The sequence below is a fragment of the Macrobrachium nipponense genome, chromosome 12 (assembly GCF_015104395.2).
Source record: "Macrobrachium nipponense isolate FS-2020 chromosome 12, ASM1510439v2, whole genome shotgun sequence".
Classification (NCBI taxonomy): domain Eukaryota; kingdom Metazoa; phylum Arthropoda; class Malacostraca; order Decapoda; family Palaemonidae; genus Macrobrachium; species Macrobrachium nipponense.
Genome location: NC_087205.1, coordinates 21,939,141 through 22,083,319, shown reverse-complemented (window position 1 = coordinate 22,083,319; position 144,179 = coordinate 21,939,141). Strand labels below are relative to the sequence as shown.

At 41.4% G+C, this 144,179-nt stretch overlaps 2 protein-coding genes across 2 annotated transcripts; both read left to right on the top strand.

Moving 5' to 3' along the window:
* The first annotated feature begins 25,395 nt into the window (after positions 1–25,395).
* Positions 25,396–94,476, top strand: LOC135224410 (DET1 homolog). The gene is made up of 10 exons (XM_064263380.1): positions 25,396–25,599; positions 52,424–52,640; positions 52,986–53,079; positions 53,592–53,743; positions 68,843–69,113; positions 71,087–71,238; positions 80,489–80,642; positions 80,949–81,172; positions 82,457–82,663; positions 92,907–94,476. The coding sequence occupies exons 1-10, from the start codon at positions 25,572–25,574 to the stop codon at positions 93,106–93,108; spliced, it is 1,701 nt and encodes a 566-aa protein (XP_064119450.1). The 5' UTR covers positions 25,396–25,571; the 3' UTR covers positions 93,109–94,476.
* A 10,098-nt stretch (positions 94,477–104,574) lies between these two features.
* Positions 104,575–142,804, top strand: LOC135224409 (transmembrane protein 33-like). The gene is made up of 5 exons (XM_064263379.1): positions 104,575–104,696; positions 112,279–112,488; positions 127,660–127,909; positions 129,591–129,724; positions 141,917–142,804. Exons 2-5 carry the CDS (start codon positions 112,304–112,306, stop codon positions 142,134–142,136), a joined length of 789 nt encoding a protein of 262 aa, XP_064119449.1. The 5' UTR covers positions 104,575–104,696; positions 112,279–112,303; the 3' UTR covers positions 142,137–142,804.
* The last annotated feature ends 1,375 nt before the right edge of the window (positions 142,805–144,179 follow it).

The following is a 144,179-nucleotide window of genomic DNA, read 5'->3' as shown; positions in this document are numbered from 1 at the left end:
TGGAGGATCTTTTGATCGGAAGGGAAGAGTCTTTCCTTCTAGGAGGTTCCTTTGACAGAACTCCTACAAACGACGAGATCTGCTCTTGCATCGCCATCATGAATCTCTTCGTCACCTCCTCTTTATCCTCTTCGGGAGGAGGGGAAGGAGGAGGGGAGGAGTCCATAGCCTCCACCTCCTGACTCCTTCTCACTCTGGTTGAAAGAATGGCTCTTCTTGCCTTCTTAACTCCCAAAGGAGACTCCTCAGGGAAGTTTTCTGGGCTTGAATCAATCGTCGGAGCCTTCCAACTCCTCTTGAGAGGTCGAGATCGATCTGAATCTCTCCAATCACGTCTCGGAGATGAAGATCCCGACGACGAAAAACACTCACGCAGGACGCTTTTACAATAGCGATCCTTGGCAGTCTGGGGTGTCACAGAAACCGCCGAAGGGACACCTGATCGGTGGGGATTCTCCACAACCTCCTTTCGGTTTTCGACATTCCTTCTCCTCTGGGCATGTGAGCTTGGAAGAGGTCTAGACCTAGGAGCGTTGCTGAGCCGACCAGTATGCCCCCTCCACTACTGGGGACACTCATATCACTGTCCACTGAATAATCACTAGCCTTACCTTGTATTGGCAGCCATTTTGTTTTCCATCAACTTGAAAGGAAGGCTGCTTTTTTAGAATCCGCAAGTTTCTTTCCGCTGAATCTACAGGTTCTGCAATAGGAGAAGGGGCTGCAATGGAAGGAGAAGTAGCAATACTTACCCTTGGGGAAGATCCCAAGCTAGGAATTAGTTCAGATCTCGAACTACTTAAACTTCTGTAAGAAGCCTTCCTCACTCTTTCTCTCTCTAAATCTCTAACTTTTTTAAAATAATTAGTTAGATTCTTCCATTCGTTCTCACTCAAATTCTCACATTCCTTGCAAGTATTAGTAAAAGAACATTCATACTCCCTGCAACCCTTGCATACAGTGTGAGGGTCTACCGAAGCTTTCGGCAACCTCACCTTACAGTCTACATTCACACAACGTCTCACAACCATTCCAGAGTCAGACATTTTTAAAGAAAAATCCAAAATCAAGTCCACAAAACAGTCCACAAAAGCGTATGCCAATCCAACAATCCAGATACGTCACCAAAAGTCGGTCAAGAAGATCAATTGCCGGTGAAAAAAGAAAAACCAATCGAGAGGAACCAACAACAATGTTGATGGCTCGGACGACAGAAGAATTCTGATTAGAAAACGGGAATGGTTCCTAGTCCTGCCACCCAGGGCAGGGCGGTAGATCACCTGACCTACCGGTAGCGTGTGCCGCGAAATTTGAAATTCTGTCGGAGACGACGGAGTCTATAGCTAAGTATATATCTGGCAGGGAAGTTGAATGTATAAAACCTAGCATGTTATTAGGTTATGGGGTGGAAACTCCTTTGCCCAGTACTGTACCTGAGGATACGTACGGGCCTAACGTTTGACCATTATCAAAAGTTGTCTTCACGTCTCTAAGGTAATGAGAGGCAAACACAGAGTTTGTCCTCCAAAACGTCGAATCTATAATGTCCTTGAGGGCTAAATTTTTCCTGAATGCTAAGGACGTAGCTACTGCTCTCACCTCATGAGCTTTAACCTTAATCAAGCCGAAGCATTCTTCCTGACAAAGTAAATGAGCTTCTTTAATGACTTCTCTTACAAAGAAAGCCATCGCGTTTTTAGACATAGGTCTAGTAGGATCTTTAACAGAGCACCACAGAGAACATGAAGTCCCCCTAATGCTTCTTGTTCTTTCTACGTAAAACTGTAAGGCTCTTACTGGGCAAAGAACCCTTTCTTGTTCTTGACCTACTAGATCAGCCAGTCCTTCAATCTCAAATGATCTTGGCCACGGATGCGAAGGATTCTCATTCTTTGCTAAGAACTCCTGTTGAAAAGAACAAACTGCTTTGTTGTGCTTCCAACCTACTTGCTTGTCAATAGCTTGCAGCTCGCTAATCCTTTTAGCTGTAGCTAAGGCTACTAAGAAAATAGTCTTCTTCGTTAGCTCTCGCAAAGACGAACTGCCCATAGGTTTCAAACCTATCCGTTTCCAAGAACTTGAGAACGACATCCAAATTCCAAGAAGGAGTTCTGCAAAGTCGATCCTTCTTTTGTATAAAAAGATCTGAGAAGATCTCTAAGATCTGCGTCGTTGGACAGATCTAAACCTCTGTGTCTAAACACTGCAGACAACATACACTTATAGCCTTTAATTGTCTGATTAGCCAAACCCAGTTCCTTCTTCAGATACAGAAGGAAATCTGCAATTTGTGTCACAGAGGTACTGGATGAAGAAATCTTCCGATTCTTACACCATTTACGGAAGTTCTCCCACCACTTCGACTGGTACACTTTGATAGTTGATGGCCTTTCGTGCTCTTGCAACTGCCTTCGCTGCTTCTCTAGAAAACCCCTTCGCTCTGACAAGTCTTTCGATAGTCTGAACGCAGTCAGACCCAGAGCGAGGGTGTTCTTGTGGAACCTGTCGAAGTGGGGTTGTTTGAGAAGATCTACTCTCGTGGGTAGACTTCTCGGAAAATCCACTTTCCATTCCAGTACCTCTGTGAACCACGTTTGGGCCGGCCAGTATGGGGCTATCAGAGTCAGCCTTGTTCCTCGACTTTCTCTGAATTTTTTCATTACCCTTCCTAAAATCTTGAACGGGGGAAATGCGTACGCATCTAGACCCGTCCAATCTAGTAGGAAGGCATTGACTGCGACTGCAAGAGGGTCCGGGATTGGAGAACAATAGTTCGGTAACCTCTTCGTCGCTGCGGTAGCGAAAAGATCCACTACTGGTGTGCCCCAGAGCTTCCACAGTCTCTGGCATACTTGAAGATGCAACATCCACTCCGTGGAAAGCACTTGTCCGTCCCTGCTCAACAGGTCCGCTCTGACATTCTTCTCTCCTTGAATGAACCTGGTGAGCAGGGTGACGTTTTCTCTCTGCGACCACAGAAGAATCTCCTTCGCCCAAGTTGCAAAGGGACAACGAGTGGGTTTAAAAAAAAAAAAACCTCCTTGTTTTCGTATATATGCCAGAGCTGTGGTATTGTCCGCGTTGATCTGCACTACTTTGCCGCTGATCCACGGTTCTGAACGCTTTCAGAGCCAAGAAGATCGCCATCAGTTCCTTCCTGTTTATGTGCCATGCCTTCTCTTCTTCGTTCCAAAGGCCTGACTCCTCCCGAGGGTCCAGCGTCGCTCCCCAGCCTGCGTCTGACGCGTCGGAAAATAATATCCGGTCTGGTTCCTCTGCTGGAGTGACGTACCCTCTGACAACCTCCCCGGAACTAGCCACCACTTTAATTCCTCCTTTATCTTTGAAGGAATTGGAAACCGGAAGGAATCTGGTTGCGATCTTCTTGGCCAGACTTCGTTCAGAAAGAACTGTAAGGGCCTCATGTGAAGTCTCCCTAGGGAAATGAACCGCTCTAACGAAGAGAGTGTCCCCAGCAGGCTCATCCACTCTCTCGCCGAGCATTGGTCTTTATAGAATTCTTGCACTTTCCGCAGGCACATGGTCTGCCTTTCGGGTGACGGAAAAAGCCCGAAAAGTCACTGAGGATATCAGAATCCCCAAATAAACTAGCTCCTGAGAGGGGATCAACCGTGACTTTTTCAGGTTTACCATCAGACCCAGCTGCTGAGTTAAATCCAATGTGATGTTCGTGTCCTCCAGACATTGCTGTTTTGATTGTGCTCTTATGAGCCAATTGTCGAGGTAGAGAGAGACTCTGACTCCTAACAAATGAAGCCACTTCGCCACATTCAACATCATTCTTGTAAAAATTTGAGGAGCCGTGCACAGACCGAAGCAAAGGGCTTTGAATTGATAAATCCTGTCCTGGATCACGAATCTCAAAAATTTCCTGGACCTTGGATGAATCGGAATATGGAAGTACGTATCCTGAAGGTCCAGCGTTACCATCCAGTCCCCTGGTCGTACCGCTGCCAGTACTGAATCGTTCGTCTCCATCGTAAACTTGGTCTTTTCTACGAACAAGTTTAGCTGACTTGCGTCCAGTACTGGCCTCCAACCTCCTGATGACTTCGGTACTAGAAACAGACGGTTGTAAAAACCTGGGGATTCGCGATCCAGAACCGGTTCTATGGCCCCCTTTTCTAACATGCTGACAACTTGATGCCAAAGAGCCTCTCTCTTCTCTAAATCGATGTAATGAGCCCCTAGGGCTCTCGGAGCTGTAGCGAGAGGTGGTTTCTTGAGAAAGGGGATCTTGTATCCTTCCTTCGCTACCTTTACAGACCAAGGATCCGCTCCTTTGCTTTGCCAGACTTCCCAGAAGTCTAAAAGTCTGGCCCCCACACAAGTCTGGAGGACTTCTGACTCATTGCATGGTTGAGGTTTTCGAACCTCTTTTGGCTGGAACTCTTTTCCCTCTAAATGCTGGTCGGGAAAAAGTCCTACCCCGAAAGGGCTGCTGTGATGTTCTTGTATCCTTCGGAGTCTTCTTCATGACATTAGAAGGTAAATACTTCCTTACAGAAGACGTTAGTAGATCCTGAGTAGCCTTCTGAGTGAGGGAGAGCGAGATGTCCTTAATGATATCCTGAGGGAAGAGCTGTCCTGAAAGAGGAGAGAACATCAACTCCGACTTTTTGCGTGTTCGAGACTCCTTTAGCAGCGAACGAGCACAAAAGATGTCTTTTCTTCAAAACGCCTGCTGTAAAAAGTGAAGCCAATTCATTAGCTCCATCTCTCAAGGCTTTATCCATACAGGACATGATACTTCTCGGTAACTCGGATTCTGACGAATCTTCCATCTCCGAAGTCCGCGCCAGGGCCCCCAACGACCAGTCAAGAAAATTAAAAACCTCAAAAGTCCGATAGATACCTTTGAGTAAATGGTCGAACTCTGATGAAGTCCACCACACTTTGGCTGAATGTAAAGCATGTCTACGGGAGCTGTCCACTATGTTGGAAAAGTCTCCCTGGGAGGAGGCAGGAACTCCAGGCCAAGACTTTCTTTCCCCGTAGCATACCAAACACCAGACTTAGAAGCCAACTTGGCCGGAGGAAAAGCAAAAGAAGTCTTCCCCGACTCTCTCTTCTTCAACCACTCATTTACGCGTTGAAGGGCTTTCTTGGCCGAAATAGACAAAGTCATTTTCAAAAAAGACGATTTCTTGGTTGTCTTCGTCTTCGAAAATTGAGACAAAGGCGATGGCGGGCCTGAAGGTTGAAAATCTCCTTCAAACAAACAAAGAAGGAACTCTGTTAGTCTCTTGTAGTCCGAGGAAGGAGCTTCCACATTCTTGTCCTCTTCCGCACTCTCCACAAATTCTTCCTCCTGCGAAGAAATATCTTGAAAACCAAGATCCTGATGACTCTCCAAAGCGGGATCCTTATGCAGAGCCTGCTTAGAGAGCGAATGCGGAGCTGTCTCCTTGTAAAACATCTCTCTTCCTTGTCGAGAAAAAGTTTCCACTTGCTGCCCGTCCTGCGTCCTGCGTCCCTCCTGAACGTATGCGTCCACCATGCGTCCATCACTCTTCCTCTTGCGTCCTGCGTCCTGCACTGCTTCGTCCTTCTTAAGGGAAGCACTGCGTCCTGGCTTGCGCTGCACGTCCTGCGTCCTCTTGGAGGACTTAACCGGGAGAGACGAGTCCTTACGTCTAACCGAAGGTTGTTCGGGCTTCTCCCATGATTGGACAATCACTGCTAATCTCTCCTGCATGTCCCGCAGAACTTCCTTCGTCTCCGCTTCCTTAGGAGACTCCTGATGATGAGGAGATCGAGGACGCACCGGGCTAACACGGAGAGGCGAGCGAACCTGCGGTCTACGCAGTGGAGTTCCTCTAAGCGGAGAAACACCTCTCACCGCCCCGCTAGTTACTTCCAACTGACGAGAAATCCTCTTCCTTTTGATAGGGATAACTTCTTCATCCTCCGATGAAAAAATCTCAGGGCTACTCCACCCTTCTTGATCAACAGCCCTTTCATCCTGAGATGAGGACGGAAAGTATGACCTCTTGAGAGGACGCGATACTTCCGCGAAAACGCCTACTCCTTCCAGACGCCGAACTATCCGATGAATAACGGCACTTCCCAGTATCGCCTTTTCCATGGCGTACTGCTGCAGCCTGGGAAGCAACAGGACTGCCTGAAGGGACGACTGATCGCGAGTAAACCCCTCTCGCCTCCCTTCGACTGTCCGACATGCCTTCTCCACTTGGTCTGGGAGCTTGACAGAGGTCTCGGTCTAGGAGCACGAGAGGGACGATCAGGCGCCCCCTCCACAACACTGTCACTAAACACTTCCACTTTGTCTGTTAACCGTTTAATTTGATCTCCCATGGACGCAAGGGCAGCGAACACTTTCACAATTTGTGGATCAGTAGTATCCTCAGATACAGCAACGGGCGCAGGAGAAACCTGAGGGGAAGGTGCTACGTCTACATGTGAATGAGCTGGAGAAGACACATGCAAAGATTCATTCAAAGGCTTACTCGAAGACCCTGATCTCTCACTCCTAGAGACAGATCTTCTAACCCGATCTTTTTCTAATCTCTCAACATACTTCATAAGAGCCTTCCACTCTTTCTCATTCAGACACTGACATTCATTGCACCTATTGTCCCATGTACATACAAACTCCCGACACTTCTTACAAATAGTATGTGGATCTACCGATGATTTCGGCAGTCTCACCTTACACCCTTCTTTCACACAAACTCTAAACATACTTCCTGAATCAGACATACTAAATCAAAATCCAAACCAAATGCGATTGCCACGCTAACTTCGTGAATACAATACCAATATCCAAAAAGTCAGTCAACGAGCAGGAAATTCTATCAGAGAACCAACAACGATGTTGCTGGTTCGGCTGGCAGAGAAAATCTGAGGAAAACGGGAATAGTTCCAAGTACCAGCGCCACGGGAACGGGGTGGCCATCACCTGAACTACCAGTGTACTAGCGGTTGCCGCGAGTTTTGAAATTCTGCCAGTGCGTCAAGAGGATAAGCTATACTATATATACCTGCCAGGTAAGTGTCATGCATAAAATTACTATTTACAACCCCTTGTGGGGACTCTCTTACAAGACAATCATAAATTTCACTAATACAGTACATGTTCTTTCTAATAATTAATTCTATTTTATTTTGTAAAATTCTAATTATGACTCACACAATATTATAACAGATAAGAACTAAAATTAGTAAAAAATTCTGAGTACTATATTTGTTGTAAAATTTTTATGTAAATTTACTGAGATCAAAGATGTTTTTTCTAATATTTCTTTGCACTTTTCTTTGTAAAATTACAACTATTACAAAATACTATCATAATATTTCTTTGCCCTTTTCTTTGTAAAATTACAACTATTACAAAATACTATCATAAAAGATAAGAACTAAAGCCAACAGCAACCCTTGGGTACATTCATGAGCAAATATATAAAGACATCATATGAGAGAGAGAGGCAGTAGTACACAACTAACTCATGAGATGCCTAGAATCAGCGAGTTGGGACAGTCTAAAAGTTGCCATTGGTAAATTTATGGGTTGCTGAAGTAATTGAACCTCTTTCCCACCTGACTTCTCCAAATCAATGGTGCGTAATATTGATAATCACCAGGAGGTAATCTGTCCACCACTCATAACCTGTTATTGTTACTCATATGAGGGATCCGTTCATTAAGGGTTAATGAGCTTGTCAACTTTTTTTAAGGTTTTCAGAAAACACAAGATTGGCTAATTTTTGTTCAAGGATAAAATTACTGTGGAAAATATTAAGAGGATTGGATATTTTCATGAAAAAATACAGGATAGATGCAGCTTACTACAAAATCTTCAAATGCAAAGGTGTAGTAAGATTACAATCACTTTGACCAACAAGTAAAATTTTTAGATGTTTTAATGATTTATTCTTCAAGGTTAGGGAAAACCTCAAGCATAAAAAAATCAAATTGCATAGCCACGAGAGAAAAGAGCTCATGAAACAAATGACAGGTTAACAATAAATGGAACATCACCAAGAACCTTCACTGCAACTTTCACTGTCACTACTTGGCATTCTGAAATTTTAAAAAAATTTTGTTTGCACACAGTTTGTAACCTATTCAGCTTGATTTATGCTACAGGTGATGAAGCATGCCACATTCAAAATCACAAGAGAGGCACCAGTCTGGAGTTCACAGTTATAACTATCTTATCATCTTTGACGTATAGATGAATAGTGATACTTGCTTCAATAATGCATGAAATTCACTTTTTCACCACTCACTTCAATGTACAATGCAGCAAAAGATGAAAGCAGCATCTCACTTCAATTGAATTTCCATTCAGAGCGAATGGAAATTCAATTGAATGAAATGAATAAGAAATGCAAGACTACCATATTACTGCAAGAACTGAAGACATTGTACCTTCTACAGTGTTGGAAATGGTAATGAAAGTTTGCATTGCTTCCTGCTAGGTACTTTCTCCCATTATAAAAACAAGTCACTCATGGTGATACTGGAAAATGGTTAAAAGGTCCACTTTCTGGAGACCAAGATGAAATTTGTAAATACAGGATGCTCTTCACTGTGGGTTGCAACAGTTGAGGCTCAAATGTCTATCTGGTTTATGAAAGCAACAAAAGAAAAAGCAAATTGTAGAGCAATCTTTTGTGTTTTTCTATGAAATCAGCTGCAGATGACTGTATTAATGATTGCATTTTTCTATAAAATCAGCTGCAGAAGACTGTATTAATGCAATACATCAACATACCACGAAAAAGCATGCAGGATTCCAGGAATTTACATCTACTTAAAAAGTGACATTTACTTTAGAACATGAGTGAAATGACAGAGAACTATCTAGAATAAATGTTCTTAAATCATGATAACTAATCATAGAATAAATTACTGCAAATATATAGTATCACTGTACTAAGCATCTAATGCTTATAAAGATCCTAGTTTTCAAATATAAGATGCAATAAAATGAAGCATAGGTCCCAAAATAAAACTATAAAATATAATTTACTCTTACCTTACTCAAAAAGCTGCCGACATTATTGGACAATGCACTTCTGAATGATAGATTCTGTGCTTCCAACCTCCACCTCTACATCACATATACCAAACTTAAGTTACATGATTGCAGCTTCTGAAGTGGTTGTAAATCCTCATTGTTGACCACTGCCCTGGTCATGACACCATTCTCAACCTGGTGGATCAACAGTCACTGCAGTGCCCCAAGCAACCACAGGAGAGTAGAATCCACAAAATTGTAAATTTGTCATAGATCCAGACCTAATAACTATGTTGTCCATGATGGCTGAAAAGAGAAGAAACTATAAATTACTCATTTAGTCACAAGGTATTGAAATTACTCAATGTTCTTGAAGTTACTATTTAGCCTAGCATAGGTTAGCATCCATGAGTTTTCATTGAGACAAGAGTAATTTTTCATCCAAATGGCATTAATTTGTGATGGGCAATAAATGATAACATAAATAATTTCTTCATTTTGAAATATATCAGGCAATATGACATGACACCAACTCACAGTGTAGTTCTTAGCAGTTTTGAATAAAAATTGTGCAAGTGCAAAGGCATTTAAAATTTTGTGTACTATCCATGTAAACACATAACCATCGATGTAATCACATAAATTGATTTCTGCTACGTAATTAGGACAGAGCAAAAGAGAATTTCATACTTTCTTATTAAAGGATTTCACGCTTTTCATGCTCATTTTCTTAAAGCCAGTACATACTGTGATACCTTGGCTTCCTGTTTTTACCTAGATTCTCATTCACACAACATACTTTAGTTTTGACTCATATACATATTCTTTTGATTTTATTTCTGTAATGCTTTTAGGTTTTTTTTTTTTCTTTTTTTTTTTGGGGGGGGGTTATGTTAAGGGTAGGTTTACAGACATCTTATCTGGACTGTCCAAGGATGCATTGAGCAAATCCTCAACTGAATGATGATGCAGTGTTTTGCAAAGACTTCGTGTCATTTTTATAACTGTTCTAGTTCAGCACTAGTTTGAATTAGTACTAGGTGGGAAATTTTGGCACATCATTCTTTGTGAAACATATGTAGGGTTGTAGGTGAGGTGGGTGAATACCAACCAAGGGGGAACAGCTACTGAATGCTCTGGTACGTAAACTATTTCAAATTTCGCACTGAAACTCACCATCAACACAGCAACCATCTCAGTGAACAACACAAAAGCAACAGGTTTATGCCATCAAGACATGTGTTTATCATGTAAGAAAATTGGTAGGCAGTCCCCGGGTTACAACGGGTTGGGGTTATGACGTTCCGAGGTTAAGGCGCTTCTCAATTATATTCATCAGACATTATTTCCAGGGTTACGATGCTTACAACGCTCATCTGGCAAATGAAATATGACACCAAAAATGCAAAATAATCAATATTTGAAGGTTTTTTGATGAAAAATGTAATAAGAATGCAGTTTACATGGTTTTCAATGCACCCAAAGTATTAAAATGTTATTGTTAGTATACAATAAGGTTTTGTACATACTTACCTGGCAGATATATACTTAGCTTTACGTCTCTGACGTCACGACAGATTCAAAACTCGCGGCACACGCGACAGGTAGGTCAGGTGATCTACCTTACCCGCCGCTGGGTGGCGGCTGTAAGAACCAATCTCCCTTTCCAGCCAGAATTTTTCCTTCCACCTGTCTCCTGAGGGGAGGCTGGGCGGGCCATCAATCGTATATATCTGCCAGGTAAGTATGTACAAAACCTTATTGTATACTAACAATAACATTTTTGTACATGAACTTTCCTGTCAGATATATACTTAGCTGATTGACACCCTTGGTGGAGAGAAAGAGACAGCAATATAAATATGGAAAAAAGGGGAAAACAACACTAGTTGTAGGATGTAAATACAACCTTGGTTCTTACCTGTTTAGGCAGAAGACTTCGTAGTTACTGTCTATGAGTCTGCGTTGCCTTAAGAGCTTCAGCGAGGGCGTGACCTACAGCTGTCAGACTCTTTGGGTCTATCAAAGGGATTTGGTTATCCGCTTACTTGATAGAATCCGAGCAGGATCTGTCAATGGGGATTCGCCCACTTATATGACAGAACCTAACCACTATCATTGCAAGGAGCTCAAACATAAACCGATCACCTAACCAATCTAATCATTGTTAGAACTACGAAATGAAAAACATGCCTACCCGCATGTTCTTTCAAACAACCAAAAACTTACAACCTAACAAGGGGGAAAATATATACTACAAAGGATATGTCTCAGCTCCCTGCCCCAGCACCGAATCCGCCGATACGTACGGGCCTAACCCGAAGCACTTTTCATACGTAATTTTGACGTCTCTCAGATAGTGGTTTGCAAAGACCGAGTTGCAACGCCAGAATGTTGCCTTCATAATTTTACTCAGGGATATGTTTTTGTTGAAAGTCAATGACGTGGCAATAGCTCTTACCTCATGAGCTTTGACCTTAAGAACTTTGAATTGACTTTCATCACATATCGCATGCGCTTCTTTCACCAGGCTTCTGATAAAGAAAGAAAGCGCATTCTTCGAAAGAGTCCTCCTTGGATCTCTTACAGAGCACCAAAGGTTGACATCATTGCCCTTAAGTTTTTTCTTTCTCTGTAGACATAAAACTTTAAACTTCGTACTGGGCAAAGCGACCTCTCTGCTTCCTCGCCTACTAATGCAGACAAGCCTTGGACTGCAAAGCTCCTAGGCCAAGGATTTGAGGGGTTCTCGTTCTTAGCCAAGAACGAAGGTAGGAATGAACAGATAGCTGCATCTCCTCTGAATCCCACATTTCCTTCTAGTGCATGGAGTTCACTAACCCTCTTTGCGGAAGCCAATGCCATGAGAAAAATTGTCTTCCTCGTGAGGTCTCTAAACGAGGCAGACTGAGGCGGCTCGAACTTAGTGGACCTCAGGTAACGTAGCACTACATCCAGATTCCAACTCGGAATCCCTGGAGAAACCTTCTTGGATGTTTCAAACGATCTTATTAGATCATGAAGGTCCTTTTCTTCTGAAATGTTTAAGTTTCTGTGCCTAAACACTGCAGACAGCATGCTACGATAGCCTTTAATGGTTAATACCGCCAATCCACTTTCTTCCCTAAGGAAAAGTAAGAAGTCTGCTATTTGGGTCACAGAGGTACTGGAAGAGGAAAAGTGATGGTTCCTACACCATCGCCGAAAGACGTCCCACTTCGATTGGTAGACTCTAAGGGTAGAAGGCCTTCTTGCTACTGCGATAGCCGTTGCAACTCTTGCAGAAAAGCCTCTCGTTCTGACCAAACTTTTGACAGTCTGAAGCCAGTCAGATCTAGAGCGGGGAGGTTTTTGTGATACCTCTCGAAGTGGGGTTGTCTGAGCAGATCAATCCTCTGTGGTAATGTTCTCGGAAGATCTACTAACCATTCCAGTACCTCTGTGAACCATACTTGTGCGGGCCAGAACAGGGCTACCAGCGTCATCCTTGCTGCCTCCGATTCTGCAAATTTCTTTAGAGTCTCTCCCAGTATCTTGAATGGAGGAAAAGCATACATGTCTAGACCCTTCCAATCTAGTAGAAAAGCGTCTATCGACAACTGCCCTCAGGTTCCGATATCGGAGAGCAGTAGTTGGCTATCCTCGCATTCTTGGCTGTGGCGAAGAGGTCTATATGAGGCTTGCCCCAAAGCTTCCACAGGTCCTGGCAAACATCCTCGTGAAGAGTCCACTCTGCAGGCAGGACTTGATCTTTCCTGCTTAGGAGGTCTGCTCTGACGTTCTTTTCTCCCTGTACGAACCTGGTAAGGAGACAAATCTTCCTTTCCACTGCCCACAGCAGAAGTTCTTTTGCTGTCTCGTACAGGGAGAAAGAGTGAGTCTCCCCCTGCTTCCTGATGTAAGCCAGGGCCGTGGTGTTGCCTGAGTTGATCTGTACTGCTGAAGCTAGGACGTGGGGCTCGAAAGCTTTCAAAGCTAGCCAAACAGCCATCAGCTCCTTGTTGATGTGCCAGGTCACCTGTTCCTTCTTCCAGGTGCCTGACACTTCTCTTAAGCCGAGCGTTGCTCCCCAACCTGTTTCCGAGGCGTCGGAATACAACACTTGGTTGGGGTTCGGAATGTGAAGGGACATCCCTTCTGCAAACCTGAGAGGGTTGGCCCACCAAGAGGGGTCCTTCTTGATTTCCCTTGAGATCTCGAAGGAGAACTCTAGGTTTTGCGAACGACACCTCCAGTTTTTCGATGTAGAAAGAACTGGAGAGGTCTGAGGTGCAACCTTCCTAGAGAAAGGAATTGCTCCAACGAGGAGAGTGTCCCCAACAAACTCATCCACTCCCTCGCTGTGCATACGTCTTTCTCTAGGAAGGCTTTGACTTTCTCTGACCCTCGGGCTATCCTTTCTGGAGACGGAAAAGCCCGAAAATCCAGAGAAGCCATCCGAATCCCCAGATAGATACGATCTTGACTGGGGATCAACTGAGACTTTTGAAAGTTCACCAAAAGTCCCAGAGAACTTGCCATGAAAAGGGTCTTTTGTAGGTCCTCCAAACATCTTTTCTGCGACTTGGCTCTGATTAGCCAGTTCGTCCAAGTAAAGGGACACTCTGACTCCCTCCAAGTGTAGCCATCTTGCTACATTTTTCATTAGGCCTGTGAAGACCTGAGGGGCTGTTGAAAGGCCGAAGCACAAAGCCCTGAACTGGAATATCCTTCCTCCCATCATGAACCTGAGGTATTTCCTTGAAGAAGGATGGATAGGCACATGGAAGTAAGCGTCCTGAAGATCTAGGGACACCATCCAATCCCCTGGACGAAGGGCCGCCAACACTGAGGATGTCGTCTCCATGGCGAACTTCTCTTTTCTACAAAGAAATTCAGGGCGCTTACATCCAGAACCGGTCTCCATCCTCCTGAGGCTTTTGGAACTAGAAAAAGGCGGTTGTAAAAGCCCGCTGAGCAAGGGTCGCTCACTAGCTCTATAGCCTCTTTCTCGAACATTTGTTCCACTGCTTGTGTTAAAGCAAGGCTCATGATGGGATCCCTGTACCTGGCCACCAACTCCCTCGGAGTCGTCGTCAACGGTGGTCTTTCCGTAAAGGGAATCAGGTATCCTTTCCGGATAATCGAGAGGGACCGGTTGTCCGCTCCTCTCTTTGCCCAGGCTTCCGAGAATCTTAGAAGCCTGGCACCTACTGGTGTTTGGAGGATTACTTCCCTACTTCTTAGCTCTGGAAGAGCGTGAGAAGGATCTACCTCTCTTGAAAGGTCTATTACCTCTCGAGGTAGAGGCTCTAGAAGGAGGGCCCCCTCGAAAGGGCTCCTGTCTAGCTGGAGTCTCCTTCTTCGTCTTCGTCTGGAAGGAGGTCCTAGGCTTCCGTGCCGACTGCGCGAGCATGTCCTGAGTCGCCTTCGCAGAGATAGATCCTGAGATGTCCTGGATTATCTTCTTCGGAAATAGCAGAGGCGAGAGCTGCGAATACAGAAGCGAGGCTCTTTGGGCATGCGATACAGACTTTGTCAGAAAAGAGCAGAAGACTGATCTCTTCTTAAGGATCCCTGCTCCAAACAGGGAGGCTATTTCGCTCGATCCATCTCTAACTGCTTTATCAATGCACGTTAGAACACTGTTGAGATCTTCTGGCGAAATAGCATCCAGGTTCTGAGTCTTCTTAGCCAAGACCCCCAAAGACCAGTCAAGGAAGTTGAAGACTTCCAAGACTCTGAACATTCCCTTCAACAGGTGGTCAAGCTCGTTCATAGCCCAGGTAGTCTTAGCAGATAAAAGAGCCGAGCGTCGTGCAGCATCCACCAGTGAAGAGAAGTCCGCATCCGCCGATGAAGGAAGACCCAGGCCTAGGGGTTCTCCAGACTCGTACCAAAAAACCCTAGTCTGCCCGTAAGCTTGGAAGGAGGGAAAGAAAACACAGTCTTCCCTTTCTCCTCCTTAGAAAGCAGCCAATCACCAAAACCTCTCAAAGCCTTCTTCATTGAGATGGTTGGCTTCATCCTCACACAAGAGGAAACTTTCGTCTTCTTCGAAGTCGAGAATAAAGAGAGAGGAGACGGAGGAGCGACGGGAGTAAGGGAGTCTCCAAACTCTTGAAGAAGGAGATCTGTAAGGATCTTATAGGACGAAACTGAAGAGTCCTTCACCAAATCCTCTTCTGAAGGTTCAACTTCATCCACTGAAGAACCCTCCGCTTCTTTACGAGGGCAGTTAGACTTCTCTAAAGAAGTGCGTATGTCTAGAGAGTGTCTAGTAGCAGTCTGGCGCCTATCAGGGGAAGCCAAAGCTTCTGGAGAGCTCCTCTCGAATGAGTCCTTCCTACTCTGATGAGTGCGTACTCTTTGATCCTTAAGACTACTCCTAGAATCCCGGGCTTCCAAAGGGGAGCGCCTGCTAGGAGAGGAGAGCCTACTATGCTCAAGGCGCTTAACAGGATCCATGCGCCTGTCCAAAGGAGAGCGGCTGCCAGGCGAGCTGCGCCTACCATGAGGCGAACGCCTACTAGGCTCTTGGCGCCTACTTACAGGAGAGCGAAGCCCTGGAGAAGGCCGCCTACTAGGTGACCGGCGTCTACCATGCTCCACAAACTTCGATCTAGACTTGTGTGTCTCTTCAAAAGGTAGTCTCCCAGAAGAGACATATCTTTCAGGCTCTACACGCCTGTCCCGAACAGAGCGGCTAATAGGAGAGCCGCGCCTATCAGGAGAAAAGCGCCTATCTTCCGCACCGCGCTTGGGAGCGGGAGAGCGTCTACTTGGGGAGTAGCGCCTACTAGGCTCAAGGCGCCTAACAAAAGGCGAGATCCTGTCTCTTGACGAATCCATTAAAGAGTAGGCTCTCTTATCCGGAGAATGAAGGATCTTCGGAAAGGAGCGAGAAGACGAGGCTGTACGCCTGTCTTAAGACGAGCGCCTACTAGGCGCTAGATCCCTTTCTACTGGAGAAATGTAGTCACCAGGAGAAAGCTTCTTGGGCGATTGACGCCTGGAAGACGACAAGCGTCTGCCGAGGGAAGAGCGCCTCCTTCCATCCGCTGATACAGGAGAGAGAACCGACTCCGACTGAGAAGGTAACACAGGCGAAGGAATCCTAGACTTCTTGACAGGGAGAGAGCGTTCTTTTCCGACGCGTTTCTCCTGCCAAGGAGCCCGCAGCGCCGAAATCTGTGCTTGCAGCCCCGCAAGAATCCGAGCTGGAGATCTTGCAAAATCCTCCACCGGAGAAGAGGCTCGAAGCCTACTATGAGGCGAGAACTCCTGCTCCCTCCTGGGTTTCTTGATCTCTACTTCCGGCTCTTCTGGAAAAACTTTCGGGCTGGAAGGAAAGGCGCCAGGAGCCTTCCAGGCTCTCTTCAGCGGTCGCGAAGAATCCGAGGCGCTCCATCCTCTTCTAGGCGAAGGTGAGGAAGAAGAAGAGAAGCATTGGCGCAATACCTCCTTCTTCGCGCGAACAAGGCAGCCTGGGTACGAAACATCAGGATCTACCGAGGGGACGCCTGATCGGTGGGAGTTCTCCCTAACCTTCCTGCGGCTGTTGACTTTCCTCCTCCACTGGGACTGGGAGTCTGGAAGAGGTCTAGGCCTGGAAGCATTAAGGAGCCGATCAGACGCACCCTCCACTGCACTGGGGTCACTGCACAAGTCACCTTCACTACTCTTACCTTGCAACGAACGAATCTTCTTTTCCATGCTAAGGATCGTGGCTCTCATGGTTGCCACTTCCGTAGTCGTATCCTTAGGTTCGATGCAGGGCGTCAGGAGCTGAAACTGGAGAAGGTTCTAATGCTACAACAGGATTTTCTTCTACCTCGCTAATACGAGACTTACTAGAACTTCTAGACGAAGCCTTTCTCACCCTGTCTTTCTCTAATTCCTCAAGTAGGAAGTAAAGAGCCTTCCATTCACCTTCATCCAACTTCTCACACTCATTACAACGGGTTAACAAAAGAACATTCTTTCCCTCTACATTTAAAGCAAACTGTGTGAGGATCTACCGTAGCTTTCGGTAGTCTCACCTTGCATTCATCCATAGAGCACACCCTAAACATAGAAGATTTCTTAACCTCTAAATCAGACATCTTGAAATCAAAGAAAAATCCAAATCAATATCCAAAAACAATCCACAAATGCGTATGCCAAGCCAACAAGATCAGGTACTTCACCGAAAGTCAGTCCAAATAAATCCACGGCAACGAGAATCGAATAAAGCTGTCAGGAGGTAATAACCACAGGTGTAGTCGTCACCGGCGACAGAAAAATTCTGGCTGGAAAGGGAGATTGGTTCTTACAGCCGCCACCCAGCGGCGGGTAAGGTAGATCACCTGACCTACCTGTCGCGTGTGCCGCGAGTTTTGAATTCTGTCGTGACGTCAGAGGCGTAAAGCTAAGTATATATCTGACAGGAAAGTTCATATACAAAAAGTACGGTTTTCGTATGATTGTTTATGATATTCTGGCTTACTACGATTTTCGGCTTATGACGCGTCTCAAGAACAGAACCACCGTCGTAACCTGGAGACTGCCTGTTGTAATTTTTCACGCTTCTCATATAGTGTTTCATGTCCGGGAATAAGGCGTGATTATTTCTAGTTATGTTTCAATATGATATTTAGCCATCTTGACATGTTATCGAGTGAAATTAAGTGTCTTTCAAAGTAGCTGCCACGGCATTGTTTAAAAAAAAAAACATGGTGTGGGGAACTACCAACCGTAAACATGAAGGGAAACATCGACCGCCAACACAGATCTGTGAAATATTGAATATTTTGAAATACTTTTGAAATTTTGAATATTTTTGAAATACATAACAAAAAGTGGAACAGTCTTTTTTGTGTAAAGTTGAAGGTGATATTTGGTGAATTATGATGCAATTATGCTAAAAACAGATCATTTTTATTGGATGCGTTCAACTTTACCTATTCATATGTCTAATGTCATTAAGTCTTTCTGATCTAGCCTCCTGCTCTCTTGGAAGCCTAATCATCAGTGTCATTATGCTAATAACAGGAAATCTGGGTTTCGGGGGTTCTCCTAACCTTCAGTCGGTGCTTCCCCATGTTAGGAGAACACTGACAGAGGTTGCAAAAATGTTTTAAGTGCAAAATATGACACTTATTCTCAGAGCTGAGGATTTATGAGCATACCATAGGTAGGTCATGCTGTGTAGTTTGTTTTACGCACAGTGTGCACTCTTTCAGGTACAAATTGGAATTTTTATGCAATTTTTTCTAGGTACTAATAGGTCGGTATTCCCCCACCTCCCCCTACTGTACGGAGGTAGTTGAGCACATGAGAAAGAAGACTACTGATTTAGTAGTAAACAAGTCTTAATGTAAGGGTGATAAGAATGTGGGGAAAAAATCAAGAGTGTGGAACAGTCAAAGAAACTGTTAAAGTTGTCAGGTCTAATCTTTGATCAAATTAACCTAAAATTTTAAAAAACCATCAAAGTGCTGTACAGTATACAAGTCTTTTAGTACTCTGATTGGCAGTCTGAAAAAGTAATTTCTGTACTCTAGTAGCCTACCACAAAAACTGGCTAAACATTTCAATTAAGAACAAGGGATAAATATCATATTAGAAGTAGCCTATTGGATATATAAATGACCGAGTGGCAACATAGCAGCCACCGATTCCAGAATCCAGCCACCTTCCCAAAAAAGTACTTGAATTCGCTGCCATGAGCATCAGTCAAGAGTTGTGGCCCATCCAGGCAGCACAACGTGACCGCTACCTATACTACTCCTCTCAAAGTAGGCTTGAAATAATGTTACCTATAATTCAAGTGCTTTTTCGGGAACGTGGCCACTACGTCACTGCTCGGTCATTTACCTTAGGAGTTACCTGCATCTTTAGTTACTGTATTTTTTCATTGTCATGTAAACTCCATTTTTTTACACCAATTCTGTCACAAATGTGTAAATTACCAAAGAGTAGCAGTATGACATAGGCCTCTGCATAACTGTTAACATATACTAGCTAGTAGGTAGGCTACCAAGTGGGGAGATGGTTTTGATTTTTCTTAGTCACAAGTGCAAAGATTCTAGTTACCTAGTAACTACCTAGGTAATACTTACCAAAATAAAGCCTAAAAGAAATGGAAGCCCAAATACAAGATTTGGATAGACAACTGAATTAAACATTCTACTGTTGAACTCTTTACTTAGGTATAGGCTAGGTAGCCTACTTGATATAGCTACTTAGGTAAGTAAAAATTTTGAAAGCATTTTGGTGAGATTTGCACTGCTTTGGACACCCTTTTCACTACCCTCTGTTTAATGCTTTAAATTTGGCCTTATTTTCTAACTTTGGAGAAAATACTTACTTCGAAAGGAGAGTAGCCTAGAGGTCTTTAGCTCCATTTCTCACCAACAACAAGTCGCGACTAATGTCCATTTCCGGTGTCAGGACGCGTTATAAGTACTTTTTCGGAGGGTGGCATGCTATGATTGTCGTTGAGTTGATCCAGGCCATGCGGTGTTTTACCTTACTCATACAATTAGCTAGCTAGGCCTTCCTACCTACCTACTACTAGGTAGCTTATGCTTGTCTAAAAATTTATCAAAATTCCAGATACTAACTACCTACTACCTAGTACTAGTATATAGTAGTTGCACAACCTAATAATACGTTCAAACTTAACATAGGGCTAAGGTTACCTAATGTACTACCTAGGTCCTAGGCATCTAATCTAAGGACTCAATTACCACTGGCTAATGGTGGGCCTTAGTAATTCTACCCCAACTGAACCTTTAAATGCCCTCTCCTTATATTATACTACATTTACCTAAAGCATTAATAAGGTCTATAGAAAACAAATAATGAATTGAAATTTAATTTTAATTTGTTACCGGTTAAGAAAGGTGCCTTCGGTTTAACACATAACACACACAAAATAGTGATGCAATGAATGCCGTTTAACGTCATGTGTCAATCTGTCAAAAGTCAAAATGAATGAGTAGTAGTAGTAGTAGTAGGTGGGGTGTGCCTTTGAAACCGCTCCCTTGCTTCTTTTATTTATCATTTGTTTGTGTTTGTTTGAGCTTCTTCTCTCTGAAAAACCACATTTCTTTTATAAAATCTTTCCTATTCTCCACTTCCTCCCTCATTAGAACTACCAATAAGTGTATATTTGCTACTAATTCCTCTTTATTTTCTTGATATGTTTGCTGCATAAAGCTATATTTATTTCTAATTTCATTGTATGCTGGACAGTAAAGTAAGAAATGTTCTAAATTTTCATTTTGTTCCTCACAGCATAAACATTTTGTATCTTCTTTTATCCTATTTCTGTCATTTAATCCTAGTATACCTAGTCTGGCCCTACTGATCAGCATTGTTTTTTCAGTGATGTCATACCAGATTTCTTCTCTTATGTTTTCTTTATATTTTCTGTAGATTCTTAACGTTGACTTTTCATTCATTTCTATCTGCCATGTTTTTCTGTCCCAATTGTTTATTATTTCTCGTAACTGTTTGTCTTTAACTGCTTCAATTTTACTTAAGTTTATGTTTAGTTCTCTCATATACTCTTTTACTTGCATTATCCAGGGTTTTTTTTTTTCATACTGATCCATGGTTATCTCATATAGGAGCCTATTTCCACCATTCTTCAGTGTATGTTTCAGGTAGAATAGTTTACTCTTGATATCTCTAGATTGGCAGGAAGAGGCCCCTATTTCAGATCTTAACACACAACTTGCTGTGTAACTTGGCGCTTTCAAAATTGCTCTATATACTTTATTGTGTATCTTCTGAAATTCATTTATTGTTTTCCTGTCAAGATTCATGACTTCCATTGCATACATGAATGAAGGCATCGCTAGTCCTTTCCAGTACAATTTTCCTATTTTTACTCTGCTACAGCTTTTATTGATGACTGCATTGGCCATATTTGCCATCTGCTTTACTTTAATTTGGGCCCTTTTTATCTGTTCTCTGAAGCAGTCTTTCATGTTGTTGATTGTTACTCCTAGGTATTTGATATTCTTTACTATTTTTATTCCTTCTATGTGCTCCATATTCTCCACATCATCGATACTGTACCAGTCGCTGTATATTAGTATGTTACTCTTGTCCTTGTTTATGTTTAGGCCACATTCACTTGCGATTTCCATAAGGGTTTTTATTGATTTTGTTATTTCTTCTAGTGTGTGCCCTAGTATTAATCCGTCGTCTGCATATAATAGTGCCACTATCCTTATTACTTCATTTCTAAAACCTTCTGTTGTATTTTCTATTATCAGGTACGATATTAATAGAAAGAATATGGTTGAGCCATTGCATCCCTGTCTTATTCCATTAGTTACATTTAGTTCTTTTTGTTCTGTATTGTTAAGGCATAGGCTTGTTACATCATTTGTATATATCTTTGTAATTGCATTTATTACTTCTGCATGTAGCCTATATTTCATCATGACCTCAATTAGCTTTTTCCTATTAACTAAGTCAAATGCTTTTTGGAAGTCTATTGATACTACAAATAATGGGTCCTTTCTTCTGTACGTTTCTTGTATGCAGTATTGTAAGATACTATATAAATTATTGATTCCTCTCCTTTGTGCGGTAAAGCCTGATTGCAGTTCATTCATTTTTCCTATATTTCTAATATGTTTTTCTATTTTTGTTCTCAGGATCCCCATGAAGATTTTATATGATGTATTTGTTAGAGCAATTGGCCTTAGATCTTTGACTGTGGGGTTTTGATTTTTGGGCGTAAGTGTTGTTTTTTACTTAAACCAGCTTTTCTGCGTTTTCCGGCCCTTCAGTATGTTTTTTAAACATTCTGCCAATTCTTTTTTAAGGTTTTTACTTTGTAAGAGAAATTTGAACAGTACTGGCTTCATTCCATCTGGTCCTGGTGCTTTATTTGTCTTCATTTTCTCAACTTGATTTTTTTACATCTTCTGTTATGTTGATTTCTTCCATGGGTCTAATCTCTGTCTCTGTTGGGTCATACACTCCATGCATATGTTCCCTTAAAGATATATGGCATTTCATCTGTTGTCCTCATCTTTTCACTATTTCTTCCATGTCATGTTTGTGCAGTTCTTTCTTGCTTTCATTCCATATCTCTCCTATTTTGTTTTCTTCTTTTTGGTATATTGTCTCCCAGAATTTTACCAGCTCTTTCCCTAGGGTTTCGTCCTTCATCTCTTGCTTATTTTCATCGAATAATCTTATCCATTCTTTTTCTGATGTGGTCTTTCCTCTCAGCATGTCTATACATTCCCAGATTTTCCTGTGTCTGTTTTTATCATTCATTATCTCATTTCTAATCTTTTCTTCATATTCTTCATATGCTTTCTTTATTATTATCTGTACTTTTTGTTTTTGTTTAAGATATGCTTCTTCATAGTATCTTTTTTCTTCTATTCTTGTGGCTTTCCTTTTTAATTTGTTATATATCCTTCTTTGGCTTATTTTTCTTTCTTTATTTCTTTTGGTGCCCCATACTGGTGGTTCTATTTCTTCCTTGCTTTCCTGTCTTTAACCTTCTTTTGAATATCTTCTCTAGGTTATTTGTTTTTTTTTTGCTTCACTCATTGTTTCTTCCAACTGGGTTAGATCTCCTTTTCTGTCTTGTTGGCTTACTTTATACTCTATATATTCAAGGTATTTCCTGGTAGACTCTTCTGTAACTTTCAAATATTTGATTTCTTTTGTTTCATTTCTGAATGTTTTCCTTATTTTAGTGTTCATTTTGAATTGGACCTTTATGAGGTAATGGTCTGATAGATCATATTCATATTTTCCCTCATCTATCTCCATACATTCATAGTTTTTGTACATATTTTGGTTGACTAGGGCAAAGTCTATAGCACTGTTCTGATCTCCTCTACTCCAGGTTATCTCTCCTTTGCAGCTGAGATCTCCCATTTATAGCGTTAGGTTCGTATTTTTTCCATTAGGTCCATAACATATTTTCCATTTTGGTCAAGTTCTTGTGTCCCTATGAAACCTATATGCCCATTGAAATCCCCAAGGACTATCACAGTCAGGTCTGTGGATTTTTCTATGACTACATGTAAGGCGCTTATTATCCGTTTATTTCTTTCTTTATCACTAGTAGACATGTAGACCAGAATTATGTTGACTATTGCTGTTCTACAATTAACCTTTACTATTAGAATGTCTTTGTGTTCCGACTTTTCTTTTTCCATCTGGATCTCTCCGTGTTTTCTATACTTTTAGTAGGCCTCCTCCTTTGGTATCGTCTTCATCTCTCATTGAGTCTACCACTCTGATGCTTGTTGGGAATAGTAATTTTTGCTGTTTAAGGTGTGTTTCTGTGATGCACATAATTGTGTTATCTTTTGTTATCTCCACTAGCTCGATTATTTTTGCTTTTGTCAGTCCTTGGGTGTTTATAAGCTTTATTTCAAGATTTCTTGATATATCTTCTGTCTTGTTCACTATTTTTTCACTTTCTCTATTTACAAAATTGCTTCTACCATTTAATAGCCTAAGAATGTTACTAAAGTTACTTCCTTCACCTAACTGCCCTAAACTAATTTCCCTTTTACTTCCTTCCTCAGAGCTCTTAACATTACTACTAGATATTCTATTTTCTCCTAACTCTAAATTATCTACACTCCTAAAAATATTATTACTCCCTATCTCTAAATTATTTACAATTCTATCTACTTTACATTTTCCTACCTCTAACTCATTAACAAACTTTAGTTAGTTAGTTAGTAGTAGTAGTAGTAGTAGTAGTAGTAGTAGTAGTAGTAGTAGTAGTAGTAGTAGTAGTAGTAGTAGTAGTAGTAGTCAGAATTATCCATGATACGACTCAGATAACACCTGTGAACGTAGATTGATTCAAAATTACCCAGTTACCTGATATAACAGCTCGGAGAGTCGCAGGATTAATGGTGAATGTAAATAAAACAGAGGTTTTGCTGAGCAGTAGGGAAAGGTAGAGACAGAACAGTGATACAAGATAGAAGAGGCTCTATTGTAAAACAGGCAGAAAAGTTTAAATACTTAGGATCTACTTTAAGCCAGGGGGGAGGATGTGAGGCTGAAGTTGACAGTAGAATAAAAGCTGCATGTGGGAAATGGAGAGATCGAGGTAGCTGGAGTGGTATGTGATAAGGAAATGCCAATCAAGCTAAAAGTCAAGATATATAAGACAGTGATAAAACCAGTGTTAATGCATGGATACTATGGAGCAGAAACATGGGCTCTAAGAAGAAAAGAGGAAGTAAAGCTTGAGAGAACAGAAATGGGAATGCTGAGGCAGATTATGGGAATATCGCTGCTTGAGAGATTGGAAAATGATGAAATAAGAAGAGGGAGAGGCTTAGTAAAGATTAGAGAGGTGACAGGAGAGTCACTCATGATTGAGAAGGTATGGGCATGTGTTGAGGATGGATGACGAGGAGGGAGTGATGAAAGCTTGGGAGGAACCTGTTAGAGGAAGAAGATCAAGAGGGAGACAGAGAATTTGATGGCGAGATAAAGTGAAGGGAGCTTTGGAGAAAAGAAGTTTGGTGGAGGATGATGCCTTTGATAGAAGGCAGTGGAGAAGGCGCACCAGGAAACCGACCCTTGTAAGGATAACGGTGGGAAAGAAGAAGATATAGCAGCTCGGATAACATCTGGGGATGTAAATTAGCTCAAAAGGGTTTAGGGTTTACAACTGCTCCGATAATACCTGTGGACGTAGATTAGTTCTAAATGGCTTAACCTTTACAACGGCTCAGAAGACACCTATGAGCGTACAAAATACCTTAGCCTGCTTCGTTAACAAGAATCGCTAATTACACATTTGTTAGTGAATTTCCACCAAAGTCCTAAGACAGTTACTCAGTGAAAATAAATTCAGCCAAAATTACTTTGAAGATTTATTAAAACTCTTGATATCATTTACGCACATAAAAAAATGGTTTAGAGGTGCAGCGAAGAAGAGAAATCAAGGATTTGGTTATAACTGACAGTCATTTTAGACCAACGAAATCAACGGAAATTGGCATTTCTTGCAATTGAATTAAATAGAATTAACGTTCACGATAAAGACTATGCCTGCATCAGCTGGGACTAGTGAATTATTGTATATTTTACTTTTGGACACTTGGCTCAAGAAATTTTGTAGCCGGTATCCAACTGTGATTCGTCTTCATTTATGCAGTGACGGATTTGATTTATGTGATATCAAGTGTAACTTTTTTTTATTTCAAATTTCGTATTTCCTTGTAGTGGTATTTAAAAAATAGGATATTGCATAGAAAATAACAGGACGTCAAATTCGTCAGAAAGCAGAGAAAAAGAAATGTGTTTACCTTTTTATTTGTATTATGACATTTTACTTCAAATGTCAAATAGTGAATTAAAAAATAGGGAATCTATAAGGAAAAGAGAGTAAGCTAAACGTTGAACCTATGCAACGGCCTAAATGTCAAAGAGTGACACATTCGCCGAACTAAAGAAGAAGAAATTTGTTTACCTTTTTTATTTATTTGTTTATTAACTTTATTTTCCACCAATCAGGCAAAACTTTAAAGAGTTACTAGATGTGTGTTTTGTATTATTTAACCGGACTTTAAAAGGAAAGATGGTTTTATCGAGTGAATTTGATGAAGGTTAGTTCAAACATAAATTATAGCTATTTAGAATACCTACCTAGTCTAAGCAAGGCATGGGGTGGTACTAGCTAGGACTAGTGGTAACCTATGCATGTTTAGCTAAGGCTAACAAACAAGGTGGTTAATGCCTATTCTGAAACTTTAATATCCCATTCCACCTGCATTTATCTCTAGTTATTCAACTTGTAGTAGTAGGTATTTACCTATCCATACCTAGGCTATTTAAAACACTGTTTAGGGCTAGCCTACTACCTTTAATAGGTATAGGCTATGTCTTTAATCCTTTATTTATAGTAGTAGCCTATCACTCCTATTATAGCCTGTATTGATCTTTATTTAGCCCGTATTTATCTTTAATTAGCCCATAGGTATTTATCTCTAACCTGTAGTATTTACTAGTTATCCACATAGGAATAGTGGCCTAATGCCACACAAAAATTCATAGTAGTAGGTAACTGTTAGCTTACTATACTCTGTTTTTTTTCATCTGTCCATCTGCCTGTGGTGTTTTTGTATGGTAACACTGCGTCCCGGGCTTTAGATACCTAGTTACGCTATTTGTAAGTTTTAGGTAAATAAAGGATATCTGGGTGTACATTTGCAACTGAAAAGTGTTTTAATAATTTACTGTATGCTAATTACACCGTTAATATACGAAATATGATATTATTATAATTGTTGAATGTCACTATCCAAAGCCCGGGACGCAGTGTTACCATACAAAAACACCACAGGCGGATGGACAGATGAAAAAAAACAGAGTATAGGTACTAGTACTTAGCCTATAGCTAGTCGATTCACTTAAAGGTAAATTCTTGTGCCTATGAGACATTTGGCGGCCTCTGATTGGCTGGTACCGGGAGGTAGGCTGCTTGCTCAGTGTCTCATTATTTTCATCTTTGGCTTAGAAAATTCTAAGCCCTCATTTCACGGTAAAGTAGACTATGGCAGTTGACGTTTTCCTACGTTATTTTACTTACTGAACAAGAATTTAAAGTAATATTTATTCGGACGACCGTAATTAACCCCCAAGGGCCAGTACTAAACACAGCAAAATACAGTGGACGCCCCAATTCCTAGGTGATGTAGTATCCGTGGTTATGTTCCTTGCAGTCCGTACGGAACTATTCTTTAGAATTACCCTGTAAGAAATGTAACCGCGATTACGACATTCTCTAGGGATTGGGGAATCCAATGTATGCCGTGTTTAGTACTGGACCCTGGGGGTTAATTACGGTCATCCGAATAAATATTACTTTAAATTCTTGTTCAGTAAGTAAAATAATGTTGGAAAATATCAACTGCCATAGTCTACTTTACCGCGGAATGAGGGCTTAGAATGACCATATATTTCTTCAATTATCTCACACTTTGCACAAGATAGAAAAGTTTTGGTCATACCATAGGATTTGGTATTAGCTGTACAACTAGGCTAAATCATCTTTTCCTGAAATCAATAAGATGAAACACAAAGGAATTACAACGAGTTAAAGTGAAGAGAGAAGCATTTACAGGCGGTCCCCGGGTTACGACGGGTCCGGCTTACAACGTTCCGAGGTTACAACGCTTTTTCTTAAATATTCATTGAAAAATCCGCCCTGGGTTACGATGCTTGTTCCGAGGTTACGACGCTGACGCTTCCGACGCTCCGAGTTAACGACGTTTTTAAAAAACGCATACTATGATAAGAATCCTTTATAGTTTAGCACAGTATATTAATAAAAATAAGTTTTTGGTTAGATTACAACAAAAATTTTGAGGTTATGATGATTTTCGACAGTTTTTATGTCATATTTTTTAAATTTTTTTAGTGACGCCTCATATGCGGAACTAGTTCCGAGCGAATGAATACACTAGCTTGGGATGCGCAGTTATAACAGTCCAAAAGCGCAAATAATGAAAAACAAAAAATCATTGCTTGTTTCCAGTATACATAATTAACAAAACTAAGTTTCTGGTTAGATTACAACGCAAATTCCAAGGTTACGACGGTTTTTTATGCCTTTTAACGATACCTCATACGCAGAACTATTTCTGAGCAGAGGGCGCATAAATTAATTTACGCTATTAAAGTGTATGGTACCATAGTCAAGGATAAGGAACGCATTCTCAAAACAGTATACATATCCTTTAATACAAAACAGCAAAATATCATTGAAACATTATTTCACTTAAAGAATCCATTTATACTCTACTTAGACTTGGATATAAAAACCATAGTTTCTCTCCTCTCTCTCTCTCTCTCTCTCTCTCTCTCTCTCTCTCTCTCTCTCTCTCTCTCTTTGTATTTTCCGACAAAAATAATCACTAATTAGTGTATATTGATGTTTATTTTCATGACTAAATAACATTTTATAATACAAAAATGATTTACTATATTTTCAAATATTAATTTTGATTAATACTGTATTAGTAGTTTAATAAGTTGAAATGATATCACATAATAAAAATAATAATTCTCTCTCTCTCTCTCTCCCTCTCTCTCTCTCATCTCTCTCTCTCTCTCTCTCTCTCATCTCTCTCTCTCTCTCTACTACAAAGATGTATGTTTTTTTTTGTATGATAATAAAGGGATTTTTTGACGTAGGAAAATCTATTTCTGGGCGAGGAAGCCGTGTTCGCCCAGTGAAATATGTCTGCTTTAGCACTATTTCTAGTAAAATATTGCTATAATACCAGAGAACTGCTAAATTGGACATGTCAGAAGCCTCTGACTCGCTCACCTATATAAAAGGTGTCGGTATAAAACTGGGGCGAGTGTTAAACACTACCACAGCAACCCCTCCTAATAGCCTTTTCCTCATCAAAAGACCCTAAATAGGGGAGCCGACCCATAGGTCACACCTAGCTACCCCGTTTGAAGGCGGCTGTGACGTCATACTTTTCGATAGCCATTCCGTGTTCCGCCACGTTCGAATAGTACTATTTGTTCTTTTTTTTTTTTATTCTGGTTACGGATCGTCATCTACCTCTTCACCCAAGTTAAGTACTGGTTCCGCCTTTTTCAATATTTATGGGAGTGATTTGCCTATCGTTTTGCCTTTATTTAGGATTTTATTAGGCGTCACTTTTAAATAGGGGGCGGGCGGCAAGTCGCCTTTACGGCTTACCCTTGAATTGTACCGATTTACGCTTGAATTGTACCGACTTCGAGTAGTCTTCCTCTCTGCTTGTAACATGTGATATTTCAGTACATGTATGTATGTATATAATGTATGTATATATATGTATATATATATATATATATATATATATATACAGTAATACCTTGGGTTACGAATTTAATCCGTTCCAGAACCTGCTTCGTAACCTAAAAAATTCGTAACCCAAATGGATTTTCCCATAAGAATGTTATAAAAAGCAAATAATGCGTTCCACCCGACCATGAATAACCATTTCAATTCATATTTTTCCATTTATTTTTGTTCACTAAGGTTGAAAATTCGTGTAGGAATTACATAAAATTATAAAATTGAAGAATGAAATTAAATATAAACACTAGATTTAATATGCATGCACAGTAAAACCTGAACTTTACCTTTGGCGAGTGTGGCTGCTGGCTTGACGGAGACGGGAGGAGGGAAGGTGAGGAGGAGAGGGTTAGTGGGCTTGGGGGGGAATCTCCCTCCGTGAACACTTCTGGGAAGACTTTCTGGTTCTTTCTCTAGAGCAGCACCGTTCAACTACGATCACTAATTTTTACGCTTACGCAACACTATGGTTGTCTTTCACAATTTTGAAAAAATATTTTTCTATGAGCAAATTTTCTACTTGTTCCGACACGGCATACAAACCTTCGGTCCTTTTACAATAGGAAGATACTAGCGGCAGCTGGATAGGTCGTAAGCTTTCGAACAAGGGGTTCGGTAGTTAACTGCTTGTCCGACAGGCGCGCGCGCGCGACTGGGAGGTAAACAAATCACTTTTGCTTTCGGCCTCACAGTGATGGACGTGTGTGTTCGCTCTCTGCCCGCTGCTCGTCGTTTGCTTTCTTGTTTGTTTGTAATTGTGTATGAAAGATTGTAAGTACAGTATTCTCTCTTTTTCATCATTAATTACGCTGAATTCATTAATGATGGAATCTCCGCGCCTCGCTACCCAAGGAGACTTTGCCCGGGTACCGAAGGGCGCAAATGTGGGAAATTCAGATCTTTCCCCCGAGATAGACCCTCATGTTTTGTGTGCTCGGTGCCGGGGGCGCGAATGCACCCGGGCCGAGCCCTGTGATGTTTGTATGAACTGGTCGGAGGCGCAGTGGACATTGTATGAGGGCAGGAAGAAGCGAAGGCCTGCAAAGGAGTCGTCGGAAAGCTCTCCCGCGACTCCTTTGGTGACGGACACTTCGTCTTCTTTCCTTTCCGCCGCCCCGCTCAACTTCCACGTCTCGCGCCTTCCCCTTCGGGGGCGGGTGTCTAGGTCCTTCTCCTCTCCCGATTGTGTCCCGAGGTGGTGAGGGCGCTAGATACCCCGACGTAGAGTTGTACTCTGGGTCCTCTATCCGCTCGTCTTCGCGCGAGCGTAGAGGATCCTCCTAATCACCCGACTTTTGCCTCCTCAGTGCGGTTGCCGTGAAGGATGACCTCGACAGGTGTGGGCGTCGTTGGGACTGCAGGGCGTGCCGAGTGTCCAGGGCTGCTCTATCATCTCGCTGGCTCCGTGGCGGTTACGCACGCTACGGTCACACCACCACCACGACCCTGACAACACCTGGCTACGCGTGTCCCTCCTCACCTGGTGTACACCCAGCACGCGGTCTCTGTGACACCCACAACATCGGTGCAGGGGCCAGTCGCCGTAACTCGGGGGAGTGTGATCCGCCACCTGGGTTTTGCCGTGTTGCCACGACCGGACTTCATGTGCCCGAAGAGCTCGCCCCTGGACCTCCCACCGGTGCCGATGATGTCTGTTGCCGCTGTTAGACCATCTGTACCGTCCACACAGCCTGCCGTACCTGCCGTGACCACCGCTGCTGTTCCTGTTCCTGCTCCTGCCGTCTCGACTGCCGTTCCTGTGATGCTCGCACCTGCTGATGTTGTCCCTGTTCCTGGCGCCGCTGCTCCCGATGCTGGTCTGTTCGGACAGGTACGTCCGGGCCCTGTTGCTTCGGCAACAGCAGCCCCAGGCTCCGTCCTGGATGACAGATCTGACGTCGGTCCTGAGGAGGTTTGACGAAGAAGAAGAAGAAGAGGAGGAAGGTGTCGTCGTCGTCTTCATCGTCTTCTTCGTCGTCGTCGTCGTCTGCCGCCGTCTTCCCCTTCTTCTTCTAAGGCTCCCCCGCCTAAGAAGAAGAAGGTCGCCTCCCCCCCCCCCCTAAGAAGTCTCCTTCGGGAGCTTCTAAGGGTGGGGCCCGTCTCGCTCGGGTGAGGACGGGGGGTTCTTCCGCTGGTCGCCCTGCTCCTTCGGGAGCAGGACCCGTCTCTTCTCCCGCAAGGAAGAAGACTACGGGGGCCAGAGGGGTGCCGGCTAACACCGGCACTTCCTCACCTGCTGTTAGTGGTTCGGCCACGGTAGCAGGATCCGTCTCGGCCGCTCGTTCGCGAGAGGTACCGAGTGTACGGTCGCCTACCAGCGACCGTGCAGCCAGGAAACCAGACCTCTGAGTCCGCTCAGCGTCAGGTTCACGGCACGGAGCGGAAGACTGGTGACAGCCGCTCACGCGACTCTCACCAGACCAGCTCTCGCTCTCACGGCGAGCGGCTGGCTACCCAGGGCGGACGTGACGGTCCACGACCGGCCACGGGCTGAGGCTGGGAAGAGGTCCCCCCGTTCGCCGGCACCAGCCACGGCTGGTACCAGCGAACTGACGCACCGTGAGGATATGCACCGGTCCACCGTGACAGTGGAGCTCGCCGGTCGCCATGACCGTCGCTCTCACAGAGACGCGATTTTTTTTTGGGTGGGGTACCGGCGACCAGGCACCAGCTCCTCTGACACACGAGACCGGGGCCGCTGTTCTCGGTCCAGCCGTTCTCCACAGCGACGACGGCTCGACTAGGTCTGCAGCTCGATCGCCACCGCGGGTTGGCGATCGCCTGCAGTCCTCCAAGCCAGCTGGTTCTGCCAGTGAGCGAGGAGAGAGCGTCAGGTCTGCCTCTCCCATACCTTCAACCTCCTCGGGTTTACACCGGGAGGGGCGAGGTATTGAGGAGTGATTCGTGAGGGGTGCGCCCCTCAGGATCCCCGCCACGTCGTCGTACGTACCAGGCTCGGTTTCTCGGACCAGCCAGGTCGTACGCACAGGTGGTTGGAGGAGACCAGAGGGGGCTGTCGCTGCTCCTCTCCTGGAGGGAGGAGGGTCTCGGGAGGTACTCCTGTTCGAGGGACTGGACGGTCCGACTCCACAGGATGCTATCACACCCGAGATCCAGAGGTAACTTTGCCGAGGGTTATTGCGCTGATTCGTCAGCACAAGACCTCGTGGGGAAGGATCGCCGCTCCCACCATCCGAGCCCACGTCCCGGCTCGAGTCGTTCTGGGGCCCGAAGAGGGAAACCCAGACCGACGGTGGGTTTGCCGCGTTCCGAGCTTGCGGACTCAGTGCTAGACCAGGTTGAATCGCTTGTCTCCGGACAAGACGGTTCGCTCAAGTCTGGCAGGTCGAGCAAGCTGCTTCCACCTCCTCTGCTACGACAGCTGGCGGTTTTACGTGCCATCTGAAGACCCGATGCCGCCCAAACAGGTGAACCCGGAGTTAGCTAGGCTGACTCCGGGTGTGTCTCTGCAACAGCTCCTGTCCGAGAACCTGTGGTTCTCGCAGCAAGAGGCACTCGGCCTGGAATCTACCGCCATTGGCAGCTTTCCAGGCCGTCTCCTGGCTAGATCTGTGGTCCCTCACAGTATCTAAGGTCGCAGCCAACTCCCGGGGGAATTCTCCCGAAGAGGACTCGGCCTTCAGGAGACTTTGCCAGTTCTGGGGGAAGAGCCATCTCCTTCCTTGCCCACCAGACGGTGAACCTGTGGGCCAACCTGGTTCTCCGACGAAGGGACGCTGTCCTTACTCGGGTTTCCAGGGCGGCCGGGCGTGAGGCGGCGTTGGGGCTTCGAAACGGACCTCTACGGAGTTCCAACGTCTCTCTTCCCAGGAGAGATGGTGGACGCTGCGGTGGACCAGACGGCGCACTGAAGACAGTGACCGTCTGGTTCACCAGGCAGTCTCGAAGGCTTCTGGGCAGCCTCGGGACTGCGGCCAAGTCTAAGAGCTCGGCTAGCGCTTCCTCGGCTGCTAAGACGGTTGCTGCGTCGAAGCCCCGAGGAATGACTCTGTCTTCTTCAACTTCTGGCAAGGGGGGCCGTAACCAAGCCCTCCTCCCAGCCCTCCTCATCCCGTGGAGGCTCTGGGAAGAAGTCGAAGAAAGGGGGGGAAACGCTAGGGACGCGTTCCCCCTCACCTGCTGCCGGAAGTGGGGGGGTGCCTGGCCAGCCATGGGCAACTTGGCAGCGCTACGGCGCCGAGACCTGGATTGTAGATGGTCCTTCGGGAGGGATATCTATTACCCTTCGAATCTCGGCCACCCCTCACCTCAACCCGGTCCAACAGCAGTCGTACGTCCCCGGGTCACCGAAGGACGTAGCACTCAGACAGGAGATCAAGACCATGCTGAGCAAGAGAGCTGTAGAGATCGTCACGGATCAGTCACCGGGCTTTTACAGTCGACTCTTCCTGGTGGAAAAGTCTACGGGAGGCTGGCGCCCGGTGATAGATCTCTCTCCCCTGAACCGGTTTGTTCGCCAGACCCGGTTCACGATGGAGACGGCACGCTCAGTGCTCGACTCCATCAGGAGAACGATTTCATGCTTTCAGTGGACTTGAAGGATGCGTATTTCCAAATACCCATTCATCAGTCCTCCAGAAAGTACATCCGCTTCATCCTCGACGGGACGGTGTACCAGTTCAGGGCACTGTGCTTCGGTCTCTCAACCGCCCCACAGGTGTTCACGCGAGTGTTTCACTCTGGTCTGCTTGGGCCCATTCGCACGGATACGTCTGATGAGGTTATCTCGACGATTGGTTAGTCCTGGCGAGCTCCCGCTCGCAGTTGCTACAGGACAGGGATCGGCTGCTCGAGTTCTGTCGCGATCTGGGGATCTTGTTGTGAACTTCGAGAATTCCCGAATCCGATCCGAGCCCAAGCAGAGGATGAAGTACCTGGGTATGCTGATCGACACGTAGCAGGGCGAGTCTTCCCCGCGGACTCGCGGATCAGCAGATTCAGAGAGGCAGCCAACCAGTTCCTGTCTCGGCAGGAACAGGTAGCTCAGGCGATGGCAAGTCGTGATCGGACACCTGTCGTCACTCGAGAAGTTAGTTCCTCACGGGCGTCTTCACCTGCGGTCTCTTCATGGAGACTAAAGGAGAGTTGGTCACAGGCGACGGATCCCCCAAGCTTTCCAGTGTCACTGACACAGGAGGTGAGGCAGGACCTAGCCTGGTGGCTCGACGACAGGAACCTCTTAAGAGGAGTGCCTCTGCGCACTCCCCCCCCGGACATGCAGCTGTTCTCAGACGCATCGACAGAGGGATGGGGCGCACACCTGGAGGAGTTGCTGACTTCAGGAGTGTGGGACGAGAACGACAAGCACCTTCACATCAATGTACTGGAACTCAAGGCAGCGTTCCTCGCTCTCCAAGAGTTTCAGGACCGCTTGATGGGCACTCAGTGGTGTTGATGTGCGACAACACACCAGGTGGTGGCTTACGTCAACAACAAACAGGGGGGCCTAGTGTCTCTCCCGTTGTACCAGTTTGACACGGCAGGTGCACGAGTGGGCTCAGGCACACTCAATAGAGCTGTCGGCACGCTACATTCCAGGGAAGAGGAATGTAGTAGCAGACACGCTCAGCCGTCGGGATCAGGTGATAGGGACCGAATGGTCTCTACACCAGGACGTGGCGGAAAGGGCTCTTCGACCTGTGGGGGCGACCAGTCGTGGATCTGTTCGCCACCCGGCACAACAGGAAGCTCCAGGTGTTCTTCTCGGCCGTGCCGGACCCATGGGCAGCTGCAGAGGACGCTCTTCAACACCCGTGGGACAACCTCTTCGTCTATGCCTTTCCCCCGTTCGCAGCCTGATTCGCAAGGTGATCAGTCGAGCGCTGGTCACGCCCGAATCTCAGGATGATCCTGGTTGGCTCCCAAATGGCCACAGGCCATTTGGTATCCGCACCTGCTGGCTCTTCTCGCATGGAGAACCGAGAGAGATTCCCCCTTGGCACAACCTTCTCGCCCAGCCACACGCGTCGAGCGGTACCACCGAGCAGGTCCAGTCCCTACGTCTTCACGGCTGGCTGTTATCCACCATCTCTTGCGAACGAGAGGCTTTTCTCGTAGCGCAGCAACAGAGATGGCTGGAAACGTCCGTCAGTCCTCTGCAGCTGTGTACCAGGGGAAGTGGGCCGTCTTCTGTGGTTGGTGTCGTAGACGGGGTCTATCTCCTCTCAGAGCCATCTTCAGCAGGTAGCGGATTTCCTCGTTTTTCTTCGCCGAGAGAAGCTCCTATCAGTCCCCACAGTGAAAGGATACAGAGCCGCCTTGGCGCTCGTCCTGAAACTGAGGGGGTTGGACATCTCGAACTCGTTCGAGATCTCCTTGCTGATGAGGAGCTTCGAGAGGTCTTGCCCACCCAGGGAACTCAGGCCCCCTGCGTGGGACGTGACTCTCGTCCTTAGGAGTCTGACTCGAACCACCGTTCGAGCCACTCCGAGAGTCGTCAGACAGGGATCTGACCCTCAAGACCCTCTTCTTGCTGGCCCTGGCATCGCGAAGAGAGTAGGGGAACTTCATGGTCTTTCCTATGATGTACGACACTCCAGGGGATGGGGATCCGTGACGCTCGATTCGTCCCGAACTTCGTTGCGAAGACTCAGAAACCGTCAGTCCCTGATGACAGGTTCGAGTCATTCACGATTCCCTCCCTATTGGACTTCACCCGATAATGATGCGGATGAGATGCTGCTTTGTCCTGTGAGGGCGCTACGGCGCTATCTGAAGAGAACTCGTCACCTCAGGACCTGAGTGTCGACGCCTCTTCGTTAGCACCGGGGTCACCAGAAAGAAGTATCCAAGAACACTCTTTCATTCTGGCTGCGTGAGGTCATCAGGAGGGCGTATGAGGCTGATGGTAGTGACGACATCCGTACGTCCCGTCCGAGAGCTCACGAAGTCAGAAGTATTGGCCCCTCGTTGGCGTTTCGCAAGAACTTCTCCGTGGCGCAGGTCCTGAAGGCAGGGGTCCTGGTCTAACCAGACTACCTTTACGTCCTTCTACCTTCGGGATATTGCCCACAGGTCCTTGGATACCTTTTCCTTGGGACCCGTGGTGGCTGCTCAACAAGTTGTGTAGCTAACCCAGACCCTCGCAGGCTGAACAGCATCGAGTCCCTGGTGTGACTGTGTGGATGGATGTGTGAGTGAGTGAGGTGACTGGCTCTCTCTCCCATCTTTTCCTTCCCTCTACCTGTGGCAGAGGGCCATGGTCGTCACTACGCTGGATGAGGACGAGATGCAGGTGAGCTATATGACAGAGCCCCATCCTATCCCTTTCACTAGGGATAGGAGCAGAATATCCACCACTTCCTTCTACAAGGGGGGGAAGTGGATGCCTACAAGAGTCAAACCCATGACTTTATATTTGCTCCTGTACAGGAACAAGTTCTTGCATTGCTGGTACTAAGAGATGCGCATGCCCCTCTCTTAGTACTCGGTCCAGAGGTCTGACCATTGATCCTGCGGTGCACACCCGATCAATCGGACAGAGGCTTGGATCCCTCCCTCGCTCTTACGACCAGGGAAGCTTCCAAGGTAGGGCGAACACCAGTCTGTTCACAAAAGACTCAGATTCCACCCACCAAGAAGTGAGTCTTCCTATTGTAAAAGGACCGAAGGTTTGTATGCCGTGTCGGAACAAATGACAATTTGTCTAAAATTGCATTTTTCCTAACTATACAAACCTGAGGTCCTTTTACACATAGCCCCACCCCACCTCATGCCACCCCTCACTCTGCAGTTGTTGCTTGGGCCAAAGCAAAGTGATTTTGTTTACCTCCCAGTCGCGCGCGCGCGCCTGTCGGACAAGCAGTTAACTACCGAACCCCTTGTTCGAAAGCTTACGACCTATCCAGCTGCCGCTAGTATCTTCCTATTGTAAAAGGACCTCAGGTTTGTATAGTTAGGAAAAATGCAATTTTAGACAAATTGTCATATCGTCGAGAATATAAGGCCGTTGTTTCGTCAATACTGTGACACCTTTTGATGCTTTACTGGCTTTAATTTCTTCCTTTTTGTTCAAAATAGTGCAGATCGTTGATTGCGACCGCTTGAAGAATGCTGCAATGTCTTTCACGCACTCGCCTTTATCATGCATTTGGATAATTTCCTTCTCCATTTCGACTGTAATCATCTCCTTCTTTCTTATGCTTTCCTTCTTGCTGCTTGCCTTCGTCATCGTGGGAGCCATTGTCTTTAGTATTTGGGTAATAGTAATGTATAAGCACTATTACGGAAACACAACACGTGCGCAAATCACTAAGCAAATTTGAGAGCGTATCACGGACAGATGCGTTCAATCTTACCGCCAGCGAGATATTGAAAGAGTTATGGTTTAAAAGGGTCAAGGGATGCGTAGAGGCAAGTCACGTGACCCTCGTTAAGTTAAGTTTTGGCCGAAAAAAATGCGTTCGCAGATCCCACGCTCTCCGATGTAAACAAACAGGCGTTAAGTTTTTGCCGGAAAAAAATGCCGTTCGCCGTCCAACGCTCCCTATGCAAACATCAGGCGGCCTCCCATTGATGAAATTCGCATTCGTATTCCAAGCGAAATTCGTATCCAGAATGAGGTCGTCACTTCGTAAGTTAAAAAATTCGTATACTAATCGGTTCGTAACCCAAAGTATTACTGTATATATATATATATGTATGTATATATTTATTTATTTATTCTTGGGTGGCAGTTTTTAGTCGATCCGATTTCCATTTATGTTTTGTTATTTCATTATTTTCACGTTTTTTCACGGGGGTCTTCTTTCGAGCACGTTTCTTTGTTTCGTGCTTCGCCGTTTATCCACCGTCCTATTTCATTCAAGAATTTTCCCTTTTTTTCTTTTCGTCAGCTTGCCGCCCTTTCTTATTGTTTTTTGTCAGTAAGCAAAGTAGTTTTTTTTACCCCTTTTGTTTTCGCCCACTGTTTATCGAGTGGCCTTCATTGCGGTTTTATATTTTACAACAGTTTATTTTCATTTCCCCCGTGTTAAAGCATGATTTTCTTTTAGCTTTAAGTAATTGATTTTATTTTGTCTATGTATATTTTGGATGTTAGGTCGGTTTAGCCTACATAGGCTATGCCTGCGTTTTCCTCGTAATCTTTTATTTGCGAGGATACGCTGATCACGTGATCGTCACCCCATCAGCCCTCCTTCCCTCCCCCTCACGTGGGGCCCCCCAGTAGTTGGGTGCTCCTCTCGCCTCGGTTGTCGCTGACAGCCGTTCCATCGCAGAGGGGGGTCGTGTAGAGGGGTCCTCCAGGACCTTAGGTTTGGTGGGTGGTCGCTTCTCAGCCGACCGCCTCCGGAGTTGTTGATTTGCTTTGCGTATTCAGCCTCGGCTTCTGTGGAGTTGTTGCGCTCTGCTTCTTTCAGCTTCCGGAGCTTACATCCATCCGCCTAAAACATTCCCTCTCCGCATAAGGCGGGTTTTAGATTCAGGCCTCTCCGGTAGTCGTTGAGGGCTATGTTTACGGAAGTTTCTCTTCCGTAGGCGGAGATATTATATTTGTTATTTTATTTCTCCCTTTTATTTTTATTTTCTTTTCTTTTTTGCCACGGAACTTGCGAGTTCATGTGGCCGTCCCGGGTTACTTCGTGTACCCCCCATCCCACTCCGGGTCATACAGCTCCGGGTGGTTTTAATTATTATAGTCCCCGGACGGAAATATATGAATATATATATACATATATATATTTTTTATATATATATTATTTTCCTTTCTTTTGCCACGGAACTTGCGAGTTCATGTGGCCGTCCCGGGTTACTTCCCGTACCCCCCACTCCGGGTCATACAGCTCCGGGTGGTTTTAATTATTATAGTCCCCGGGACGTAAATATATGAATATATATATACATATATATTTTTTATATATATATTATTTCAGTTCGGCCATGCTCCGGCAATATGACATATTATCATAATAATCCTGTAAGTTTGTGCAATTGTTCTCATATATTATTGCACTTACAGGCCACTCAGTGTCTGGTTGCCGATCTACAGGATCTGTTCAACCATGATGTTTGCCGGAACCATGCCCGTGCGCAGTATTGCTTACCGGTTCCGTAGTCTGGCATCACGTAAACGGCTTTGCCTGCTACGACTTGTACAACAGGTTACCTGTTCGATAAGTTACCGCACTGCTTGTTCTATACATATTGTGATGGAATTATATTACACTACTTGGATTAGTGTTAAAAAAAAAAAAAAAAAAAAATGAAATAAAAAAAAATAAATAAATAAATAAATAAAACAATAATAATAATAATAATAATAAATAAATAAATAGATAACTAAATAAACAATTAAAATAAAATAAATAACTAAATAATAATCAAATAAATTACTATATAAATAAATAAATAATTAAAATTTCTGTAAATTAAATTACATTAATTAATCAACATATGTAAGCATAATGTTCAAAGATTTTACTCGAAATTGACACATTCCTTGCATTACAGACAGAGTCAGTCTGTTAAGCATGCTGCACTCTCCACCCTCAAGGTCTGGGTTGAAGGTTTTGGACAGAACGTAGGGGTAGCTAAGCCTTTTATGCTACCTCAAGATATGCAGCCTCCCCAGCCGGGAAAGCTGCCGGATACGTTTGACCCAAAAGTCGCAGCACCAACTTATCAAATAAATTCAAGATTCAGTTATGGAACAGCAAGAGGCAGAATTGCCAGACCTTGGTTTGGAAGAAGTCTCACTTGAACTAGTGAGGATTTGCCCATTACACTAGATATGGTTACAGGTAACAGTGTTAATGAGGCTAGCCTAGTTGGTCACCGGGGTCTTTCCTCGAGTGACTCTGATTCTTCCTCTCCCTTTACTCCAAATTCCTTCATGGGTTTCACAGGAGGTTTGCCCCCTCCCAGGTCGCATTCCTTCTCTGTGATTCCTAGAATTAAAGAGAAAACCTTCGGGTAAAACCTTGCTTAAAAGCCAATCAGAACACAAAGCCAAGGCCTGGGGCAGGTTCCAGAGGTTCATACACATATTAAACCTAGGATGAGATCCAAGGCCTCAAGGAGAGAACTCTTCCCATTGCCCCTCAAGTCCCATCCCTGCAACGTCTAGAGGTCGGATACCTCATAAAGTACCGTAGGGAGCGCTGGAAGGTTCCCCTTTAGTCGGCAAAGACCTGTTCAACACGAATATTTTAAATCAGGCCAGTAGTCTTGCTACTTAGTCAGTTCAGTCGCAGCAAGGTTTGAAAGGGTGTTTTAAACGTTTACGTGCACAGGACTCCCTGATTGCAGGTCTCAGACAGGAGTCGGCAGTTCCGGCACCCTCCTAGTAATTTGGTGCAAGGTCAGAGCATGCCTGACGGGTCCACGTTCCCTCCGTTCCACCCTGGTGATTTTTGGAGGGTAGTGAACTTCGCTCCGTTTTTTTTGTCAGCGGGATGTTGACTGTAGAAGGTTGTGGTACACATAGACTCGAGATTTTGAGTTATTTCCCGAAAGGTTATGGCCACCATTTATAGCTTATGTTAGGCTTATGGAGGCAGCTTCGATTAGAAAGGACAAGGTCTCCAAGGGGACTGTTATCCTTTCTAGCAATCAGGCTCATCAAGTATAGATATGGAGCCTAGAAGTGGATCTGCTCAAATACTAAGGTAACAACATGACGGGAACTCCTTACCTTTTACATCAAAGGTAGCAGGATTTACCCTTCAGGCAGTGACTCGGGAAGAGCCCCAGCTTAGCGAGACAGATTCCAAATCATTGCTACCCCCAAGGTAGAGAGAGTTTGTTTGTGGGAAGTTTGCTGGCTACATTCTCGGCAGGCAAGCTTAAGCCAAACTGTGCAATCAACTTGTTTAGATGAGCGCCTCTGTCAGACGCACTGATCCAAGCCGGATTTGATGCTAGGACACGTCTTGCAAGGTCTCTTAACTCTCTAGTGATGACGGAGACGGCGGTTCTGGAGTATGCTCATGAACCGCTGTATAAGGTCATTGCGGAGTAGTTACTTTTAAGCATGCAATGTGCCTCGTACGGCTTTGCGGTTACTAAGAGAAATGGCAAGCATGTTTCTATCCGAGGCTACGATCAGCACGAACCCAACAGCTTCTGGCTTCCTCAATCTGGGGTGCAGATCTCTTCCAGCTTCGGCAGTAAACGAGGTTCAGAATGAGGCATCACATTTTAATCAAGCATCAGATTGCGTTGGGGCATCCCTTTCAAAAGGATATTAACCCTCTTACGCCGATTGGACGTTTTAAACGTCGAGTCAAAATGTCTCCCGTATGCCGATTGGACGTATCATATGTCGGTCTGGCTCAAAAAAGTTTTTTTAAAAATTCGCGGAAAAAATACTTATAGGCCTACCAGCCGAAAACTTTTGTATCACGCGCCTTGGGGGATGCTGGGAGTTCACGGATCAAGGCGTTGTTTTGTTTACAATCGCTACGCAGGCGCGCAAGCGCGAATTTCTTTCTTATCGCACTAAAAAGTATCAGTGACACATCTCGGAAATTATTTCGTCACTTTGACATAATTTTTGCACCATTTTAAATTATCCTTTACATGAAGTATTATATATGAAAATGTGCGCAATTTCATGTAAAATACAACAAAAAATACTCATGATTGTAGCTTTTATCAGTTTTGAAATATTTCATATAAATAACGATTAAGTGCAAAAATTTCAACCTTCGGTCAATTTTGACTCTACAGAAATGGTCGAGAAACGCAATTGTAAGCTAAAATTCTTATATTATAGTAATATGCATCATTTTGCCTTAATTTTGCAACAAATTGGACGTCTCCAGCACAATATTTCGATTTATGGTGAATTTATGAAAAAACTTTTTCCTCACGTTCGTGCGATAACTCTTCCGATAAATTTTTTTCGTGTGATTGTCCTAATGTTTGCACCTTTTTTAAATTTGCCGTTACATAAAGTTTTTATATATGAAAATTTGCGCAATTTCATGCACAATACAACAAAAAACAACCCATGGTTGTAGCTTTTATCAGTTTTGAAATATTTTCATATAAATAACGTTAAGTGCAAAAATTTCAACTTTCGGTCAACTTTGACTCTACCGAAATGGTCGAAAAACGCAATTGTAAGCTAAAACTCTTATATTCTAGTAATATTCAATCATTTACCTTCATTTTGCAACGACTTGGAAGTCTCTAGCACAATATTTCGATTTTTGGTGAATTTAATGAAAACAAAAACATTTTCCTTACGTTCGCGAAGCGGTAACTCTTCCGAAAAAATCAGAATTTTTTTGTGCGATTGTCGAAATGTTTGCACCATTTAAATTAGCTGTTACATAAAGTTTTATATATGAAAATGTGCGCAATTTCATGTAGAATACAACTAAAAATGATTGAAGGTTGTAGCTTTTCTCTTTTTTTGAAATATTTGCATATAAATCACGATAAATAGAAAAAAACCACGTTCGATCAAATTTGACTCTACCGAAATAGTTGAAAAACGCAATTGTAAGCTAAAACTCTTACGGCCTAGTAATATTCCGTCATTTTTCTTCATTTTGAAACAAATTTGAAGTCTCTAAAACAATATTGTGATTTATGGTGAATTTTTGAAAAATATATTTTTTACCTTCACTCCGCGCGCCGATCGCGGCCGCAAGTCTCCGAAATACGTACATCGTATTATCCTAATATTTGCTCCTTTTCATATTAGCTTTTTTATAGAGTTTCATATATCAAAATGTGCGCAAATTTATGAAGAATACGATAAAAAATAATTGAAGGTTGTAGCTTTTTTCATCTTCGAAATATGTGCATATAAAAAAATATATATATAAAAATTTCGACATTCGGTCAAATTTAACTCGTCCGAAATGGTCAAAATCTGCAATTCTAATCTAAAACTCTTACAGTATCGTAATATTCAATCATTTGTCTTAATTTTGAAACAAATTGGAAGTCTCTAGAACAATTTTAGAATTACGGTGAATTTTTTAAATAAAATTTTTTTTTACGTCCGCGCGTTTACGTTACGAATTCGTACATCATTTTGTGATAATATTTTTCCGTTGTTGCTTTTATTGTTTTACTATGTATTATATATCAAAAGGATTGCAATTTAGTGTACAATACAACGAAAAAAAAATTAACTCGTTAGCTTTGACCGTTTTTTGCACAGTGCGATTTGAATACAATTATCTATGAATTTTTTTTTCGCTACCATATATCGCATTATTTACATATGATAATGATATTATTTTTCATTTCTGATGATTGCATACTAAACTTCAGGCAATGAGAAAAAAGGAGCCAAAAATGAACTCTTAATCTTCAAAACTAAGCACGCTGTGATTTTTTGAAAAAAAAAAATTATTTTTTCCGCTTCCGCGGTCACTCCAAACCGGCGCCCGGCATACAGGAGAGGTTTTGATTTTTAGGGCTTCGGCGTAAGAGGGTTAAGAGTCTTCTTCCTCCAGTTTTAGGACTAGGAAAAGTCAAAGAAGGTACCAACCTTTCCAAGTTCCGCAACAGCACCCTGTGCTATAAGCTGTACTAATTCAGCAAGTTCCCCAACCTTCATCTTCTAAGACTCAGCCTCGGCAACAGCCTCAATTTGTCTCCCTTTCCGCCGTCCGGCTAGCCAACAGGTTCCCCCTTTTCGTCAGAGTGGAGGAAACCGGAGCCCAAGGGCGAGCTAGAGGTGTATGGTCAGGAAAGGAACCACCCGACCCTCATCATATAAATAGGAGGCAGGCTGTATCTCTTTTAACATCGTTGGGAGTTCAGCAGCTGGGCGGAAAACATAGTATCTATCTATCAGCATCCAACCCAAGGGTTGATGGATTACCCCAGGGACCTTCTCCAGAAGGGAGCAGTCTCCAGGACAAAGAACTTAAAATTTCAAAGTCGTCTATTCAGTGTCCCAAGAAAGGGACCGACCAAAGGAGGGTGATCTTAGACTTGTCCCGTTTAAACTTGTACATTCCTTGCGACAAGTTCTAAAGGCTGACCATCTCTGGGGGCGTCACCACCTCTATAGGTCTTACAGACGCCTATTATCATGTCCCGACGGCTCAGCACTCCCATCCATTCCTGGGCTTCAAACTAGTAAAAGAAGCTTATTCCTTCAAGGTGATGCCCTTTGGGCTGAATATAGCCCCAAGGGTTTTCACGGAACTGGCGGAGGTAGTGGTGCAGGAGCTAAGGTCTCAGGTTTTATTGGTTTCCATTGGGGCTTGGATTCACACAACCTTTCCATTCCATCAGGGAAGGGGATGCCAAGGTAACAAGCCAATTCTTAAAAGGCAAAAAGGCTTCGAGAAGGAATCAGGAGACGATCCTAGGCTCGCTCCAATTTGCGTCAGTCACAGACGTTCTGTTGAAAGCCAAGCTCAAGGACATCAATCGAGTTTGACGTTCAAGGCCAATGCCAAGTGTCGTGACAAGTTCGGCCGGGTACCTCTGATTCCCAAGGAACGTCTACGTCCATGGGCAATAGCCAAAGAGTTACAGTTGCAGTTCCCTCCCCCGTCCCTACTGATGCATACAGTCGCATCACTATCAGGTTGGGGAGGTTATTCACAGCACGACAAGGTTCAGGGAACTTGGTCACCTCAGTTCCAAAAGCTTCACATCAACATCCTGGAAGCTATGGCAGTGTTTCTGACCTTAAAGAAGCTCCGTCCTCCGGAGGAGACTCATATCAGATTGGCTCTCGACAGTGCAGTAGTGATACATGGTATAAACAGAGGTGGTCCAAGTCAAGTCATGTGAACCACAGGGTGATAGCAATTTTTTTCTCTAACTGACAAGAACACCTGGCATCTATCGGCTACCCATCTGGCAGGAGTCCACAATGTAGTAGCAGACGCATTGTCCCGGTCAGTCCCCCTGGAGCCAGAATGGTCACTGGACCAGGAACCCTTCGAGAGGGTTTGTAGGAGAGTAACGGGTCTGAAAGTAGATATGTTCGCTACAGGGGCAAACCACAAGCTGCCTTGTTACGTAGCCCAAAGTATGGACCCTCTAGCATACGCTACGGACGCCCTGAGTATAGATTGGAACCAGTGGAGGGAGGTTTATTTATTCCCTCCAGTGAACCCTCTCCTGAAGGTGTTGCACAAGTTGAAATCCTTCAAAGGTCAGGTCTGGGCTCATAGCTCCTTACTGGCCCAAGAACAATTGGTTTCTCCTTCTCCTAGAACTAGGTCTTCATCCTCACCCTCTCCCGGGCTTGAGGCTGACGCAACAAGTTCAAACGGTGACTGTGTTCGATTCCTCAGGTCTTCACAAAACCCTATCTTTATGGATTTCATGAAGTTTGCAGGTAGGAGGGTAGGGGACATTGATCCACAGAACATTCTGTTCTTGGAGTCAGACAAAAGAGAATCTACACTTCGCCAGTATGATTCAGCAGTTAAACAATTGCCTACATTTCTCAGGAAATCAATGTCAAAGTAATGACAATGAACGTGACTATAACATTCTTCAGGCCTTTATTCGAACAAGGCTTGGCAGTTGCCACAATAACAACCACTAAGTCAGCTCCGAAAAAGATTTTCTTCTCGGGTTTGGTATAAATCTAACTGAGTCTTATTTCACCTCAATCCCAAGGGCTTGTGCACGCCTGCGGCCCATTCAAAGGCCGTCGTCAGTGTCATGGTTTCTTAACGATGGTCTCAGGTTAGACTCTAAACAGACAACTTCAAATGTGATTGCCAAACCCTTTTGCGTAAGGCACTGTTTTTATTAAGTCCTGGCTTCAGGTGCCAGAACATCGGAGATGTCATCTTTATCTAGTGGCCAAGGGCATATAGAATTCCTTCCCTCGGGTTACGTGTTGCTTTCACCAAATAATTATTTTATGGCTAAGAATGAGAACCCTTTGGTAATGGCGATCCCCTTGGAAGGTTGTTCCGCTTCCCCGCAACATCCATCTTTATGTACTGTTAAAACCCCTAAGGACTATTTATCTAGCACATCTACCTTTTCCGAAGGCCCCCCCCCCCTCCTTTTCATGTGGGGCGGTGGTGGTACCATATCCCTAAAGGGCATTACGCAGCAGTTTTTTGTATTTTACCAAGGAAGTCAGCCCAGGGTCCTTTCCCAAAGCGCGTGCTATTCGGGCTATAACAAAACTTCTGTAAATTTCTTCAAATATATGAACTTTGATGATCTGAAGAAATATACTGGTCGGCAGTCGCACTGGGTTTTCCAAAGCTTTACCTTAAGTCCTTGGAGGATCTTAAATATCAGGCAATAGCTGTAGGGAGGTCAGTGTCTCCTTGCAACATCAATATAGTACTGTCCTTGTGTCATATGACTAGTTTTTTCCATTATGCCAGTTTATTAACATCCTACCTATCGCAGCAAATCTCTTTGCTATTTCACTTGGTCTATGGTGTTAGTTTATACAATTTTAATATTCTGTTCATTTCAGAGTGATGTAGCTTGGTGTTTCTCTGGTACAATTTTCACGGGAGCGACACGCTGAGCCCAGAAAGGGATTTTGACGTAGGAAAAATCTATTCTGGGCGAGGAAGCCGTGTCGCCCAGTGAAATCCCCCCCTGGTTTTTTCCCCTATACAGCAATAATATCAATTCATTAAAGAAAATACCATAGTGAATTAGTAAGATTTTAGCTTATATTTAAAAAATTATGGAAGAATGAAGGAAATCCCAGTCTTCTCTCAGTAACCTTTTCTCGAGATCCAGGTACTAAAACTGTCAGATATATCAAGTTCTGTGACAGCCAGGAGGGGGAAGAACTGCAGGGTTGCAATCACGTGTTCATGGGAGTTTTTTTCCACCCCCCCCCTTCTCTCTCACTCTCTCTCTCTCTCTCTCTCTCTCTCTCTCTCTCTCATTTACTGAGACTCGAGATTTTTTATGTACTTGTACTATTTGTTTGTAATACTTTCAAATAATAATAATAATAATAATAATAATAATAATAATAATAATATAACAACTGTAATTACAAAATTCATATGTGATAGTATTTTAAAGAAATACAATACGTACTAATCTATCCATGTCACTCTTAATTAAGGTTAACTCTCTCTCTCTCTCTCTCTCTCTCTCTCTCTCTCTCTCTCTCTCTCTCTTTGCCACACAAGATAATAATGTGTCATAGTGGTAACTCCCTCCCTCTCTTTCGCTGGAAGCGTTATAAGTATTTTTTGAGAGAACAGAGAGAGATAAACACTCTCTCTCTCTCTCTCTCTCTCTCTCTCTCTCTCTCTCTCTCTCTCTCTCTCTCTCTCTTTTACCGAGATGAAAGAATTTTTATGGTAGTAGTACATAAAATGTTTATTGATAATTTCAGTTATTTAATAATAATAATAATAATAATAATAATAATAATAATAATAATAATAAAACTTTAATTACAAAATTCATAATGGTCATATTTTAAAGAGATGAAAATGACCTTTCCATTTCACTTGTAAGGATAATTCCTCTTTCTTACTGAGATGAGAGAATTTTTATGGTAGATGCTCGTATTTATTATATTTTCAAATAATAATAATGATAATAATAATAGAAGTAGTAATAATATGATAACTAATTTCAAAAGAAAATTCTTCCCTTCTTCTTTTTCTGTATCAATTTCCCTACCTCATAACTCCAGTGACACTTGGAGCTTAACAATGCCATACAATGGTCAACAAATTTAATGGTTTTATGTAATCTCTCTCTCTCTCTCTCTCTCTCTCTCTCTCTCTCTCTCTCTTGTATTTTAATGAAAATATACAGTAATTTATGAATACACAGTGTTGCACATGAAAAAAGTAAATTAGTGATAATTTTAGAGATATGGCCCTAAGAAAAATTGCAAATTAGTGAAATTTTCCCTGTGGACATGTTTTCAAGAACGTTGTTCCGGCGTACGACGATTTTCGGGTTACGACGCGTCTTAATAATGGAACCCCCGTCGTAACCCGGGGACTGCCTGTAATTGTTTATATACCTGTTTTTACTTATCGTCGAATTTTGCATCATTAATGCAATCAAGATAAAATAAAACTTGTGCTTTCTTACAACAAATTCACCCTGAATACGCTGGTGCTTTCAGATTTGAGATGCATGTGATATGTAAAGAGACACTGAAGAATATGTCTCATTAGTATGTTGCATCTGTAAAGGATTCAAGTTTGACTGTTTTGTCGAGAGAATGTGATCTGCAATACATCATTGAGTTTGTCATCCCAGTGAGAGATTTTGCCAATTAGCATTATAAGAAGGTTGCAATTTTGAGAATAATTAACTTGTTACATCATTACATTTTCTGTAAATAAATACACAGAATTCCCATTATGACTGTCGAACATTTTCAATCTGATATCATACAGTATGTATGGACATATCTGATAAAGGAAAAAATAATAATAATCAGATGGATGTATCTGGTATCGTTAGCTCAGATCCAGGTGGGCTGCGGGAAATTCAGTCCAGCAAAGAAGTTGAACTCTGTGGACAGACCTCCCACTCTTCAACTTAGCCTAAGCTTTAACCGGGTTGTTTCAGAATATTGTTTCTAATTTTATTATATGAAGATATTTTCAAACAAAAAGAGACATCAGATACTAGTTTTAGAAATATGAAATAATAATCTCAGTGAAGTAATAAACAACAAAGAATTAAGAAAGATTGACTTCCTTTCAAGCCAAGTCAAGTATGGATGTAACACAATAAGACATTCTTCATTTTCTCTTTACATATCACACGCATCTAAAATCTGAAAGCACCAGCGTATTCATGGTGATTGTAGTATTGTATGAAAACCCAAGTTTTATTCCAACTTGATTCCATTAATGATGCAAAATTTGATGATAAATAAAAGTAGGTGTAAAGAATGAAATGTTTCTCTCTTCACTTTTACTCGTTGTAATTCCTTTGTGTTTTATCTTATTGATTTCAGGAAAAGATTATTTAGTTGTACAATGAATACCGAATCCTTTGGTATGACCAAAACTTTTCTATCTTTTGCAAAACATGAGATAAATGAAGAAATATGTACGTATAAACATATTGCTAGTTTTCTATTATAAATGGAAATATGACACAGTGAGCAGCCTACCTCCCAGTACCAGGCAATCAGAGGCTGCCCAACAAACATCTTGTAGGCATAGAATCTACCTTAAGTGAATTGACTGTAGTATAGGTATTATGCCGGTGTTAAAGATCCAGATGTTGTTTTAAATCTGGGCTAGTAGGCTTATGTTAAAAATGTTAGTTTAGGTCATTTAATTTAAAATATCCCAGTCAAACACTATGTATCTCCTTTCAGGCCTAAAGGGCTTATTCCTCACACAAAAATTCATTACTGTTACCTAGTAGCCCTGCCCTATGTTAAATATTCAGATGTGTATTTAGGCTAGTAGGCCTAGGATAAGTAGGTTTAGGATAAGTTATACGTCTCTAAGTACGTATTGTTGATAGAACTGTGGAGTTGCTCTGCACTGGATATTACCTTGGAAATTGACTTTCCTATACCCAGTATTTTTGTTGTTTAATATCAGTTTCCAGTTCTCTCTTTCTCTCTATAAGTCGAATTAATTTAACCCGTAATTAAACCCTCAAAACAGATATGTTATTCTGTGTGGGTAATCCTGGAATGCTATCGCGCATGAACAGTGTATGAGGAGCTTTTGGTAGAAAGTGGAGTTCCCTTCACCGGGGCCCAAGTAGGGATCGAGCTTCCCCAGCTAAGTAACACGACCTACTAGGTTAGGTTAGGTTAGGGTAGGTTAGGTTAGGCTAGTTTTTTTTATAATAGGTTTTCTTAGCCAATCCCTTCTTGAATATATGGCAGCCTTATGGCTTCCAGGGTGACCATCATAACTATGACATGTCCGATCTCTCTCCCAGATAAAGATGTGGGGTTAATAATAAATGACCAACAAAAAACACCACCACCACTTTCATCAGCAACATTAAAAGTATAGGAAAAATCAATATCTAGGGTAATAATCAATGCGGAGTTACCCCGTAGTTTTACCGTATTGTTATCTCAACTGCAATTAGTTTCATATCAGAACCAAATTAGGCTAAATAGCACCATAGGCTAGCCTTTGGAAATATAAGGACAACTTAGGTCAATTGATAAGCAAGATATGATAATACTACCATGAATTTTAGCTCCTCGCCATCACTGAATTTAATATCACAATGCTCAGAAAATGGCCACTTTTGCAGTTTTTCCTTAGTCTAGGGATTTTGTAGGCATGTGAGTAATATGTATATATTTACTGATAATGATAAAAAGCTTGCACCATTTTCTAGTAAGTCCATTGTTATTGTTTTGAAGCTGAAGCTGCTCCATTCCATAAGGTCATAGACATTGCAGATTTGAGGTTTCTGTAGAGCAAGCGCTAGACTAGGCTATACTGTACGTTTGCAGAATTTTATGCAACTGTTTTTAGTAATTATTAGTTAATAGTTACCGAACGTGCCTTATTTAATACAATTTTATTTATGTGTAAGAATTGCCAACTTTATTCTTTATACAGGCAGTCCCAATTTTATGATGGGGGTTCCATTCTTATGCTGCGTTGTAAGCCGAAAATGGTTGTAAACTGAAATATTGTTGAAAATCCTAAGAAAACTATGTAAACTGCATTCTTATTGCATTTTCCATAAAAAAACCTTCAAATATTGATTATTTTGGGTTTTTGGAGTTATATATCTTCTGTTGGATAGGCGTAACATATAAGTGTTGTGACCCAAGAACATGCATCATAAACCAGGAAATCATTTCTGAGGAATAGGTATATTTGAAAAATATCGTAGCCTTGGAACATTGTAAGCTGGAGCCGTCGTAAACTGGGGACGACTAGTTATGGTAAATCAATACTAAAACAACTCTTGACCTATCTGGAATTATTGTAATCCCTTCTATTGATGAATGCTTCTCCTAGCTGAATTAAATTACCAGTGCTGCAGCAAGCGATCCTACCAGCTGAAGATAAGAAATATATATGCTAGGTACTATATTGCTTAGGGGGGTGACAGGGATGCCCTCTTAGACAGTTGCGACCCAGTGTGCAAGGTTAGGTTGAGGTGAATTTCTGTTCAGATATTTCACTAGTTTGATTAATGGCACTCAAGGTCGTGTTAAGATGTGTTGGGTCCCGTAGCCAAACCCCCTCATCACCCTGCCAAGTAAGAACCCATTCCATCTCTTAAGTTAAGCTATGGAATGTAAGTGCAGAATGCATTTGTGTATTCTACTCTGTGACTTAGCCTCTAGGTTATGTTAGGTTGGAGGGATGGGATGGGGTGTCATCCAGAGGGGCAATGCCCCCCTTGGCCAGGTAAAGACAAATAACTAATTAACTGTACTGTATAATAGTAAGACTCATGTGAGCCTGCTCAACAAACAAGCATTAGCACTAAGTTTTAACTTTTAAATCTCCACTGCTTCAACTACATGATTTGGAAGGGTATTCCACAGTGTGGTTATACAGGAATCAGACATTTCAAAATTTGTGTTATTGAGCTTCACAGAGGAAAGGGCAGTTATTTAGAATTAACTGCATATTTTTATTATGTGGGTGGTATATTCTGAGGAGAACTGAATGCACAGTGAGCTAACTGAACTGTGATGCCAGAATGTAATATTGAAATGCAAGTAAAGTGGTGAAGACCAAACAGGGGAACAGTATTCAAAACAAGTCATAAATAAAGAATTACCCTGTAAAACATTAAAACTTGAGGACTGATAGGCAGATTCAGGTTTATATAGGAATATGATATCTGATATAAGGTCCATGTGGCTAAAGTTTGTTTAGTGAAGTGTGATGTGAAATGCTAAGTGAGGTTAGTTTAGTATGCATCCCTTTCAGATGACAGGGTATGACATTGAAAATTAGGTTGTATAGGTTTGGAGGGTTCAAGAAAACAAATTGTACCCCCTTTCGTATTTCTGTTTTTAACAACGTAGGCTTAGGACAACCACATAGATAACCAATTATTAGGTGAGAAAAATAAATACAAATGAATAGCACCATCAGCCATAGTGAAATGTATTTGAAGATAAGAGTTAAACAGTGGAAGGAATGTGCCTTCTATGTCTGTCATTATTTGAGAGAAAAATACACTGAAGGATATAATGGCACTTAAAATGCCACATCATAATCCAGTCTAACTTCCCCTGGGATACAGTGACCTACTTGACAGGGGAATGATTGCTGTACTCTTCATTATGATTACTATTGATTATATGTCTGCAAAATAAACTATACATTTTGTCATGTGCCACTTGGCTATAACTGGTACCCCAGTATAAATTTATTTTTGTTTTGAATGGTATACTTTCTTAATCCTTTGTACTGAAATAGACACAAGTATGGGGTTTATACCTAAAAACTCTGATATTACTTTGTAAGCTTTTATTGTTGAAGTTATGTAATCTTGGCATGGGTAAAATGTACTTGAAAGAGTTCCAACAATGCATTGTTAAGGTTTGATAAAGATTTAGTATTATTTCAGAAATCAGACACAAATAATATACAGTACACATATTGTACTTTCTTCAGTGATATTTGTTTTGCATAAAAATATTATTGTTAATGTATTGTATACTTCACTCTTTTCTCTTACAGAAGGCACTAGTGCTGATACAACTCAGCGTGGTATTAAAGTTCACAGTATTCCTCCTCAAAACCTTGTTGTTCGTCTTAGTCATCGTGAGATACACAGATATCCACGTCGGCACCAGCATAGTAATCGATATTTTTATCAAAACATCACTCCAAATTTCACTGTAACAAATATCCAGAAGCCGCCATGTTTTTTAAGAAAATTTAGCCCAGATGGGAGGTAAGCATTTCTTTTTTTCTTGAACTAATTTATAATAATATTATCTTCAGCTACAGTTTCCTGCACTGCAACAATGTCATTCTGCTGTCATAGACTGGATAAAAGTGAAAGTAAAATGTATTCATGTATGAAATATGCAAATGATTACATATTTACAAATTTTGTTTGGTGTACGTATTTGATTGATTAACCCATTCAATCACTAGGCTTTTGTATTTCTGATCTCTCCTAAGGTCAAAGCTATGACAGGTGATGTCTTACTAAACCACTGTTGTACCTTTTGTAGTCAAAGAGTTTATTTGGTCATCAAATTACAGTCTGGAAATAATTATGCTTTTGTTTCAGGTTCCTTATTGCCTTTTCTGCAGATCAAATGAGCATTGAAATATTCAGATACATGGGACCCTCAGCAGCAGCTGATCTTTTGCACTGGTGTGAGGTATGGCAAGTTTTCTTTTTATTTAAAAAAAAAAATCTTTGTTTCAGTGCAAGATGACTGATGTGATAAACTTTCTGTATTCTCTATTTTAATTGGGTGTATAAAGGAATGTAAAATTTGCCCTTTCTAGTAATAAAGCTCTTAGGAAATACTAACGTTGATTTATAGGTTTTAAGTGAACGCAAAACTTTGAATTGATTGTGTCGTAGATGAAAACCATTGTGTAATTTGCTAACTTTCCTAATCCCTTCTCATGTGATTGGTAGTAGTATTGGTTTTTACGTAGCTTTTATAAGACAACAAAAGAGTAAGCTCTCATGGAGAGTAATGAAAATGTTATACAGTTACTATTCATGCTAAATTTCTATTCTTACTTGGGCCCATGTCTCAGTTGGTAGGATGGGCAGTTTTGAAAAGTAATTTCTTCATGAGAAAAACCAGAAGCTAGAGCTGTGAAATTTAGTGATTTAATGAATAGAAGTTGGTATGAATATACTAGTTTGAATTTACAGGGAACAAATGTTTTGAAAGACAATGATGCCAAGAGTCATGAGATTCGTAAGAATATCTTTGACCGATTCTTCAAACTCAAGCACACTGTGAACGTAGCAACTAACGGAGAGCAGTTGAATCGTGAGTGTAGCCTGTTCACAGATGATGGAAGGTTGGTACTTATGTTTTGCATGTAGGTTAGCTGAAAATGACTCACTGATATTATGAGATGAAGTGAATGCCAAGTTTATGTGAGGGTTAATTTGTGGGAGTATAGGGACAGATGCATCAAACTGATACATTGGACTTTTTCTTATCTGATGTGAATGTTTCCTCTTTTGAGATTCTGAGTAAAAAATTGTTTTATACATTCAACTTACCTGTCAGATATATACTTAGCTATTTGACTCCGTCATCCGACAGAAATTCGAATTTCGCGCACACGCTACCGGTAGGTCAGGTGATCTACCTACCTGCCGCTGGGTGGCAGGAATAGGAACCATTCCCGTTTTCTATCATATTTTCTCTGTCGGCCATACTGGCAACATCGTTGTGGGTATCTCCGGCTGGATTCATATTTTGCATCGCAATTGATCTTCGTTTGGACTTCTCGGTGACGTATTTGGATTGATTGTACTGGCATACGCGATTGTGGACTGTTTATTGGATTTGATTTGGATTGTTCAATATGATGTCTGACTCTGGAAGTGTGGTGTAAGAAATGCAGGATGTATGAATGCTCTTTTGATAACACTTGTAATGAATGCAAGGGTTTGAGTGCGGAAGAATGGAAATCTCTAACTTCATATTTGAAGAAGTTGGAAAGAGACAGGGTGAGGAGGTCTTCTTCCAAGGCCTTGTCTAGTTCTGTATCTAGCGGGGTTATTAGTAATGTTATACCCTCTTCTCCATTTACTACCCCATCTAATCATGTAGTTTCTGCTCCTTTGATAGAACCAACAGATTCGGCATCAGAGATTGCTAATCTCAAAGCCGCCCTTCGGAAAATGGAAACCAAAATGGCGGCCATTGAAGGTAAGCAAAGTGAGTTAAGTGCTGTGGATAGTGATATAAGTGTCCCCAGTGCTGTGGAGGGGGCGTCTGATTGTCTCCACAACGCTCCCAGGCCTAGACCTCTTTCAAGCTCCCAAGCCCAGAGGAGAAGGAATGTCAAAAGCCGTAAGGAGGTTGTGGAGGATCCCCAACAGTCAGACGTCCATTCAGCATTTTCTGTATCGCCACAGAATGCCAGAGAACGCTACAGAAAAAGCGTTCTACGGGAGTGTTTCTCCTCTTCGGAGAATTCTTCTCCTAAAAGAGGCTGGAGATCGGCGGATCTTTCTCGCCCCTTAAAAAGAGGTTGGGATGAGCCCAGGATCACATCGAGTCCTGAACGTTTTCAGGAGGATTTTCCTACGGAAATTAAGAAGGCAAAGAATGTGCTTCCTTCCCCCGCAGACTTGTGGGAACCGGTAAAAGACCGATCTTCTTCTCCTCCATTGGACAAGAACTTGGAAACGAATAGAATCCTTCGTAACATGCAGGATTCCATCACTTCGCTTGTGGGAGATCTTTCAAGAGACCCTCCTAGAAGGAAAGACGCTTTCCTGCCTATAAAGAAATCTAGGCTTTCGAGGGGTCAGACTCGCCATCAAGATTTGTCCTCGTCTGACTTGGAATCGGATTCTTCAGCCTTGCATAGGCCTAGCAAGATCCGTTCTCCTGTCAGGCGCCAGGCGCCAGCCAGGCGCGAGTCTCCAGACAGGCGCGAGTCTCCAGACAGGCGCGAAGCACCAGCCAGGCGTGAAGCGTCAGCCAGGCGCGAGACGCCAGACAAAAGCGTCGAGCTTTCTAAGCGCGAGGCGCCAGCCAAGCGTGAAGCGCCAGCCAGGCGCGAAGAGCATAACAGGCGCGAGTCACCAGACAGGCGCGTCGAGCCTGCCAAGCGCGAGACGTCGGCCAGGCGCGAAGACCCTACTAGACGCGAGGCGCTAGCCAGGCGTGAGGAACTTGCAAAGCGCGAGACGTCAGCCAGGCGCGTGACGCCAGTTTGGCGCGAGGATCCTGCCAGGCGTGAGACGCCAGCCAGACGCGTGACGCCTCCAAGGAGCGAGGCGCAAGCCAGGCGCGAGGCTCCAACCAGGCGTGAGGATACTGCTGGGCGCGAGACGCCAGCCAGGCGCCTGACGCCTCCAAGGAATGAGGCGCCAGCCAGGCGCGAGGAGCCAGCCAGGCGCGAGGTGCCAGCTAGGCGTGAGCCAGTCAGGCGCGAGGCGTCTACTAGTTTTAAGGACGTTGATTTACTTAGTCCTTCCCCTACTAGAAGTATTTCTCCTAGAGATCCTACATCTCATGATAGAGAATCTATCAGGAGAGAGCAATCCCTCCGTCTAAACCTAGGCCTTGAAGAGGTTTCTGAAGAAAGAAAGAAGTCGCTACCAACGAGGGACTTTCTAATTATAAAGTCTTAGCCTCGTTGCTTCTAAAGGAATTTGGGGACTCACTTAGTCCTGCTGCTCCTCCTTCACCGAGATCGCTGTTTTCGAGTACGAAAACTCCGAAATCCTCTGCTTTCCTGAAGATGAAGCCTGCGATTTCGATGAAAAAGGCTCTCCAATCTTTGGAGGAGAGGAATATGGTATAAGACAGAAGAAGCTATGGGCTTGATGCTCCCCTCTTCTGCGGATTCAGATTTCTCTAGCCTAGTAGAGTCGGTTAGAAGACACTCTCTAAATTCAGCAAAGGCATCGTGGAGTATGTCTGAATTAGATCAGCACCTTAAGGGAATATTCCACGTATTGAAGTTTTTAACTTCTTGGATTGGTCCCTTGGGGTGCTGGCTAAAAAGACTATGGAGCCAGATTTTCTTGATCCGGAAGCCTTACACAGTGTCCTATCTTGTATGGATAAGGCTGTGCAAGATGGATCTGGCGAGTTAGCAGCCCTATTCGGATCTGGAGTGGTAAAGAAAAGATCCCTTTACAGTTCGTTTCTGACAAAAGGAGTTTCTCCTTCACAGAGGTCCGCCCTACTTTTCGCACCTCTGTCAGATCATCTGTTTCCTTCACCTTTAGTAAAGGATATATCTAGATCACTTTCTGAAAAGGCAACGCAGGATCTTCTGGTACAATCCACGAAGAAGAATAGACCTGCAATACCTATTCAGAAGAAGTCTTCACATACTCCAGTTGTGCCCTTTCATGGAGCATCCTCGACTCGACCTACTACGAAGAGAAAGCCCTTCGACAAGCGAGGAAGGTCTTCCTTCCACTCTTTTAAAAAGAGCAAGTAGCAACCATGTCCTCCAAGCACATGTAGGGGCCAGACTTCAACACTTTGTGGAGGCTTGGTCCTTAAGAGAAGCAGATCCCTGGACTCTGTCTGTTCTACAGAAGGGTTACATCATTCCCTTCGTAGACAGACCTCCTTTAGCAACATCTCCGAAGGATTTGTCGACGAGATACAAGGACCATGGACTGAGAGAGACTCTCCTGCAGACGGTGGTGTCGATGAGGGACAAGAAAGCAATAGAGATAGTGCGGGATCCATTCTCCCCGGGGTTTTACAACCGCCTTTTCTTAGTACCAAAGGCTTCGGGGGGATGGAGACCCGTACTGGATGTAAGCATCCTGAACCGTTATGTGGAGAAAAAGAAGTTCTCCATGGAGACTTCAGCTTCGGTTCTGTCAGCCTTGCGTCAGGGAGATTGGATGGTCTCCCTGGACCTTCAGGATGCTTACTTTCATGTTCCGATTCACCCATCGTCAAGAAAATACCTCAGATTTGTAGTACAAGGACAAATCTTCCAGTTCAGGGCCTTGTGCTTCGGCCTATCCACCGCTCCCCAGGTATTTACGTATCTGATGAGGAACGTGGCCAAATGGCTTCATTTAGAAGGGATCAACATCTCTATGTATCTCGACGATTGGCTAATCCGGGCCAAGTCGGAGAAACAATGTTTGGAGGACCTACAGACTACTTTGAACCTGACAAGGACATTAGGATTACTCGTGAACCTCGAGAAATCTCAGATGGTCCCCAGCCAGAACTTAGTTTATCTGGGGATTCGGATGGATTCTCGGGGTTTTCGGGCTTTTCCATCTCAGGAAAGAATTGTTCGGGGCTTACAGAAAGTCTCGAGCTTCCTAGAGAAAGAACGGAGTTCAGTAAGGGAATGGTTAAGCCTTCTGGGAACCCTTTCCTCACTAGAACAGTTCATTTCTCTAGGAAGACTCCACCTACGCCCGCTTCAGTTCTTCTTAAGAAGAATTTGGAGTTGGAAGGACGGGCAACTTTCAGACTCTTTCGTAATTCCTTTGGAAGTGAAGAATCATCTAAAGTGGTGGCTGATACCCCTGGAAAAGAACGAGGGCTTGTCTCTAGAGGTTCGGAACCCAAACCTAATCTTGTTCTCAGACGCTTCAGGGATGGGGAGCGACTCTAGGGACAAAAGAAGTATCAGGCCAATGGAGGAAGGATCAACAAGACTGGCATATAAACACCAAAGAACTTTTTGCTGTTCTCCTAGCCCTAAAAGCCTTCGAAACAGAGGTAATAGGTCAAGTGGTACAGATCAACGCGGACAATACCACAGCGTTGGCCTATATCAGGAAACAAGGGGGAACTCACTCTTTTTCTCTGTTCCAGATAAAAAAAGAACTGTTATATTGGACGAAAGACAAGAATGTGACTCTCCTCACAAGATTCGTGAAAGGAGAGAAAAATGTCAGAGCAGACAGGCTAAGCAGGTTAAACCAAGTGCTCCCCACAGAGTGGACCCTTCACAATCAGGTTTGTCAAACTCTGTGGTCCCTGTGGGGCAGACCTCAAATAGACCTATTTGCCACCTTCCTATCCAGAAGGATAGAGAACTTCTGCTCCTTGGTGGAAGACCCGAGAGCTATAGCGGTGGATGCCATGCTGCTGGACTGGGCAGGTCTAGATGCCTACGCCTTTCCCCCCTTCAAAATGTTAGGAGTGGTCTTAAAGAAGTTTGTGGCTTCAAAAGGGACGAGACTAACACTCGTCGCCCCCTTTTGGCTGTCTCAAGATTGGTTCACAGAGGTACAGGAATGGACAGTGGACTTCCCAAGATCTCTTCCACACAGGAGAGATCTTCTCAAACAACCCCATTTCGAGAGGTATCATCAAAACCTTCCCGCTCTCGCTCTGACTGCCTTTCGACTATCGAAAGACTTGTCAGAGAGAGAGGCTTTTCAAGCAAAGCTTCGAAAGCAATTGCTAGAGCCCGAAGATCCTCAACTATTCGGGTCTACCAATCCAAGTGGGATGTTTTCAGAAGATGGTGTAAGAAGAAGAAACTGTCCTCCTCCGATACCTCTGTGACCAACATTGCTGATTTTCTGATTTTCATTAGGGAGGAATCTCAATTATCAGTTTCGACCATTAAGGGTTATCGTAGTATGCTCTCTGCTGTTTTTCGAAACAGAGGTTTAAAGATAGCAGAAGATAAGGATCTCCACGACCTTATAAGGTCATTCGAAACCTCAAAAACCATTTCTCCTCGTACTCCGAACTGGAACTTGGATGTGGTTCTAAAATTCCTGTCGTCAAATAGATTTGAGCCTCCTCACAATGCGTCGTTTAGGGATCTAACGAGAAAATGTATATTCTTGTTGTTCTTAGCGACTGCGAAAAGAATTAGCGAAATCCACGCTCTAGATTCTCGAGTGGGATTTAAAAGTGATGCTGCAATTTGTTCTTTCCAGACTCTGTTTCTGGCCAAGAACGAGAACCCTTCATAACCCTGGCCAAAGAGTTTTGAAGTTAAAGGGCTTTCAAATCTCGCAGGAGAGGAATTGGAAAGATCCTTATGTCCAGTTAGAGCCCAGAAGTTTTATCTAAAGAAGAAGAACGAACTCAGGGGATGTAAACAAAGCCTGTGGTGTGCAGTACGGGATCCTAGTAGACCTTTCTGGGCTCAGCTCGTGTCGGCCTATGAAAGTAATCCTTAACATCATTCTTTCTAGGTAAAATTATCCTAAAATTACCAGAGAAAAACAAAATTAAGAAAATGTCAGTAAAACTGACTCGCTCACTCTTAAAAAGAAGTGTCGGTATGATATAGGGGCGAGTGTGGAACACTACCACGAGACAAACACCAATTAGAACTTCCCTATCAGAATCCCCCCAAGAGAGAGCCGATACCAACGGGCGATGCAGCCTCTACTACTACTACTAGAGGACGCCACGGACAGCAGCGCCCCTAGCGGACATCCTTAAATTTTAGCACCAGCGACAAGTCGCCATTTTCTTGTGCTCTTGTTTTTTCTTGAGATTATCCACTTTGGAACCATGGAACGCTCTGCTATCGCCACGGCTAAGTTAAGTAACTCATAAGTAACATTTTACGGTAATTTTATCTTCCGGGTACCAGTATTTTCCCTTTTATAGGTCAAATACGGTTCCTCGGTTGTCTCGTGGCGGCCATGCCGCCTCGTAAGAATTCCCGGTCCTCCATACTGGGACTTCTTATGCTTATGGGCTACTTTTTTCACATTCATTGTTTACATCGAGTTTAGCTAGTTCAGCCCTCCTACCATTCTCTTAGCTTGGTATTTAGGGCTATTATTATTTTTATTTTCGGCCCAGCATCCCGGCTCTTGCTCTACATCGGCTATCGCTGGCTCCGAGTAGGCTTCTGTTTTTCGGAACAGTCTGCCTCCTCCTGGGCTTCTTTCTCTTTTACTAACAGTGTCTCTTCCCCCTTTTTTCAATATATGGTTTTATTTAGGGTGTTAGGCTAGCCTAGGTGCTTGTTCCACATGTTGGTACAGCTTGGTTCACGTGGCCCTACCACGGTTGTGTTGCTCGCGGCCTAGGCCACTCGCGGTCCACGTGTTCTATAGCACCTTACCCTGCCCTCCCTCTCTGATTGTATGGGAGGAGCTGGGGGACCCCTTGGTTGTCATAACAACCTCATCGCCTTCTCTCACATTCTCGGAGGTGCCGGGGGGTCCCGCCAGCAGGGGGTATAGGGCGACCACTATGAGGTACCGGGTCTCCATACGGGTAGTTTGGTGGGTGGGGGGGGAGTAGGCCACCCTCCCCCCTTTCCTCGCTCCCGCCGTGTTTCGCCGGGACCTCCATCCCCCCCTACCCCTTACTCAGCCACCTCCCTTACGATACGAAAGGAGCCTTCCGTCGCAGCCGGGGGCCGGGCCCCCTTATGGTTATAGTATATTGGCTCCGCTAGCGGGCAGGGTGCATGGATGGTCGATTGCTTGCCTACTATATCCTTATATCTCTCCCCCGCTACCGGAAGGGAGCTTACCCTTACCTACGCACTCTTCTAGTAGACGGGTGGAGAGGAGTTGTTTTTATGTTGTTATTTTGCTACTTTAAGGATATATACCCTATTATAAGATATTTTACAATGAATTGTGTATTATTATTTTCATTTTATCAACCATCCCCGCCATTTTACGTCGTGGTTTCCATTACCACCACTCCTAGTTGGTTGATTCTTGTGCCTCCGCCACTGGCGGAGCCATAGCCTATCTTCCAACCTGGTTACCACACGTATTTTAGCGGGGCTCTGGTTTTATCTAACTTTATCGCTCCGGCACCAGCGGAGCATATGTTAGGCTGTAAGTGTTTACTCTGTACTTATGTACGTTTTCACTTACAGGCTACCAACTGCCAGGTCCTCGCCTGTAATGCGACGCTGTATGACCCCTGTGGACATGACGAGTGCAGGTCTCACGCCCCGTGTGCCACTTCGTACAACGAGTCCATCGTCTGGCACCCCGAGGCCTGCACTATATGCTACGACCTGGTCGCGCAGCTGGTGGATGGGGTAAGTCCATTATGAGGTTACTTATGAATTTACTAACAACTTCTAGTTCGTAAGTTTGTTAACCCTGTCCGCAATTGGTAGCTAATCCAGCCTTTCTTTCAGGCTAGCGGTGTGAGGGAAGTCGCCCTCGCCACCCTGAAGCGTGTGGGCGGCTTTGGGAAAAACGCCGCCAAGGGCCAGCCCTACATTCTGGATAGAAAGCTGGCCATCCAGATCTTCCCTGCGGTGGGCAACGTCGACGGGCTACGTCGACCCCTTGTCCGCCGCCCCCGTGATAGCCGCCATCCAGCAAGAACTCCAGACTTCGTTGGGGGTCGTAGCCTCCCAGGAGTCAGTCCCGGACGTCGCCGCCCTGGACCTGAATCTCGAGCCGATGGCGGTAGTAAGTGAGGATTTGTTGGTTGAGGTAGGTTTGTCGGGCGCCCAAGGTCTTTCCTTGGGCGCTCCTGGGTCTTCTCCTGTCCCTTCTTCTTCCGCCTCCTTCCAAGGCTTTCCGGGATCCGAGATCCCTAGCCACACTCCCGCTCTCTCTGTACCTCCTAAGGAGAAGGGAAAGAGAGAACCGAAGACTTTGTCTAAGACGAGCTTCTAGGAGTCGTCTTCGTCTTCTTCGCCAGGAAGTCATCGACTTCATACGCCGACGCGGTGAAGGCTAAGCCGAGCTCTTCCCAGTCGAAGAGTTCCAGAAGCAAGGCTTCGAAGGAGAAGGCTCGCGCTACCTCCGAGTCGCTGCCTTCTCCCGCTTCCGCTGCCCCCTCTCCGGCTATGCCGGCAGGGGTGGCAAGCACCAGCTCCTGCGTTCCCTCTCCTGTCTCATCAGGAATGATGGAGCAGGTAGGAGCGATGGTGGGTTCCCAAATTTCAGCTTGGGGAACACGTTTTGAGCAGATGTTCGCGCAATTGTCGAGCAGTCTGTCTCAAACTGGACAGACGGTCCAGGAACTCTCTAATAGGATGAGAGAGAATGAGGATCGGGTAGCTGGGCTATCTCAGGCTCCTCCCCCAGTCTCCCCTGCTTCTAGCACGGGGATTCTCCAACTTCCGCCTTACGACTCCTTGCCAGCTTTCTCTATGGACAATCCATGGAGAGTAGCGGCCTATGCTCCCTTTAAGGACGGGATGATTTCGATCCCGGGGAGTTTGGCACTCGAAGGATTGAGGACTTCTGAGTTCTATCCTCCGGGTCTGTCACAGCCTTTCATCGGGTATGCTAGGCTGACGCCAACGGCTCTTACGAGAGAGGACAAGATCTCGAAGGAGTCAGTCCTCTACAGTAGAGATCACGCCCAACGGGAATGGGTTCACTGCCTTGAGGACTGGGAGTGTACTAATACTAGACTCCAGGCCTATAAGAGCCCCTTCACTATTTTCGCAACGGAAGAGGAGGTCTCTCTTCCGTTCGCCACGAAATTGGTGGAGAAGGCTCTTCAGGCAGTCCTCAAGGATGAGCCCGTTCCACAGTGAGAGAGTCGGAGTCTACTTCTCCACTCTTCCCCGCCTTCGGAGAGTTATGGGAAAACCTGCCAGCTACTTTCACGCTGGGTAAACTCAAGCCGGACTGCGCTATGGACCAGTTCGGTGAGAAGTTACCTAGGCTGCCGGATTCCCTAATCCAGGCAGAGTTCGATGCGCGAACTAGGTTTGGCAGGTCCCTTAACTCTCTTATCGTTACGGAAATGGCTGCTCTTTCTTACGCTAACGAACCGCTGTTCAAGATCCTGGCGAAATCGCAGTTTCAGACGGTTCTGTTAGACGCCTTTGACTTCTTCCAAGCCAGGAGGAACTGTCGGAAGCATGTTCTTCAAGAGTGCACTATCAGGCACGAGCCTAATAGACTCTTGGCTGCGAGCATGTGGGGAGCGGATCTCTTCCCAGAGTCCGCAGTGAACGAAGTCCACCACGAAGCTGCTAGACTCAACCAGAGCCTTAGAGCTAGGTGGGGTATTTCCTCTAAGAGGAAACAGGAATCCGTTCCCACAGCTGGCAAGAAACCAAAGAAGGCTGGTAAGAGGTTCCAGCCATATAAAAAACTCCAGCATCAGCAGCAGTTTGTGCAGGCAGTCCCAGTTACCCAACAGGGACAACCTGCTACATCTAAGCAAACCCAGCCTTTCCTCCTGGTGCCCCAGCAATCGCAACCTTCGACTTCCTACGCTATCTCGCCTGCCTTTAACCCTGCTTATGAGGCTCAAGGCTACTCTCAACCGAGGGGTAGGGCGAGAGGTTACTTTCGTCACCGTGGCGCAGGAAGGGGCACAAGGAGTAAGCAGTTCAGAGGAGGGCGTGGTGGCCAACCCGCCCATCAGCAATGAGGCTCCCCAGGTAGGAGGGAGGCTGTTCCTCTTCCGCCACAGGTGGGGGTTCAGCAGTTGGGCACAGAGCATAGTGTCCAAAGGATTAGGCTGGAGCTGGATCCAAGATCCTCCTCCAATCAAATCATTTCACCAGATACCGTCAAAGGAATTGATAGATTACGCGGAAGAACTCCTTCAGAAAGGAGCTATTGCGAGAGTCAAACATCTAAAATTTCAAGGTCGCTTATTCAGCGTGCCAAAGAAAGGCTCAACAAAAAGAAGGGTAATCTTAGACTTGTCAAAGCTAAACTCTTTCATTCGCTGCGACAAGTTCAAGATGCTTACCCTCTCGCAAGTAAGGACCTTACTTCCGCGTGGAGCCGTCACATGCTCCATCGATCTTACAGACGCATACTATCATATCCCTATAGCCAGGCACTTCCGCCCATTCCTAGGATTCAGGCTAGGAAATCAGACATTCTCATTCAAAGTGATGCCCTTCGGTCTGAATGTAGCCCCCAGGGTATTCACAAAGATAGCAGAAGTGGTTGTACAACAATTGAGAGCTCAGGGAATCATGGTAGCGGCATACCTCGACGATTGGTTGATCTGGGCACCAACAGTCGAGGAATGTCTCAAAGCTACCAAAAAGGTAGTTCACTTTCTGGAACATCTGGGGTTCCAGATAAACAAAACGAAATCCAGACTTATTCCGGAATCTCGTTTTCAGTGGCTAGGAATCCAATGGGATTTGTCCTCCCACAATCTATCAATTCCAGTGGTCAAACGGAAGGAAATAGCAAAATCGGTCAGGCAATTTCTCAAATGCAAACAAACGTCAAGAAGAAACCAGGAGAGAATCCTAGGGTCTCTTCAGTTTGCTTCAGTAACAGATATCCTTCTGAAAGCAAGGCTGAAAGATATAAATCGAATTTGGCGGTCAAAAGCAAACTCCAAATATCGAGACAAGTTGTCAGTAATTCCACAGATCCTCCGCAACCAACTACGGCCTTGGTCAAAAGTAAAGAACTTAGCCAAGAAAGTACCCCTTCAATATCCCCTCCCAGTGTTAACCATTCACACTGAGCATCCCTGTCCGGGTGGGGGGGATACTCTCAGTTCAAACAGGTTCAGGGGACTTGGTCAGTGCAATTTCGCCAGCTCCACATAAACGTGTTGGAAGCAATGGCAGTATTTCTTACTCTGAAGAGACTGCTTCCCCCGAAGAAGTCTCATCTAAGGCTAGTTTTGGACAGTGCAGTGGTAGTTCATTGCATCAACAGAGGAGGGTCCAAATCCAAGCATGTGAACCATGTCATGATAGCCATCTTTGCATTAGCAAGCAAACACAAATGGCATCTGTCTGCCACTCACCTGGCAGGAGTAAGAAATGTGATAGCAGACGCCCTGTCCCGGTCAGTTCCTCTGGAATCAGAGTGGTCTCTGGACGTCGGGTCGTTCCAGTGGGTAAGCCGAAGAGTCCCAGGTCTCCAAGTGGATCTCTTCGCCTCACAAGCGAACCACAAGCTCCCTTGCTATGTGGCCCCCAACCTGGACCCTCTGGCTTATGCCACAGACGCCCTGTCGTTGGATTGGAATCAGTGGAGGAGAATTTATGTTTTTCCTCCAGTGAATCTTCTCTTGAAAGTCCTAGACAAACTAAGGTCTTTCAAAGGGATAGTAGCTCTGATTGCACCGGACTGGCCCAAGAGCAACTGGTATCCTCTTCTTTTGGAATTGGGTCTCCGACCTCAACGGATCCCCAATCCCAAACTATCACAATCAGTACAAATGAGGACTGTGTTCGCTTCCTCAGGACTCTCCAGACCCATAACTTTATGGACTTCATGAAGTTTGCGGCTAATAAAGATGCTGACATTGATCCACAGAATATTCTCTTCCTAGAATCAGATAAGAGAGAGTCAACCATTAGACAATATGACTCAGCTGTTAAAAAATTAGCATCTTTCTTGAGAGAATCGAACACTACAACCATGACAGTTAATTTGGCTATATCCTTTTTCAGATCCTTATTTGAAAAAGGTTTAGCAGCTAGCACGATTACCACTCATAAGTCGGCTTTGAAGAAAATCTTTCAAGTAGGTTTTCAGATAGATTTGACTGAATCTTATTTCACATCTATCCCTAAAGCCTGTGCTAGACTTAGACCTTCTCAGAGGCCTACTACAGTTTCATGGTTCTTAAATGATGTCCTCAAACTAGCTTCAGATACTGACAACTCATCTTGTACATTCATAATGCTCCTGAGGAAGACGCTATTCTTATTAAGCCTAGCCTCAGGAGCTAGAATTTCAGAACTGTCGGCTCTATCCAGGGATGCGGGTCATGTGGAATTCCTCCCATCAGGAGAAGTTCTACTTGCTCCGGATCGTAGCTTTTTAGCCAAAAATGAAGATCCTCTTGCAAGGTGGGCTCCTTGGAAGGTTATCCCACTTCCACAGGATCCTTCTCTCTGCCCAGTATCAACTCTTAGAGCCTTTCTATCTCGCACTTCTTCTAGATCCTCGGGTGCTCTCTTCATGAGAGAAAAAGGTGGTACTTTATCAGTTAAAGGCATTAGACAGCAAATCCTTTACTTCATTAAACAAGCCAACCCTGAGTCATTCCCAAAAGCACATGATATCAGGGGAGTAGCCACCTCAATTAATTATTTCCAACATATGAACTTTGAGGATCTTAGAAAGTATACTGGATGGAAATCCCCGACAGTCTTTAAACGGCATTATTTAAAGTCCTTGGAATCTTTAAAGTTTTCAGCAGTAGCAGCGGGAAACATAGTTTCCCCTGATACTGCTTAGTAGTTGTAGTATTGATCCAGGTCTCCTTTCTACCTACTTCAACCAACATGCCTCAACCTATCGTCAGGCTACTCAACATCATAGCCTTAGCCGTTGTGTCTTATAGTGGTTTGTCCCTTATTTTTTTGCTAGGGACAACCACCCTTGTACTGATATGTACTTCAGTGTTCCTACCCTTATTTTTATGCTAGGGTAGGCCACAATATGTTTGTATAAATTCTCCATTGGGTTTGTGATAAGTTTCACTCACAATGTGTTTGTATATATTTGAATTAATTGTATTAATTGTATTAATGATGGACTTGAGTGTACCTACCCTTATTTTTATGCTAGGGTAGGACACATATATGTATATAATTGTATTTATATATTCTAATTAAGTAAATCCAAAAATTTCCTTATTTTACATGCATATTTATAATTTTATTATCTACCATTTAAGTACTTTAAGTTTACTAACATTCTGTTATTGATTTTTGTAATAAGTTAGTTTAAGTGCTTATTTTGTATGCTGTATCTGATTTACTTATATTATATCCATCATTTTAATCTGTTTTTCATTATTTCCTTTTCCATCTTGTCTGTTTCTCTGGTACTCTTTCATAGGCCGACACGAGCTGAGCCCAGAAAAGGGATTTTGACGAAGGAAAAATCTATTTCTGGGTGATTGGCTCGTGTCGCCCTATGAAACCCATCCCTTTTTTATGGTTTGTTTTCCCCCCCCTTGCAGGACAAGATGTATTTATGTTTTATTTAAGGATGTCCGCTAGGGGCGCTGCTGTCCGTGGCGTCCTCTAGTAGTAGTAGTAGAGGCTGCATCGCCCGTTGGTATCGGCTCTCTCTTGGGGGGATTCTGATAGGGAAGTTCTAATTGGTGTTTGTCTCGTGGTAGTGTTCCACACTCGCCCCTATATCATACCGACACTTCTTTTTAAGAGTGAGCGAGTCAGTTTTACTGACATTTTCTTAATTTTGTTTTTCTCTGGTAATTTTAGGATAATTTTACCTAGAAAGAATGATGTTAAGGATTACTTTCATAGGGCGACACGAGCCAATCACCCAGAAATAGATTTTTCCTTCGTCAAAATCCCTTTGTTAGGAGCATTATTACTGATGCTCATAGTAACTGCACTGAGGACTCTTTCAGGACTCTCCGAGTGAAGGCTCATGAGGTAAGAGCTGTGGCCACTTCATTAGTTTTTCATAAGAACATGTCTTTAAAAGACATTGTGGATGCGACTTACTGGAGGTGTGATTCAGTTTTCGCATCTCACTACCTTAAGGATGTTAAAGTGACCTATGAAAAGTGTTTCTCTCTAGGTCCTTTTGTATCAGCGGATACAGTGCTGGGGCTTGGAACACATACCGACTTAGAAAATTTTGTATTTTATTATTGTACGTAGATCTACCTTGTGAGACGGGTTTTTGGTTTTCTACTGACGAGAGTGCTTGTTGTCGCACGGGCGGCCGTTGCTTTGGTCAGTAAGGAATCAGGAAGGCGTCTTACTGGCAAGATTGTACACAAATTTTTTTTTTGAATTTATTTTTGTGCTTTTAAGGGTACGAATGTTTGTGATTCGAGTTTGTGGTTGTTTGAAAGGAGTTCGGGGATAACTTCTTGCAATCTTAGAACTAACATGGTTAGGTTAAGTTGATCGGGATCGGTGTTGTGCTCCTTGAATAAGGTTCTTGTCAAGTAAGTGGATAAGCACCCATTGACATAGTCCTTCCAGGCTCTGCCGAGTAAGCGGATAAGACCCCTTTGGCAGACCCACAAGAACTCTTAGCCATAGATCAATATCTCACTGAGGCTCTTGAGACTGACTAGACTCCTGGATTGTATTCATGAAGTCTTCAGTCTAAACAGGTAGGAACCAAGGTTTTATTTATTTATTACCTACAACAATTGTTGTGATTCCTGTTTGAATCTGTAATTAGCTGTCTCTGACCCACCTCCAATGGTGTGAATCAGCTAAGTATATATCTGACAGGTAAGTTGAATGTATAAAAATGATATTGTTATGATACAGTATAAAGTTTTAATAAAAAAATTTTATTACATACTTACCTGGCAGATTATACATACAATTTGATACCCACTCCCACCCTACCTCCCCTCAGGAGACAGGCGGTATAGAGAAAATATGATAGAAAACGGTAATGGTTCCTATTCCTGCCACCCAGCGGCAGTTAGGTAGATCACCTGACCTACCGGTAGCGTGTGCGCGAAATTCGAATTTCTGTCGGATGATGGAGTCAAATAGATATATCTGCCAGGTAAGTATGTATAAAACTTTATTGTATCATAACAATATCATTTTATTAAAATTTTCTCTTAGGTATGTTATCGTTGGATCTGCATCACCAGAAGATAACAACATCATAGATCACTTTGACCTCTACAGAAACAATGAATCAGTAACACCAAACCCCCGTTCTCCGTTAGAGGATTACACGCTTCATATTATTGACATGGAAATGGGCCAATTGTGTGACTACAGAACATTCAAGCATGATAAAATTTTTCTTTCTCACAATCAGGGTCTTTACCTCTATGGGCAAACATTGTCGGTTCTCTCTGTGCAGCATCAAACAATCCATATATTTCAGGTGAGTTTTCAAATGCACTTCCTCTGTTTAATATTTATGAAAAGTTGGGAATGCAATCTTTATGACTATTGTTATTACAGCACCAAGTATAACTTCAAAGCTGAGAAATCAGTCCTTAACAAAATCTGAAAGAAGCTTAAAAAATATTCCTTTACGACTTTCATACTTTTGTCTTTGGGGGAGAAATATGTTTCAACAGGTAAGAAAGGTATACTAGGTGGTCAATATATAAGACAAACTACTAAAGTTCAAATGTAGAATTTATGGGTGCCGTTAGCATTTAAGGGGGCCGGCCGGTACTCCTATATATGTATAGGGGTATAGGGCAAAAGATGCAGTCATGATAAAATTCAAGGACCATTGTATGGCAATGGAGAATGCGTTACGAAACATTTCGTCAAAATTCCTCTTACTTTCGTAGTCACAGGATAATTAGTAAACGTAACTCAATAAGCCAAAAACACTGATCCGTACAAGAAAATGCAATATTTCTTTTGTTATCGTAGATTTTGATAATTACGTATTGTCAAACAAATTGTGAGCAATGGCATCTCTGAGATTTTATGAGTCGCAGGAGGGAAAGTTCTCAGCTTACCACCCTTCAGTGTTAGCAGAAATATGATAGAGGGTACATATTCAAGTTTCACTTCTGACATTCTCTTGCTTTTACATTTGTTTATCTTTGTTTTGGCAAGAATTTCATCACACCAAAGAGGAAAAGACAAGGAAAACATCTTGCTAACATACAGAAGAAGAAAATTCGCTCTAATAAGCCGAGTTAGTGAAGGAGAGAGATTTACGTAGGAAGGAGTGCCCTGTCTCGCCTGAAGCAGTGCCCCAGGCTACAATCTATGAGCAAAGGGATCTTGATTTATGATTATATTATGATAAATAACATAGTTTTGGTTTATTAATACCCAAAAAGAAATTGAAAATTCATAATAATCATGATTTATTAAAATTGTCTTTGTAAAATACAAGAAAAGCTTTGAACACCCATATCTCAAAACTATACTTATTGACCTTCAAATTCTATCTTCTCCCTTAGTTTTAAAGCTATAGCATTGAAATTTGGTATATAACTTGGAGAGACATTATGGAACAATCAAATGAAGCCTTTTTTTCCAATTTTTGTTTCATCCTTTTTTTCTTAATTTTCTTCATTTTTTAACCATAATGAAAAAATTCATATAGAGCAAAAAAATTATTTTTAGAAAAAAAACTTCATTTGATGGGAGACCTACATCAGGTCTATATATGGTAGTAATCCCAGGTCTTAATATTAAGCATCAAGGGAGGAGATAGAATTATGAAAAATGGTTATCTTCGGGATAGATTACCCTGGTGTCACAAAACCGAAGGTCAGAGGCCGAAATCATATGCGGTTTGGAGATGTCCCAAGTCACCTTAGTAAGTGGTATGAATGTTGAAGTCCTGTCCTTAAATAATGGCATTAGCCGGCTGGCCCCCTTAAAAATTTTTATTAGTTTTGCATATTAGTTTAGAGCACTAATCCAAAAATGCTTTAGGTAAAGAACACTGATAGGATCCTCTTTGGCCACTTTATAAGGAGGCATTTGGTGTAACCATATACATACTGATATCTATCACAGTGTCTCTTGCATATGTTATGGACATTGCCAAAGGGTCCTTTTCATTTTTTCAGTTTGGTCTCTTCACCTAGCTCTCCAGCTTCTATAATGACTCTATCTTGCTTCAGTTAACACTCCTCATTCAAATATGATCCTTCAGCTCAGCCTTGGGAGAATTTAGAAATGTGTATTAATGATAATAATTATAGCAACTTGGTGTGGTTACCTTTTAAAATGATGGCTCATTGCTTATTTTAAATTTCTTTTTGTCAAGATTTAGAATTACATAAGATCATTTCACTCAGTTATGGATTCTGTTTCTTTGGTTTATTATGAGATATGTTTGGAAAAAAAGTTTTTTTTTATTTTTAATCCTTACAGATTACCCCCAATGGAACATTTTTAGATGTTCGTACCATTGGAAGGATTTGTTACGAAGATGATGACTACATATTGGCCACTGTTTGCCCAGACAGAATGGAACGTAATTACCAGCATAATCGAGAGATTGTTATAAACTGCTTAAAGCATAGGTAAGTAAATTCTTTTCTTTGATCTTAAGTAGGTAGCTTAGTCTCCTATTAAGAACACCTTTCCTCCATCCTCAGATCTAATTTTTAGCTAACTTCACTTTGATTAATGACATTATGGATTGAGTTGCACTAAGGATCTACAGTGGGACCATGGTTTTCGTACATAATCCATTCCAGAACTTCCAACAATATCCGAAGCATATGAAAACCGAAACAATAATTCCCATAAAGAATAATGTAATAGTATTACTGCGTTCCAGGCCCCCAAAATATTTAAAAAAAATACATTTTACCAGGAATTAACATTGTTTTACATACTACAGAAAACAATGAGAAATATAAATGAATAATGAAAGGAATAGTAATGAACTTTTAACATCACTCTTAACTTTATGGAAGACTCTTGTTAGAGTACGGAAGACGGAGAGGAGGGGGGAGGGAGGAGGAGAGGTTACTGTTTGGATGGGGGATCCCCCTCCAGAAGGACTTCAAGTATCAAGAACGTATCTGGGGTTACTTCTCTACATTTTTTAGTGCCACTGTCTGAGGTTACTTCCCCACTCCGTTTTTTACTAGCTCTAGGACCAGCTTGAGAGTCACTGGACCCCTGTCAAACCTGTCAAATAACAAAACTGTCCTGTGACATAGTTTCTGACGTCTCTTCAATATCTGCCTAAAATGCCTCAACAGAATTTTTGACATCACTCCACTTTGCAAACATTTCTTAATCACTGAGGTAGGCACAGTATCCCCTCTCTCTTCCTCAGATTCCTCATCTGCCGTCTGTTGCTGTTCCTTCTGTAGGTCTTTCAGCTCCTCAATGGTTAACCCTTCCCTGTGGGCATCCACTAACTCTTCCACATCCTCACCACTCACACCCAAGCCCATGGACTTCCCCAGAGACACAATAGATTCCACAACAGGTGTAGTGTTGTTGGGTCAGCCTCAAACCCTTCGAAATCCTTCTCTAGGTAATACTCTGGCCACAATTTTCTCCAAGCAGAGTTCATTGTCCTGGAAGTCACTCTCTGCCATGCCTTATATATAAGGCTTATGCAGTTGAAGATATTGAAGTGATCCTTCCGGAACTCTCTTTGGGTCAATACAGTGTCTGAGGTCACTTCAAAGCACCTTTGAAACAGTGCCTTGGTGTAGAGTTTCTTGAAGTTTGAATTGATCTGTTGGTCCATGGGCTGAATGAGAGGAATGGTACTAGGGGGCAAGAACGTCACTCTGATGATTTTAAATTCATCCAGCAACTGATCTTCCAAGTCAGTAGGATGTGCAGGCGCATTGTCCATTATCAGGAGGTACTTGAGGGGCAGTTGATTTTCTTGCAGGTATTTTTTCACATGCCAAACACTTCATTGACCTACTCAACGAAAATTTACCTCATGACCCATGCCTTCTTATTGGCTTTCCACATCACAGGCAATTTATTTTTGATCACATTGTTTTTCTTGAACACTTGGGGAGTATCAGAGTGATACACACGTAGGGGCTTCACTTTGAAATCCTCACTGGCGTTTCCATAGACCAAGAGTGTTAGTCTGTCCTTCATAGGCTTGTGCCCTGGCAATGAACTTTCCTCCTGGCTGATGTAGGTCCACTTGGGCATCTTTTTCCAAACATGCCTGTCTAATCACAATTGAAGACCTCATGAGGGAGGAATCTTGCAGCCTCAAGATACTTTCTTAATTCATCAGTGAAGTCTTTGGTGGCATGTTTATCCAAACTCGCAGCCTTCCCGTGCCATACAACACTATGTATGCCTGTACACTTTTCAATTCAAGTTTTTCAAACCAGCCTTTGCTGGCCTTGAAATCACTAAGAGCAGCACTTGTTGTTGGCATTTTCTTACGTAAATCAGCAGGCAACATCATAGCTTTCTTACAAATGAGCGCTTCAAACACACTATCCCCCACTAACTGTTTTTCATTGATCCACACCAGCAACAGTTCCTCAACATCTTCCACTAGTTGCGATCTGTGTTTCGATAATGATCTGACCCCTTTCGCAACAACAACTGACTTGATTTCATGTTTTCATACATTCAACTTCCCTGTCAGATATATACTTAGCTATAGACTCCATCGTCCCCGATAGAAATTCAAATTTCGTGCCACTCACTACAGGTAGGTCAGGTGATCTACCGCCCTGCCCTGGGTGGCAGGTCTAGGAACCATTCCCGTTTTCTATCAGATTTTCTCTGTCGCCGGTGGTGTCAACATTGTTGTTACTACCTCCTGACTAGAATTCGTTTTTCAAGGCAATTGATCTTCTTTCGGCTGATATTTTGGTGACGTACCTGGATCGTTGTTTTGGCATTCGCTACCGTGGACTGGATTTGGACTTGCTTTTGATTTTTCTGCAGAATGTCTGATTCGAGTGTTGGTGTGGGAGTATGTGTGAATGTAGGCTGCAAGGTGAGGATACCGAAGGCTTCGGTTGATCCTCACACTGTATGTCGAAGGTGTAGAGGGGTTGATTGTTCTTTTGCTAACACCTGTCATGAGTGTGACAGGTTGAGTGCGGAAGAATGGAAGACTCTAACTTCTTACTTGAAGAAGTTAGAGAGGGACAGAGTAAGAAGGGCTGCATCTAAGGGTGTGAGTAGTTCAAGGCCTATTGAGCCTTTTTCTAGTTCTAACTGTTCTGTACATCATGAATTTGATTCTCCCTCTGTATCAGGACCTTCACAGGTGGCTATTCCTTCAGATTCGGCTTCAGAGATCGCTAATCTGAAGGCTACCCATCAAAGGATGCAATCCAAAATGCCGCCTTTGGAAGGTAAGAATAGTGATGGTGATTTGTTCAGAGGAGAAGGAAAGTCGAAAGCCTTACGGAGGTTGTGGAGAATCCCCAACGGTCAGGCGTCCCTTCAGCAGGCTCTGTAACGCCTCAGACTGCTAAGGACCGCTTTCGAAAAAGCGTCCTCCGAGAGTGCTTCTCTTTGTCTGGATCCCCCTCACCTAAACGAGGGTGGAAGGATTCGGACCTTTCCAGGCCCCTGAAGAGAAACTGGAGAGAGCCTTCTTTCGACTCGAGCCCCGAGCGCTTCTCTGATGAAGCTCCTTTGGCGATCAAGAAGGCTAGGAGCGTTTTGACTTCTTCCTGTTCCGACAGAGTTTGTCAAACTCCTTCGAGATCTCCCTCTCCTCCTGTTGAAGTAGACGTGGGAGAGGCTTTCAAGAGGATCCTTTTGGCCGTCCAGGAGCAGTTAGCTTCCTTAGTTGGAGTTCTTACTAAAGATCCTCCTCGCAGGAAGGACGTCAGACTTCCTGTTAAAAGGTCTAGTCTTCGATCTCCTGCCGGACGCGTGGCGCCAGCCAAGACTGAGGTTCCTGCCAGGCGCGAGGCGTCAGCCAGGCGCGAGGCGTCAGCCAGGCGCGAGGCGTCAGCCAGGCGCGAGGCGCCAACCGAGCGTGAGACGTCAGTTAAGCGCGAGACGCCAGCCAGGCACGAGGCGCCAGCCAGGCGCGAGGATCCAGCCAGGCGCGAGGCTCCAGCCAGGAGCAAGGCGTCAGCCAGGCGCGAGACGTCAACCAGGCGCGAGACGCCAGCCATGTTCAAGGATCGAACTAGGCGTTCTGATCCTAGATTTAGTCCCTCTCCTGTTAGGAGTTTGTCTCCGTCAGAGAGAGACGTTTGGGAAGAACCTTCAGACATCAAGGCTGATTCTCCCTCTGATCCTTTTGAAAAAGAGGAAGGTTCAGAAGACGAGGCTCCCAGTAGAGAAGGACTTTCTAACTATAAAGTCTTGACATCCCTCCTTTTGCAGGAATATGGCGATTCCTTATCCCCTGCCGCTCCTCCTTCTCCGCGCTCGCTCTTTTCGAGTGCGAAGGCAATGAAGTCTTCTTCCTTTCTCAAGATGAGACCTACCATCTCTATGAAGAGAGCGCTCCAGTCACTCAATTCTTGGATGAAGACTAAGAAGGAGCTGGTGAGAACTGTTTTCTGTATTCCCCCTGCTAGGCTTACAGGCAGAAGGGGAATCTGGTACCAGACAGGAGAGAATATGGGTCTCTCTCTTCCTGCTTCAGCAGAAGCGAACTTTTCAAGCCTTGTGGATGCGTCGAGAAGACATGGCCTGAACTCGGCTCGTGCGACATGGGGCCTTTCAGAGCTAGATCATCTCCTCAAGGGACTCTTCCATGTATTGGAAGTGTTCAATTTCCTGGATTGGTCCCTTGGGGTGATGGCCAAAAAGGCCCATGACGTAGAGGGCCTCGACCCTGAAGTTCTACTCTGCATCTTGTCCTGCATTGACAAGGCTGTTCAGGATGGTTCGGGAGAAGTCTCCTCTCTCTTTGGAGCGGGACTTTTAAAGAAGAGGGCTGTATTCAGTGCTTTTCTCACGAAATCCGTGTCTCACTCACAGAGAGCAGCTTCAATGTTTGCTCCTATGTCAGACTTTTTGTTCCCTTCTCAGTTAGTGAAGGACATTTCACATTCACTAACTGAGAAGGCGACCCAGGACCTTCTCCTTCAGTCTTCCAGGAAGAATAGGCCTGTTGTCGTGGGAGAGAAGAAAGTGACGAGTACATCTCTACAGCCCTTTCGAGGAGGCCCTCCCTCCAGAGCTCCCTCGAAAAGAAAAGCTCCTGAGAAGAGAGGAAGAGCTTCCTTCCGTCCCTTTAAAAGGGGGAAGTGAGATGAGGAGCCTCCAAACACCAGTAGGTGCCAGGCTCCAGGGATTTGCGGAAGCCTAGGCACACACAGAAGCCGACGCCTGGTTGCTGTCAGTGATCAAGAAGGGCTATTTCATCCCCTTCGAGGACAGTCCTCCCCTGACTTCAACTCCGCGGGAACTGTCCGCCAAATACAAGGACCCTGTTCTGAGGGATACTCCTTGGCTAATTTGTTCAGAAAGAAAAGTTCTCTATGGAGACTTCTGCGTCAGTCCTGGCGGCTCTTCGCCAAGGGGATTGGATGGTATCCCTAGATCTCCAGGATGCCTATTTTCACGTCCCGATTCATCCTTCGTCGAAGAAGTACCTCCGTTTCATGATGGGGGGAAGGATCTACCAGTTCAGAGCCTTGTGTTTCGGTCTGTCCACAGCTCCTCAGGTATTCACAAGCTTGATGAGGAATGTGGCGAGATGGCTTCACCTGAAGGGTGTCAATATCTCTCTATACCTGGACGACTGGCTCATCAGAGCCAGATCAGAGAGACGGTGTTTGGAGGACCTTGCTTTGACCCTAAACCTGATAAAGTCTTTGGGATTACTCGTAAACCTCGAGAAGTTGCAACTGATCCCCAGCCAGAACATGGTCTATCTGGGGATTCAGATGGATTCTTGGGGTTTTCGAGTATTTCCTTCTCAAGAGAGACTTGTAAGAGGCTTCGAGAAAGTCTCTCTCTTCTTAGGGAGAGAACGCAGTTCGGCGAGGGAATGGTTGAGTCTTCTAGGGACCCTTTCCTCGCTCGAACAGTTCTTTCCTCTAGGAAGACTTCATCTTCATCCTCTTCAGTTCTTTCTCAAGAGAACATGGAACTGGAAGACAGGACTTCTCTCGGACGTCTTTCCCATTCCATTGGAGATGAAACAGCACTTGGAATGGTGGTTGCCCCCTTTACAGGAGAACAAAGGAATATCCCTGGAGATTCGGAACCCAAGCCTTGTGTTGTTTTCCGACGCGTCGGAGACGGGTTGGGGAGCAACCTTGGGGACGAGAGAGGTGGCAGGCACCTGGAGTGCAGTTCAGGTGTCCTGGCACATCAACTGCAAAGAGCTATTAGCCGTTCACCTGGCTCTAAAGAGCTTCGAGCCTTTAGTTACAAACGGTGTAGTCCAAGTAAACTCGGACAACACCACCGCTCTAGCCTATATTCAGAAGCAAGGAGGGACGCACTCGTTCTTCCTATACGAGCTCGCAAGAGACCTACTAGTTTGGGCTTCCCAAAGGAACATCTCCCTCTTGACAAGATTTGTTCAGGGAGAAAGGAACGTGAGAGCGGACAGGCTGAGCAGGAGGAGCCAGGTCCTTCACACAGAATGGACCCTCCACTCAGAAGTGTGTCAGAGTCTCTGGTCTCTTTGGGGGAAACCTCATGTAGACCTGTTTGCCACGTTCCTCTCCAAGAGGCTGGAAGTCTTTTGCTCGGTGGTAGAAGACCCCAGAGCATTAGCAGTAGACGCCTTCCTTCTACGTAGACGTTTATGCTTTTCCCCCATTCAAGATTCTGGGGCAAGTACTCAAGAAGTTTGTGGCCTCGAAGGGGACGAAAATGACCCTGATAGCCCCCTTTTGGCCAGCACACGATTGGTTCACTGAGGTAGTGGAGTGGACAGTGGACTTCCCCAGATCCCTTCCAAGAAGGATGGATCTGTTCAAACAACCACACTTCAAGAGGTATCATCAAAACCTCCCCGCTCTCGCTCTGACTGCCTTTCGACTATCGAAAGACTTGTCAGAGCGAGGGGCTTTTCTCGCAAGGCTGCAAGCGTGATCGCTAGAGCCCGCAGATCTTCTACAATGCGAGTATATCAATCCAAGTGGGAGGTTTTTAGAAGATGGTGTAGGTTTGAGAAGCTGTCCTCCTCCAGTACCTCTGTGACCGAAATCGCTGATTTCCTGTTGTTCCTTAGAGAGGAATCACGCCTTTCTGTATCGACCATAAAGGGATACAGGAGTATGCTTTTGGCCGTATTCAGAAATAGAGGCCTAGATCTTGCAGAAAATAAGGATCTGCACGATCTAATTAGGTCCTTTGAGACTTCAAAGTCTAAGGAACCAGGTCCTCCTAGCTGGAACCTTGATGTAGTCCTTAAGTTTCTGACTTCCAAAAGGTTCGAACCTCCTCATCTTGCCTCTTTTCGAGATGTAACAAGAAAGTGCTTGTTTCTTTTGTCGCTGGCGACAGCCAAAAGAGTTAGTGAGCTACACGCCCTAGATGCTAGGGTAGGATTCAGAGGAGACTCAGCCATCTGTTCGTTTAAAGCACTATTTCTGGCAAAGAACGAAAATCAACCCTGGCCCAGAAACTTCGAAGTAAAAGGTTTGTCGAATCTTGTAGGTAGAGAGGCAGAAAGGTCTCTTTGCCCTGTGAGAGCTCTTAGATTCTACCTAGATGAGAAGAAACAGATGGGAGGTTCTAGACAAGGTCTTTGGTGCTCTGTTAAAGATCCAGCAAGACCTATGTCTAAGAATGCTTTGGCCTTCTTTGTGAGAAGCGTCATTACAGATGCACACAAGATCTGCCCTGATGACTCTTATAAACTTTTGAGAGTAAGAGCTCATGAGGTTAGAGCAGTAGCGACGTCTCTCTCTTTTCAAAGAAATATGTCGCTAAAGAATATCTTGGAAGCGACCTATTGGGGGTGCAACTCAGTGTTTGCATCGCACTATTTGAAAGACGTTCGTGTGACTTACGAGAAATGTTTTTCTCTGGGTCCGTTCGTGTCTGCGGATACGATCCTGGGTTTGGGAGCTAGCACCGATCCTTAATTTTCTTGCGTACCTTCTATTAGATATGTTCTTGACTTTCTGCTGGCAAAAGTGCTAGATGTCGCACAGGCGGCAGTTCACTATTGTTCAGTAAGGAACTCTTGGGATATCTTCTTAGAAGAGTTTTAAATTTTTTTTTTGAATTTTATGTATGAGTGTGTACTGTGTTATTCGAGTTCTGGTTGTTTGTGAAGAGTTGGGGGATAACTCTTAACAATCTTTAGTACTAACATGGTGGTTAGGATCAGGTGATCGGGATCGGTTGTGTGCTCCTTCAAAAGGTGTGTTGTCATATTAGTGGATCAGCACCCATTGACAAATACCATTTAGGCTATGCCGAGTAAGTGGATAAGACCCCATCGGCAGACCCACAAGAACTCTTGGCCATAGATCAAATATCTCGCTAAGGCTCTTGAGGTGATGCAGACTCCTCGGCAGCAGCCATGAAGTCTTCCGCCTATCAGGTAGAAACCAAGGTTTATAAATACCTACAACATATGTTGTTTACCTGTCTATTTCAGTAGTTAGTTGTCTCTTACCCTCCACCAAAGGGTGCCAATCAGCTAAGTATATATCTGACAGGGAAGTTGAATGTATGAAAATGATATTGTTATGATACAATACAGTTTCATACATACGTACTTACCTGGCAGATATATACGATTAATGGCCCATCCAGCCTCCCCGCAGGAGACAGGTGGAAGAGAGAAAATCTGATAGAAAACGGGAATGGTTCCTAGTCCTGCCACCCAGGGCAGGGCGGTAGATCACCTGACCTACCTGTAGCGAGTGGCGCGAAATTTGAATTTCTGTCGGGGACGACGGAGTCTATAGCTAAGTATATATCTGCCAGGTAAGTATGTATGAAACTTTATTGCATCATAACAATATCATTTTTTTTTGCTAGGATAGAGCTAATTGTTGACCACTTTCATACTTCGCTCCAAGTTCTTTCTTGAATTCAATCATATTTAAGGTATTTTTTACCAAAGGGCTGGCACTTACAACTTTCTTTGGCCCCATGATGGTTTCTTTGCAATGAGTTTTAATGGCAAAATTAGCACAAGACAACAAACACGTGTTGATAAGGGCTCAGTCACGTGCTGGGCTCCAGATGGAGCTTTCCGAGTGTACGAAAACCGAGGAAACATATGATAACCAAAACAAAATTTCATTAAAAAAACTATACGAAAACTGAAACATACAAAAAGAGAGCGGTAGGAAAACTGAGGTTTGACTGTACATTCATCTGAAATTAGAAGAGAAATTGAGTATATGGTGCTAGGAATTGAAAAAAAAAAAAGTGTTGAGTTGAGTAATATAGACCCAGAGTAAGAATAACCAGAAAGTTTATTTGTATGCACTAGGTATGGAAATCAGTTTTCCTTTTTTCTCATCAGGGAAAAAGATGAATTTAGAGTCCTATTATGCATTAGAGTATTCTGTGACAAAAATAGCAGAAGACATTGCTTACCATTATATCAGTCTTGTATGATGCCATAATGAATGAATGATAGAGGAATAGGCTTAAGAAGATGATACTGCTAGTTCTGTTCCTATCATAGAGCTCAAAGAATGTGAATCTAACTTTCCAAAGTTTAAGGTCCTTTGGAGATGTATTCCTAATGTGTTAACAGTTCAAATATCTTTGGATTGGCTCTAAACCCACCTTTGGTAAATTCTGCATGTCAGCAACCTGATATTTGGTATTTTTAAATCCTACCTGCATACAGTGAAGGTATGACTGATTGATGAAAAGTGATGGGCTTGCAATGAAGACTCTCTCTCTTTTTAGGTTGTTAGTGTTTTTATATCGCCGTGCAGAGGCCTTAAGCAAAAAAGAGGGCAACCCACGAGCATTGAGGGAATATTTCCATTACTTCGACCATCTTTTTTTATTGAGAATGTGGAAGATGCAGCTTCTTGATGATGCTCATTTAGTTATTAAGGTATGGTTCTGTGAGTCTGAAGAATCTTAAAAGTTTGTTATAATTTACCTGTTCAGGAATACAGTACCAGTAAGTGCAAAACTTGCCTATGTTATACATTCTTCCTGATTTAAAATTTAAGTCATCTGCTGGCTAGCTAGCAGCATCATGTATGCTTCATGAATTCTTAAATAAACATCTGTATTGAACCTTTATATGGAATTTGATTACCTTAAAATGAAATTTTTTCATGTGAAATGTTGAACAAAGTTCATGGAACATTTTATAAAGGCAATATTCTGTATTTATATTAGATTTCTTTTTTAGTATGCATCTGAAGAAGTGGTAACTTTACGAACTGCTGAACCAAATGGCCAGCCTTCATTCTTTGTAGTCTACAACATGATTACAACAGAGATTATAGCAGTATATGAAAACACATCCTCAGAGCTCTTGGATTTATTTGAAAAGATGGCAGATTTCTTCCGTAATGCAAGACTTAGCTGTGAGTCCCAGTTTACTTGCTCCCCATCCAACAATACATGGGCCAGGTTAGTTCAGGATTTTTTAGTAATTTAATTTCTTTTTTCAGCAAATTATACAGCATTCTAAAATCATGAGACAGACTTTAAAACAAGCAAATTTTGAACCCCACTCAAGATATTAGAAGAAGTATAAGGACTGAGCAGAATGATCGTCATTTGTGCTTTGGTTCTACATTGTATTGTAGTGACCCCTCAACTTTGCAGATGGCTTTGGGGTCCGACCTTCTGATTAGCAGCAAAATCTGATATAAGTAACAAAGATTGTGATCATACTTAATACCTCACCTCTGAAGATATCCCAAAACTAACAGTATTCTTATGTCATTATTAGTCTGAGGTTAACTGTAATTTGCACCTAGCATTCACTTAAGTGATATTTTACAGTATGCATTATATTGTGAAAGAGCAAATAACCATTGTAATAATGTAGCAGATAAGTTTAGGAATCTGGTAAGTTGAGGTTTTGTATAAGAAAAGGAGCTACTGTATTTCAAAAGTTAGCACACACACACACACTCACACACACACACACACACATATATATATATATATATATATTATATATATATATATATATATATATATATATATATATATATATATATATATATATATATATATATATATATATATATATATATATATTATATATATATATATATATATATATTTATATTTATATTTATATTAAAGAGTTCCTATACATAAGGGCCTAACATTTTAAGGGAAAAAATTTGGGCAAAATAAGAAGACAGAATTCTTTTTCCACTGTTAACTTTTTAAATTTCCACATAATCTTTTGAAATATGAAACCTGTCATGTACCAAGTAACCAGGAAACAGGTGATAGAAACAGATCTCGAGAACACTGTAGTTATTATAAAGGATTAGTTTATCCAGAGAGAACACTATAGGCCTATGTAGAAACCGTAGTTATTATTTTGATGATTTTGATTATTCTTTATTGTTGTATAAATCCTTAACAGTACATAACATGAATGAATTCTCAAGTGACAGAAATAACCACTATTCTATTACTTGTTGAAATAGATTAAATATACACATATATCTGTTGAATTTGGATACATTATTTTACTACTGGAATACAGCCATCTCACAATAAAAGCACAGTGTGTCAACAGTTAATAACACAGTACATGCGTTTGACTCTCACTTAGGAAGGAAACAACTTCTTTATTTATTTCTCACTGGTGTTCAAGGCTTACTTTTTGTCATTCAGTGCAATAAGGAAGAGGTAAACTTCAATGTAAAATAAGATTTTCTTTTTCAGACTTAACCACAAAAGATTCAAGAAGACCATAATTAGTGCGAGAGGTGGTGGAGTTACTGAGGCCACAAAAAGGCTTTTAAGCCAATTACCAATTTCAGCTCAGTCATTTTCTGCTTCTCCATACCTTGACTTGACACTTTTTTCATATGACGATAAATGGGTCTCTGTGATGGAACGGCCCAAGAGTTGTGCAGACCATCCAATAAGGTAATGTTCCAAATTATGAGAGATATGATGCTTTTAATTACTAATGTAGAAAGAACTCTTATGATTGTTATCCCTGGCCACACCATATGTGTAGAATTTTTAATGGGGCCCTCAGTTTGAACATAGAAGAATTCAAACTAAAGCTGAAACAAGGCAAATCAACAGGTAAAAATTTTCAGTGCTTCAAGCAATATGTGGTTAATGAATACATCTTGGAGCATGGTGGTTTTATTCAGGTTATTTGTAACAAGTTATTTGAATATAAACTTTGTCTTATATAAATTTTTTTTAATTAATATAAATTTTTTTATTATTATTACTTCAACTCTCAGATCTCATAAATGATGAAATGGCTCTGTTCACAGGCCTCCCATGCTTTCAAGTATTTCTTTATTATTTTTAAAAAATATGCTTTTCATTTAAAATTAATTTGTTTCATCACAACCCCATCAATTATATAATGCCCACATCTGTGGTATCGGCTATTGTCACATCTCACTGTTGGAACCAACCACTCTATTTACTTTTTGTGAGTCTGTAGTACTAAAACAGCTCTGTGAGAGTTTCCTAAGTGTCCTTTGCTGGTAATCTCAGCAGCATTCACTTAAAACCATTCATTACTTCTTTGCTCTTTTCATTTATTAATTTCCAAATATTTCACCTTTTTCACTTATCCTTGGTAATTCAGTATACATTGTGACCTTCGTTGCATTAGACACCTAGGATGCATCATAGTTGTTGATGGCGTCTTGCAAGGTGGTAACACATGAGAGCCTAAGTAGTGGAGACCTGGAGGAGGGGGAACCCCATAAGCCTAGGGAGACCTAAACAGCCACCATCTTGTGTGATTCCGTATCTGAAACAAAGGAAGAATATGGAGTCGCCTCCTCTCTCCCAGGAGGGAGATTACCTCCTATGAGAGGGGGCAGTGTTTTACACACAATCATCCTGTGCAACTCCCGATACTTCCAAAGACAAATCAGTGGAAGAAAAGGGAGACAGCATCAAAAGTAGCAGAGAGAAGAAATTCTGGAAGAAGGGGATGCCGAATTGTCCACTCGGGGAGGTGAGAAACCTTGTCAAGAAGGACAAGTCAATACCTTACAGTACTCCCTCTTCTTATACAAAGCCTTCCACTGCGACACAGACCAGAAACAACATTTTGGGCAAGGGTTAGTGATAGTACAAAACTTGGAACGGCACCTACTGCAAGTGGTATGGGTGTCAGTAATGGAAGATGCCAAAAACCTCGAACATGGAAATCCTGGAATGCATGGACACAAGTGTTGATGGGGTCTAGAACTCTTGGCGGAATTCACGATAAAAGACAAGCAGGCACACACACACACGTATGCTGAAAGCAAAGCACAAGTAAATCATAGACTAACAAAGAAACCAGATGGGAAGGAGAGCACAAAAGCGAGCAACCACTCTCCAAGGCAGTCAAAGAAAGACTGACACGTCATGAGGCTCTAAGCCTGGTCAGTGAGCAGCTTCCATCTCGTATACGCATGAGTTGCCAGATGCCACAGATTTCTGTCACTAGAAGATTATCCTGTTGTTGAGACTGAATGTTTGTCAGCTATGAAAAATACAAATAGATTAAAAATTTGTCATATTTTCTGCTCTTTTACTTGTGTAAGTTTCACCTGTAATCAGTATTGTATGTAATTCATATATATCCAAGAATTTTCCTATGTAGTACAGTACTTTATACCATTTGTTAGATATATTTCTATCACCTTGCCACCTATGTTTATTATATGCAAAGTACTAGTCTCAGTTTTGTGCTGCATTTTTTTATTTCTTTATGCTGTGTTATTTGTATTTTGGGCAGCCCTCCCTTGCATTGTCTTTAATTGGTACTCTCTGGGATTGACCTGTGTCGCCCAGTGAAATGTACCTATAGCACTCATTTCTAGGTATAAATAAATGCTAAATATACCAGAGAAAAAAGCCAATGAAATGCTAGAGTTATTACCTATGGATCGATCACCCCCAAAGGGTGTTGGTATAGCAACAGGGGCGAGTGGAAGCCACTTATCACAGATACTTTACCCAATATCTTTCACCTCTCTCAAAATCCCCCGCCAGAGAGGTGCCATTACAACGACCACCTTCCGCTCGCCACCGCTACCTCTGCCAAGAAACTTCATTCCTTCATAGCACTCGCTACGCGAACAGGTTTATTTTTCGCTGTGATCCTTTTCAATAATTTGGTTTAATTATTGTGTTAATATGTCTTCTGATCTTCAAGAAGCATCTTCATCTAAGTTGAGTATAATTTTATTGACTTTGAACGCGGTTAGACAACAGTTTGTCCTTTTTTGAGAAGTTGTTAGTTGAGATGATTACATGTTACGTATGTGGAAGGAACCCTCATCCAGGGAACCGGCATGTTCACATTAGGTACTGCGTTTCTCAGTCTTCTCAATTTATATTTTTTAATTTTTATTTTTTCGATGATTATCTTAAATTCACCACTATTGCACATCACAGTAAGGGCTACTGTTATTGTGAAATTTTACCATTTTGCTGTTGGGTATCGATAGGCTTATGTATTACGGTTCAACCTTTACATTTTTGGCCTTATTAGAGTGTTTCCCTCGTTAGTCATCGTCCTTCATGAGCGATTTGGTTCCCTCACGAAAGTGTGGTTTTATTTCATTTTAATGTGTGAGTAGTGTGTTGGAAGCAAGCTAGGCTAGCCTAGTACTTCGCCAGTTATTATTTTGGAGGTAAAGGAAAGCCCTCTTCCATCCGATATGCTCATGCATGTAGTGTATGTGGTAATTTTTGTATTATCTTGTTTTAATATTATATTGGTATACTAATTTTATTATGATGAGGTTAGTTTGGAAGTCCCACACAAATTACCAACCTTAGCCTACCTGACCAGATCGATGAGGTTTTGGAAGGTAGGCTAGGAGTTTGAGAGTGCTACTCGATACCCATAGTTGGTACTAGTCCTGGCTACCTGACTAGACTGATATTTGGTTTTGGAGGGTGTTCCATCACTAGAGAGTTCCTCTCTGTTACGTAAATGTAGGTGCTAGACCTGTCTAACCTGACCAGGTCGATACGTTCGATTTTGGAGGGTTAGGTTAGGCTCTAGAGTGTCCTCTTTCGTAACGTAGGGCTAATCAGAACCTTCGTGTCCGCTGGGGTCTTCCTTCATAAAGGAAGTTTTATGAGACCTCTGGACAGCAGCCAAAAGGTAGGAAGAGGGTCAGGAAGTATCAGTCTTTCCAGGCTCCTCAGACACAGACGGTGATTCAGGCAGTCCCCATCTCCCAGATTGGTCAATCTTCGACCTCTAAAGCATAACCACAGCAACAATTGGTGTTGCTGCAGAGTCAACCAACTCAACAGTCCTCGAGTTTGGCTGCTTTCGTGATGTCCCCGGCCTTCAATGCTTCGTTTGAAGCACAAGGGGTGTTTCGAGGCTATAACCGAAATGCAAGAGGAAGCAGAGCAAGAGGTGCTTACCGGTACAGAGCTGGCTCCAGAACTCCCTCCAGAGGCAGAGGAGGCAGAGAAAGTAAGACCTCATCCAATCTATGAGCCTCTCCAGGTAGGCGGGAGATTTTACCTCTTCCGGGACGGACCATTGGACCTTCAGTCCGTGGGCCCACAGTATTGTATCAAAAAGTCTGGGGTGGAGATGGATTAAAGGGCCTCCTCCACCAGTCAGATTCCACCAAATTCCAACGACAGACCTCCTAGACTATGCCAAAGACCTACTTCAAAAGAGGGCAATAAAGAGAGTCAGACACCTGAAATTTCAGGGACGTTTGTTCACCGTGCCAAAGAAGGACACGGACAAACGAAGAGTGATTCTGGACTTGTCCCATCTCAACTCATACATTCAATGCGACAAGTTCCGCATGCTAACCGTCTCGCAGGTGCGGACCTCACTTCCCCGTGGGGTCGTCACCACCTCTATCGATCTTACAGACGCTTATTATCACGTCCCGATAGCGAGAAACTTTTCTCCCTACCTAGGCTTCAAACTAGGAAGACAGGCTTACTCGTTCAGAGTCATGCCATTCGGGCTCAATATAGCACCCAGAATATTCACCAAACTAGGAGAGACAGTAGTTCAGGAACTAAGAGCTCAGGGAGTTACACTAGTAGCTTACCTAGATGACTGGTTCATTTGGGCACCCAACGACAAAGAATGTCTCAGTGCAACAGCCAAAGTAATAAAATTTCTAGAGTATCTGGGATTCCAGATAAACAAGGAAAAGTCCCGTCTCATTCCGGCATCTTGCTTTCAATGGTTAGGAATTCAATGGGATCTAACCGCACACAAACTATCTCTTCCACCAACCAAGTGCAAAGAGATAGCGAAAGCTACGAGACAATTTCTCAAGAACAGACAGGCGTCTCGTCGTACCCAAGAAAGAGTCCTAGGTTCTCTTCAGTTTGTTTCAATAACAGATCTTTTATTGAAAGCCAGACTGCAGGACATCAATTGGGTATGGCGGAGAAGAGCCAACAGCAAACTCAGAGACAAAATCTCCTTGATTCCGCTGATACTAGGGAAAAGACTTCGTCCATGGATGACAGTCAAGAGTCTTTCCAAATCAGTACCGCTCCAATTTCCCCTGCTGTCTCTAGTAGTCCACACGGACGCCTCTCTGAGGTTCAAGGAACATGGTCGACAGTATTCCGCCAGTTCCATATCAACATCTTAGAAGCAATGGCCATTTTCCTGACCCTGAAACGACTAGCTTCGGCTAGGAATATTCATATCAGACTAGTCCTGGACAGTGCAGTGATAGTTCACTGCCTAAACAGAGGAAGTTCCAAGTCGAGCCACATAAATCACATGATGATAGCAATCTTCTCGTTGGCAATGAGACATCATTGGCACCTGTCAGCTACTCACCTGGCAGGAGTACGGAATGTCACTGCGGATTCACAGTCTAGGACAACTCCGCTGGAATCAGAGTGGTCCTTAGACACAAAGTCATTCAATTGGATTTGCCTACAAATACTGGGCCTTCAGGTAGACTTGTTTGCCACGGAGTCCAACCACAAACTTCCATGTTATGTGGCTCCCAATTTGGATCCTCTAGCTCACGCCACAGATGCGATGTACATAGACTGGAACAATTGGCAGAAGATTTACCTATTTCCGCCAATAAACCTTTTGATGAAAGTTCTACACAAACTCAGATCTTTCAAAGGGCGGATAGCTCTGGTAGCACCCAACTGGCCAAAGAGTAATTGGTTTCCTCTTTTACTAGAGTTGAAACTCCGTCCCAGACGGATCCCCAACCCAAAACTGACTGAAATAGTACAAACTCGGACTGTGTCACCTTTCTCAAGAATTCTGAATGCCCTAACTTTATGGACTTCATGAAGTTTGTGGCACAGAAAGGTGCTAATATTGATCCACTAAACACATTATTCGTGGAATCAGACAAAAGAGAATCGACACTCCGGCAGTATGATTCAGCAGTGAGGAAGTTAGCCATCTTTCTAAAAGAATCAGATGTTCAGACAATGACCACGAATCTGGCAGTTTAATTTTTTAGAACTCTGTTCGAAAAAGGCCTAGCTGCTATTACCATTACTACGACTAAATCCGCCTTAAGAAAAATATTTCAGTATGGCTTTAATATTGATTTAACAGATTCGTACTTTTCGTCTATCCCTAGAGCATGTGCTTGTCTGAGACCAGTAAACCGGCCTCATACGGTCTCCTGGTTTTTAAATGACGTACTCAAGTTGACTTCAGATACTGATAATGAATCATGCTCATATATAACCCTTCTCAGGAAAACATTATTTTTACTGAGCCTGGCCTCAGGTGCCAGAATATCAGAACTGTCGGCTCTCTCTAGAGTACCTAATCATATTGATTTCCTCCCGTCAGGAGAAGTTCTGCTTTCTCCGGATCTGAAATTCTTAGCAAAGAATGAAGACCCTCAGAACAGGTGGTCTCCGTGGAAGATTGTCCCTCTTCCACAGGACCCATCATTATGTCCAGTCATTACATTGAAATCTTACCTTGACAGAACTTCTAATAAGTCTTCAGGTCCTCTTTTTATTAGAGAGAATGGTGGAACCATTTCCTTGAAGGCCATCAGACAACAAATTTTATTAAACAAGCTAATCCGGATTCAGTTCCTCAGGTTCATGATATCTGAGCAGTGGCTACCTGTTAATTATTTTCATCATATGAACTTTGATGATCTCAAAAAGTATACGGGTTGGAAGTCTCCGACAGTATTTAAACGCCACTATCTAAAGTCTCTAGAGGCCCTTAAATATTCTGCAGTGGCTGCTGGGAACATTGTCTCCCCTGATACAGCCTAATTATGTATTTTGTAATGTTGTATATTGTTAATTATCGTTGATTTTGCCTTTAACCCTTAAACGCCGACTGGACGTATTTTACGTCGACATTTTTCGTCTCTCGGGTGCCGACTGGACGTATTTTACGTCGACATACAAAAGTTTTTTTAAAAATTCGCGGAAAAATATTTTTAGGCCTATCAGCCAAAAACTCTTGAATCACGCGCCTTGGGGGATGCTGGGAGTTCACGGATCAAGGTGTTGTTTTGTTTACAATCGTTATGCAGGCGCGCAAGCGCGAATTTCTTTCTTGCCGCACTAAAAAGTATCTGTGACACATCTCGGAAATTATTTCGTCACTTTGACATAATTTCTTTACCATTTTAAATTAGCCGTTACATGGAGTATTATATATGAAAATGTGCGCATTTTTATGTAGAATACAACGATAAAATACTCATGATTGTAGCTTCTATCAGTTTTGAGATATTCTCATATAAATAACGATAAGTGCCAAAATTTCAACCTTCGGTCAACTTTGACTCTACCGAAATGGTCAAAAAACGCAATTGTAAGCTAAAACTCTTATATTTTAGTAATATTCAATCATTTACCTTAATTTTGCAACTAATTGGAAGTCTCTAGCACAATATTTCGATTTATGGTGAATTTATGAAAAAACTTTTTCCTTACGTCTGCGCGGTAACTCTTCCGAAAAAAATCATACATGCGATTGTGGTAATGTTTGCACCATTTTAAATTAGCTGTTACATAAAGTTTTATATATGAAAATGTGCGCAATTTCATGCACAATACAACTAAAAACAACCCATGGTTGTAGCCTTTATCAATTTTGAAATATTTTCATATAAAAAATGTTAAGTGACAAATTTTCAACCTTCGGTCAACTTTGACTCTACCGAAATGGTCAAAAAACGCAATTGTAAGCTAAAACGCTTATATTCTAGTAATATTCAAGCATTTACCTTCATTTTGCAACAAATTGGAAGTCTCTAGCACAATATTTCGATTTATGGTGAATTTATGAAAAAAATAACATTTTCTTTACGTCCGCGCGGTAACTCTTCCGAAAAAATCATACGTGCGATTGTGGTAATGTTTGCACCATTTTAAATTAGCCGTTACATAATGTTTTATATATGACAATGTGCGCAATTTCATGTATAATACAACAAAATATAGTTGAAGGTTGTAGCTTTTCTCATTTTTGAAATATTTGCATATAAATCACGATAAATAGAAAAAAAACCACGTTCGGTCAAATTTGACTCTACCGAAATGGTCGAAAAATGCAATTGTAAGATAAAACTCTTAAAGTCTAGTAATATTCAGTCATTTATCTTCATCGTGAAACAAATTCGAAGTCTCTAGCACAATATTTAAATTTATGGTGAATTTTTAAAAAAAACTTTCCTTCCCTCTGCGCGCGGATTCTCCGCCACAAATCTCCGAAATGCGTGAGTCCCATTCTCGGAATATTTGCTCCATTTCATATTAGGCATTTCATAGAGTTTTATATATGAAAATGTGCACAATTTCATGTACAATAAAACGAAAAATATTTAAAAGTTGTAGCTTTTCTTATTTTCGAAATAATTGCATATAAAAAAATATATAAAAAAATTCGACATTCGGTCAACTTTAACTCATCAGATATGGTCGAAAACTGCATTTTTAAGCTAATATTCTTACAGTATAGTAATATTCAATCATTTGTCTTCATTTTGAAAGAAATTGGAAGTCTCTAGGACAATATTTAGATTTATGGTGAATTTTTGAAAAAAATATTTTTTTACGTACGTGCGTTACGAATTCATGCATTATTTTGTGATAATATTTTCTCTGTGTTGCTTTTGTTGTTTTACAATGTTTTATATACCAAAATTATTGCAATTTAGTGTACATTACAACGAAAAAAAAAAAGTAACTCGTTACCTTTAACCGTTTTGCGCACAGCGCAATTTAAATACAATTATATATGAAATTTCGTTTTTGCGCTATCATATATCGCATTATTTATATATGATAATGATACTTTTTTTCATTTCTGATGGTTGCATACTAAACTTCAGGCAATGACAAAAAAATGAGCCAAAAATGAACTCTTAATCTTGAAAACTAAGCGCGCTGTGATTTTTTGAAAAAAATATTTTCTCCGCTTCCGGGCTCACTCTGAAACGTCTCCGGCACACGGGAGACATTTTTTTTTTACCGCTTCGGCGTTTAAGGGTTAATTACCTTTTGGTACTCCCTCTCACCTACCGAGGCTATTCCCTCCCTTTTTGCCTTTTTGTCACGGACTGGATTGCTTATTAACCCACTCCTGTGCTTGTACATAATTCATTATTTCATGTGTTATTGTATTCATTACCTGTGCTGATTTTCCTGGTGATGGTATGAACTTGGTCATATATATTTGCTTCTTATATTTTGTATCCCCTAACTTGGATCATTAAAACAATGATTGTTAAGAAAAGTTTATTTTTTCCTATAAAATTTTTGTTTTGCTCTCAGTTTACCAAGCTTGTATGGCCAATTCTGTGTTACTATTTCACTGGGCGACACAAGTCAATCCCAGAAAAGGGATTTTGACCAAGGAAAAATCTATTTCTGGATGAAGACCTGTGCCGCCCGGTAAACCCATCCCTCTTTTTTCCTTTCCCCACCCATTAGGTGGCCCAAGCTTGGGTGCGTATTCAGGAATGACGTTTCTTGGCAGAGGTAGCGGTGGTGAGCGGAAGAGGGTCGTTGTAACGTCACCTCTCTGGCGGGGGATTTTGAGAGAGGAGAAAGATATTGGGTAAAGTATCTGTGATAAGTGGCTTCCACTCGCCCCTGTTGCTATACTGACACCCTTTTGGGGGTGATCGATCCAGAGGTAATAACTCTGGCATTCCATTGGCTTTTTTATCTGGTATATTTAGCATTTGTTTATACCTAGAAATGAGTGCTATAGGTACATTTCACTGGGCGACACAGGTCTTCACCCAGAAATAGATTTTTCCTTTGTCAAAATCCCTTAATTCTTCCTTATAGTTAATACAAACTGGTTTTTTCGTAGGTCAGTTAATCTGTTCTGGTGCCCATCATGGATATTTGTATGGGATTTTTCTTTTCGGGAATATGCAGCAAGTTATTTGTGCTTTATGTGTGTGTATTTAATGTACTATGTGTGCCCCACATCTCCACTTTAAAAGGTTAAAATTACACAAAAAATTAAGCAGGTTGAAAGTTGGGAATCACTAGATTTTTTTTATATATATACCCAAGCACACCCATCTATAGCTTTTCTTATTCTCTTTGTTATGAAAACTTTTGTCTGAGAACATTTTGTAACAAAAAAAGTGGCATTAAAAGTAATGGGTATATATAAAAAAATATTGTTATGAAAACTTTTGTCTGAGAACATTTTGTAACAAAAAAAGTGGCATTAAAAGTAATGGGTATATATAAAAAAATATTTTTTTTAATGAACCTTTTTGAAAAACCATTGCTAGTGCCTAGATGTGTTGGGATAAAATATAGAATGATTTGTGTAGCTGTCATCCTCAGTCCAAAAATAGTGAAAAGGTTTCAAGAGTGTCAGGTCTTTGTGACTCCATTTTAACTTTTTGAAATTTACCAATACCAGAGCTAGGTTCCACTGAGTGGTATGAACTGCTATAGTTTTTACAAGCATTAGAAAGTGGAAGTTCCGTGATGAATGGGCAATTGCCAGATGCAAGATGTGAGTTCATAACCCACTTGAGGTCCTACCTTATAGAGAATTGAGAACTTATTATGAGGAAATATCACACTTGTGTTACCATCATATAATTCTAAAATGTTAACTTGGTATTTTCTTTGAAGCATTCTGCAGTATATTATACGTAACTCGGATTGTGTCATGACATTCACTGTTACGTATTTTCAGGTTCTTTGGCCGTGATTCAGGTCTTATCAAGTTTAGCATTCATGCTGGACGTGCAAGCCTCACAAATTCCTTAGCAGCTGCATCATCCTCACGAAGGCTAGTTGCATTTACATTTCATCCTGCTGACCCATTTACTATCTCAGTGCAGCGTGCTAATGCAGATTATGTTGTTAATTTCCACCTAAGGCATCAGCCAGGTTAACTTTTTTGTCTTTTTTTTTTGAAGTTATATGAAGGGACTTCAAATTGAAATGTAGCACTTTTCAGGACTGCATATAGTGCCTCTGTGATAATAATTCTAATTATTTTTATAGTAAGTATAGTTTTTATATGGAAATTAAAATACTGGTACTGACTCTTCTTTTAATGTATACGTATATTGAAATCTAAAAGTACTTAAGTGCCATTGTAAATACGTATTAGAATAGAAATAGTGGTTATACAGTTGTTATCTTTACAGTCGTTATCTTTTTATTGGAATTGTTGTACAAATACTATAAGTTACTGGTAAATTCCTGGAATATAGATATAGCAGGTAGATATGAAAATGTGAACTGCCCATGTTAAAGGTACTTTTTTGTTATTTTTTTAAGATATGATGCTTGGGAGTGCTCTCTACAATTAGAGCCAATCTCTTTAAGTACTCATGTCAACTGTTATATGTAATTAATAACTCTAAAAATAGCCAGGTTGCATCTCTAGCTGCTGACTTTAGAAGTAGTACTATATTTATTTTAAAACCATATTGTTATGTGTAAAACACTTTGTACACAGGTAGTATTATGTTTTAGTATCAATTCATCAGCAAAAAAAAAAAGAATTTGGAGATGTAGTGGTTGTATAGGAGAATGTAGTGTATCATACTTACATATTTCTTATATTACCTTCTTTTGCCTTTGCTATGTCATTTGTTTACATTCATTAAAATCACTTTGATGCCAACATCTAATCACATTATCTCTTGGTTTCAGGATTAATTTAATGTTACTGCATCAGATTGTCTTTTAGCTATTACATATAATGCTTGAAAGTTTGGTCTTATATCTATTTTAAAACTTTTTAAATGATATAAATGACCATTTTCATAATCTCATCATCACCATCATTATCTTTTGTTAGATTTTTCCTTTTGGGGTTAGATTGGAAGTATGTAAGCCCTTTTCACTGTCCTCTATCTTCTGCCTGGATTCTCATCTGATATAGGTCTTCATCTGTATCCTTTTCTATTATTTTACAATCCCTCCTGCTTTTCTTCCCTCTACCTCCTTATCTGCATCTACTCATTCAGAACTTACTTAATATTCTAGCAACTGGACATATCTCCTCATTACTTCCTTGTTTGTTATGCAATCATCCCACTGTTCCCCATTAGAGAACCTGAGCATTCTGTAGTTATGCCTCATCAGAATCCCCACCATTTCTCTGTCTGCTACAGAGGAGAGTACAGTCCTTATACAGTACATTCATAAGTTTTTGCTCTGTACATATTTTTCAGCAACCTAGCAATCTTTTCAGTCGTAGTAATTAGCAACAGCAATAATAAGAATAATAATAATTTTACTACTGCTTCCATTGGTATATTATTGTGGACCTTAAAGAACAATAATGATAATAACAAGAAAGCCTTCGACGTGATACCACACACATGGTTGATAGAATGCCTGACTTGATTACAATACGTACAAGTTCTGGGATAAGACTGGCAGAGATTAACATCAGAAGAGGGATCTATCAAGGCAACTCACTGTCCCCACTACACTTTGTAGTAGCCATGATTCCCATGAGAAAAGTCTGCAGAAGATGGATGCTGGGTACCAACTCAAGAAAGGAGGCAACAGAATTAACCATCTGATGTTCATGGACTACATCAAGCTCTATGGGAAGAGCATCAAGGAAATAGATACCCTAATCCAGACTGTAAGGATTGTATCTAGGGACATCAGGATGGAATTTAGAATATAAAAATGTGCCACTGTCAACATACAAAAAGGCAAAGTGACAAGGACTGAAGGGATAAAGCTACCAGATGGCAATAGTACCATCAAGCACATAAATGAGACTGGATGCAAATATCTTGGAATAATAGGAGAGGATATAAAGCACCAAGAGATGAAGGACACGATCAGGAAAGAATATATACAGAGACTGGAAATATGATGAAAGTCATAAACACATGGGCAGTACCAGTAATCAGGTACAGCGCAGGAGTTGTGGAGTGAACGAAGGCTGAACTGCAGCATAGACCAGAAAACTAGGGAACACATGATAATACACAAAGCACTATACCCAAGAGCAAATACAGACTGACTATACATAACACGAAAGGAAGGAGGGAGATGGCTACTAACCATAGAGGACTGTGTCAATATCAAGAGCAGAGCACTGGGGAAGTATCTGAAAACCAGTGAAGACAAGTACTTTTCACTCTTATGGGATGTAGAAACATCAGCCAACAGATTCCCTTGCACAAGGGCGCTTCTCCACTTTCCCTTTTAACCTGGTGTGGGATGCGCAGGGTAAATCTGGAAGTGACCATTGCCGCCTCTCACCACCCATCTCACGCACAGACTCGGTGGCCAATGAAAATGCGCACAGACTGGGCTTGTGCTTTTACTGGCTTGTCTCTGCACCCACTAATGTGCTGTTGTTTCACTCGTGGATGCTCTTTTAAGCCTGGGTCACACATTGGTGATTTCAGACCGCGACTGTCGTAAAGGCTGGGTTTGGCAATCAATATCCTATAGTCGTGGGGCTTGGGCTCCCCAAAAAAAGAAATGTCAGCTGTTATCGACTCCATGACAACTTCCACAATGAACTATTACAACAGCTTTGTGCAAGTTGAGATGAGATTACGTATTTATGTGGTCATTCATACGCACAAGTCACCGATGATTTAGGCCACACCTACATTTAACGGTTTTTACAGGATGGCGAGTTCCATGAAGGCATGCCGATTTTTGACAATTTATTTGCGATTTAGTTATTAATATGCCTACTTACGTAACAGGATTATACTGAGTTGTGAACATGGACGCCACCATATATAGCATATATGTACTATAAAGTCAATATTTTCCGTTTATCTCCCATACATTCAGTGTGTTTCAGACCCCCATAAATCTTTTTCATGATTGTATCAAGTCCTTGGTGTTGGCTGCTTGTGTTTCAAAACTTAATTTTGATAAAAAAAAATCTTAATGCCAGGAGTGAGGCAGATTGAGCGGACTCAGTGACACATAAGGTCGTCTTCGTGATTATGTAAACTCCCCTGCAGGCTTTTTTCATTGGCAGGAATCAGTGATATAATAAAACCATACAAAATTCTTCTCATACTTCAGAAAAACATGTTGAAAAACTGTAAATTTCCTGAATAAAACTTAAAATTCAATAATAATTATATAATCAACAAATATATTTTATTTGAAGTAGTATTCAGTGTCATATTTATTATCTATATCTGAAGTTCTCAAATTATATCAAGAAAACCTATTGAAAATCTTTAATGCAATATATATTTTACTCAAAATAGAAATTGCCTTTTCATTTCTTATACTTCAGAACATGCTAATAAATTGAATTTGGTTGCAATGAACTCACTAAAGAAATCATGTTGAAAAACTGTGTAAATTTTTTGAATAAAGGTTAAACTTCATCTTTATTTATGTTACCGAATATATTTTTGTTTAAGTTGTATTCAATGTCAAATTTAGCTATATCTGAAGTTCTCAAATTATATCAAGAATACTGAAAGTCTTGAATCCAAAATATATTTTACTCAAAATTGAAAACTGAGGCAGCTGTGGGTAATCAATTAAGCCCTTAAACTGTATTTATAGGCTGCCAATGCACTTGACACATTGTGACTCACTGTGCAGCCCCACTGCACACGTTGTGGGTTTGCCAAGTACTTGGCATATGTTGTACTGAATGCCATAACTTGCCATTGCTAGTTACAGCTAGCTTAATTATATGCCGTAAGTCGAGAGGCCATTATGAAATTGTTGCTTGATACGCCATGACATGGCAACTTTTGACAGTACGTATTCATGGAATAATGGCAACTATGCAAAGCAACCTAGCATAGTCACCACTGGCACTAACTCGGAGACTTGGTTACAATTTATGCTGACTTATGGCGAATTGGTTATAATGAGAGCATAGTGGACTTGTACATAAGGAGCAAAATTTCATAGTGGAGTCGTAATGAGCAAAATTTTGGTCGCAGTTTGAAATCGCCAATGTGTGACCCAGGCTTTATTTATTTTACTGTTTACGAGTACTTTCATAGTAATTCCACAGTGTATTAAATATGTCCTATAGTGTAACAGTGTTAGTAATAATGATCACCAAGAGATTTTTATTAGTGAAGGTGAATTAAGAGATGTCCAAAGAAAATAAATTCAGCCTCAAAAACCATCATGGTCAAGCAACATAACAAGACGGTACACTCTTCTTAACCTTACATTTTATGCTATAGCTTAAGTATAACTTATAGTAATGCCATAATTTTGTGATATAGTGTATGATAGAGGGATAAATTTGCTTTAAATTGTGAAAACTAGTTTAAAATAGCATGGTTGGTTTCAGAGATATTGATGTTTGAAAACTAAATGCATTTTTCTCAGTTTGTAAAAACAGCACTTATGCCCTTGCTCTGCTGGGCTCCTCAATTGTACTGTCATTAAATTCAAAGTGTATAATCTAGGTTCTGTCTATATCAGTAGATTAAACAGAACTTCCTCCTTCTGCCTCAGGAACATCACAAGAACCGTACCTTGACGCTCGTTCATTTGATTGGCCTTGCACAGTATTTGGGGTTTTCTGGTTAGTCAGGTAACTCATCTCTAGCCTCATAGTTGATTCACTTATCAATCGTCTCTTATACTATCTAACACATCACAAATTAATCCAGTGGACTCTACAGCCTTGCCAGGCAATACAATCTAACCCTCATCGTGTTTGGATAGTCATTCTACTAGTTTGTCTCTATCTACCAGCTTCAAAGACAACCCACAACAAAACTAGGGGTACTTAACTTAAATCATGCGAAGAGCAGCCCAATATCTTTTAAAAATTATTTTTATGTTGTACAGATTAGTATCTGTAACTGATATTTCTCTCCTGTCCTGTCCAGTTGATGAAAGAAGAGGTACTGTGTACAGGTACAAGAGGTCATAGCCCCCTGAGGTCCGCTCTGACCATCTTGAAAATACAGCTGCCATATTGTATGTAAATTCTGTTTTCATGACCTATGAGTACTAAAGTAATAGTAAAAGCAATGGTTCATATCCACAGAACCGGAAATTTAGCTATATGTAAAAAAAAAAAAAAAAAAAAAAAAAGTGTACGTACTGATATTTTATCTTCACATTTTGTCTCCAATACAAATTATTGTGACATCAGATATTCATTCAAAAATAAGTAGTGCTAACAAAATGTTGAGAGTACTGGACATTGTTTCATTCTTGATTCTGACTGATGCTTCTGGAAACTGAGTCATGGGATTCCAAGTGCCAGGAGAAGACAATGAAAGGAGTACCCTATTTGCAATTCCTGCTCTGAGGAGATGAGGGAAAGCCTAAGCTCCCAAAAAATGAAGGCTCATAGACTTGGCTCTTCCAGACTGGTGTGATTGTGGCATTGCATTAGATTCTGAATCTCAAAATAAAGAATCTCATTCTGTTTGAGGGTTTGTTTGTGGTTTATCGGTGAGTTCAAGAGTAAGATTTATTACTCATAAAGGTCAGTGTGTGGGTTTGTGAATGCAGGAAGTTAGAGGTAAACTGTATCTGTTTTCTTAATGTGAAGTATCTCTAACTCAGGTAGTTTGAAATACGTACCAATTAATATTGACTGTATTATTTTGAGTTTTGAGTCTCTTCCAATACATTTTTAGAAGGACAAGTAATTGTAAATGAGCAAGTGTTTCACTGGATCTCACCATCGTCCTTGAGCATTCTGAAACAAAGAAAGCCAGTCCTCAAAAAGCTGTTTGCATCACAAATTTATAGACAAGGAAGATAATGAAAGAAATTATTCAAGAGAGAAATCCTAATAGACCTAAAAGCTAGACACCAAATCACAATGAATATGCCAGCTACAGAGCTTACAATTAGTCACCTCCCCCTTTTTAAGTAGTCATTTGGTCCAAATAAAAGCAATGATATTTTGTAATACATATAAGCACACTTGAAGTGATTTTATTTTTTTACTTGTCCAAACTGATATACTACTTTATATTAGTCTTTTTCATAAACGTGTGATGTGTACACTTCTTTGGTCTGCAGCTAAGAAATGGAGGTCCCATTAACTTGGGAAATATCAGCCTTCTTGTAAGTATTGCTTCACCAGATTTAACCAGGAATTCAGAAATCTGTTTTTCTTCTCAACCAGGACATAAGAATCTTGTAGAACAGCAGTAACAATAACATTATTTTTTAAATTTTTATTTTCCAATTTTGTTGACCTGCAAAGAATACAGGCAGTCCCCGGGTTACGACGGGGGTTCCGTTCTTAAGACGCGTCGTAACCCGAAAATCGTCGTAAGCCGGAACGACGTTCTTGAAAACATGTCCACAGGGAAAATTTCACTAATTTGCAATTTTTCTTAGGGCTGTATCTCTAAAATTATCACTAATTTACTTTTTTCATGTGCAACACTGTGTATTCACAAATTACTGTATATTTTCATTAAAATACAAGAGAGAGAGAGAGAGAGAGAGACGAGAGAGAGAGAGAGAATTACAATAAAAAACATAAATTCGTTGACCATTGTATGGCATTGTTAAGCTCCGAGTGTCACTGGAGTTATGACGTAGGGAAATTGATACAGAAAAAGACGAAGGGAAGAATTTTCTTTTGAAATTAGTTATCGTATTATTACTACTTCTATTATTATTATTATTATTTGAAAATATAATAAACACGTGCATCTACCATAAAAATTCTCTCATCTCAGTAAGAAAGAGGAATTATCCTTACAAGTGAAATGGAAAGGTAATTTTCATCTCTTTAAAATACGACCATTATGAATTTTGTAATTAAAGTTTTATTATTATTATTATTATTATTATTATTATTAAATAACTGAAATTATCAATAAACATTTTACATACTAGTACCATAAAAATTCTTTCATCTCGGTAAAAGAGAGAGAGAGAGAGAGAGTGTTTATCTCTCTGTTCTCTCGAAAAATACTTATAACGCTTCCAGCGAAAGAGAGGAAGGGAGTTACCACTATGACACATTATTATCTTGTGTGGCAGAGAGAGAGAGAGAGAGAGAGAGAGAGAGAGAGAGTTAACCTTAATTAAAAGTGACATGGATAGATTAGTACGTATTGTATTTCTTTAAAATACTATCACATATGAATTTTGTCATTACAGTTATTATTATTATTATTATTATTATTATTATTATTATTATTATTATTATTATTATTATTATTATTATTTGAAAGTATTAAAAACAAATAGTACAAGTACATAAAAAATCTTGAGTCTCAGTAAATGAGAGAGAGGAGAGAGAGCAGAGGAGAGACGAGAGAGAGAGAGAGGGGGGGGGGCAAATCCAGGAACATGTGATTGCAACACTGCAGCTCTTCCCCCTCCTGGCTGTCACAGAACTTGATATATCTGACAGTTTTAGTACCTGGATCTCGAGGAAAGGTTACTGGAAGAAGACTGGGATTTCCTTCATTCTTCCATAATTTTTTAAATATAAGCTAAAATCTTACTAATTCACTATGGTATTTTCTTTAATGAATTGATATTATTGCTGTATAAATTAATATTAATATTTGAAAATAGTAAATCATTTATTTATCATACAAAAAAACATACATCTTTGTAGTAGAGGAGAGAGAGAGAGAGAGAGAAAAAAAAAAAATTATTATTTTTATTATGTGATATCATTTCAACTTATTAAACTTACTAATACAGTATTAATCAAAATTAATATTTGAAAATTAGTAAATCATTTTTGTATTATAAAAATGTATTTAGTCATGAAAATAAACATCAAAATACACTAATTAGTGATTATTTTCGTCGGAAAATACAAAGAGAGAGAGAGAGAGAGAGAGAGAGAGAGAGAGAGAGAGAGATCCAAGTCTAAGTAGAGTATAAATGGGTTCTTTAAGTGAAATGTTTCAATGATATTTTGCTGTTTTGTATTAAAGGATATGTATACTGTTTGAGAATGCGTTCCTTATCCTTGACTATGGTTACCATACAGTTTAATAATGTAAATTAATTTGTGTGCCCTCCGCTCAGAAACTAGTTCTGCGTATGAGGTATCATTAAAAGGCATAAAAAACCATCGTAACCTTGGGATTTGCGTTGTAATCTAACCAGAAACTTAGTTTTGTTAATTATGTATACTGGAAACAAGCAATGATTTTTTTCATTATTTGCGCTTTTGGACTATTATAGACTGCGCATCCCAAGCTAGTGTATTCATTCGCTCGGAAACTAGTTCCGCATATGAGGCGTCACTAAAAAAATAAAAAAAACATGACATAAAAAGTGTCGAAAATCATCATAACCTCAAAATTTTTGTTGTAATCTAACCAAAAACTTATTTTTATTAATATACTGTGCTAAACTATAAAGGATTCTTATCATAGTATGCGTTTTTTAAAAGCTCGTTAACTCGGAGCGTCGGAAGCGTCAGCGTCGTAACCTCGGAACAAGCGTTGTAACCCAGGGCGGATTTTTCAATGAATATTTAAGAAAAAAGCGTCGTAACCTCGGAACGTCGTAAGCCGGACCCGTCGTAACCCGGGGACCGCCTGTGGTATTTTTTCCTGGTATTTTAATTCATAAGTATTGTAAAATATTCGTTGAGGTGCTTGAGGTTTTGGGTTTTAAAATATTTAAAACTGCAAAACTTGGTTTGAGCTTAATACATCATTTTTCATATTCTTATGGGTTACACCAGAATAACTTATTATATTGTTGAGTTTAGCATAATATGTGAACTATTTTCACTGTAAGTAGCATGGTAATTTTAAAGATAAGGAGAAAATCATTTCTCATTTTTAGTCTACAAGCTCCATAATTGTATGGTTATCTTCCAAACACAATAGGAAATTTAATACCTGAAATTTATTTTGGTCATTGATTATCAGTTGAATAAGCATAACTATACTCTGTTTTTTTCCATCTGTCCATCCGCCTGTGGTGTTTGCGCATGGTAACACTGCGTCCCGGCCTTTAAATAATATCCTATTTCGAATATTAATGGTGTAATTCGCATACAGTAAATTATTAACACACTTTTCAGTTGCAAATGTACACCAAGATGTCTTTTTATTTACCTAAAACTTACACATAGCATAACTATTTAAAAGTGCGGGACGCAGTGTTACCATGCGCGACCACCAAGAGTATAGATTTTGTAGTTTGAGTTTTGTAGCTTTTATGTAATTAGCTATTGGGTTGTTACTGTTGCTGTATAACTTCAGTGTAAAATACTTTTTTTTTTTCCAATGGTGCAACATATAAGTGTAACACTTTCTTTCTTGGTATAAACACTGAATACTGTATTTCGTTCTGAATCCATTTTATTATTTACTGTTTTTTTTATACAAATTCTGTTTTCAAAAAGAAAAGAAAGAATAAATAATTGTTTAGTGTTTTTTTTTTTTTTTTACCGTACCTTCTATTCCAACTCCCACTCGTTTGTAGAGTTTTTGTTAAGAAAATGTATTTTTGTAGCTTCAAGAAATTAGGCTTACCAGAGATCATATAAGGTGGTCCCTGGTTATCGGCGGACTTGGTTCATGGCGCTTGTCTAGCACCAAAATTGGCAATTTATGGCACCATAAGGCGCCAAGTTCTGGTTATCGGTGCCAATAATAGAGTTATGACACCATAACATACCTAAAGGAGCCACCATTCATCAACATCTGTGCCATAAATCACCAAGTTTCGGTTAATGGTGGGGTTTTGCTTATCAGCACCCTGCCAAGAACAGAACGCCCGTCGATAACTGGGTAGTATGTTCAATGTAATCAGCACCATGACTGTCCAACTCATTGGGTAATAAGTTGGTATTAATATTAGAAGCAATCAAAATGAAAATTCAAAAGCTTTATTATATCCCCCTAACAGTCAAGTTTAATTCTGTGGATAAACAAAGATTAAGGGTTAAAAGGAATAAGTACATAGAGGTATTGCAAAAGTGAATCAAATAAATTGTAATTAGAAGGTTGTTATGTACTATAGTAGATTCACATCAGCCTTGCATCCGATGTCTAGGCCATTCCCTTATGACGCTCCTGGTTGGCTGTTGATAAGCCAATCACAGGGCTAGAAACTCTCAGTCTCTCTTGAGAGTTCAGTGGCAGGATGTAGGTTCCACCTCTCCCGAGGGGTACTTTTGAAAGATGTATCCCACAGGAGAGGTGGAACATACATCTCTCGAGAGTTTCCAGCCTTGGGATTGCTTATCAACAGCCAATCAGGAGCATCATAAGGGACTGGCCTAGACATCAGATGCACGGTTGACGTGAATGTACATAGTAGTTAAATATACTCTAAACAAACTCGCGTTGTAATGTAAATCATCAGTGAATCTTGAGATGCTCTGTAGTTATTACTAGAGATTCTTGTAGTGTCCCATTGACCACTAGCTGCAATCTCTTTCATTTCTTTTATTGTACCTTCCTCCACATTTTTTCCAACTTGCTATCTACCCTCTCCTAATGATTATTTCATAGTAGTTCAACTGCGAGGTTTTCCTCCTGTTACCTACGCTTCTCAAACCCAAGGTATATATATATATATATATATATATATATAGATATATATATATAGAGATATATATATATATATATCTATATATATATATATATATTATATATATATATATATATATATATATAATATATATTATATGTATACCTGCTTCAAACCTACTTACCCTGAATTTCCTTCCCATCACTGAATGACCTCAAGCTCAAAGGTTCTAGTGCCTGGCCTTTGGCTTAAACTCTATACTATTCCATGCAATTCCGGAAGAAGTAGGTAAAGGAAAGGATTTGAACAGATATGTGATTAAATTTAATGGATGAGAGAGAAAGCCACGAGATATGGGAAACAGTCCTCACGAGATTGGAAAGAAGAGGGGACCAAGTTTTTGGCTAAATGTTATGTAGCCTACTGTGGCACCGGCATGAAATTTAATATTTAGTTTGTTCAACGTTATTTTACTTTCGTGTAGCAACAAATAAAGGAATGGCCTTGGCAGTCCTCATAGCAACTTCAGGCCCTTATCAAATTTGTAGTTCGTAGTCTGTTGCGATAACATCTTATCAGAATCCTAGCCGGAGAGTTGGAAAATTGAATTTTTGACGATATAATATGAAAACGGTATCATGATAAAAGAATGTCGCTGTTTAAAAAAAAGACCGTTGTTATTATGAATGAATGGATATTATTCAGTTTAATATTCGATAAAAAGATGTAGTGCTAGTGTCAAGATAGCAGTAGTTTACACATATATACCCATCGTGTAATCTATTCTCTGGAGAATATATTGTCATATACGCTAGAATTACTTTTAACAATATCAAAACCTTCGAAGAATAGTAACTAAGCCACACAATTGTTCTTTTTATTTAAAGATAAGCAACAATAGGTTGATAAGATATATATTTTTTGGGAATAATATCCGGTATCCAACCCGGTTCTACGGCAACATCGAAAGGCTAGTCTTGAGTTCCTGACGTAAGGTGCATGTAAAACCGTGTCAGTGTACGGAAAGTTTTCTTTCGTTTTTTCTAAGGTCAGTATTTATGTTTGAGTTCATTTATACATAGATTAACCCCCCAAAAAATGTTATTTTATATATGAATGGCATTTAGAAGACCCCAGGAGGGGAAAGTGAACGGTTTTTATCGAAATGTTTTGACATGTCGAGAACGGGAAAGGGAAGAAGAATGACTTTGGGCAAACACCTTAGGAGCAACTGCTAAGCTTATTAAAGTTGCCGAAATCGAGCTTAGTCATGGTTAACTCATGCCTAATGTATTTCCCGTCACGTTTTTCCCTTTCATGACGGCGCAGCTTAAACGAAAAGATGTGTTTTTAGGTAATCGTAGTGACGGTAGCCTGGTTCTCTGGCTAGGGTAAGGTTATGCTAGGTTACGGTAGTATTTAATTTCGGCTTCGGCATGCTGTTTAGGATGCCTTACTAGCCGCTGGTCCTTTAAGTTGCTGTAATCTATTAGGCCTGACCTACCTATTGCCCATGGGTTTCAACCACAGGGTTACCTAATTTCTCATTAGTCCAAGGTGGTCACAATTTGCCAGGAACATCCTGTGTAGCTAGGGTAAACAACCGTGTGGACTGGCCAACTCACCAACTACCACGGCTAGGCCACCCTCCGAAAAAGTACGTTTAACGCGTCCGGACACCAGAGATGGTCATCAGTCACAAGTACCTACCTAGTTGTTGGTGAGAGAAGGAGCTAAAGGCCTCTACTCTCCTTTCGAAGTAAGTATTTTCTCCAAAGTTATAAATTGAGGCTATATTTTAAGAGTTAAACAAAAGGTAATCAAAAGGGTGGCCAATGCAGTGCCCACACCACCAAAGCACTTTTGAGATTTTTACTAACAACTCGAAATATTTAGAAGATTGATGCTATGTCGATGTTTGTGGAGTTGCATGTGTCTATAAACTTCCCATTTCCTGTGCTAAATCCGCACACCCCTTGTACCCATAGATGCAGGGGCACTTTCATCACAACAGTCGTACACCCGACCTCTAACCATACTTATTGAAGGGGACTAGCTACAGCATTCTTTGCGGCGTTTTGCACTCTTCAACTGTTTATCAGTGTTGTCAATTGGTAGGTATGTGTTTACCCTCCAAACTGGGTATGAGATTTACACAAAACCGGGGAAATAAGTGAAATTAGCGTATCTATTTGTAGTGTAGGCTATATACATATTACAGCAATTTTATCATTACTGCATTACTTTGACAACTAGAATTCATGGAAACAGTTTGTAAATGCATCGGCGTATGTGTGACACTCCACTAGATTGGCAAGGATGAGTAATTTTTCCTCACGTCGTCTGCTCATAAGTATAGGTACATCTGAAATATTTGTAATTTTTCTTGGTTAATTTGGTTGCAAAAAAGTGATAATAGACATGAATTAAATAAACATTTTGAAGTAAAGTTAAACTAAATAATGAGTAAAGTAAACAATTAAGGGAATAAAGCTTTGCATCCATAATCAGTGTTGTCATCTGCTGCTCGTAATTGTGTTTGCGGAGTGAGTACTTAGGAACCAGGAACAGCAACGTGGTTCAAGTACAATGTGGAGTAAATTAAGACCAGAATGTGTATAATTACAATCAAATAAGCACTGTTGAGTTTCAGTTGTAATGGCAGTAAGGATAAAACTACCGATTACAAGGTAAAAATGAATTCAGTTCAAACCGTGACCCCGGGAATAAAAAGTTTCATGCTTTCACTAATACGTATAGGCAACAAAATGTTATTTTATAGTGCTGATTACAACTGCAATCTTGAGTAAGATCAATAAACGTTACATAGCCTATATACGCTAACATTGTTCAAATGAGTGCTGGGAAGGCTGGGAAAGATGGTGGATTGTCCATGCTTAGACTGGCCAGATTGACGATTGCCGCCATATTGGATTTCAAAACTGCCTTGAAAACATATTTTACGAAGAGGATCACATGCTTATTTTAGTTTGTTATGGGGCTTTCATATATCACATTATGTTGAGGAAACTTCAATCTTTTGAATGGTATGCTTAAATTTGTAATTGTATTCTTGTTTCACCAATTAAATATCGAGTGAATAAGGCCTGGCCAGCGTGATGACGATGGATGATCCGTGATTGTTTACCCTAACACCTTATGCCTTAGTATCATTGAGGAAAACCCTTACAACCACCAACAATCTTTGGGAACCACAGGTGGGAACTTGGGGTTTTGGGTGGGGTAGATGAAAACTAATAAAAAAAGATTGTACATATTGGTAATTTTTTGCACATTCCTGATTTCAGTTTCGGTGTGGCGGAATGCCGCTTTGCACCTTAGGATCCACATTTTTAAACATTCTTGGCAAGGACATTTGTTCTGGCAAGCGGGAATTTTTGCGAAGTGCGCGCTTGCCACAGGGGTTACAGGGCCCTGGCTGTTCCGTTTGTAGGTATACAAACTATACAAAAAACAAAGGTAGATCATGGGTACTTATCCGCGGCGGCCTAGACTATGGCAGCTGCGGTTTTTCTATGCAGTTTTACTTACTGAACAAGAATTTTTAGTAATATTTATTCGGACGACTGTAATTAACCCCCAGGGTCCAGTACTAAACACAGCAAAATACATTGGACAGCCCAATCCCTAGCGGATGTCGTATCCGCGGTTACGTTCCTTGCAGTCCGTGTGGAGGGATTCTGTAGAAATACCAAAACAAAAATCACAATACGTTATGACAGCCTTCACATCGAAAAGGTTGTAAGTTTTCAGGTAAGTTTTCCACAGGAGCACTTGTAGGTAGAAGCTACTGCCATGATGACGATCAAAATAGCTGTGTGAGAAAATTTTCCATATTCGTTGTGTAAGAATGGATCAACGAGAAATAAGGAAGTAAAAAGGGTTTACCCTGTACACATTGCATTAGTCACTTGTTTAGTTATTTTTTTTTTTTTAGTCCTTGCATGTGTGCACAGATACAGACATCATTCTGTAGTTTTTTTTGCGAGTTTTTACATTTTAAAGTTACTTTTTGGGACTAATAAGCATTTCCTCATTTAACAACTAGTATCTACGAATTCTATACATTATCCTTCGTAACTCAAGGTAACTATTTTTTTTTTTTAAGCCCAGGCACCCCTTACTTATAGAATTACCGTTTTCTGACTGTTACGCTGTGCTTAGGCTTATTTTTGGTTCAAAAAGAAATTAATTATTCAATGACAATGGCTTAACTAGGGTTGCATTGCGCCATTTTAGGACACCTTACTGGCCTGATATTTTTTTTTATGTTATTAATTTCATATAATTTTTACATTCATGTTATATTTGATGTTATGTGCATATTTACAAACAATTCCATTTATTGTGAAATACCATTTGTATTTCCTGATGCAGTCAGTGTTTCATGCATTTACCTACCTGGCCATTTAACACTTAGTCTGCTAGATTAGATAGTTCAGGTTATTATGATAATGTGTAAATTATATTTTCTTTAAAAGGGGATCCCAAGGGGGCTAAGCCCCCTGTCAGGTAACACAGACTACCTGATAGGGATAGGTTACTATGATAACCTTTATATTTTGTTTCCTTTGAAGGGGGTCCAGTGCTTGGTGTTACACCTAAACTTTATAAAACCAACCAACCAACCCCTGGCCAGGTAACACAGCATTCTCAGTTAGGTTAGGTTAGTATAATAACCTTTATTTTTGGATTCCTGTGAAGGGGGTCCAGGAAGGGCGAAGTCCCCTGGCCATGTAACATGGCCTGCTAAGTTGGGTTAGGTTAGTATGATAACCTTTATGCCCCCCTGGCCAGATAGCACGACGTGCTAGGTTAGGTAGGTTAGGGTAGTAGGATAACCTTTATATTAGGTATCCTTTAAAAGGGGGTCCAGCTCATGGCCAGGTTGACATGAAAAATAATGACAGCCTCATAATCTCAAATATTTCCCCAAAAGTATCAAAAATGAGAAATATAAGAATTTAGAACAAAGTCTAATATAAAAGTAATAAGATTTAGAGAAACAGATGATGATAATAACAATAACTATGTATTCTTTAATGTTAATAATATTCTATTTGGTATTTCTGAAATGGCAGGCAAACCATTTGGTATTTCCTGAAAAGACAGGCGATTTCTATCCATTTCATAATTTCTACTTAAATAGTTTATATATCTATTTGTATAATGATGTATACTATATTTGTATGTATATGTATTTACATGCAGTGCCAGTGGACCCCCACATTCGCGGGGGATGTGTACCTGGCCCCCTTGCGAATAGTACTTAGAATCCCTGTAAAAAGGCTTTAGACTGCCTATTTTGTTAGTTCAGACTCAAGAAAACCCAACCAAAAAGGCTTATACCTGGTTTTTTTAATAGTTTTATCACAAAAAGTGCATTTAATCATAAAATTGATGTAAAAATTCAGTAATTTGTGGATATTTCTTATAGAAAAATACCACGAATAATGGGTATGTGAGGATGTGAGATCCATAGAGAATCCGCGAATACGTAAGTCCGTGAATCTGGGGTCTGCGAATAGCAAAGGTCAACTGTATGTATACAGTAATACCCTGAACTTAGTGAGGTCAGGTTCCAGACCCCTCCTGCAAGGGGAAGTTTCTTGTAAGTTTGGCACAGTCTCTGAAAATGCTAAAAAATGCTTCCTTCTAGAGTTTGAACACTAAATATGGCCATAATCATGCTCCCTAAGTATTAGGCTAACTTTTAAATGAAATTAAAGTTACTGTAATTTCATTTATAAAAGAAGTTTTCTTTGGGTCTCTTGGTAAACTTGATAAGTCAGTCATAACAAAGGTACACAATTCAATAAAATGAAGAAAACCTTTATGTACATATGTAATATTTACACACACAAATACGTACATCATGTCAGGTGAGAGAGAGAGAAATATGTACGTCATGTGAGGTAAAACTTTGGATGGGTATCATCTTTGAAAAGTCCGAATGGGATCACATTTTGTTAACATACATTAACTGTATGTGCTGTAATTACATAACATAGTACGTACAGATTGTTCCAGCACTTTTCTCCAAGGTTAAGAAAGTAATTTTCACAGAATGACAACTCTGCTATGTCTGATATATTTTACTAGTTGATCATGGAGGTCTTTTATATATAATGACTGACTGTGAATTATGTATTACCTTTGTATATATTTTCAAAAATATAAGTAGCATACACAAAATTTCCATTCAGATTTTATGCTTGAAAGCAGGAAAACTTATACTAATTGTAGTATAGTAGTATGTACGTACTTCAGAAATGAAAGTTTCTGAAGGGATATCATCTTTGAAACGTGCAGTAACTTTGTGGATGGGTATCGCATCTTGTAAAAGTACATATGTATATGCACTAACTGGTAGGTGCTGTAATTACCCTTGTATCATATTTGTGCATGTACAAAAATAAAAAATAATACATTGTTTATAAAGATTTAACACAGAAAAGCTTTAAAACTTAAAAATTTACATATATATGGGGGATTTGCAAATGTTCGCAATATTGTGAAGAACTTGTGTATGATGATTATAATTAGGTTCCAATGAAAAGTTTGTGCTATTGTGAATTTGCGCAACTCGAATTGCATAAGTTTGGGGTATTACTGTAATGTGTAAAATAGGTGCCCCTCCCATAATATTTGTCTGGACCTGCTATTTCCTTTAAAATATGATGTCTTTGGTTTCATGAAATTTTTTTTGTCCATTACAAGATCCTATGTTTTCACATATCCACTCAGTATTGGACATTATTTTATTTTTATTTTGGTCAGATTGCCACACTGGTGTGAAATCGCCCCCCTAGGATGACATCATTTGCCCCCACCCCCCACCATTCTTTCACCCAATCACAGGCCTGATCACCCACCCAGTACAAGCAGTCCCTAGTTATCAGTTATCGGCAGACTCAGTTAATGGCGATCCGGTTTTATGGGGCTTGTCTAGCGCCTTAGAATTGCTGATTTATGGTGCCATAACGTGCTGAGTCCACGGTGGCCAATGATAGAGTTATGGTGCCAGAACATACCTAAAGGAGACGCCATTAACTGGATATCGGTGCCATAAATCACCAAATTTCGGTTAATGGCAGTTTTCGCTTAAAAGCACCCTGCTGAGAACGGAATTCCCACCAGTAACTGGGGACTGTCTAATATATGCAGTCCTCGGTTAATGGCGATCCGGATTTATGGCGTTCATCTAGCAACATAAAATCAGCGATTTATGGCACCGTAACAGGCAGCGTTTTGGTAATTGGTGCCATAAGGTGCCAATAATAGAGTTATGGTGCCATAGCATACCTAACAGAGGTACCATTAACCAAAACTCAGTGCCATAAGCACCATAAATCGCTGAGTTTCTGTTAATGGCAGTTTTTGCTTATCAGTACCCCACTGATAACTAGGGACTGCCTCTATAAGTATGTGGGTGAAGCAATAAAGATTGGAAGTAAATACAGGTAATGCATAATATGATGATAGGGTCAGGAAGAAATCAATCAAATCTGGATGTTTAAGTGGTAAAACTAAGTAATTCAGAGGTTTAAATATTGATAACAGTGAGCAGCTGGGGAGTACAGTATACAATGATAAACAACTCAGTGGAACAGATCAAAGAAAGTGATAAAAGTAGTAGTTGAAAGAGTATATATCACCTGAGACGTGGACATTTCATAAAAAAATTAATGAAAATATTTTAAAAAGTCTGCATTATTTCAAGTTTAATGATACGTATATCAAAATATTTATGAAGGAAGTTGTAGAGTATGTTCACAGAGAAAGCCAGTTTTTAATGAGTTGCCACATGATAGTGGGAAGCCCATCCTATTCGAGCTTGAAATAACTGAATATGAAATACTCCAGTATGTACAATTATTTTGACATGAATTACAATAAATATACAGCTGAAATAACCAGGCCTTCCTACAGCAATATATCATTAATAGGAGCAAAAATAATAGATTACTTTAGCCAAGGTTCAATAGGTAAATGTAGAATAGACTTTCAAGCACAGAGCACTCAAATGTTTCATCAGTGTGCCCCAAAAATTAAAAAGGTTTTGAAACTTCAGGACGTTCAGTGGGAGTTGCCACAGATTTAGGAGTTATTCATGAAAACTATAAACTATCACTGGCAAGTGAATGGGACTTCCCTGATGGCTCAAGAAGCCCAGTATGAGGGCCCACAAAATATTTTGAGAGATATGAGTGATGAGTAGACTCATATCATAGTGCTACAGTACATATAGTAGATTTTGCTTAATGGATTTTGTGGGCTTTATTATTGAAGTTTTTTCACTAGAATATATATAAATTACCAAGAATTGGAATAATGTGGGACCCATGCCAGATTGACCAGTCGGTGAGGTCTTAATTGTACCAGAGTTCTATATCCCCGCTGACTTTAGCAGTCTCGGATCTGTTTTGGATGTCTGTTTAATAATAGCATTTATACTTGCAATTATTGTGCTTGCTTTATTTTGCAGTTTCATAAGTAAGATGTGACTTTATCTCAAGTAGTGTAATGCTCTGAGAATTTTTGTAGTTTTCATAGTTTAAGTTCAGCTTACACTTATGCTTGTCCCTTACAAATGTTTTGTTTTTCAGAAGTACCTTAAGACTGGTTGTAACAATGTCGCAGGAACAGCAAGAAAATGATCAAACTCAGGAGCAGCCTTCCGAAGAGCAACCTCCAAGGGGCAGTGGGATGGAGGCATTAAAATCCCATGTTATGGAGCATAAAGTTGACACAGCTCTTTGGGCAACACGCGCTCTTACTTTACTTTTCTGCATATCCTATTTAATTCCGATATTTGGGTAAGCAATATACTATATTAGTTTTACTGTTTCATTTAGTGGTTGTTTTTGTAGGCTTTCACTTGCAAGATCATAGTAGTTATTCTTACTAATCATAGGCTGTTGTTTCACCTAATTTTGTTTTTATTCCACTCTAGATATAAAACCAAGTCCTAAATTTCACATTTCCTGTAGTATGTACAAAAGTATAAAGAAAAGGAAATTGCACTGGAGAGAAGTATTTACTGAGGGAAAGATTAATAAACAGAAAAAGTCCCTGATTTAGGTTTACAATTTTTCCATGAAGGGCTATGCGCCTTTGTTATAGTGTGATTTATGTTTAACTTATAATTTAATCTTTATTATTCCCTTATTTCAAGAGTTAAGGACTTTGTCCATCAATTTGTTTGTTGGTTTTACCTTACCATCACAACTCTTCACACAGTTGATGGGTTTCCAGTTTAGTGTAAAGTTAGACCATCATGTGTTCACTTACCTATAATTTTGTATTATTAATGTAAGGACGGTGCCAATTTGCCAAACAATGAAAAGGAATCCGGACTACTGTAGATTCCATCAACACCTCGAACCTTGGCCAAAAATGTTGCATTATTAGAGACAAATTCCTCATTTTTGCCATTGGGCTCCTTTAATGATCTTCCATTATGATACCAAGATTAGTGGCTTTGACTCTTGACAATCTTTAAAGAAAACCAGCCAAGGGGGCCATTTGTTTACGCAGACATGTCAGGAGTTTCTATCTTTAGAACATTTCATCAGAGGGAATGTCTTAAGAGAGAAGTTGGTTAGGGTCAGTAGGGGATGCATATACTCTCAGAATCCACGTTTCTTTAGATCTTTTATTCACATATGGTTAATCTTTTCCTTAGAAGCTAAATAGTCAAGTGGATGGCCTTTAGTAGATGAAATATGTTCATTTTACAGAAAACTATTTAAAATTTTTGGCTTTTTATGCAGAATTAAAAAAAATTTTAGTATATAGATAATTGCAGCCAGAAAAGTAATTTGCCAGCAGTTTTTTTATGTGAATGAATGAAAAAATAATGTAATCGGTAACCATTCCAATGTCTGAAAAGGGTAGTTGGGTCAATAATGGATTTTATATAAGTAACTTACCCAGTAATTACTAGCTAAGAGTTTGTACTCAATGGCAGCTTGAATTTTCAAAATTTGTGGTAGCGATTCTTTTGTTTGTGTAAGTGACTAGACATGTGCACTTATGTGGTAGGAAAGAGGAACAACTACGCTAACAATCCAATTTGTTTCTGCCATTGATGCAGTCAACATGGTGTTCTTCAAAGCAACTTGGTTTTGTAAATTTCATTTGTCTTCACAAATTGGTGAAGTATTTTCTTATGGTAGCCTTTCAGCATTGTTTTAATAGTGTTTTATCTGTAATTTCTTTATTTGAATTGCTTTTATTGTGGAAATTGTTGGCTTGTTAGGAATGTCTGACACTAGCTCTCCTATTTCCCGGTACGTATTGCAGTAAAGGCTGCAGTACCCGAATAAACAAGTTTCCATATAACTCTCACACCCTTTGCTCTAATTGTAGAGGACAAGTATGCAATGTTAACATGATGTTTGATGAATGCAAGGATTGGAGCAATAAGAAATGGAGGACTTTAGAGTCTCCCATTGGTTCCTGATGCTAGTCACCACCATAAGATCCTGCTCTCCTATTGGTCAGCATCATGCCTCTATGTAAAGGCGTTCCTTGACCATTTTTTGCGGCAGCGTTATCGTAAACACTGGAATTCGTTCGTTCACATATACGTATTTCGTTTGTTAATGTAAATTTGTGTTAGTGATTTTGCTTTCGTTGTACTGTAAGTTACTTTGTCGTGTTGTGTGTGAACTTAATTACTTACGTTATTAGCCATGGGTCCCAAGAATGTTGCTGAAGTTCACGGAAAGAAGAGGATGCTTTCTATGGAGAACGAAGATGGAGATAATCAAGAAGTGTTAATGTTTTCTGCCATTTGTTAATGTGTTTCGTAAAGTGTTAATGTTTTCTGCCATTTTTTAATGTGTTTTGTAAAGTTAAGTGTTCGTGTTTTCTGCCATTTGTCCTCCTCCTCTGTCGCCACTTTCGGAGATCGCCTCACTCGTAAGGTAAGGTTCCACATTTTACTGCATATGTACATAAATGTACGTAAAGTATTTCTTGTACCATGTACACTAATACACTTTATTTACAGGTACGTACTACAATAAAGGTTATGATAGGTATTAAATGGTCCAAATTGTTGTATTTCATTGTTTATTAGTCAATTTAGCTTTATTATAAAATTTACTGTGGTGTTTTTGAAGGGCTTGGAACGAATTAGGCAATTTACATGTAAAACGTAGTTAAAGATACGAATAAATCAGGTTACGAAGGCCGCTTCGGAACGGATTAATTTCGTATCCAGAGGCACTACTGTACATGAAAATGTGCACAATATCATATAGAATACAACAAAAAATAACTCACTGTTGTAGCTTTTATCAGTTTTGAAATATTTTCATATAAATCATGATAAATAGAAAAAATTCGACCTTCGTAGGTCAACTTTAACTCGACCGCAATGGTCGAAAACTGCAATTGTAAGCTAAAACACTTACAGTCTAGTAATATTCAATCAGTTACCTTCATTTTTCAACAAACTGGAAGTCTCTAGCACAATATTTCGATTTATGGTGAATTTTAGAAAAAAAACTTGTTTTTATGTCCCGGCGTTACAAATTCATGCATCATTTTGTGATGATATTTTCTCTGTGTTGCTTTGATTGTTTTACAATTTGTTATGTACCAAAATCATCGCAATTTAGTGTACAATACAACGAAAAAAAAAATAACTTGTTCATACACGAAACAAACCTTCGGTCTTAACATTAGGATTTACTAGCGCCAAGCTGGAAACCGGTAGAATTAAAATTACACTTGTGAGATCCAGGGACTAATGGCATCTATACCAGGTCACGGGGCATGTATACCCAGAATGCCCACGGCTACCTGTGACCCATCAGTTATTTTCCTACCGCCTTTAAGATAAGACGTGTTACTGTCTATCTCATTTAAAGCCGGTTTTTCAGTTTGCCCGTTCTTTATCCATTTCATTTTTTATTTTTCATTCCTTTTCTTTCTCCAAGTGTGATCAGTGTGTGGTAAGAGTGTATACGTGGTATGATGGAGAATTTTGCCTCAACATCGGGATCGTCTACCGCTTCGAAGAGGAGACAAAGGAAATGCCCAGGAGTCAGTGGCTTCCCTTGTTCTAGGTTCCTAACTTCGGTGTCGACGGATCCTCATCCAACGTGTAGTAGGTGCAGGGAAAACGTATGTACGGTTACTAATCCGTGTTCTGTTTGTCGCGGTTGGTCGGTGGAACAGTGGAAGAAGTTCTATGGGAAAAACCAATACAAAAGAAAGGGGGTGACGCCATCTTTGGATCACCAAACCTTACCGGCTTCTTTTGTATCGGTAATAAACCAGGCTGCTCCATATGTTTCTCCACCTGCTTTTGAATTGTCTCATACCCCTTCGGTTTCTCCTAGCGGTTCTGTATCGGAAACGTCAGGAGGGGCCTTGGGTAATTTTATGAATAATTTGCACTCTCCTTTGTTCCCAGCAAGTAGAGGGGGAGATCCGCCATCTTTGTTCCAGGCTCCTGCTACTCAAGCGCATAGGTTAGATGGTACGTGGTCAGCGCTAGGCCTACCAGGCGTACCAACCTTGGATGGTCTGCTTGCGCATTATATGACGTCACGGTTCCAGCAGGGTCCGGCAGCGCTGAATGTTCCTCATCCCCCGGGCTTGCAATTTATGGGAATTAATGCCGCGGCTTCACCATCCCACTCAGTATTTACAGAGATGCAGAACGTGGGAGGTAGTTTGGCAGCAAACGTGCGGTTGCCAGCAGAAACCTCTCAGTCTCTCCCTACGAGAGGGATGACGTCACAACATACGTCACACTCTGAGATGGCAGGCGTGATGACGTCACAGACTGATTCTCGGCCTTTTTCGATGCACCCAGACACTAATACGCCTTCTGACCGTCAATGCAAACTGTAATGCAGAAATTACAGGATATAGAGGAGAGAATGAATAAGAGAGACAAAAAGAAAAAGTGTGATTCGCCTTCTTCGTCTTCTTCTCTAGTTCGGCGTCATCGCTAAGTCCGATAACGTCACGGCGAGCGCCAGTCAAGCGTTGGAGGAGGATTCGGGAGTTCCTAGCGGATCCTCGGGCCAAGAGGAGAAGAATCAATTCTTCCTCTTCTTCGGACCAAGACTGTCATTTCCAAGTCAGCAAGAAGGTCGGAAAATCAGTGGCTATTAAGCACAAGGTTGGCAGACGAAGCCGTTCGCAAGAGTCTGAACAAGCGAGAGAGGTGACGGCGGCCGGCGAGCTAGCGGCGAGGCGGAGTTGCCAGTTCGGATCGCAAAAACTGCGATACCTCTGGTAAAATCGACGTTGGCGGCGAAAGGTGCAGCAGAGGATGGAATGCGGGTCCCAGTTTCGCCGTAAGGCGTTCAAAATACGTACGAAGGACGATAAGGCTCCTATTAAAAGTACGAAAAATAGAGAGTTGGCAACCTCGGCGGATTACGTTCGTGGAAGGCAGTGTCCGTCTGGATAGAAGGCCGAGGCCGGGCTCGCCGACGCTCGAAAACGATGCCAATGCTAATAGAGACGAACTTACCTCTGTCTTAAGTGAGCCTTCATCTTGGAGATCTAGACGAGATTCTCGCTCTAGATCCGTGAGCAGAGAAAGAGTGAGACGTTCTCGTTCCCCTGCTGACTATCTGGGATCGAGCCAACAGCGGCCAGCAAAGATCAAAGAGACCGCGGCCGTAGGGGCAGGCGGCCGTGGATTCCGGTCCGTCTGTCAGAAGATAGAGGCGAGACAACATCTCTCGGACGGAGAGTGGTACACTAGAGCCGGAGGAAGGAGAAAACCAAGAGTTTCTGGCCTCATATGCAGAGGTTATTGATTTGATTCGTCAATTCAATAGCCTTTCGGAGAAGACAGAAACACCGGCCAGTATGCTTCCTCCTGGAATTGACATGGCGTTTGGACTAAAGAGGGATACCAAGGTGTCGTATGAATTGCCTTGTTCGAGTCATGCGGAATCGGTCTTGCAACACGTAAACGCAAAGATTGCAGGGAGGGATAATTCCTTAAGATCTAATAGATCATTTAAATTTATTCCCCCTCCAATGATAAAGCAAAGGAAATATTATACGACACCGAAGGTCCCTTTGCTGTCTAGACAAATGAACCCTAATGTTGTAAGGTTAAGGCCTGGATTAACCTTGGATCAGGTTAAAATGGAGTGCCCTTCGATGACGTACCAAGAGGCTGCTACGTTAGAAGCAACAGCTTCTTCTGTCTTTCAGGCTGCGTCCTGGTTAGACCTTTGGTCAACAGCAGTGGCGAAAATTGCATCCTCGGAAGCAACAAGGAAAGTAGTGGATGAACCATTGTTCATTAGATTACTACAGTCAGGGTCCAAGGCGATTGCGTACCTGACAAACGTAAGTGCCAATGTTTGGGCAAATATCCTGCTAATGAGGAGAGATGCAGCATTGGCTAGACTAAGCCGCAATGTGGATTTGGATTCCCTGTTAGCAATGAGGAATGGGGATATCTTGGAATCGCAACTACTGTTGCCAGAGGTCATACTGGAAGAGGCGATAGATAGAAGAAGGATGGACACTAACGATAGGTTGGTGCAACAGGCAGTTAGGAAAACCTCTAACAGTCAAACTACTCCTTTGGAGGGAAGACAACAGCAGATGTCTCGAAAGAAGACAGTGAGACATAGCATCCCTAATAGAGTCACAAGACCCTCTTCCCCAAAGAGGATAACTCATCGGCCCTTTCACAATAGAAACAACAGAGGAAGGGGCAATAGGGGAAGAGGGAGAGGCTCAAGAAGATAGGATGGGCGCCTCCCATCACTCGGCCACACCAGTGGGGGGTTGCCTGGCAAATCACTGGAAGGTGTGGCAGGAACTAGGGGCAGAGCAGTGGGTGGTGGATGTTCTCAGGATATTTGATTCCGTTCGAGGTAACCCCGCCCCTGACAGATCAACCATTACCCCACGTCACTTATGCCCACAAATCTCAGAAGGCCACTATTCTGCAGGACGAAGTGAAGAAGATGATGGAAAAAGGAGCTGTGCAACAAGTATGCAGTCCGACAAAAGGCTTCTACAGCAGGATTTTCCTGGTACCCAAAGCCAACGGGGAGTGGAGGACAGTAATAGACCTGTCAACGCTGAATCTGTTTATAAGGAAAACCAGTTTCAAGATGGAAACTCCGAAAACGGTTCTACAAGCAGTCAGAATCGGAGACTTTATGCTGACAGTCGATCTAAAGGACGCATACTTTCAGATACCAGTCCATCAGTCTTCAAGGAAATTTCTCCGCTTCAGTCTTGCAGGGAAAGCTTTCGAGTTCAAGGTCCTGTGCTTCGGATTGACAACGTCTCCTCAAGTTTTTACAAGAGTGTTCACCCTCGTGTCGGCGTGGGCGCATGCTCAGGGGATCAGGCTAATAAGATATCTGGACGATTGGCTGGTGATAGCAAAGTCCAGGGAGAAATTACTCAGGGACAGGGCGGCCCTCCTGCAGCTTTGTCACAGCCTAGGTATTGTGGTGAATCAGCAAAAGTCGCAGCTGGATCCAAGTCAACGTTTGGAATATCTGGGAATGGTGATAGACACAACACAAGCCAAAGTATTCCCGACAGACCAAAGAGTAGAGAAATGCAAACAAGTGGTGAATGCCTTTCTGGGAAAGCAGACACAGCCAGCAAGACAGTGGCAGGTGGTGCTGGGAATCCTAACCTCCCTGGAGAAGCTAGTACCACAAGGAAGGCTACACCTTCGGTCCCTACAATGGAGGATGAAGGAGTTTTGGTCACCAACAGTAGATCACCCGTACGAGCAAATTCCCTTGTCGGCAGAAGTGAGGAAAGACTTGCTGTGGTGGGTGGACGACGACAATCTGACAGTGGGTGTCCCCCTTCAACAATCCTCCCCAGACCTCTTGCTGTTCTCGGATGCGTCACTAGAAGGCTGGGGAGCCCATATGGAGGAGTTGATGGTGTCAGCAAAATGGAGTTGCAAGGACAGAGAACTCCATATAAACGTGCTGGAGTTGAAAGCAGCTTTCCTGGCTCTACAAGAATTCAGGGAGAGAGTAAAGGGACACTCAGTGGTATTGATGTCAGACAACACCACAGTAGTAGCTTATATAAACAAGCAAGGAGGCCTAGTTTCTCGGCAGTTACATGTGATGACAGTTCAACTTCACCAGTGGGCCATAGAGAACCTGGTAGACATCAAGGCCAGGTATATTCCAGGAAAAAGAAACATAGTGGCCGACAAGTTGAGCCGCAGGGATCAGATTCTGGGAACGGAGTGGTCCCTACACCAACAGGTAGTGGACAGGATGCTCATGTTGTGGGAAGGACCGATCATAGACCTATTCGCAACCAGGTACAACAAAAAGTTGGAAGTGTATTGTTCAGTAGTCCCGGACGCAGAGGCAGAGTAGCAGAAGATGCGCTACAACACCCCTGGGACAATCTGGACGTGTACGCATTTCCTCCATTTTGTCTAATCCGTCAGGTTCTGAACAGGGTAATGCGGTCTCAGAACCTCAAGATGACCCTGGTAGCCCCGTTATGGCCGAAAGCAGAGTGGTTTCCAGACCTACTGGAACTCCTAGTAGATGTGCCAAGAGAGTTACCTCCATGGAGCAACCTTCTGTGTCAGCCTCACGTGGAGAGGTACCACCAGTCGGTGAAGTCCCTATCGCTTCAAGAGCGAGGGTTTTCGCAGAAAGCAGCAACTCAGATGGCAGGTAATATCAGAAAATCATCTGCGACAGTATACCAAGGAAAGTGGTCAGCATACTGTGATTGGTGTCGTAGAGGGAACGTGTCTCCACTCGGTACCACTATTCAGCAGTTAGCAGACTTTCTGATATATCTCAGAACAGAAAAACATATGTCTGTATCTGCAGTGAAGGGGTACAGGGCTGCTCTAGCCTCAGTCTTACGAATGAAAGGAGTGGACATATCGTCTTCATGGGAGTTGGCCATGCTGATGAGGAGCTTTGAACAGTCATGCCCACCAAAGGAGCTAAAAGCCCCAGATTGGGATCTGACCAAGGTACTGAGTAGTCTGACAAAACCCCCCTACGAACCACTAAGGCAGTCCACGGATAGGAGCCTGACCCTGAAGACAGTCTTCTTATTGGCCCTGGCTTCAACCAAAAGGGTGGGGGAGCTACATGGCCTCTCATATCTCATAAAGCACTCGAGAGGTTGGAGATCAATGGTGTGTGAGTTTGTCCCAGAATTAGTGGCAAAGACCCAAAATCCAACAATAGTAGACGGCAGATTCGACTCCTTTACCATACCTTCCTTGGCAGACTTTGTAGACAACGACAAAGCTGAAATGCTCCTGTGCCCCGTCAGGGCACTAAGGGAGTACTTAAAGAGAACAAGGCACCTCAGGCCGGGGTGCCAGAGGTTGTTCGTAAGTACAGGACGGAACAAGAAGGAAGTGTCCAAAAATACAATATCATTTTGGCTAAGGGAGACGATCAGAGATGCTTATACTGCAGAAGACAGAGGGTCAGATAGCCAGGTGGGAGCTAGAGCTCATGACATCAGGGGTGTGAATGCTTCCCTGGCATTTAAGAAGAACATGTCTGTGGATAAAATTCTGAAAGCTGGCGTGTGGAAGCGCCAAACAACTTTCACCTCATTTTATTTGAAAGATGTTGCCCATAGATCCTTGGACACCTTTTCCTTGGGTCCAGTGGTGGCGGCCCAACAAGTGATATAGTTCATCCAGTGCCCCTGGCGGGTCAGTTTGCGTCTAGTCTAAGATGAAGGTATGAAAGTAGAATGAATGGGATGACTGGTCTTTTTTCTTTACTACTTTCTTCCTACTCCTTTAACTACGGGCAATATGAAGGAGAATACCGTCATGTGCTGGAACGGACTAGATGCAGGTGAGATGGTCAGCCATACTGTGAAGCTATCTTAGCTGATGATATACTTTTCAGTAGCAACACACCCCTCTGGATAATAAGGAAAAGAGGGGTGAAGGTGGATCCAGTCGCAAGGGACAAGAGTAAACAGTAGAATGGTATCTACACCCAGTGGGAGGAAACCAATAGATCCGCTTATATCTTTGGTCCTAGGTTCATTGTCCATTCTCTTAGAATTTCCCTATATATTCGGAAATGGATAAGGTGGCAAACTCCCAGTCAGTTGTAGAGACTTACCTCCCTCCAATAGTAAGTCTATCCTAATGTTAAGACCGAAGGTTTGTTTCGTGTATGAACAAATACCAAATTTGTAACTAATTTGTATTTTTCATAACTAACAAACCTGAGGTCTTAACAGTTAAAGGCCCACCTCGAACCACCCCTCTAGCAGTCTAAACTGGGTTAGAAATATAACTGATGGGTCACAGGTAGCCGTGGGCATTCTGGGTATACATGCCCCGTGACCTGGTATAGATGCCATTAGTCCCTGGATCTCACAAGTGTAATTTTAATTCTACCGGTTTCCAGCTTGGCGCTAGTAAATCCTAATGTTAGACCTCAGGTTTGTTAGTTATGAAAAATACAAATTAGTTACAAATTTGGTATTTTAGTTTTAACCGTTTTGCTCACAGCGCGATTTGTATACAATTATATATGAAATTTTTTTTTTGTGCTGTCATATATTCCAATATTTATATATGATAATGATATTTTTTAAAATTTCTGATGGTTGCATACTAAACTTCAGGCAATGACAAAAAAAAAGGAGCCAAAAATGAACTCTTAATCTTAAAAACTAAGCGTGCTGTGATTTTTTGAACAAAACTTTTTTTTCTGCTTCGATGCTAACTCCCGAACACCACCGGCATACGACAGACACTTTTGTGAATAGAGGCTCGGTGTTTAAGGGTTAATATGGACATATGATATATTTTAAGACTTCAACCTTCCCTCTAGACTAGAGGAATCATTAAAAAATTATATTAAGGGTAAAAATGCTTCTTTAATTGATAATTGGATCCTGAGATATATGAAGTATTACTAAGAATTTCACTTACAGTCTCAAAATATAATAGTATTTTTGCTAGCTATTTGAGTATGATGATATTTGCTTTCCTTTGTTGCTGAATTTTGATGAAAAACAATTTTCTTTTGAGATCAAAATGTGAAACAATGAAACAGCCCTTTGAAATTAAATGAAGAAAATTTAAATAAAAAATGCTCTTGAAGTTACAGCACAAAGAGATAAGTTTTATAGATATAATGTAACCATTATGATATAGCCTATAGGGCCTAACATAAAAATGATAATTTTTGTCATTCAATGAAATCTGAACATGAAGCATTTAAAATAAAGGTAACCACTCATAAAAAAGTTTTCCTAAAGCTTTGAATTTTTTATGGATGTCATTTATAATAAACTAAAGAACAAAAGCAAGACCTTCATTAGATGCTTCAGCCATGAAAAATACAAATACTGTATACATTTCTACAGAAAAAGAAACACTCAACTGGAAATGCTCTTTGAAATCACACTGCCAATATAAATAAAAAAAAAAATTCCATTTTCGCCAATACTGATAACTTTTTCAATTATTGATAAAAAAAGAAACGCCGAGCCTGCATTTCTTTCACAAAACTTAAAAGAAAAAAACAATTAGTTGAAACAAAATATTAACTTTGGCTCAAAATTATTAATGAAATTGCCTCTCAAAAAAGTTAAACTTTCTAGTCTGAATTGGTATTATTGCCTAAGGAATGATCTAGATCGGAACTTAAATCTTCTTCCGAGTCTTCTGAAGAATAATCCTGGAGTGAAGATTTATCCTTTAAGCTTGATGCAGAGGAGCATCTTGATGATGAAGGCTTTTCTTTTTGTGAAAGGGGAACATCTGCTAATGTTGATGGCTGTGGAGTAGAAGTTCGATGAAGGTTTTCATCTAATGTCAAATGATGAGCGACATATACAAGTTTGGCAGCCCTATCTGTTGATAGACAGTTCCGATCAGAGGAATGGATATGCGAGTGGCGACTGAATGACTTGTTCAACTGAGGCACTGGTTGGGGGCAAATTTAATATTCCAGTAGCCACTTTTGAAAGTTGTGTGTGGCTGCACATACCATTCCACCATGAGGTAGGGCTACACTGGTCCACAGTTTGCCAGATGAAGGGTTTGCTAAGTAATTTTTCCTTTGCCCTTAACTCAGCTATTTCTCCCAAAACCTTTTTCTCATCTATGCTTGGCAGCCTTGAAGCTACTTCATATGTCAATCTTATGTGACATCCTCTATAACGGGGGTCCAATAAGTTAGCAGCCAGGTGAACTTTCTGTACAAGCCACTCTCGTCTCTTGGAGACAACTTCTTTAAGGAGAGATTCCTCACTTCAGAGGAATAGAGAGTTTGGCAACTGCTCATCAAAGGAACACTTCTGCTGAAGTTACTCTTTTAGAAATGAAGGAAATCTCTAATTCTCTCTTCTTGAGGATTCCCATAAAATAAAGGGCTGCTACCTCCTGTGACCCATCTCTAACTTCCATGTAAGCGTAAGAGAGAAACTTTAGAAGTTCTGCTGAAAAATTCTCTGGTATGGCCAGATCCTAGACACTCTTGGCTAATGTGCCTAAGCACCAATAAAAAAATGACACATTTTCTAAGACAATTTGTATTTTTCATAGCTACAAACCTGAGGTCTTAACAATAGGATAATTTCTAGCGCCTAGCTGAATCCGGTTAAAAAACAGATGAAAGCAAGGAATCTTGTGATATCTGGCAAAGCATGCGTAGATCGGGTGAAGAGTGGTCAAGGACCACTTACCTACACCACCGAGTCAGTCTTTCCCAACTCAGGATGTCAGTCTTTCCCAACTCAGGATGTCTTAACACCTTAACACACAAGAGGGGTGGCTAGAGGCTGTACATGAGACCCCTGCAATTTTATCTCGAAGCTTGTTGGGATTGGAACACTCTGCCGGAACAACATTTCTATCTGATCACTCAGCAGATAAAGGAGGACCTATGTTGGTGAGGTCCGAAAGAAAGTAGTGAGAAGGGAAGTATCTCCTTCCAAATGAGCCCCGACTTAGACTTCTTTATCAGTGCATCAGATTTAGGTTGGGGAGCTCTCCTTGGGCCCAAGGAGGTCTGTGGCAAGTAGTCCCCTCAGGAGAGGTTAATGAACATCAACTTAAAAGAGCTGAGAGCAGTTAGAGAGCGAACTTCTATGTTGGCTGGACCGGAACAGAACAAAACTAATCATGAGATTCATCCAAGGAAAAGGCAACATACTAGCAGACGAGTTGAGTCAGAAGAAACGAGTACTTCCATCAGAGTGGACACTGGAGCAGCAGGTCTATTCAGCCATTTGGGCTCTATGGGGGGAGACCAACCGTAGACTTATTCTCCACCTCCAGGAACCACCGTCTACCTCTATTGTTCCCCAGTTCCCGATCAGCAAGCATGTGCAACAGATGCAATGATGTTAGACTGGTCCAGCCTGGATCTATATGCCTTTCCTCCATTCAGGATGATAGGGGAGGTATTAAAGAAATTCCGGTCTCATTGGAATGCCAGAATGACTTTAGTGGCTCCTTTCTGGCCACAGAAATCATGGTTCCCAGACCTATTAGATCTCTTGATAGAACTTCCAAGGCTGCTTCCTACAATTCCAAGTCTTCTCAGACAGCCCCACTTCAGGAGGTTCAATCAAAGTTTGTCCACTCTGGCTCTTAACAGGCTTTCGACTTTCCACAGGCATCAGAACAAAATGCTTTTCTAGGTCTGCGGCAGAGGTGATTGCTAGATGCAGATGTGATTCCTCCAATAGAGTTTATTGAGTGAAGTGGTAAGTTTTTAGACATTGGTGTGGAAGACATGATTAAATGGTACAGAATGATGTTAAGTGTTTTATTCCAAAAAAGAGATATCGATGTTTCAGGTAACCAAGAAAGAATTTGATGTTTCTGGTAACCAAGATCTTTCAGATTGTATTAGGTCTTTTAATGTTTCAAAGTCTATGAAAGAGGTCTCATTTGCCTGGAATTTAGACTTGGTATTGAAATGGTTATAGAGTGCTTGCTTCGAACATCTTAGTTCGTCGTCCCTAAGGGACCTTACTAGGAAGATGATTTTTGTGGTGGATTTCACCATAGCAGAGTATTAGTGAGCTTCAGGCTATCATTAAAAGTAAGGCTTCTCTCGAGGGATGTAGTATGTTCCCTTGCTGTAGATTTTTTTAACAAAGAACAAGAACCCATCAGAGCCGTGGCCTCATTCTTTTGTTATTAAGAATGTTACTGATGTTCTAGGTATGGAAGATGAGGAAATATCCCTGTGTCCGGTAAGAGCCCTCAGGTATTACTTGCAATGGACAGATAATATTGGGGGACAGTTTAATGACTTTTGGTGCTCTGTGAGGAACTCCACGAAGCCTATGTCAAAGAACGCGTTGTCCTTTTTCGTAAGAGTATTGATTTTGGAGTCACATTCCCCAAGTTGCGGAGGAAGATCTATGGGTGTTAAAAGTCAGAGGATATGATGTCGGCAGTTGCTACTTCCATAGCTTTGAGACACAATCTTTCCTTTCCTTCCATACTGCAAGCATTGTATTGAAAATGTAAATCCGTTTTTGTAGTGCAGTATCATCGGGATGTTGAAACAAATTATGAGATTTGAAGTACCATGGGACTATTGTTCGTAGCTGGCATAGTGATGGGTGCTGTGTTCGTAGCTGGCATAGTGTTGGGTGTGGAAGTGTAGGAAGTGTTCCTTCCTAAAAAGTTCTTATTTCTCTCGCCTGGAAATATAGTGTTGAGTTCTAAGGGAGTCTGGGGTACAGAGTATTTCTCTCGCCTGGAAATATAGTGTTGAGTTCTAAGGGAGTCTGGGATACAGAGTATCTGGAGTGCCCACCAGTTTTAATGTTGGGTAGTGTCATATTTTTTAATGTTAATGTAAGTGTAATTGTATATTTCTTGTATAAGTGACTAAAATAATCTGGTTTGTTGTTTGTTGGTACTAAGCCCGGGGCAGGGGCTATTGTCTTTTGCTTTGATGATCTATGGTCATATGCTTTGTCACAAAGCTGTACTATAATAACATCTTGTCAGCATTTGGAGTAGTACTCCGCTGCAAGCTCCAGTTTTAGTAGAGGTGATTCTGGCCTATACAGCCACTCCCCACAAGTTGAGAGGAGTGCCAATCGAGGCAGTGCTTACCTGCGCAGCTCCCTCAACAGGTAAGGAACAACAAGCATTGTTTCAGTGCTAGCTAGTAGTTGAGTCCATTTTCCCCACCTTCAGTATGGAATCAGCTAAGTAATTACTGTTTAAGTTACTTATATAAAAATGACATTTTATGATAAAATGAAAATTTATATATACTTACCCAGTAATTACGGATGGAGCCTACCCTCCTCCCCACTCATGGATGTTTAAGCATAACCAAATTGGGCTACTAGCATAGTTGTATCTCTTTCCTACCATGTAAGTGGGCGTGTCTAGTCACTTGTACAAACAAAAGAATCGCTAACGTGAATTTTGAAAATTCAAGCTGCTGTCAAATAGAAACTCTTAGCTAAGGAATAATTATTGGCTAAGTATATATAAAATTTTATTTTTCATACAAATGTCATTTCTGTGTTTGCTGCTTACTGCACATTAAGGGCCATAAGAAATTGCCGTTGGCATGTTATGAATATTGTTATATATAAGCACTTCGTTATTACACTTTTGAGTGTGCATTTAAAACATTTCCTCCTAAATAAATTTTCATGGAGAAGTGCTTCTTAACTTTTCTCTCTTTCAAATGGGTTATTATTTGATCTAGTATTATTTATCATGCGTTGGGATCTATTATATTTGCAAGATGCAAAGAATTAACACTATTTTTCAGCATATCTTAGCTTTCCAAAAAGAAAATCTTGTTAGTTGGCTTGGGGAAGCCAATATCATGTTAATATTTCTTTTTCAGCATATCTTAGCTTTCCAAAAAGAAAATCTTGTTAGTTGGCTTGGGGAAGCCAATATCATGTTAATATTTCTGGGATCATGCCTCCTTGTAAAACTACATTTGCCTTGATTATTATATTCTATGTTTTATTGTTTTCAGGAATCCAGTGAGTAGCTATGAAAAAGTTCTTATGAGTAATGCTGCCACTTCAGCTTTAAGACTTCATCAGAGAATTCCTACTGTACAGTTCTCGCGAGTATTTTTTTCCCAGCTTTTAATGGAAGATTCTGCTCACTACCTTTTATACTCCATTATATTCATGTACACTGCTCCGATAACGATGGTTTTGGCTCCAATATTCTTGTTCGCCCTTCTCCATTTTGCCAGCTATTCACTTGGTCTTCTAGATGTAAGTACCTGATAACTATTCATGATAATAGTTTAAGATTGGTGTAATTTTATGTCAAATTCTGTAACGAGACCAGTTAATAACATGATTTTGTTGTTTTAAGGTTTATATATGAAAGACCAAGTATCCATGACACCTGAGAGGTTTCAGGTTTTCCAGATTAACTGCAAGTTTTTTGACATTCTAAATGTATAATTGAAGGTTCATAGCAAGACTGCAGCAGCATCATTGCATATTTGCAAATGCTTCTTATAACATTGTGGAGTTCTTTCTTTTTAGCATTTATGTAAAGGTCCTATGTAATTTTTATTGCTAATGGAAATTTTTGTAAATTATTATTAAACCTTTTCAGTTCAGTTTTCTTTAACATTATCAGAATTCATGACTACAGTCATTATTGTTTTGTTCTCTAGGCTGAAGTAGTTAATTCTTTCAGTTGAGAAAAAAGTTATTGACACCATAGTATTTCTTTTCTAACAATATTAATTTTCACTCAGATTGTTGTCGGAAGGTATTTTCTGTGTCCATTTTTTGTGTGTCCTATATCTGTGTAGAACTTGAACACAACCTTCATACCCAGTGTTGACCAGCTCTACAAGAGATGAATATTTTAGTTACTGGGTCTTTTAGTACTAGTGCTGATCAGTTCTAATGTAGTTGAGTATTTTAATTCTCTGGTCTGGTTAAACCACCTTACAAAGATAACAGTGCTTGTGCTTTGAAGCCCATATTCCTCGAATTAGAGGCATCAGCATCCATTTATTGATTTGCCAGAGAGTTGCACTTTGCAAAAAGTGCTTTCATTTTTTTTACTTTTAAAACTAATGTTCTTTCTAATGAAGGCTGTAACTTGGAACGTAAGCACCATTGTCTTTATTTTTCTGACTGATGTAGTCTTTGAGAGCTTACCCAGAAAATTGAGGGGTTTTTAAGTTCCTTTGAAAAAAAAAGGAGTCTAGAATTACCTTGCTATGCAAATTTCCCATGCAAAGAAAAAGGAAAGCAATCAACCTCAGTGTTGTTTGGCTTTCTTTTAATAGGTTTCAAATATGTAGTAATGACTTCTCACTGTTCTCATATGTTGTTTTTCTGGCTGAATTTTCATCTAGTGCAGGTACTTACCTGTTACTTTTCCCTATAATTTTGAGGGCCTTTTATTTGGTCTTTATATTAGTGTTCATTTCTGCATCTCAGTTTTCTAGATTTCAATTTTATGTCAGGAGACAACTTTCCCAATTATTCACCCATTAATTTAGGGGTGACTTAACCATTCAAACCCTGGCGTTTAGTATTTAGCAGCCATACTCCTTCAGACCATTCTTCATTTTTTAAGTTTCCATGTCTGATGCACACCTGAGGTTTTGAGACCTTATATAGTAGTTTTTTTGTTTGTTTGTAATCAGATGTCAATATTTATAAAGTGTCTGGTAAACTCTGTTCAACATATGCATTTTTACCTACCTGCCCACTAGAAAATTATGACGCAATGAAAAAATAGCCTAAGTAGGGTAATGATTTATATTCAACACTATTATTCCCCTTTAATATTGATGAACTGCGGTCATATCGTCAGGATAATAGAAGGATAGTCAATGCCTGAGAAATGGGAGAAATTTATAGGTAAAATGAATGATTTCCTGTAATTGTGAGAAAGGTGAATGACCTTGAACTTCTTTTTCAGGTTATGGGTAGAAACAACGCAACAGGTTCCAGGCTGCTAATCTCATTAGTGGAATTCCAGCACAGGAACATACTTAGGTGTGCAGCCTTCGTAGAGATCTTCCTCATGCCACTCTGTGTGGTCTTCTTACTTTTGTGAGTAGAAGCTACTTTATAAACCTAATACTATATGTCTAGTGGTTTTTTAAGTTTTGGGGGGCCAGTGAACTCCCATGTTCTTACTAAAGTGTTCTGGTTATGAAAGTTCCTGTCATAGATGCAAGTTGATTGAGTCAAGAGTTTTATGTATACCCTAAAATGTCATATATATTTAAAATAAAACTTCATTAGTTCATAAGGTGTAAAATGACCAAAAGCAAACTTTTTCTTTTCTGAAAATCATATGACAGGAAGGAAAAGTTGTACATGACATGAACTCGTTTGCAAAGATTAACATAATTGAATCTGACAGATGGGCTAAATATATATTAAGCACACCTCCAGACCGGGAAAACTTAAAGGTTGGCCAATTTAAGAAAAAAAACACCAGTGGAAAGAGGAAGATAAGCAGATACACGTGGTGTCCTGTGCAAGACCTCTTGTCCAAGACACTGAAAAATATGCTAATTTGACCAAATTATACATGTTTTTTTCTAATAATTTATTTTATTTTATTTTGTAAGATGATAATTACAGCTCAAACAATATCATAACAGATAAGAACCTAACTCAGTAACAAATTCTGAATGTGCTATCTGTTGTAAAATATTTACGATGTGGAGAGATGCATTAACTTGTTTTTTGAGGTACCGTATATACTCTCATATTATGCGACTTTTGAAACCTAATTTTGAAGCTAAATTTAAAGGGGTCGCATCATATTACGCGGTATAAAATTAGCGTACCGTCTATGCTTTCCCAAATCGGCAGATCGTGATAGTTACTACCGGAGGAAAACAGTAGATCTTTTAAAAAGTTATGCTTTACTTGTACTTCACTATATCCAATAATATTGTATGCATTCTCATATTACTATTGTATTTTAAAATACAAAAGAGCGATCGTGCGCCATTTGCATTATTTTGGTTTATACAACATGTTTAACTGTTCTAGACTAACCATCTATAATTTCCAAATCAGTTGATTAAGGCACAACACCGAAGGATTTTTTACTTTTTGTTTTACTCAGTAAAAGAAACATTTGTTACTTGAACTATTATTTTCATTGTAGGATACGCAGGTAAGTGAAAATTTATTAAAGTTAAAAAAAATGCATAAAATTAATAAACTAAAATCCTCCAAAGTCGTTCTCCGTGTCCGTATCATCAAATACGGCTCTGAATTCTTTGCCATCAAGGCAGTCATCATATTCGTCATCTTCCAGATCTTTAATCATTTCATCTTCATCTCCTGCATCTTCGTATAGGACATCGTCAATTCATATGGAAGGTATAGTCTTGTCACCATGGCGAGCTCCCTGGCGTGGCTTTTAAAGATCTGCCCTTATGCTAATTTTACAACAACAACAACTGCCCGTGTGTGACAGACCTTTGAATGTCCTTGAGACAAACCCCAAGGCTATAATTATAAGATTATAAGGGGTTTTCATTCCCAGGTACTTTAATCTCCTTCCTATTCGGCCCTGCTCCTCTCTCTCTCTCTCTATCTCTCTTCTCTCTCTCTCTCTCTCTCTCTCTCTCTCTCTCTCTCTCTCTCTCTCCCCTAAATCTTACAGCTGTCCGAGCGAGAGCTTTTTTTATGGGACAACATAGGCCCTCATTTCGCATTTTCCATACCTATTTATTTTGTATACGATTGCCCTTTCTCGGCTGTGAAGTTGATGTCTATCCATGGCTGTGAGGAATAACTTGTAAGTCGGTGTCAAAGTCACTCCACACTTCAGTCAGGCCAAAACTTTGCCATATCGCATTCAAGCAATCAGTTCATTGTTTTCTATCTATAGAGAGAGAGAGAGAGGAGAGAGGAGAGAGACGAGAGAGATGAGGAGAGAGACGAGAGAGAAGCGAGAGGAGAGAGAGAGAGAGAGAGAGAGTCTGTCTGTATACGATTGTTTATTTTCTCACTCGTCAAACTTACTGTTATGCTTTATTTCATATTTCCTTGCTCACCAATTTATTCTATACCTACGATATTAAGAAATCAAGATATGTGTAGAAGGGAGAACTGCCTCCAGATTGTACAGTCAGTATGGATTTAAACGCACGTGGAACTGGTTGAAATATTCGCAACAGCACCAAAATGAGATGCCCTGTTGATAGAAAATCTGACTCCGTTTCTTGTTATTGCAAAAAAAAAACTTTATCAATCGTGAACCTACGTAATTTATTTAGAATTCTGCGCAACGGAAAAGATAATATTTGATATCTGTAATGGGAGAAATGGTTTTATCTCTGTTGTTATAAATTTGGCAGATATGCGATCAAACACGTGGGTGGACCAAAACAGCCCAGCCAGAGAGCTCCGCTCATTTTGTAAATACTATTGTTTGGCGTGCTAGGCTTACCCGATTCATTTGGGTGTGCCCTGCAGCTGCTGCTACTGCTACTCAAATAATCGCATTTTTCTTACTAATCCCAAGAGTTGACCATGGAAAATCCCAAGATTAACCAAAAATCCCAAGATAATAAAATAATTGACATATGCCAAGCTTTGGAGTCCTAAATATTTACTCTGTATCAAGAAAAGATACTGATGAATTGAATTGACAGTATCTTTCCTGAGAGAGAGAGAGAGAGAGAGAAGAGAGAGAGAGAGAGAGAGAGAGAGAGAGTATTCTTCATGTAATCAGTAAAATACACTAATAAAAACAAAAACTACGTACTGTATGCAAAGCACACACATCATTGTTAGCTTCCCGTGTGTTACGTGTAAACGTTCATTCTAAGAAATTCACAGAGTAGTATAACTTAACACCTGATTGGCTGGTTGGTAGCCATGGAGATCTGTTATCCAATGACTGCCCTCTGCTTCTGTTCTATTTATAGACATATGCCGTGGATGACACTAGGTTTGAACATTACCATGTTCGTGATTTTCTGACTGCTGACGGCAAAAATTACTCGATAATTTTCTTTATATAATTATTTCTTCATGAAAACAATAATATAACGTGATCATTTTAACTTTAATGTATAGTGGTATGAAAAATACCAGTGTGTCGTAGCGATGCATCATCAATATAGTGGTATGAAAATACCACATGGTGTTGTAGCGATAGGTAATCACAAAGTACAAATCTTTTTCCCGGACCATCCTCAAAATTTTACAACTCTTCAACTGCAAGATCGATATGGTGATATATATTATATAGTCATACTTATTGTTGAAATTCACAAGTTGAACTGCAAAACATTATTAGATTTTGATTGTTATGTACATATATTTTTTGCGTTTTACGGAATGTTTGTTTTGAAAATAATAGCTATTATTGAACATATGATATTCATTGTCCCGCTATTTTATTATAGGTGATCTTAATTATCTCACATTCATGTAACAGTATTATATTAATATTTATTTAAATAAACTGTAATTAATAAATAACAATAATGAAAAACATAAAAGAAAAAATGTTTTTGCTGCAGTAGTGATGTTTGTTGGATGATTATGCATCTGACCTCACATTTCCGAAATTGAAAAATTCCAAAAACCGAAACATCGGAATGTGTGTGTACTGCACATTTTTTTAAACACGCACACAGTCTACACATTTACTGATACCCATTGGTGAAAGACTCAAATTACAGTATTTATTTCTGAGAGAGAGAGAGAGAATGATTTAGGACTCCAAGGCGTGTTATTTTTACAATTATTTTATTATCTTGGGATTCTTTTTTAATCTTGAGATCTTCTATTCAATTCTCGAGATTATAAGAAAAAAATTACCGTAACTTCACTAGCAGCAGCACACATCTGAACGACTCGGCCATTAGCACGCTAAACCACCAACCTTATGAACTGACCTCGGAAAAGGAACTCGCATGATACATGAGATACATGACAAAACCACTGTTTATTGGTGAAAATTTTGGGGTCGCATGATATGCGAGATCGCACGTCTTGAGTATATACGGTACACATTTTTTTCTAATGTATCTTTTCACTTTTCTATGTAGAATTACATTTATATGCAAAATTGTAATAATAGCAGACATACTATCACAAGAGATAAGAACTTAAACCAGCAGCAATTCATAAGCACCTCAGTGGCGTGGTCAGTATGGTGTTGGCGTGCCACCTTGGTGGCTGCGAGTTCGATGCTCGGGCATTCCATTGAGGAGTGAGAGATGTGTATTTCTGGTGATAGAGTTCACTCTCGATGTGGTTCGGAAGTCACATAAAGCCGTTGGTCCCGTTGCTGAATAACCACTTTTTTCATGCAACGTAAAAACACCATATAAACAAACAAACAGCAATTCATGGGTATATTTATGAGCAAATAAATAAAAAGATGTAATGGGATGGAAAGTGGCAATACGTTCCCACACCAAGTCTCAAGACACACTTATCCCCTTCTGTCCTGTGCTGTGCTACTACAGTTGCCAAAAGTAATCTATGGACCATTGAAGTGATCAGCACTTGAAAAATGTGTTTAAATTCAACTAGATAGTGTTTTTCGATTAATTTATTCATGAAAGTGTAACTCACACTGAGCTTTAAATGGGGTGTGAAATTTTCTGAGGTAAACAAACTGAATCTTTTTATCAGTATAGTATGATATTGCCACATTTATGTAGATGTGTATTGTTTCAGTATCAAATGAATACTATGTAGACTTGACCTAAGCCTAGTATGCATTGATGCAAAGAGAGAGGTGTTGGCCAGGTGTGTATTTAAACTTTAATATTTTAGAAAAAAAAAAATTTCTACTATCTAATGTGTTGAAGATCTATCTTTTCCGGCATTTATTGCCTGATTTCATGTATTCAAAAACCATAATAATTGACTGAAAGGGCAATTAATTATTCAGTGAGCTTTATTGTTTATATGTAAAAAATACCCATGGATCACTTTATTCTTTTAGGCAAAGTAGCTACATCATGAAATATTACTCAAACATTTTTTGAGGATGTTTGTATTTGTTTATCATAATTTATATTTACTTAAAGCCTTCACTGACTTTTTCATCATTAGTTTTCTTACATTATTATTTTGTATTTTGTTCATGAAACTTACCTGTCAGATATATATATAGCTGTATTCTCTGAAGTCCGACAGAATTTCAAAATTCGCGGCACACGCAGTGGGCGGCCAGGTGGTAGTACCCATTCCCGCCGCTGGGAGGCGGATATCAGGAACCATTCCCATTTTCTATTCATATTTTTTCTGTCGCCGGTGCTGTAAACAACTGTTTGCAGTACCTCCGCCTAGGATTTTGAAACTTCATTAGCCGCTTAAGTATCCTAATTATTCTTTCAATGATTGACTTGGATTTGTGGCTAGGCATACGCTATCATAAATTAATTTAAATTTTTTCATTGCATATGATGTCTGAAGCTAGTTAGCCTAGTTTCAGACTTTGTTGTCTGCATGGGGTAAGTTGAGGCCACCGGAACTTTGGGTAGACACTCGCTTAGTATGTATGACGTTTACATGTTTTCTTTGTTAAAAGATCAATGTAATTAGTGATTCGTGTACGCATTTTAGAGCGTGTTAGAATCAGGAGGTTTTCCTCCACAGTAAACAGAAGTTAGAAATAATGAACCTTCTAACCTCCTGTAGAATTTATTTTGCCTATCCCTGTGGTATGGCTTACGGGCCTAGAAGAAGTGTCTGCAGGGAGGATTACATCAAGTAATCTTAGAATCTAAAGTGCTCGCTCTCCAATCAGTGTTGTGAAGTGTAGTGCCCCTTGTGTTGTGGAGGGGGCGTCAGATTAGCCCCATAATGCCTCTAGGCCTGGACCTCTGTCGGACTCCCAGGAAACAGGGAGAGGACATGTCGAAAGCCACAAGAGGGTTACGGTGGCTCCCCACCGATCTGGCATCCCTTCGGCAGGACCTGTTGACGCTTCCCAGGCTGTTAAAGATCGGGCACGTGCACGAATCTTGAAGGATTGCTTCTCGTCCTCCCCGCGCAAGGGTTGGAGCTCTCAGAAGGACTCGCGCCCTCTAAGAAGCTTTAGAGAAGAGGACGCTTCACGTCCTTTCTCTCGTCAGGAGGGAACGTCAGATCGGCCCCATAACGCCTCTAGGCCTGGACCTCTGACGGACTCCCAGGACCAGGGAGAGGGCATGTCGAAAGCCGAAGGAGGGTTACGGGGAACCCACATCGATCTGGTGTCCCTTCGGTAGGACCTGTTGACGCTTCCCAGGCTGCCGAAGATCGTGCACGTGCACGAATCTCGAAGGATTGCTTCTCGTCCTCCGAGGCGTCCTCCCCGCGCAGGGGTTGGAGCTCTCGGAAGGACTCGTGCCCTCTACAAGAAGCTTTAGAGAAGAGGACGCTTCACGTCCTCTCTCTCGTCGGGAGGGATCGTCAGATCGGCCCCATAATGTCTCTAGGCCTGGGCATATACGGACTCCCAGGACCAGGGAGAGAGCATGTAGAAAGCCGATGGAGGATTAAGGGGACTCCACACTGTTCTGACGTCCCTTCGGCAGTATTTTATATCGATCAGTGTGACAAAGGGCGGCCGTCGTCTTGGTCAAGAAATAGAAAACGTCCTGGATAGGTGTGCTTTTAATCTATACATGCTACGCTCTATCAAGAGGAAGGAACGTCGTTACTCTTGTTGCAGGGATTGTTTTCCTGCTCTCCAAGACGCTCCCCTCCCTCCTCTCCTCATGGCGCTTCGTATACGTTACGTAACGTTCGCTTTACTACGAAACAGGATGTTGTTCAAGCTGATGAACAGCTCGCCAAGATGCCTCTTACTCGTCCCTAAGGGACGCTCTGGCAGCGGCCAGAGATATCTCTGGTTCGGCAGCAACGCTGGACAGACTATCCTAGTTTTCGACAGGAGAAGGGCAAAGAATTCCTCATAACCAAGAACACACAGGCTTCCTTTTAAATAACCTTCTGCAAGTGTCGATGAGCATGATAAAGACGCAAGATTTCGCACACGCTAGGCAAGCCCCTTGCGAGGATGTCTTTCGAAACGCTCGGCGTTCCTTTTTTGAGTGAGTTTCTGGAGATGTTCATTTGCATTACAAAGATGCAAGATGTCGCACAGGCGGCCGTCGTTTTTGTCAAGAGTGGCGAACGTCCTTAAGACTCGTCCTGATGGCGATCTCCATATTTCTGATTAGGACGCTCGCTCTTCATGAGCTGCGTTCCCCTCGCTAGGGAGTCTCTCAAGTTACTTGTGTTGACGCTTTTGGGCGACAAGATCCTCTCTGAGATGCCGTTCAGAACACTTGGTGTTCTATGCACAGACATGCTCGGCAAGACTCGCGCGAGGACGTCCCTTGAAAACGCTCGACATCCCACGCATGGAGACGTGAGGAAGCTTTTCGATGTTCGACGTCCTACACGTAGAGATGTTCACCAGGACGCTCGCCAGGACGCTTTTTGGAAGGCGCTTTATGTCTTACACATCTGGACGCTCGCCAGGACGCTTTTGAAGACGCTCGGCATCCTACACGTCATGACGCTCGGCAGATCACTTGCCAGGACGTTCTGCAGAACGATAGGCGTCCTACACATCAAGAGGACGTTCTTCAGGACGCTTTTGTTGACGTTCGCCAGGATGCTTCGGTAGATGCTCGGCAGGACGCTTTGCGGGAAGCTCGGCGTCTTATTGCTGCTCAGGACGCTTCTTAGGACGCTTGACGCTTTTTAGACGCTCGTCAAGAGGACGTTATTCAGGACGCTCCACAAGACGTTCCTTTACAGAAATTTTTAAAAGATTCGGAGTTAGCGGAGAGGCATACCCGAATTTTTTCTTCGAACCCTCCTGCCCCTTCATCGATTTCTGCGAGAATCGGGAAGATTATATACTCGGATTCCTGGGTTACTTTCTGTCATGTAAAGGGGTTTCCCCCATTAGTAAGATACTAATTGTTTTGTCAAGTTAGTGGGTTTTCCCCATTGACAAGATACTGAACGTTTTGTCAAGTAAGTGGGGGACCCCTCATAAATGGGCTAGTTCTCATTGACAAAGATCTTCATAACTTTTTATCACGTAAGCGGATAAGCTCTCATTAGCAAGGTTCGGAAGAGCTCTCATTCATATCAGAGGCTCATCCGGGAAGAGAAAAAGACTTGTAGATTACGTCCATGAAGTCTTATGTCCAATATCATTAGAAGCTTGAATGGTCCTTTTCGATCCTCGGTTCTCTCTTGAGGATCTCTATTCGAATAATTTTAATCCGTTCTCTTGGCAAAGAGTCTTGGCAAAGAGAAAGAAGACAATCGATTTCCATTCTCTCTCTTCCTCGTCGAGGAAAGAATGTAGTAGAGAATTTGATGCTCAAATTACTACAATATTTACGTAGTTTATCTCTGCGTCATATTACTTACGTATGGGTCAAGTCATCTACGCATATCGTATTTACCTCTACGGATAGCAACCGAAAGGACTGTTGTTCTAAGGGTATATATTCAATATTCCCTTCAACTTTCCAAAAGTTTCCGGGGTAAGAACAACGCTTAAGGTATTGTTACGACAACAACAACTCAGCTTCTGCAATTAGCGGATTCTGTTTCGTTTATATATGCCTGCTTGAGAGTTTCCTTTTGCTCGATAATATCATACCAATTCCTTCGTAAATGGAGTAGCTGGCAACTCAGGCAGAATGGTGCGAGACTATGAATGAAGGCTGCTGTTACTGTGATTAACGCAGTACCGGCTAGCTCTCTGACATGCGCAGTCGGTTACGTCTCTCTCCCCTGCGGGAATGGCTGACTAGCCGTATCTCTGCCCTACAATCATGGATTTTAGCCTCGGGTTGAAGGGATTTTTAGTAATCATGAATGAACATGCGTTCCGTTTACTTAGAAAGTTTCAACAGAGATATCTCTTAGACCTGTTCGGTGCGGTAGAGTTCTATACGAGTCTACCGTGGCATATCACTATTTAATGCTCTCCTGTTTATGCAACGCACCCTTTTTAGGGAAGGAAGCATGCTTTGTGAGGGAATGGATGAGTCTGCCGGGGACCATTTCCTCTCTGGAGAAGCTTGTTTCCCTGAATAGACTGCAATTCAGACCTCTACAGTTTTTCCTAACGGAGAACTGAAATAACATAAAAAATCTAGAAATAATTCTAACATCTCTCAATGCGTTGACGACCACCTTAGGTGATAGCGAGAGGGTGCCAGGCATCTAGACAGAGGTACAGATGTCCTGGCACATAGTCTAAAAGAATTGGGAGCAATTTGGTTGGCTCTCCAGTTCCTAAAAGAGTGAGTTTTGGCCGAGTGGTCAAAATCATCTTAGATAATTCCACAGCTCTCTCATGTCTCAAGAGGAGAGAGATGGTTATGGGCATAAGCATAGAATGTAACGATCCTCAAGAGGTTCGTTACACGAGTACACGTCCGTGCGGATCTTCTCGATCGACGACAGCAACTTCCAAACTGAGTAATCCTTGTTTAGAAGTGTGTCGAGAGTTGTAGAGACTCTGCGGTCGTCCTTTCGTAGATTATTCGCAATAGTGAAGACGAAGAAGCTTCTTCTACGTTGCTCCCTTATTCTCGATCCGAGAGCAGTAGCAATAGACGCCATCCTATAGTATGGAATGGGGATAGTAGTTGGTTAGTCTCTTTTCCCCTATTCAAAGCTTAGGAATATAATTAATTGCTGGCGTCAGAGGGAGCGACAAAGACGCTGATCGCTCCAGGTTGGTCTTTGAGAGGCTGGATGCACAGAGGCCAGGTCCTTCAGAGAGCACTTTCCAAGGACCCTTCCCGAGAGAATCGGTCTACTCTTAACAGCCTCGCTTCGAGAGGTACCTAAAACCTCTCCGCTCTGAGTCTGAACGCGTTCAGATTGTAGAGAAGCGAGAGGATCTTCAAGTTAATGGCAAGTCCCATTTCCAAGACATAGCAGTGCTGCCTATTTTGCAGTGTAACAATTGGACTGGACCGTTTCTGGGGATAGTGTAGGAAGAAAGACTGTTCGTCCACCTTAAACTCTGTGTATTACTTCACCGTCTTCCCTTTCCATCTGAAGTATGGGATAAGCTATCCCACCCTCCAAAGCAGTCGCAACTATTGTAGAAGACGGAAATATGTTGTTGACGGCCTCTAGGCTCAGAGATTCGGATCTGTCAAACAAAAAAGCCCTTCATGATCTTTGAGGTCTGTGGAAATCTTGAAATTGTCTAGATCGAAGCTGGCATGGAACTTAGACGTGGTCTGAAGTTCCGGATGTCAAAGCATTTCGAACTTCTCCTTTCTGTAAACTTATACACGTGTCCAGAAAGGCTAATTTTCTAACCACTCTAGCTACGGCAAAGAGGGTTAGTGAGGTTTTAGCCATCATCAGAGGGTTGGCTTTAGAGAACATAATGCGGTGGCCCTCTAAGGCTTCCTTTCGTGCTAAGTACGAATACCCATCTAACCCTTGGCCCAGAGGGCTGGAGATCAAGGGGATGGCACAAATTATCAGGCAAGAGCCACAGAGAGTCCTGTGCCATGTCGGGGCTCTCAAGTTTTATCTTGATAAAACTAAAGGAAGTCGAGGTCATTCGGACAATCTGCGGTGTTCCGTAAAAAGACCAGACTTGCCCATGTCCAAGAACACCCTGGCGTTATAGTTAAGGAGTTCTTTTAAACAGTCTCATTCATTATGTTTGCATAAAGATTTGAGATTTTTTAAACTGAATGCTCAAGAGGTGAGGGCGCGGCCTCGGAAGCATTTCAACGTTTTAGCGAAGCAACTCTGTGTTCGCTTCACACTCCCGGCGGGATGTGAAGACGACATATGAGATCTGCAAGTCACTAGGACCATACATATCCGTAGATATATTATTGGGGGCAGGAAGCAGCACGAATCCTATCCTATAGAAAAGGGATAGGTGTGCTTTTAACTTTGAAGGGTCGGTCGCTTGAGGCGCGTTTCCTTTCTTTAGCCTAGAAGTTATGGAACTAACTTTGATAGGTTAGGTCAGGTGGTGGTTTTAGCTTCGTTGCCCTCAGAAATATGGTCATGGTCTAGTCACATTGTGGTCACGCCCCCGTTGACAGATCATCTAGAGCGCACCAGCATTACAGGTCTCTACCTCGCTGGCAACTCTAGTAAAGCAGAAGCAGACTTTGGTGACAGTAATCACGAAGTCAGCTATGCTAAAAGGTAGGGAACCCAGATGTCTATCATCTACATAGATTTGTTTCCTAAAATCCTATTCTGTCTCTTCCCACCCTCCAAAGGTGGGATTCAGCTATATATATATCTGACAGGTAAGTTTCATGAACAAAATGTTATTGTTATAATACAATAAAGTTTGTTCATACTTACCTGGCAGATATATATAATTAAGTGCCCACCCACCTCCCCTCAGGAGACAGTGGCACTATAAAATATGAATAGAAAATGGGAATGGTTCCTGATATCCGCCTCCCAGCGGCGGGAATGGGTACTACCACCTGGCCGCCCACTGCGTGTGCCACGAATTTTGAAATTCTGTCGGACTTCAGAGAATACAGCTATATATATATATCTGCCAGGTAAGTATGAACAAACTTTATTGTATTATAACAATAACATTTTTTTTGGGGGGGGGTTGGTTATTGACAAACTAGAATAAAAGAACAAACAATAATTGGCATATTAATAAATAAAATTGTTTTTTCCATCACCTTCCAGTATGGTGTACTTAAAACATTTATCTTAATAAGAGAGGGCATTTTTCAGTAACAAAATTCATTAATGCATACTGTTACTGCTAATGGTCTTCTATGCTAGTCCTGATGTAATATGCTTTATTGAGGCAGTGGTTTCTAAAGTTATGTCTTTTATTTTTTCTGTGATGCGCTTTCTCTCTCTCTCTCTCTCTCTCTCTCTCTCTCTCTCTCTCTCTCTCTCTCTCTCTCTCTCTCTCTCTCTCAGGTAAGAGAGAGAGAGAGAGAAAGAAAGAGATCTTATAAGGAAGAGTATGTCCTTACTGTTTTAAGCAGGATAGTTATAAAACAGTGTAGGCTATAAAACTGCGGTTTGTTTGTTATGCCTTCATGATTTTCTAGGATCCTATGGAATTAATGCCTATGAAGAATTTAAATATATGTTTAGCATAAGTGGTAGAAGTGTGTTTTCACTATTCAGTCCATCTTTGATAAATAATAATGAAGATATTTGGAGTGTCTGTGATCAGGAAATTTTTCCATGTACATACCATCTTGCCATTGCTTACATTAGAAAATTATTTATTTTGTTTTTTTACAGAGGCCGCGTGAGTTTGCTAACACCATTTGTTTATTACCGTTTCCTGACCTTACGGTATGCTTCTCGACGAAACCCATACACCCGAAACATGTTTCATGAACTACGAATGGCAGTAGAGGTTTCAGTCAATAAACCAGGGATTCCAGAATTTCTTCGGAATTCTGTGAACCGTGCAATTATGTTCATCTCAGGATTAGCACCTCAAGTAGGATCTCCGTAGTTTTTATGGTGTTGATTAGGAGACCTATTATAGTAAACTGTGCATCAAATGGTCTCGAGGGATGGGATTTTTTTTCTGTTTGGTTAAAAAGAATACAGTATTTTATTTAGATATTGTAGGCGTTGTATGTATGTCTATGAAAGAACACTGAACTTATAGAATTTGTTTTCCACTGAAGCACAGTTCACAGGAGGACCAATGATATTTATTGGTTAGTGCTAAGGAATGACCGATATTAGGTAATGAAAGAAAAATTTATATTTAAACATAGTTAATATAAATCACCTTAATTTCTACCGAGTTAATATAAATCACCTTAATTTCTACCGGGCATATTTTTTTTTCTATGACCTAGAAGGACCTGTGTGTTTAATGTTTTCCATGGACATGACATGTTATTATGATTCACTTTGGCATAAATTAAGGGTTTGGAACGCTTCTGTGAACTTCAGGAAGAGCACTACCTTCAAAATGGCAGTTTTTGTTGAAGTTGTAGGAATTCTAAGACCATTTTGTAATCATTAAACCTTTTCTTTTTATTTTTATCAAGACATGACTAGAATTATTTTTATACTCTAAAAGTATGTTGCTAGAGCATAAACTTTTGAACAGATTTACATGTCAAATTGTTCCAGATAAACTAGTGTCATTCCTGACAAGGTTTTAAATTTAGAGTAGTGTATGATTGTTAGTGGGACCTTTGAGAGGTAAATTGATGTAGTATTTATTTGCTCCTAAGTCTATTATGGCAACACAAACTACTGAAGAATGTGAGATTGGGCATTGTAAATAACAACATAGGCATTTTAGTTCCTCACCACTCGTATTAACAGAGGTTCAGATTATTTTTTGTAATTAATCATTGAAATATGTAGATTTCTTTTTGTTACTTTTAAAATTTTTGAGAGCACCAATATGATTGTCATGCTGTTTCATATTTTGAGGAGTTCTTTTGCATGTCAAGTGCAGTGCTTTGACAGTTTCATATTGAATATTGTGATCATTTACATAACTGGGAGTGAAATAGTTTCTTCACAGATTAAAAAATAGAAGATGCACAGGTCCTGTTTTTGTACAAAAACCAGCTGGCATGGTTATATATATTGTGTATTTTGTTCATTTTTTTACTAGTTTGTGTAAACAACATCAAGTTGATGAAAGTTTTTTCATCGTTATACAAGGTTATTTTCTGGTGAATATAAAATCTAAAAATGGACAGAATTACAAATATGCAACAGAAAAACTGGTTTTTAGCCGTATGCTTTCTTGTTAACCAAAAGACTGTTACCTAACCAAAGGCATGCAGCATTCTTACTTATAGAAGTTGTCGTCTTCTGTACTTCCCATAAAACTATTTAATCGACTTTGTACCCCAGCCTTCATAAAATCTTGGTAGATTTAATTAAGAGAGTAGAGATCAGTCTTCAAAACTGACAATTATTTGTGCTGACTTGGGGTAGAATGCTGTTGGTCATGACTGTTATGTAAAATAACAATGTGTTTAGACAATGAAGCTTTCAGCTTCTTTTGCAAGGTGTGACTCTCAGTGTAGTATGTCATCAGAGTAAAAATTGAAACTTATGGTGCATTCAGCTGTTATTGATAACCCCCATTAAGAATTGCTGCTTGCAGTATTCCTTACATGATGCCCTGTAGGTAATATGAAAGGCTCTAGGCAGTCAAGTTTTCCTTTTGTCCTCTATTGATGGTCCATACTATCTTTTATGTTGTCTGTTCCACTTCACATTTCACAAAGCTGTCCACATTTAAACTTACTGTCATTCTCACATTTTCCCCCTCAATTAAGAGCAAATCCTTTGGGCCAGCACCTTTGAGAGCCTAGGGTGTGACTCAATGGTCTGGGTTAACTGCCATATGATATTATACTACCAGCTAACTGAGGTAGATTTTAGAAATCTCCATGAGAAAATCAACTTTGACATTTTTTTTAGGATTTCTATGATAAAGTATTTAGTCTTTATTTGGAATCATTTTAAACAAGCACAGTCTTGGAAGTAACAAAAATTTCATATGAAAAAAAAT

What these genes read in the sequence shown, in the direction of transcription:
- LOC135224410 (XM_064263380.1), top strand. Translation starts at nt 25,572, where the DNA reads ATGGTTTTATCGAGTGAATTTGATGAAG. An exon ending in ATCTTTTGCACTGGTGTGAG is followed by an intron (nt 53,080 to 53,591) that starts GTATGGCAAGTT and finishes TTGAATTTACAG; the next exon opens with GGAACAAATGTTTTGAAAGA. An exon ending in ATGCTCATTTAGTTATTAAG is followed by an intron (nt 80,643 to 80,948) that starts GTATGGTTCTGT and finishes TTTCTTTTTTAG; the next exon opens with TATGCATCTGAAGAAGTGGT.
- LOC135224409 (XM_064263379.1), top strand. Translation starts at nt 112,304, where the DNA reads ATGTCGCAGGAACAGCAAGAAAATGATCAAACTCAGGAGCAGCCTTCC. An exon ending in TATTTAATTCCGATATTTGG is followed by an intron (nt 112,489 to 127,659) that starts GTAAGCAATATA and finishes TATTGTTTTCAG; the next exon opens with GAATCCAGTGAGTAGCTATG. An exon ending in TGTGTGGTCTTCTTACTTTT is followed by an intron (nt 129,725 to 141,916) that starts GTGAGTAGAAGC and finishes GTTTTTTTACAG; the next exon opens with AGGCCGCGTGAGTTTGCTAA.